This window comes from Oryctolagus cuniculus, chromosome 6 (assembly GCF_964237555.1).
Source record: "Oryctolagus cuniculus chromosome 6, mOryCun1.1, whole genome shotgun sequence".
In the NCBI taxonomy this organism is placed as follows: domain Eukaryota; kingdom Metazoa; phylum Chordata; class Mammalia; order Lagomorpha; family Leporidae; genus Oryctolagus; species Oryctolagus cuniculus.
The window spans coordinates 146,847,600-146,991,778 of NC_091437.1; the positions used below are offsets into that span (position 1 = coordinate 146,847,600).

The 144,179-nt window shown below is 39.9% G+C and overlaps 1 long non-coding RNA gene and 1 pseudogene across 1 annotated transcript; both read right to left on the reverse strand.

Annotated features, from left to right (window-relative positions):
• Positions 1–41,002: 41,002 nt before the first annotated feature.
• Positions 41,003–111,349, reverse strand: LOC138849974 (uncharacterized). The gene is made up of 4 exons (XR_011389313.1): positions 110,650–111,349; positions 109,247–109,290; positions 46,906–46,972; positions 41,003–42,274 (listed from the first exon to the last, which is right to left on the reverse strand). It is a non-coding gene; the product is annotated as an uncharacterized lncRNA (long non-coding RNA).
• Positions 82,997–99,683, reverse strand: LOC100348888 (cysteine desulfurase pseudogene; annotated as a pseudogene).
• Positions 111,350–144,179: the final 32,830 nt, after the last annotated feature.

Below are 144,179 nucleotides of genomic sequence, written 5' to 3' on the forward strand. Positions count from 1 at the left end.
TTGCATCCTAAGATATTTGAAGGTTTCAGGTTTGAAAGTTTTTCTGGGAGAGACAATGAGGAGAATTTGCCCAGTCTTAACTATTATGCATAATATGAATGATAATTTATCACACAAAACACAATGCTTCTGAGAATAAGAGAGGTTGCTATTAATAACGCTACATGGGGGCTGGTGCCATGGTGCACTAGGCTAATCCTTTGCCTGTGGCGCCAGCATCCCATATAGGCGCCGGGTTCTAGTCCCGGCTGCTCCTCTTCCAGTCCAGCTCTCTGCTGTGGCCCAGGAAGGCAGTGGAGGATGGCCCAAGTGCTTGGGCCCCTGCAACCGCATAGGAGACCCAGGAGGAAGCACCTGGCTCCTGGTTTCTGATGGGCACAGCTCCCTCTGTGGCGGCCATTTGGGGAGTGAACCAACGGAAGGAAAACCTCTCTCTATCTCTCTCTCTCTCACTGTCTATAACTCTACCTGTCAGATAAATAAATAAAAACATAAAAAAGCTACATGAAAAATAAGCATAAACCTAGACTTTCACATATAAAACAGAACATACGGTCACCCTATATAACACAGCACTCATATTGCTAGGAAAGAAATACTAGAGTTACCTTCTTCTATGTCTCCTTGATTAATGCTTCTATCAAGTATCTCCTTGGGTAATGTGGTTAATACACTGTACTTGTTTAAGAAGTAGTTTTATTTAAATTTCTTTACAATAGTAGTTCCTTTATCTTTTCACTCACAGTACTTCAAAAAATTTTTGATTGGTAAGCATTTAGCCTATCAAGTTAAGATGCGTATGTCCCATATTGGACTATCTGGGTTCAGTTCCAAGTTCTGGTTCCTGACTCCAACTTCTTGTTAAAGCAAACCCAGAGATACAATAGCAATGGTTCAAGTAATTGAGTTTCTTCACCCATGTGGGAGATTTGGATTGAGTTCCTAGCTTCTAGCTCTGGCATTGGCCTAGCTCCAGCCATGGCAAGGACTTGAGGGGTGAATCAGTGGATATGATACTGGTTTTGTTTTCCACATCAATTATCACTCATCACTCATATTCGCTAGTGGATATTAGCTATCTGTCCCCCATTGTTCTCTCTCTCTCTCTCCCTCTCTCTCTTTCTCTCTCTCTCCATACACTTTTTAAATAAATAAGTTTTTAAGGTATTGAGGACTTCAGAAATGTATTTATATGGGTCATATTGATTTATGTTTACCAGGCTAAAATTATAAAAGAAATGTTATATTTAGTAGTACATCTAAAAATAACAATTAGGCTTTATGTAGTCAGATTTTGGTTACTACAATAAAATATCTAACACAAACTCTTATGAAAGAAAAATAGTTTTATTTAGGGGGTTGACATTGTGATACAATAGGTTAAGCTTCCGCTCATTATTCCATAACCTGGCTCCTACCATTCCTTTCATTTTCTCATTAACCAAATTGCAGAGGACTCTAAAGGAGTTGCCAACATGAATGGAAGACCAATAACATGGAAAGATCCCAGCTCTAAAAAATACTCATTGAGGATTGCTACCCATCAGCCATTCTGGTATTGGACAGGCACAAGGAGAAATTGACTTATAGGTTAAGCTAACAAACACAGAGATTTATTTGTTATGACAATTAACCAAAAATATGTAATATTTTAGTCTACACACACATACACAAACCTTAGGAAAAGGAATTTAAAATTATCAGTATGTTATCTATATTTATGAAATGAATAGATTCCTTCTATTCAAGCAAAGAATTAGAGATGGAACTTTATGGAAGTAACAATAAAGTTAGGGGCAGGAAGTGGGCAGAAACTGAAGGTAGCAAATAGAAAAGATGGACAAAGAACTGGAGAGTGTGTGTATATATATATATATATATATATATCAGCACCATGCATTGTTCTGAAAGGAAAGGGAAAGTCACCTTCACAAATAGGAGCTGATATATAGAGTCAAGTATTGAGAGACATTAAGAAGAATGAGGTCTAGGAAAAGGATTCTGAATTTCTTTGGGAGGTCATAGGAAATCATTGACAGCAATTTTAATTGGCAAGTGTGAAGAGGATGTTCGCACATGATAGTGATAATTTATGTGAAGAAAAAACCCTGGAGGCTCACTAGGTTAATCCTTCGCCTGTGGTGCTGGCACCCCGGGGGTTCTAGTCCGGGTTGCTCCTTTTCCAGTTCAGCTTTCTGCTGTGGCCCGGGAAAGCAGTGGAGGATGGCCCAAGTGCTTGGGCCCTGCACCCGCATGGGAGACCAGGAGAAGGCACCTGGCTCCTGGCTTCGGTTTGGCGCAGCACACCGGTGGTTGTGGCCATTTTGGGGGTGAACCAGTGGAAAAAAGGAAGACCTTTCTGTCTCTCTCTCTCTAACTGCCTGTCCAAAAAAAATAGCTAAAAATTAAAAAAAGAAAAAAACCAGTAGTATATCAAGCATACATTAAGCAACAAGTGTATTTATTTGTTCTAATGATATTTTAAAACATTTATCAGTTGAGTTGACAACTAAAGGGAAAAGATAAGCTTTGCCAGACAATGCACAGTCCTTCTAGTTCACCTGCTTTTTCTCTTCCATCCAGTGAAGAAGGTGTGGAGAGAGTGATGTATGCTGCTCCATCAGCCAGCTCTTTGCTTTCTAAAGTGGTAGATATTGATGTTCCTTCCTATCCCATCCTGTATTTTCCTCCTCCCTGGAGTGCCTGTCAGTAACACTGCTTTGTTATATCCAATATATTGACATTAATAAAATGTTATTCTCTCTGTCTCACCAAGGACAATGAATTGAGTTAATGAATTTAATAGTCTTGCAAAGCAAATAGCTTCTTTTTTGGTCGCTTTTTACATTTCTGATCCTCTGGTCCGTTGATTTTTCATGAGAAGATGTTGCCTTTAATTGTGTCCTTTCTCTTTCTAGCTTCCTATTCTCTCTTTCTGTGCCCTGGAATCTTGTGGAATTAACCATGAATTGAAAACATGTGATACTTATGAGGGAAAATGGGAAGTCCAAATTACTCTCCAGTGTCCATAATAAATTTTGCATAAATACCAACAAGTGTTTATAGTCAAAGCATTCAGATAAGAAAGATGGCAGGGTAGACATTTCATTTAGCATTCTGCATAGCAACACTGGTTTGAACAACCAGTCACAGATGAAAGTACATTTGTGGGAAATCATGAAAACAGAAGAAGGGCCCCAGCACTCCCACTGGGGCAAAAATTCTGAGATAATGTTATATGAAAAACTAATCATACATCCCCTAAAAGCAGAATTTTCTGTGGCTAGTAGCAAAGTGGAGTGTTAGAGACCTATGAGTAGAATCGGAAGCACCGTTTCTTCTAAAGTTTCAAGTAGCAGCCCCTGACTGGCACCCGGCAAGGGAAGGGGACCTCAGTCCTACAACTCTAGGAACTGGAATGCACCAACAATCTGAATGTGCTTAAGTTAGATTCTTCCCCAGATCACCCAAAGGCAACATCTTGATTGCTGAGTTCAGATCTGTGAGGCTCTGAGTAGAGAACCCAGTGAAGCCTGCCCTGATTGCTGATCTACATGACTGTGTGCTAATGACTGGTGATATTTTAAATTAAGTGTGTTGTAATTTGTTATGCAGTGATAACACACATAATGATCACACATGTCATCTTTTGCCTTCCTTGTACTCCCAGTCTCAACCAAGTCACGTAAAATTTCCTGTTATTTGACTGCAGTCTAAATGTGCTTCAAATATCATGCCCTTGTTTGTTTCCCTCTAGTATGAGATTAATTTTGTTTTTAATAGGGTTCTCTTTGTATGAGGTTGGGTTATGAAAATTAAAGGAGTATTAGGAGCCTGAGTTATTGGCAAAGATAAGATTAAATTAGAAATATTTTATTCCTTCCATTTTTCACACAAAATTGTGGGCAGAAAAGCCATGCTTTTGTTGTTCTACTATCTATTCTAATGTCTTTTTCTTTTCATCCTCTCCCTGAATCAAAGCAGTCATTCCTAGCAAGAGCTTTCAGAAGGTTTTCTACTTCAGTAAATGCATCCTAAGGAATGGAAAACTTGAAGTCTCAAGTCAATCACTTTATAGTGATGAAATTTCAAACTGGTGGGAAAAAATTGGTGGAACAAAGAGATTTATCCAGCTTTCTGAGGGTAGTATGTGACTGATCCTTTCTTCCATTCTGAGAATGCTTTTGCTTCTACTCTCATTTATTGATCCTATGAGTTTGCCTGTCCGACATGGAATAGCTTATCTGTAAGAAGAACAGTCAGATCTCCTGGTGCCGAACATCAGATCAAGTGAAATAAAATTATTTGGGCTACAAAGCAGTGACAACTTGAAAGTAGAATGTAAAAACTGTTTTGGCCCATTTTCAACATAGAGTCAAACGAGTTTAGGATCAGGAGACTGTTCCAGTGAGAGTATTAAGCCACGTGAGCTTCCAATGTGTGAGCCCATGCTTAAGTTCAGAATTTTGGCAGGTCTGCTTCCATTTGGTGGTCCATTCATCACACAAGGTGGGAAAAGCAGTGCAAATTAATGTGGGAAGCACAGTCACTTTTTCATAGGGCTGTGTGGGGAATCAGCACCATAACATTTTTACTTGAAAGAGACATTGGCTGGGTAGACAAAATGACCTTTACTCAGTGCTTTGATGATCACTAATGAAAGTTTTTCTTTTCCAGACTCAGTAAAAGTACTCAGCATTTTGTTGCCAAATTTTCTAGGATCTCTTGTCATTAAGCCCTCACCTGCAATCTATTCTAGCAATGAAAGTTTACTCTCATTGAAAATGGATTTTGACACTAATAGTCAACATGCCTCAATGAAGAATGGGCAATGCTTGTTCTTAAAGGAAAGATGTGGGAAATTTCCCTGGAAATCATATATCATTCGGGCTTATTTCTCTAACTCTGAACAGTCATTTTTCCAAATGTTGCCAAATCTTCTGGTAATGCCTCTCAACTTATGTCAGTAATGAAATCAAAATTGACAGCAGGTTTCTTGTTGAATAAATGATTTATAATATATTTTAACTTTTCAAAAAATATAATACCAACATCTTACACAGGAACAATACCTGAAAAAAATGCATGATTAAATAAAGGAGAAAAACAATCAGAACACAGGTAGAAAAAAGTCATTGCACTATTATCTTATAATGGTTTATGTTTTACTTTTTTCTTGCGTCAAATTCTTAAAACCACATTCAAGATTTTCAAAAATCTACCCCTAGTTTCTTTTCTGTTGCTATGTCTTTCTGTTTTAAACTACTTTTTATTATAGTTCAATCAATTTGTTGGATTTCTCTGAGGAACTTTCTGTTTTCATCTCTTTACCTGTCTATCTGCTCTCCTTCATACAGATTTGTAACACCTTCCACACTGCTGCCTTTGACTAGGAAATGATTCCCATTTTTAAGTGCTTGGCAGCAATATCCCTTCATGGATTCCAAGAACAGATAGAAAGCAACCTCTTTCTCCTTTCAATTCCTTTGTTTACACTATCTGTTATTTTTTTTTTTTTTTTTTGACAGGCAGAGTGGACAGTGAGAGAGAGAGAGACAGAGAGAAAGGTCTTCCTTTGCGGTTGGTTCACCCTCCAATGGCCGCCGCAGCTGGTGTGCTGTGGCTGGCGCGCCGCGCTGATCCGATGGCAGGAGCCAGGTGCTTCTCCTGGTCTCCCTTGGGGTGCAGGGCCCAAGCACCTGGGCCATCCTCCACTGCACTCCCTGGCCACAGCAGAGAGCTGGCCTGGAAGAGGGGCAACCGGGACAGAATCCGGCGCCCTGACCGGGACTAGAACCTGGTGTGCCGGCGCCACAAGGTGGAGGATTAGCCTAGTGAGCCGCGGCGCCGTCCTTGTTATAGTTGTTATAATATATAATCCCATTTCCTAGCTACGAATTGAAGTAATAATGTGTAGATAGAATAGAGAAGATAGACAGATGATTAGATAGATATATATATAGATAGATAGATGATACATAAATGGTAGACAAAATCATTTAGAATTAGCTCACATGCCTCTCTTTCATTTTGTGTTATTTTTCTGCTCACCGTATGAATATACTATATAATACATATTATATATAATATATATTATCTGTTACATATGAAATAGGTAATATATATATTCATAATATATATGAATATTCACCTTTGTTCTATGTGTCTCAATGAAACACTTGATCCAATCGTTCTATATTGATCTAGTGTATTTTCTAAAGCAAAGACTTTGTACAGGTGAGCCCTGAACTCATGACTGATGGGATGCTCCCATCTCTGGAATATTAATGCTTGATTTCCAAATGTGCTTTTCTTTAAGATGCAAAAGCATAGTACATAGGTAAACATGGGAGCACTCATCTCATCCACACAGACTACTGGCGATTTTGATTAATAAAATAGCTTATCACCAACGCTCATAAAAAAGCTTTATATTTTTCTCCTTTTAACTTTTTCTCTTCTTTTCTTAATCATTTTTTTGACAGGCAGAGTGGACAGTGAGAGAGAGAGACAGAGAGAAAGCTCTTCCTTTGCCGTTGGTTCACCTTCCAATGGCTGCCGCGGCCAGCGCACCATGCTGATCCAAAGGCAGGAGCCAGGTGCTTCTCCTGGTCTCCCACGCGGGTGCAGGGCCCACACACTTGGGCCATCCTCCACTGCACTCCCAGCACTCCCGGGCCACAGCAGAGAGCTGGCCTGGAAGAGGGGCAACAGGGACAGAATCCGGCGCCCTGACCGGGACTAGAACCTGGTTTGCCGTTGCCGCAGGCAGAGGATTAGCCTGGCCTTCTTTTCTTCATCATTTTAAAAACTTCATCTAGTGAGAATAAAGGAGGGTTCCTGAGGGAGTAGACAATTCAGCCAGAATTTCAGATACCTTCCAGTGTTGTGCTGAAAGAATCTATGACTACATTTTCAGGAATTTTGTAAGGCAGCTGTTAAATATAGGCATTATTGAAGTATCAAACTCTTTATAAATTTAAAAATGAATAAATTATATTAAAACAACAGAAGGGGTCAACAATGTGGTGCAGTAGGATAGGCATCCACTTGTGACACTGGCACCCCATATGGCAGGGTTGGTTTGAATCCTGGTTACGTGCTTTCCAATCCAGCTCCCCTTTGATATGCGTGGGAAGGCAGTGGAGGTTGACCAAAATACCTAGGCCCCTGCCACCCAAGTGGGAGGCCCAGATGGAGTTCATAGCTCCTGGCTTTCATCTGATCCAGGTCTGGATGTTATGGCCATTTGGGGAGTAAACAGGTATATGGAAGGTCAATAATCTCTCTCTCTCTCTCTCTCTCTCTCTCTCTCTCTCTGTGTGTGTCTGTGTGTGAACTAATAAACAAATGCATCTTTTCAAAATAATGGAAAAATAACTAAAACATCACTTTCTAATTATTCAACTGCATTTTGCTATTTTTTATGCTGTTGGGGTTATTCACATGTGTACTCTAACTCAATGTTTATACAATGAAAACTGACAAATGCAGCCAGGGTATTATTATTCTTTTTTGTCTGAGAGAAAGTTGTTGAATTTTATTCTCTGACTTACTTACTCAAACCACATGAGAAACAAGGCTTACCTAGTCAATCTCATTAATATCTCAAACTTTCATGCATCTCCAGTTTATATAGAATACTTAACACATGCTTATTCAATATACTTTTACATTAGAAAAATACTAGAAATTAAAAATAAATATCTATACTACCCCTAGTCCCTGACTTTAAACAAGATTTTCCTGCACTATTATTGTATCTTATTCTTTTTTTTTTCTTTTTTTGACATGCAGAGTGGACAGTGAGAGAGAGAGAGAGACAGAGAGAAAGGTCTTCCTTTTGCCGTTGGTTCACCCTCCAATGGCCGCCGCGGCTGGCGCGCTGCGGCTGGCACACCGCGCTAATCCGATGGCAGGAGCCAGGTGCTTCCCCTGGTCTCCCATGGGGTGTAGGGCCCAAGTACTTGGGCCATCCTCCACTGCACTCCCTGGCCACAGCAGAGAGCTGGCCTGGAAGAGGGGCAACCGGGACAGAATCCGGCACCCCGACCGGGACTAGAACCCGGTGTGCCGGCGCCACAAGACAGAGGATTAGCCTAGTGAGCCGCAGCGCCGGCCAACTTATTCTTAGATGGTCTCTGAACTGCAGTCTGTCCATATTAAAGTTCATTTTTGAGCTGCTGGTTAGAATAATTCTTCCTCAAGACAAATTTGCCAAGCCATTTCCTTTCTCCTAAATCTTCCAATGGCACCTATAGTTTGCATTCAAACCTTTAAAGGCCTTACATACAAGCTTGGCCTTTAAGCTTGGACTTCAACATCTTCCTCTATCCAGCATTCAGCTTCCAACAGCTTCTCCAATGGAGCATGTTACATCATTTGTGTGCTTGTCTCGTTGTGTTTGTTCCCTCTGCCTGGAGCTTCTCACACAATGTCTTTTATTAAAGGAGATGGCATAGCTAAGGCTGTGTTTTATCATGGTTTGTCATTAGATTAGATAGCTGCATGTCTTGCCTCTGCTACCCACCATCTGAGAAAATTTGGGCAAGTAACCTAACTGCTTTTAGTTTCAGTTTTTTTATCTGAATATAATAGTAATAATAGTAACAGTGTTTACTATTACTAGTAAACACTAGTTTACTATTACATTACTACACTAGTTTACTATTACAAAGTAATAGTCACACTATTTCTATGAAAGAAGGAAAGCAATATAATTCTTTGTATAGTGTCCGAAATAGCATAGTAAATGAGACTTAACCTTTATTATTATTTTGGAGTTTTGCACCCTTTAAGCCAGTGCTCATTTTTGTTCCCTTGAGATAGTCATTTCTAACCATCTGCACTTGAAGTATGATTTAAATATCATTTTAAAAATATCATCTGTGGATCTTTTCACAATTTATCATTATTTAAGTTTTAAAAGTAATTTTGTATTGCTACAAGGTAATAGGGTTATGTGGCTTTAGAAACAAATAAGCTGAAAGGCCTTATACTTAAAATATAAAAAGGCTTTATACTTCAAAACCTTATACTCTGTATATCTAAATAATAACCATTTTCTAAAAACTTGATTCATTTAATTATAATATATGTCATTCTAATAATGCTACACAATTATCTTAGCTCTTAGAGCCCTGTTGCTGTCTTTTCATTCTATCATTATATTTATTTCATATTTTTTCTTAAATTTTTCATTATCAGTTTCATGTGAATGTGATATTCTACCAAATAGAGAACCATACTGTGACTACATTTGCATTCTTTTCTTCTGGATGTTTGCTGCTGCCTACTTTCACTCCTCCATTCTATTTTCTCTCTTCTCTCCCATTCTTTATTTCAACCTTCCTCCCTCCTCCCTCTTTTCTTGCTAATTAGCTAGTAGGGGTATCAGTTGGCAATTTGCTTATTTCTTTGTGGAACTTCCACTACTCTCTCCACCAAACATCATTTTATCTAAGCCTTCCCTCTGGAGTGGAGTGGTTTAATAATTGAGACACTTCCAACAGTCTCCAGACCTTGTGGTGAATGAGAATGGATTTGCTTGACTGTGCCCTGTATGTAGGCAGGGCTGGCTGTCTGCTGTTCAGGAAACAGTCTGTAATTTACTCTCCTCGGCTTTAATCGTATCCTCACCCTTGCTCTCCTCTCTGTCTTGTGTTCCCATCAGGATCACTCTGGTTCAATGATTCCACATTTTTTTTTTACAGGCAGAGTGGACAGTGAGAGAGAGAAAGAGAGACAGAGAGAAAGGTCTTCCTTTACTGTTGGTTCACCCTCCAATGACCGCTGTGGCTGACGCACTGTGGCCGGTGCACTGCGCTGATCCGAAGCCAGGAGCCAGGTGCTTCTCCTGGTCTCCCATGCGGGTGCAGGGCCCAAGCACCTGGGCCATCCTCCACCGCACTCCCGGGCCATAGCAGAGAGCTGGACTGGAAGAGGGGCAACCAGGACAGAATCCGGCTCCCCAACCGGGACTAGAACCTGGTGTGCCGGCGCCGCAGATGGAGGATTAGCCTATTGAGCTGTGGCGCCGGCCATGATTCCACATATTATAACCTCCAATATCCTTCTAATTGGGTAAAACAAAATGGGGTAGATCTGGGAATCTTTGGTGTATATTTTTATTTTATACTTCTTTTTTTTTTCTGTTTTATGGATATCTTATATCTTAGACTCCAGAGTTTCTCCAGGAAGTAATCAAAGAGTTACCTTTTATGTATACAGCAACAATGAACTATTGATGATGCCTTTCTGCAGGAATCCTTGGCATGAATGTCATACGTGCTAGGGCAAATTCTAACATGACCACAAACAGTCCTCTGGTGCACATGGAATAAAACACCTTTTTTCTTGAATGTTGGCAGAATCTGTGAATATGATGCCATATCACTCCTGTAATTGGGTTATGTTATACTGCAAAGACAAAGAAATTTACAAATATGATTAAGGTCCCTAATCAGTTGACTTTGATTTAATCAAAGGGGAGTTTATCAAGGTTGGGCTTGACCCTTAAAACAGACCAGAAAGACTCCAAGTCCAAGATATTCTTCCTGTTCGTTTTGAAAAAAAGTTCTCCTTTGTGATAGGGTCACATGGCTAACAATTGAAGGCAGCTTCTAGAAGCAGAAAATGACACTCAGTAGAGGGACAACAACAAAAACCAGGTATCTCATACCTATGTTAAAGAATTCCACCAACAATCTACATGAGGTTGGAGGAGGGCTCTGAGCTCCGGGGGAAATGCAGCCGAGGTGACAGCTTGGCATCAGCCCTGTGAGACTGAGCAATGAACTATCACTCACTGACCAGGATCCTGACCTACAAAGTGAGCGAGAGGATAAACGGGGGTGTTGCTTTAAGCTGCTGTTTGTGTTAATTAAGTTGCATGACAATTGGAAATTTAACCATCATGTTAAACGGGCTTGGTATGGACATTTTCTTTTTACTATTGCTGCTGACTCTACATTTTAAGCTAGTGACTTGCTTTTTATTCCTAATTCAAGTGAGTGAAGAAAAGGTGGTTTAGTAATGTATGTAAGAGGTTCCCTTGAGATACACTCAGAAATGACCTAGCCTAGTTTGAGATGTGGCATTTAAGAAAATAATGAGCTACATTACTTCAAATAGTAAAAGAAAAAAGACATTCTTATTATCATCTTCACCCTCACCTCCATGAATTCCTGGGCTGCAGGAATTTACAGACTCGGATTCAGGAAGGAAGCTGAGTTTTCTGGAGATGACAAAGGATTCAAGGAAAAGGAAGAGATGAGCACAGAAGTGCCTGTGTCGGAAATGCTCACTGGAGTTTAGGAATAGTGGAGGCTGATAGCAATGTTCAGTTTTTTCCATTTTTAGTGACAATTTTTCTGTTGCTCTTCATATTTAGCAAATGTAGTTTTGCATTTTAAAAATTTAAAAAGGAAATGTGCTCCAGAGTAGATTTCCTCCATACTTGCATTTTATGCAGACACACACACACTACACAAACACACACACACACTACAAACACACACTTTCAGAGAGTAGACCACCATGATGAGCTGGAAGATTGACCTTGCAATTTCAAGGCAATTCCAGGACTCCTCACACAATATCCTCTTCTTGGGTTCATCTGGACACATATGGTTGGGAATATAAAAGTCATCTGTTAAAAACAGCCTCATTTCAAACCATGTCTCAGACACATATAGCATGAGCCCTGATATAAACTGACCACCCTTGACTTCCATGGTTACAATAAAACTTCATTAATTTCAAATACTAGGCACCAGAATGTTACCGGTCTCTGAATAAAAAGAAAACTGGCAGATTTAGTCATTGAGAAAGTAGCATTTTTTTACACTGAACTGGACGTAACTTACACTTGCATTTGATTAATGAGATTTAAGGCTATTCAGCTATGTCTGTATATGTGAAAGGACAATGAAAAATGAGCAGTTTTCATCCGTCTGTGGCAAGAAAAATGGAACTGATCGCAGCAGGGTCTGTGAACTTTGTTTAACCTATAGAGTTGTGTTTTCAAGATCAACCAGCCATAGGTGACTACTGCATAGTGCTTTGTGTCAGCATAAAAATGAAGATCAGCTCATAGGGGAAGATAGATAATAGATACCTAGATAGATGGGAGGGAGGGAGGGAAGGCGACAAGGAGAGGGTGAGAGAGAGAAGCTACTCTTCCTGTGAGGTTGAATCTGCAAGCAGGGTAGTAAATAAGTTAAAAGCAACATGTGAAGATGATGTAATACCACCTGCAGGGATTTCAGATGAACCAAAAATGTTTTAAAAATACTGAGACGTGTTCATAAAGACACAGAAGTTTCATCCGGGTATGTGTATGACACAGGAAAGTGCTGGAACTGTTAGACTGATTTTTAAATAAAGTATTTTCAAAAATTTATTATTTTGAATATGATTAGTGATGGAAATAAATGTGTTTAGTAGAGTGAAAATGTAAGGAAGGTTTAGCATTTTTGGATGATGAGGTCAATTCAGAAAGCTTGACCAGCAAACATTACTTCACCACCTGTTGACATATTATAGTGTTTTTCTAAAACATGGAAGCAAGACCCAAGATTGCAAGGAAAGTCTCCAATATTGCCAAGAATCCCAAATAAAAGCCAACATTTAGTATACACATTCATTATAGTATGCTTTGATGTTCTGTGTTTCATTTAATACAGTAACCATCTGAAATAAGAACTTCTACCATCTTAATTTCAAACATGAGCTGGATGAGTTATCATCACATGTAATTAGGTAAAAGCAGGAATCAAATCCAGGTAGTTTGAATAACAACACTGGTTTGGTTTTGTTTCATTTGTTTTTAAATTCACATAATTTATTTGGGGGTAATGAGAGAGGGGGAGAGAGAGAGAGAGAGAGAGAGAATCTCCTGTCTGGTTTGCTGCTTCACTCCCCAAATACCCAGAAAGGTAAAAGGTTAGGGAGCTGGATCTGGGATATGGAAATTCGATTCATATTTCCCACATGGTTAGCAGGAACCACACTACCACTACCACTACCTGCATTAACAAGAAGCTGGAATCAAGAATGAGCCAGGAGTTGAACTAAGGCACTCTGACTGGGACATGTCCTAACCAGAGTCTTAACAAGTAGGCCAATGCCCACCCAAAGAGCATTGTTTTTGACTGCTGCTTTGTTCTCTCTCAAAAGTAATGTGACAATTTGCAAAGAGCATACAGCTGATTTTTTAAAAGATTTATTTATTTGAAAAGCAGAGTTACAGAGAAGCAGAGAGAGAGAAAGAGACAGATTGAGAGAGAGACAGAGACAGAGATCCTCCATCTGTTGGTTCACTCCCCAAATGGCTGCAACAGCTGAAGCCATGCCAATCCGAAGCCAGGAGCCAGGAGCCAGGAGCCAGGAGCCAGGAGCCAGGAGCTTCTTCCAGGTCTTCCTTGTGGGTGTAGGAGCCCAAGGACTTGGGCCATCCTCCACTGCTTTCCCAGGCCACAACTGGGACTTGAACTGGAGCCCATAGGGGATGCCAGCACTACAGGCAGTGGCCTTATTTGCTATGCCACAGTGCAAACCCCCATATAGCTGATTTTTTTAAAAGATTTACTTATTTTATTTGAAAGGCAGAGTTACAGAGCAGAGAGAGTGAAAAAGAAAGATGTCTTCCATCTAATGCTTCACTCCCCAGATGGCTGCAATGGCAGGAGCTGCACCAATCTGAAGCCAGGATCCAAGAGCTTTTTCCAGGTCTCCCACACAGTTGCAGGGGCCCAAGGACTTAGACATCTTCCACTGCTTTCACAGGCCATAGCAGAAAGATGGATCAGAAGAGGAGCAGCCAGGACTCCAACCGGCACCCATATGGGATGCTGGCACTACAGGAGGCATATTTACCCACCACGCCACAGTGCTGCCCCCCTATAGCTGATTTAGCACCTATACTTATTAGGATAAAATTGCTGAAGCATGTTTCTTTCTGTATGCTGTAAATGAGTGACTACTGGCTTGGTGACTGATTTTGTGTCATTGATTTTTTTAAAAAAACAATAGCACAGCACCTGCAATCTCTCCTAGTATGCCGTCTGCGCAATTGGCCATGATCATCATTTTACCCAGCTGTACCCCCTAAATTCAATCATTCTGAAGGCCACTCTCTGTTGATAATGGATTGAACAGAATCCCTGCTATGGTGAGTAGTAAATGAGGCCCCCCCCCCCTTTTTTTTTACCATAAGACTTAATTTTGCCTCTGTCTTTTGGTGGTTCATTCCTTTGGCTTTCTTTGAAGGGTTCAGGGTAATCATTGATAAATGTCTAGGATGAAACATAATTTGACAATTCAATCTGCTCAGCATTCAGGAACTTCCAGTAGGTCATCTGAGTACACCTATACCTCCATGACACCTGGATGCCAAAAGAGACCAAATGCTAGGCCTCATAGAGCAAGTAATAGGAACATATGAATTCAAATTGGGCTACCATGGGAATCAGTTGAATAGGTTTAATATATGTCTGATGGAATTCACACAAAAATAAGATTCAAAAGGAAATTTAAAGAGTACCCAAAGTTATTCAAATTTAGAATAAATTCACTACCATCACTCACTAATCTTCCTCATCATTCTTCTTATTTTAATCCTGTCAGTGGACATAGCTGAAAATGTATGACTCTAGAATTCTATGGCTCTAGATTAGTTGAGATACAGAAAATAGAGTTAATGCTGAGTTATTTTTATGTATCACCTCTTTTTTCATTGCTGGGTTCTGCTTACATGATCTGAGAAGTCCATGAAAGGTAGGAGCCTGAATTAAAAACAGACCCCCACATAATTCAGCACCGCAGAATCAGGCTTCCTTTTGAAAGAATCCTTGGAGATCTTCACAGTGGAGACTGTGAATGATAAGTCAAAGATCAAAGGATGAAAACATTTATAGTCTTGGATACTTTTAATAATCCATGAAAAACTCTGACATCATTCGTATTGCTTAACTTGAACACTCTGTTTTTGATCCTACAAGGAACTTGTGGGGTAAGTGTGATATCAGTATTGCCAGTTGAAATAGGATGCGTTCTATGGGAGAGTAGTTGTTCTAGGGCAGATGGTAGAAATTATAAAATAATTTGAAAACTACAAATTTAATTCAGTTGAAACATAGGGCATCAGCAAATAACTTTGCCATAAAAACTACCATGTTTTGTTCCTTTTAATTATTCACAGAATTATGACTCAAGGAAAATAGTAGAATATAGTAAAATAAACAGATTATCATTTTAGCAACTAAAATTTCTGAGTTATCATCTCAATATTTATTTCTTAACTCATTAATCTATGAAACAAATGCATATTGAAGGCTTATATATTAGAAAGTCTGATTTTGCCTTACTGTAGATATATGGTCCTGGACATGGCATGTGAATTCTCTTCTCTATAATAAAGTGACATATTTCTCACAGCAGAGAAAATATCTAAAAGATAGTATGCAAGATTTTGTGTTTACATAGCAGTAAATTTAGGTAATGTTTAGAGCTGCAATTTACAAATGCTATATGGCAAACTATACCTTATTATCATAACTATTTTAAAATCATTTAAATCATCTTGTAACTTTAAGGGAAAAGAAAAAGGAATGATGAATGCCTTTTTTTTTTAACCCAGTCTATTACCTCAAAGAGACATTAGTATAATACTCAATACTATATTTTTTAATTCCTTGAGTTAACTTTGTCCATTTAAATTAGTGAAAATTTCCTTTGACACCATTCTCAGAGAATAGCCTTCTTCTGAACCAGACTCTGACTCCCTTGACCACGGGCTCTTGTGGCTGCTTCCTCCCATGACTTTCACTGACTGTCTTTTCACCATGACAGTGGTATTGTTCAAAGTGGAGGCACTTTAACTCAAAGAGCATTACTGAGGTCCTGTAGCTGAATGGGCCCTTATGTTTGCAGATTTACTTATACTTAATTTTAGCTGAATAGTTTTCCTCTTCAATTTGGGAGATTAGGTCAAGATTTTGTTTTTCACAATACAAGGAAAATGAATATTACGGGAAATGCATTCATAGATTTCATACACTGTTTGCTTGAGAGAAATTCATACCTTTAATTCCTTTTTTGAAGTATCCATATGTGCAAGTGTTTGTGTATATGCATATGTGTGTATTAATTGCACATATTCAGATTAAAAGGAAACTTTTATACCTTCCTTTCTCTTTTCACAAAGTGAAATATTGGCACGGTGGTGGTGAACTGTCTTGGAACATACAAAGATAACTTCTTAGAGAACTAAGGAACAAAAAAGAAGAGACTTGGGTCCTTAGATGGCCTTGTAAGGAGGATTGCTTACCCTTCTGTACTGTTACCAGTATAAACTATTTTGGACTACTACTACAAAATAACAAGGATGAGCATTGTGGTGCAGTGGTTTAAATCTCTACTTGTGATAACCACATGCCATACCAGAGTGCTGGTTTGAGTCCCAGGAGCTCTGCTTCTGATCTAGCTTCCTGCTAATGTGTGTAGGAAGACAGCAGATGATGGCCCAAGTATTTGGGTTCCTGCTGCCCATGCCAGAGACCTGGAAGGAGTTCCAGGTTCCTGGATTTGACCTGGCCCAATCTTGGCTATTGTGGGGATTGGGGAATGAACCATTTGTTATCATCAAAGACAACATTCTTTCCATTGAATGAAGCTGAGGTTGCTAAGTCAGTTATCTGAGCTAGTTTAACTTGTTAGTGAAATATTCCAGTATAATGCCTTATTTCAACCACCTGCCATCCTGGTCTCTTTTCCAGATTTTAGAATGATAACCTATCATGGGAATGGTTTAAATTAAATTAAATTAAATTGAATGGTTTAAATTAAAACAATTAGAAATTTAGGGGTAAGGTCCATGTTCTCAGACTTCAGTGACTCAAGGGGTATATCAAAATGGTGTCCAGTTGATATTTTACTTGAGCAGCTAAAATTTGTTTACAATAAATGATGCAGCAAGGACAAAAAGCCTTTGAGCCACACTGACTCCTCATATACACACAGTAAGCAGGCCCCCATTTCTCTACCCTGTTAATACAGCCCCCCCACCCTGCCTTGACCAGCTCCACCCTTCATGGATTGCTGGACACACCACTATCTGAAGAGTCCAGCCATCATCCTAAATTCTCTCTGTTCTTCCCCAACTCTTTCCCCTCAACTCAGCAGCTTGGCCCTAGAGTCTAGAATTAGCCTCAGCCCAAACCCCTCTTAGCTCACACTGTAATCTTGCAGGACCTTTAGAACTAGCCCAAGCTCTCCCTCCATGTTGGCAGACTAGCTTTAGCTCAGACCCCCAAGCCCCTTCTCAACACTTTGTGCTATGTAAACCATTAGTCTGTAAAGGAAAGTGTTCTCTCTCTGTTAGGTGTTTGCTGGCAACTCTGCCATGCATTCACTTGGGAGTGAGTCCCTCCCAGGTTTTATTCTTCTGAATAAACCTGGTACGGCTTCGGCTTCATACTCCATCTCTTCTTTCCTGACAATAACAAAATCAAAGGTCTCTCAAACATTGGTGTGCTTATCTTCCTAACAGGTTTGAAGATACCAACAATAGAACGTGATTCAATGATTGAAGCATATGACGCAAGTGAATCACAAGATCTAAAACAGTGCGTTCAGAAAGGAACACTCTGACTGCTACTGAATGAACCAAGAGTGAGATTGAAGAAGCCTGGCTGGTGCCATGGCTTACTAGGCTAATCCTCTGCCTGAGGCACCCCGGGTTCTAGACCCGCTTGGGGCACCGGATTCTGTCCCGGTTGCTCCTCTTCTAGTCCAGCTCTCTGCTGTGGCCCAGGAGTGCAGTGGAGGATGGCCCAGGTCCTTGGGCCCTGCACCCGCATGGGAGACCAGGAGGAAGCACCTGGCTCCTGGCTTCGGATTGGCACAGTGTGCAGGCTACAACGTGCTGGCCATAGCGGCCACTTGGGGTGTGAACCAATGGAAAAAGGAAGACGTTTCTCTCTGTCTCTCTCTCTCTCACTGTCTAACTCTGCCTGTCCAAAAAATAAAAAATAAAAAATAAAAGAGATTGAAGAAGTCAACAAAGTAACTATTTTGGTAGTTCAGGGAAGAAATGATAGTAATTTGTGTTACCATTCAAAAAGATAATCAGGAATTATGGTAATCTGGTAAGAAGTTGTCAGTTCAGGACAGACAGCAAGAGAAGAGTACCCATAACTAGCCCTATACCTGTGTTACCTCTGAAGAAAATACAGAAGATGAACCTTCATTCATGTTACTCCCCCCATAAGATTATATTTGATTATATTTGAGGGGGAGATGTTAAGGTAGCTCGATAGACATGAGCCCATCCATATTTAAAGGGCGAAAGAAAAATGGGAAAATCTGAGGAAGAATGTAGAAGCAAGCCAGTGATTAAATATTTGAAGTATAGCTCTTGTTCAGTAACCTTGTTGGATGGGTCTTTGGTGTGGTTGAATGTGGGTAGAACTGCAGTAACAAATCAGAATTTACATATCAAAACTCTTGCCATTTACCTGGTTGGGTGGGACCAGGCCTTCTTTCTGGGATCATCTTACCTGAATCAGTTGCCCTTTAACAAGGGAGCTGTTATTAAGTTCTGGCAAGAATTCTACACCCAGAAAACTCTCTACCCAGAAATATCCCAGGAAGAGTGTAGGAGGAGAAGAAACTCGCATCCATAAATCTCCAGTCTGAATGCAAACTGGGCTCTCAGTTCTTTACCAAGATGCCTACCTGGTCTGTCAGGTGTGTGCTCTTCATTATTTCTCTTTATTAAACCTTGCTAGCATGCTTACTGTCTAATAAATACAATTGTTACGGACAATTCCAAGTTTATTCTTGGAGAAAATGGACCCTGCATGAAGATTCCCCGTAGGTAGTATGTTTCACTGTCCTTGGGAAACACAAATACTTAAAATCAAAATCACATACCTTTTCTCAAAAATTTTAATTTTATCAAGAATGATAACAAGCCTCACTGAAGGCATTGTAAGTAGAAAAAACAGACTCCATACCTACAACTGCAGGAAATATAGATTTCCTCAAGTTAGATAAAGGTTAATGTTTTCACTTTTTTTTTCTTTAACAAATATTAAAGGTATCACATCTATTGTATTCATATTTTGGAATATAAAGATGAATAGGCATAGCATCTGCCCTCAACAAACATTAGCTCTGATGGAAGGAAAATTATGATCCCACATTTAATAAATGCATAAACAGAGATGGGGTAAAGCAGTAGTGCTATGGAGTCTTTGGGAAAAGCACCTACTCATTCTGGGGCCAGGGAGATAAATAGGGCAAGCTTCCAGAAAGATGTAGCACCCACAATAAGTGTTTAATTATGAGTTTCAATGAACTATGTGCAGGTTATTATTACAGTATTGTAGTCTAAGTATTCATATACAGAGACCACAATATTTTAGGTCTTACAGAGATGCCTTTTCTAAATAAAGACTTAGCCTAGGCTCTCTTGTTTTTGCTTTATTTTATTATTTATATTTTTACTTATTTGAAAGGCAGCAAGAAAGAGTGAGATAGAGACAGAAAGAGTTTTCATATCTGCTGGTTCACCTTCGAATGCCTATAACAGATAGGGATGGGGGAAGGGTGATGCCAAGATCCAGGAATCAATCCAGGTCTCTCATATAGAGAACGAACCACTCCTAGAATTTACATTTACAGGAAGTTGGGATCAGGAGCAAAGCTGGGGCTCAGCCTAAGGCTGTCAGATATAGGATACAGATGTTTCAGTTGGCATCTTAACTGCTGTGTCAAAAACCCACCTCATGATTTTTTAACTTATGGTTTTTCTGAAAATACTTATATAAAGAATTCTTTAGAATCTATTTCAAGATTTTCATTTATATATTTTATTATCTTTTGAATAAAGACATGATGAGTTCCTTCACTCTTCCTTGATGAACCAGCATCTTCCAATATTCAGATCTGAATACCTGTTGCCTGGGTTGCCAAAAAGTCTAGAGTCAGTTTTAATGCTCAGTCATTATAGCTATAATCTATGTTTCTGATCAGTTTATTTTACTTTAGAACCTATGATGTTTTATTTCTCTATTGTTAAATAATTTATTATGTTCTTGTCTTTCATGGTAAGCCAACAGAAAACCTTTTTGAAGTAGAGAATGGATAAACTATATATAAATATACACATGAATACTGTGCAGTCCAGATGGAAAACAGGCATAATCTGATGCTTTCAGAGCCATTAGAAATCATGTATATGTTAGATTGTAATGCACTGTAGAGTTCATATTATGTAACTTGTGAAAACATGCAAAACTCATTTGGCATTGTTTCTTCTAGTTAATATAACAATTTTGTTATTTTGTTTATTTAATATATTTTTTCCTCTTTTATTCAATTACTAACTGTATTTCCCGATCAAGGCACTTGCTATTTCTTTCCCTCTCTGAACACCAATTTTTCTTTGAAATATTGATTCTTAAATTCTGCTACTTGGCACAAAATATTGGTCAGTGAAAGCAGCTGCACAAGATGAGTTAGAAATGATGTGGTTGTTGTAATGGATGAGACTGAGATTTTCAAGGTAGGCCTCAAAAGTCAGGATGGTACCACCAGGAATCTATGAGTCACACAGGAACACGGAACAGGAAGCTGTTATCCCTGCCATGTGGTCACCTGCTATTTTCTTATTCTCTGAACAATCCTCAAAGGAGATCTGCAGTCAGATCCTCTCTGGGCTGTGAGCCTAGGAAAGAGGGCTTCACTTAACACTGGCAACCTTTCATTAGGTAGCCCAATGAATGGGCGTTTTAGTCAGTTTTCTTCTGCTGTAAGAATACTTGATACTGAATAATGTATAGTGAGCAGAGATTTATTGGCTCCATAATTTTTGTGTCTGGGAAGACCAATATCAAGGTGCCAGCATCTGGCAAGCCCCTTCTTGCTGTACCATCACATGGCAGAAGGCAAGAACGTGAGAAAGAGAGCCTGATACTGAAAGCTCCTTTTAAAGGCATTAAACCTATCCATAAGCATGTTGTCTGCATGGCCTCATGACTTCTTCTTCTTCTTCTTTTTTTTTTTTTTTTTTGACAGGCAGAGTGGACAGTGAGAGAGAGAGAGAGACAGAGAGAAAGGTCTTCCTTTTGCCGTTGATTCACCCCCCAATGGCCGCTGCGGCCAGTGTGGTATGGCCAGCGTACCGCGCTGATCCAAAGCCAGGATCCAGGTACTTATCCTGGTCTCCCATGGGGTGCAGGGCCCAAGGACTTGGGCCATCCTCCACTGCACTCCCTGGCCACAGCAGAGAGCTGGCCTGGAAGAGAGGCAACCGGGACAGAATCCAGCACCCTGTCCAGGACTAGAACCCGGGGTGCTGGCGCTGCAAGGCGGAGGATTAGCCTATTGAGCCGCACCGCCAGCCCTCATGACTTCTTAAAGACAACACTTCTCAACACTATTATACTGTTGAGACATCCATGTACCTCCTCTTAGTGAACCCCTACATTATTTTAATGAGAGAAGCATGTCCTGATCCTTCCTGGTTCCATACAATAAATCTTTTCTGATCTCTCTGCCTCTTAGTTTTCTAACCCTGTCTCAAGTCTATGGCTAAGAAGCCCTGACAGTGACATCTTTTTACCATGAGCCATTACCACATTGGTTTTCACAGAGTGATCCTGAGACAGTATCATGAAGATTTCCAATATTTCTGGCAGAATAGTGACTCCAAGTCACATTTGAGTGCTCCAGTATTAACATGTTCCCATATCTGGTCTTATATTCTGCCCTGTCTTCTGCCCTATTCTAACTTAATCCAGACACAGTCTTCTATCCTGTTCTCCCTAATATCCACTAATACACAGGACACAAAATACTAGCTTTCTATTGCTACTGGAACAAAATTTAGTGATTTAAACCAATGCAACTTTTTAAAAAAATTTATTTATTTATTTGAAAGGCAGAGTTACAAAGAAGCAGAGGCAGAGAGAGGGAGAGAGGTCTTCCATCCACTGGTTCACTCCCCAGATGGCTGCAAAGGTTGGGCTGTGCTGATCCAGTCAGAAGCCAGGGGCTTTTTCTGGGTTTTTCCATGTGGGTGCAGGGCCCAAGGACTTGGGCTATCTTCTACTGCTTTCCTGTCGCTCCCCCATTCGCGGAGGAACGACACCAGACCCTGCGCTGTTCTTTCATCTGCTTGGCTCTTCTCGGGTTAGCTGCCGTTCCCTCATTCGTGGAGGAACGACGCTGTCCAGGGTTAGCTGCCGGCCCCTCCACCTCCGTGGAGGGGCGGCACCCCCCGCCGCTTTCCCAGCTTCTGCGGGGGAGCAGCACACCACCGGCCGGCTCTCTCAGGGGCTGCTCAGATGTTCCTCAGGTGTTCCTTTAGATGTTCCTGGTGCATGTTGTCTCTCTCCTCCTTTATAGTCCTCTTCCACCAATCTCAACTCTGCTACCCACTCGCCGAGCACGCTGCTCTCCTCCAATCAGGAGCAGGATCAGCTCCTGCAGCTTATCAGTCAAATTGGCGAGAAGCAGCTGCATGGAAGTTGTTTGGTCTCTCTCTCAACGCCATATTGTGGGAGAGCAGATGCATAGAATAAGTCTTAATTCCAGTAACTTAGTCTAGTCTCAATTGCTCCCCACAGTTCCCCCTTTCTTTTTATTCTTTGGCGTTGATACACACCTGTCTTTGGTGCCCCAAGGTGCACACTCTGCTCTGCTTGCTAGAGTTGCCCACAGGTGCTTATAGCCCTACCAATCAGGCAGTCCGAATCCAGGTCCTCTCTTCGCCATGTTGTGAGGAGGTTTTTAGGCGCTGATGTGTGCCTGTGTTTGGTGCCCTGCGGTGCATGCTGTGCTCAAGCTGCCCGCAGGTGCTTACGGCCTTACTAATCAGGCAGACCGAATCCGAGCCCTCTCATTGTCGTATTGTGGGGAGGCCTTATTTTTCTCTATTTCTCTATCTCCGGGCATTCCTCTCTCTCCTATTTTACTTCTATCTGCCAGCATTCCTATTTCTCTCGTTTTACTTCTATACTTCTGTTTCTCTTATCCCTGCGGCTTCCCGGCGCCCCGCACCGCAGCGGCTTCCTGGCTCTGCACAGCTTCAGCCCGCGCTTCTCTCATCTACGCAGCTTCCTGGCTTCGTGCGCGTTCCGCGGTCTCTGCACCTTTTTGCGCCCACCCCACGGCCTCCGCACTAACCCCACACTTCCTATCTACTCCTGCCCTGTGCGCTCTCTCCGCTCCGTGCCCTGCGTGCTGTCTCTGCATGCAGCGGCTTCCGCGAATCACGGCCTAGCTCACGTTTCCGCTACCGGTTTAGTTTTCAGTCTAAGTTTCCCGGGCTAACCTGATGAATTCCAACCGCTTTTCAGTTTGGCTTCCCGTCTTTTGCTCCCGGGCTAATCTGACGAACGCCAACCTAGCTTACGTCTCCGCTTTTGGTTTGGCTTCCCATCTTTTGCTCCCCAGGCTGACTTGACGAATCCCAACCTAGCTTACGTCTCCGCTTCGGCCTACCCCCGCGGCTTCATTTTCCCGAGCTTATATTTTTCTCTACCCGGTACATTTCCTAGCTTTCTTCCAACAATATTTCTCTCATTTCTCCTAGCTTCTCCCCACAGTCCGTTTCCGAGTCTGTTTCTTCTAGCTTTCACTTTTGCTTTCAATCTTAGCTTTCTCCTAGCTTCTCCCCGCAGTCTGTATCCGAGTCTAAGTTTCTTCTAATTTCACTTTCGTTTTCAATCTTAGATTTCTCCTAGCTTCTTCCGGCACTTTTTCCATCCGGCTTTTCCCTAGGCTCTTCACTAGTCTCTCTCCAGTATTTTCCCGCTTCTTTCCTCCTAGGTTTCATATCTGAGTCACGCATCATTATGTCACTCCCCCATTTGCGGAGGAACGACACCAGACCCTGCGCTGTTCTTTCTGCCCAGCTCTTCCCGGGTTTGCTGCTGGCCCTCACTCGAGGAGGAACGACGGCATCCCGGGTTAGGTGCCGGCCCCTCCACCTCTGTGGAGGGGGCGGCACCCCCTGCCGCTTTCCCCGCTTCTGCGGAGGAGCGGCACACCACTGGCCGGCTCTCTCGGGGGCTGCTCAGATGTTCCTCAGGTGCTCCTTCAGATGTTCCTGGTGCATGTTGTCTCTCTCCTCCTTTATAGTCCTCTTCCACCAATCCCAACTCTGCTGCCCACACGCCGAGCACGCTGCTCTCCTCCAATCAGGAGCAGGATCAGCTCCTGCAGCTTATCAGTCAAATTGGTGAGAAGCAGCTGCATGGAAGTTGTTTGGTCTCTCTCTCAGCACCATATTGTGGGAGAGCAGATGCATAGAATAAGTCTTAATTCCAGTAACTTAGTCTAGTCTCAGTTGCTCCCCACACTTTCCCAGGCCACAACAGAGAGCTGTATCAGAAGTGGAGCAGCCAGGACATGAACCGGCACCCATGTTGGATGTTGGCACTGCAGGTGGTGGCTTTACCCACTACATCATAGCACCAGCCCCATAACACAACGTTCTTACCCTATACATTTGTATGTTAGAAATCAGTAAAGATCTCTCTGGACTAAAACCAAGTTGTCAGCATGTTGAATTAGTTTCTGGAGACTCTAGTGGAGAGCCCTATGTTCTGCTCATTCTGATTATTAGTGGAATTCAGTTCCTTGAAGTTCTAGAACCATTTACTTAACTGTCTGTAAAATGGAAACTGTTCCTAGATCTAGAGATTGTTACATTCCTTTTCACAGTGAAAAAACAGACTAAAAACAAACAAAAAAATGAGTCAAGTGCTTTTCTAGTCACATCTCCCTTGACAAAATTTTCTGTCATTCTCTTTCAGACTTAAAAGAAATTAATGTATTTTAAAATTTTTGGATTAACATTATACCTGTAAATTTTATGTAGTAGAGTAATATTTCAATAGATTCTATGTGATTATGTTGGAACAATCCAGAATAATCTCTACATTTTGAGATCTTTACTTTTAATTATATCTTTTAAGTTCTCTTTGCATGGAATATTCACAGGCTCCGAGGATTAAGACATGAACATCTTTGGAGAGAGATGATTCCATCTCTCGTACCTAGATTCTGCTATTCTGCTTCTTTGGTGTAGTTGCTATTTTCTCCTAAGCCGGTGACTATAATTTCCTGCTTTCTTGAGTGATCAGAGTTAATCTTGGTAGGATTTCCAGGTGAGAGAAATGATTCTCTGGGAAGAGGAAAGGAGCTGCTCATGCTGTAATGGATGATCAGGGATATCTGGTGGTTCCCAGGTGAATGTGTACACAGATTGTGGTATACACAATGGAAGACTGTTTAGCAATGAAAAGGAATAAAGTTAATTGCATGAGACAAAAAAGATGATACTGGAAATATTATGTTAAGTGAAAGATGACCCCACATGCTATATAAATCCCTCATACTATGTCATTTCTTCTGTGTGACATTCTGGAAAATGCAAAATTATAGGGATAGAAAACAGATCAGTGGTTACCAGACAGCAGGGCTGGCTAAGGGATTGACTTCAAAGGGTCGTGTAGGAACATTTCTGAGTGATGAAAGGATTTTAGATCTTGAGTGTGGTAGTAGTTGCATGAGTGTGTGAATTTGTCAAAATGCATTGAACTCTATACTTGAAAGGGTGGCATTTATTGTATGGAAACTATAGTGCAATAAATCTGATACAGGAGAAAGAGGGAGAGAAAGAGGGGGAAAGAGAGAAATTCAGGCTTATCCACTAGATATCATTTTCTTAGACCAGAGTTGCACTTCTTTCTTCATTCCCTGGCTTTGACACAAAAGACCTGTTGAAACTTGTATTTAATTTTGTCTAAAGTTCTGTCATCTTTACAATTAGATCAAGGAGGAGTCTGGTTTTCAACACAAGCTTCCCTGCAGCTGCTGGTGAGAGTCTCTACCAAGTTGCTATAAAGGATCTAAAGCTTTCACAGCAAGCCTTGAATTCAGGCTACCATGTTCTGATTTTCTTTTACCACCACTTCTATCAAATAAAACCACTATGCTCTGCAATTATTATTATTGGGCACTGATGTTCTATAATCATCACATAACTCAAAGATTTACCTTCTACTTGCACCTTATCCTAGAATACCTATAGGCAAGAATCTTAGTAAGTCTGATTTTAATACATTCCTTACCACAATTGCCTCAGAAATAGGTCTTTTATTGCCACCTGACTGTTGAGTATTAAGACTCCAAAATGCCATTGCAAAGGTCTTTTCTCTAGAGCCACTCTTGATAATAACTGCTTTAGCATCAAGTTCCCAAGAAAGTTGAACCTGAGCTACAGCCTTATTTGTGAAAGGTGTGAATGTGTAATTGTAGAGTATGGCCCGGAGAGAAGAAATAAGTGATAGAGGAGTGAAACAGGGAAGAAGGGGGAACCAATGAAAGATGTATTATTGAGATGACATTGTTACAAGCTATTGGCTATTTAACCTTGCAGTCCTAAGAAGTCATATGAAACAGCATTTCAAGAGTGTCCATCTTGAGGAAAGAAGAGGGAAACATCCATTGGTTCCTGATCCTCACTGAAGAAATATTTGCCTTGGGGTTAACTGCCCTTTATTCCTGGGTTGCATATTTAGGCATTGACCAGGTTACCTTGGTGTTCTAGTTGGTGCATCAGAAGAGAAGTCCTGGGTTAAGACATTAAAAATGAATGACTAGGGTGGTTATAGACCAAGTGCTATCACTTGTACAACATGAAGCTGACAGGCAGCTATGCAGAACTGGTTGCAATACTTGTGGTGAAATGCCAGATAGGCAAGCCCAAGAAACATTCAGAGATGTCCAATACACTATCTGAACTTTAGAATTATATAAATTAATATGTGTAAACCCATTGCAATTGCGCTTGGTGTGTTGTATAGGTGGTCAATAAGTCATTTCTCTTGTCTAACATAGTGGACGTAACCAGAATTCTAATTTGTCATCTTGTTTGTTGTATTCTTAGGTACAGATGCTGAGAAATCTTGCATATTGTGTTAGTGTGTTCAGTATGCTGTAACAAAGTACTATAGATGACAAGACTTATACACAAATAAAACTTATTTCATACAGTTTTGAAGGCTGGAAGTTTGAGTTCTTGGAGCCAGCCCTGAGAAGGGTTCTTTTCAGGGTTGCAGCCTGCCAATATCTCACTCTACTCTCCCATGTTGGAAATAGGGTGAGTTAGGTCTCTGGGATCCCTTTTATAAGGACACTAATCCTTTGCTTGAATGCTCTACTTTCATTAGCTAAACACATCCAAAGACCTGTCTCCTGATGTCATCACACTGGTGGTGAAGATGTCAGCATAAAAATTTAGGGAGTCACAAACATCTTATCTATAACATACACCTCTTTCTCACCAAGAAAGATATACCTTATAATTTGCATATTAAAACTGGAGAAATAATGGAAACCTTCCTTCCTGGGAGCTTCACCCACTTGCTCTGAGCTTGGAGAAAGCCTGTTAAACCTCATTATAACACTTTCACATAATCTAGCCACATTTTCAGGACCTAAGGGTCTTTAATTTGCTTCTAACAATCAGCTTAGTACTAATTAGGGTTCTTATTGTGGAAAAAAGGATGATGCCAACTTTTTATTTAGGATCCTGGACATATTTAATATTTTCTCTGTGTTTTCAGATTTTTATTTTAAGGAACCCTTATCTTAATTATGTGAAACTACTCAAACAGGAAGTGGAAGATCTTACCCTATGAATGCATAACTAAAGGGGGTTCAGTGGATTTTATCAGGTAAGATAGAAAGTAATTTTTAAGGAAGAAAGGAGGAAATCATACCATTGTAATGACAGAAAAAAATCATAAAACACTTATGTTTTAGACTCTGCTAAGCACATGACACCAACTTTGTCATTTATCCCTCACATGACTTGTGAATAATTTTTGCTTCTACAATTCCACCTTCATGACCAACATACTTTCTGATTAATTGGTGTCTGTGCCATACTGATTATCAACTGTTTTGAATAACATCCTTGGAAGTAGCTATGTACTGTAATTTCCATGTTGTAGTGAAGAAAACTGAGGATTTGGTACACTAAGTAACTGAGTATAGATTAAGTACTCAGTTGTTAAGCAGCAGACTAAAACCTTAAGTTCATATTTCTTATCTTGCAAAGTTTCAACCATGTCATGCTGTCTCTGATCTGAATATATCATGCTACTGTGCAGGTGCTGGAAGTATAAAAAACATTACACTATGGATTAGCCACACATATGGGTGAGAATTAGCCTAATAAAAATTCATTGAAAGTGTTTTGCCCTGAAGAAAGCAAGGTGCCTGCCATTTTTTGGAGTTTATGTGTTGACAGTGTAAAGAACTGGTACAAAGAAAGTTGTCTTGCTTCTGACTTTATAGTCTCCATCTGGTCAGGAAAGAAGTAATTGGCCACATCTGCTGGAAATCTGTGGCCATACCATTGGGCCTTGCAGCTTTGTGACTGACGCTTGGTCTTTGCCTTCTGACCGAAAATATTATTATCCTGTACAGAAATGTGCCAATTTTCACAGCTTTTGTACTCTTATTTAGCATTCAGCAAACTGTGATTCTCTTGGGCATCTTTCTCAGTAGGAGATGGGCCTGTGTTTCATTAAAATGACTAATGGTAAACCCAAGAGTACTTCAAAAAGTTTATGGAAATGGAATTAAATGATAAGTTTATTTTGGTGTGATTTATTCATAGGTTTTTTTCATTATATGCATTTTTCATTAACATTTCAGAAACTTCTTGTACATCAGACTTTGTGGCTCAGCAGGACAAATATAGGATAATATATAAGATTAATAACATAGAAAAGATACTTCCATAAAATTCATATTGATAAATACGAAAATAGATAATGAGTAGAAAATATTTTGTAAGAAAAATCTACAGAGAATAATAGAAGTAGTTTGGGAGTACATGGCATTTCACTTACTTAGGGTTTGAAATTAGCATTTCTTGTTTATTATAAAAATAATTGCAAATATTCATCTGTAAAAGCCATTCTTACATAGTGTACCAAAACAAATGCTTTGATTTGCATTTCCCTGATGGCTAGTGAGCCTGAACATTTTTTCATGTGTCTGTTGGCCATTTGGATTTCCTCTTTTAAAAAATGTCAGTTCAAGTCCTTGGCCCATGTCTTAAGTGGGTTGTTTGTTTTGTTGTTGTGGACATTCTTGATCTCTTTGTAGATTCTGGTTGTTAATCCTTTATCAGTCGCATAGTTTGCAAATAATTTCTCCCATTCTGTTGATTGCCTCTTCACTTTCCTGACTGTTTCTTTTGCTGTACAGAAACTTCTCAATTTGATGTAATCCCAATTGTTAATTCTTGCTTTGACTGCCTGTGCCTCTGGGGTCTTTTCCAAAAAGTCTTTGCCTGTGCCAATATCTTGCAGGGTTTTTCCGATGTTCTGTAATAATTTAATGTTGTTAGGTCATAGATTTAGATCTTTAATCCATGTTGTGTGGATTTTTGTGTAAGGTATAAGGTAGGGATCTTGCTTCATACTTCTACATGTGGAAATCCAGCTTTCCCAGCACCCTTTGTTGAATAGACTGTCCTTGCTCCAGGACTTTGTTTTGATATTGGACATGACCCCCTAAAATTTATGCCAAAATGTGGCCCCTTAACGTTCCCCAGAAGAGCTATCTGGGGTGCTACATGTGCTACCGGAATTTGGGGTGTCATACGATTTTACCATGAGCTTATTAATAAATCCCCAATATTAATAAGCCCGAGAGGGTACTTGCCTAATATTTAGAGAAGAATTCTAAATATTGGCACAGATAAACGAGGCACCATGAGTACGTTTTAGGCTTTTATCTAGTGTGAGAGGTATCTAGGAAAGTGAGGGTTTAGTTCAGGTTGGAGAGAGAGGAAAGTCTGGAAACTAGGGTAGTGTCTATACCACTCAGAGAGCAGGCCAAAAGCCATGTGCAGCAAGCACCTTGAGCTGCTATCCACCGCTTATCACTGGCAGCAAAGCAGAGGCAGAGAGCTTTATTTAAGAGAGGTAAATATGGGTTCATACCAAGCACCAGGAACCAACCACGTGAAGGAGTATCTAGGCCTGGAAGCCTAGGGCACGTGGCCCAAAGGCCACATGCCCTGGAGGTGCAGGGCTGCAGCAAGCCCCCTCCTGGCAAGAGGCCAGGGAAGAAGAGAAGGGCTGGACACACTGTGACCCAGGCTTTTAACCCACTTCCAAAGGGGAGTGGTTAATTTACCTGATTGGCTCGTTGGCACCCAGGTGTGGCCAGGTAGGGGCATGAGGTCACACAGGCGCGTGGTGAAGGCGTGGTCTTCAAGATCACAAACCTAATCAATTTTAACCTGTATGCCTGCCTACTTCAGTTTCAGCTCAGTTGGTTGTAGATCTTTGGATTGATTTCTGGTATTTCTATTCTGTTTCATTGGTCTATCCATCTGTTTCTGTACCAGTACCATGTTGTTTTGATTATAACTACCCTGTAGTATGAACACAGCTTCGAGATACCTCAGAAATCTGAATATCACTCTATCATACGACCCAGCCATCCCACTCCTCAGAATTTACCGAAGGGAAATTAAATCAGCAAATAAAAGAGTTATCTGCACCTTCATGTTTACTGCAGCTCAATTCACAATAGTTAAGACATGATTCAACCTAAATGCCTGTCAACAGAAGACTGGATAAAGAAACTATGGGATATGTACTTATAGAATAGTACACAGAGGTAAAAAAAAATGAAAAAAAATGAAGGAATATGGAAAATTCTGAGTGAATTTTAACTCAGAATACTGAGTGAAATAAGCCAGTCTCAAAGGGTCAAATATCATATGTTCTTCCTGATCTGTGACAACTAATTGAGCACCTGAAAGGAAACCTGTAGAAATGAAACTGACACTATGAGAAGCAATGACTTGATCAGCCCTTGTCCTGACTGTCGAGGAACAACTTACTATTTTATTCTTTGTAGTATTTTCTTTTTCTACTTAATGCCATTGATTGGACTCTTAACACAGAATTCTTCTTAGGTGTTTAAATGCAATTGAAAATTTATCCCTGCAAAAAATAGAGTGGGAATAAGAGAGGGAGGAGATGTACAGTTCGGCACATGTTCCTATGTACTTACACCCAAGGGTAAAGTTAAATATTTGCCATGGGACTCCAACTTCCATTAAGTTGACAGGTACTAATGCCATCTTACATGTTAAAGAGATCATATTAAGTGTGTAACTGATCATATAGATAGGATTAAGTATCAAAGGGATCACATAAATAAGATCAAGTGTCTGGTAATAACAATAGATAGAATTAAAAAGGAGAGAATGATCTAACATGGGAAGCAGGCCACACAGCAGACTCATAGAATGGCAAATGCCCTGAATAGCACTCTGATATCAGAATCAGGCCTTAAGGCATTTGGATCTGGCTGAAAAGCCCATTGAGCATTTCAGGCATGGAAAGTCAAGAAACTGTGGCAAAAAAATGATCTACATGAAGGATCTTTGCGAGTGAGATACCAGTGGAAAGAAGTGGCCATCAAAGAAGGTTAAATTTTTCTCTGAAGGGAGGAGAGAACTTCAACTTTGCTGATGGCGCTGTCTAAATAGTGACAGAGTTTGTGGACTCAAAAGGCTTCCATAGCCTTGACAGCTTATGACAAGAGCCTCAGGTGATCACTGACATCATAAATAAGAGTGTCAATTGTTAAATTGACCATAGGAGTCACTGTGCACTTGCTCCACATGTAGGACCTCTGTCCTTAATGAGTTGTACTATGAGAATTAATGATAAAACTTGTCTTCAAATAGTACTTTATACTTTGTGTGTCTGTGTGGATGAAAACTGTTGAAATCTTTACTCAGTATAGAGTTGATCTTCTGTATATAAAGATAATTAAAAATGAATCTTAATGAAAAATGGGATGGGAGAGGGAGTAGGAAGTGGGATGGTTTGGGTTAGAAAGGTGTGTATGGGGGTAACTGCTATATTCTGAAAGCTGTACCTATGAAATTTATATTTATTAAATAAATCTTACTAAAAATGGTAGGCTAGTCTTGACTACAAGTCTTGATTTGCCAACTCTTGCTTTAAAGATAAGGTGTAATCTGTATTGGAACACAGGAAAAATATTCAATAATGCACTGATCATGAAGATTTTTCTGTCATTCTTGTATTTGCAAAGTCAAATAAAGGAGAAAGTCATGTTGAGGAATCAATGATACCTGCCTTAGACTTTGGGTTTCACATCCAGCTCCATGAAGTCACAAATCTATGTGTGTGGAATGTAGGACCTCATAGAAACATATTGCTGAAGATTTTGTGTTATACAGGAGTGCAAGTATTTTTCTTCCATGCCCATTTCTATGCTAAAGTGTGACCCCTACAAGGGTGAAGAAAGATTATTATCTCCACTTTTCCATCAGCATCAGGTGGTCAGGATAATTGAGAATGGATAAAAAGCATCGTATGGGTTAGCAGGAATCAATGATTTGAGATAAATATCTGCTTTTACAGAGACTATCAGAAATAGTGGCAAAGTAAAGCTTTGCCCTCATGTAGTTGTAAGATAAAGCACAATAGTGGATTTCCATAAGTAATAGTGTATTCTACAAAGTCAACTTGGGATATTTTTCAGTGCAAGTCTAGTATACAATAATGCCAGTTCACTGAATTTTCCCTAAGGCATCCAGAAAACCACCATATGAAAGAGTTATCTGTACCCCCATGTTTACTGCTGTTCATTTCACAAATAGCTAAGATATAGAATCAACACAGATGCCCATCAGCTGTTGACTGGATAAAGAAATCATGGTATATATACACTATGGAATACTACTCAGCCATAAAAATAGTGAAATCTTGTCTTTTGCAACAAAACAGATGCAAGTGGAAACTATTATACTTAGTGAAATAAGCCCATAGAAAAAAAGACAAATGCAATCTGTTTTCTCTGATCTGTGGTAACTAATAGTGTACCCAAAATGTAATGCGAAGGAGTGAAATTGACATTTTGAGACCCAATGATTGTTTACAGACCTCGTCTTTGCTGTTGAAGAACCGTATTTTTTTCTTTTTACTATTTGTTGAACACTTTACTTAGTGTTGAACACTTAGTGTAAGGTTGAACACTTTACTTAGTGTATATATGTACTTATATTTACATGCATGATATATTTACATATGTATGCATGTGTGTATGTATGTATTGATTGCTTCCTGGATCATAACTCACTTCCCAAGGTAGGCCATAGAATCTCTGAGAGTAGGTCAGAAGATCTTCTATTCCACACAATACTTCCCTATACCTGGAGGAAGGAATGCCTCACAGAGAGATCAAGAATCTAAATAGCTAGGAGTGAATGTGATAGGGAAACCAGGGAAAAAGACAGAGAGAACTTTGCATAAGTGACAGCCATCCCAGAACAAGTGTTCACATGCTGAAGGGTGCACCCTTTAAGGAATGATGCCAAAGGCTTCGTAAAGCAGATGAAACAGAAGTTACTGAAATAGCCCAGCCAAGTCAAAAAACAGAGTAAGCAAACAATAAAAAAACAAGCCAAGGAGACGAGGCAGAGAAAATAGTTTTCATAATTTCAAAAATATATTACCTAATATGTGGCATTTCCAAAAATAATTATGAGACATGCAAATAAATTGAACACAACCCATAAAGAGGACAAAAAAGCAGGCAAACGAAAGGCCCCATGAAAGGGCTCAGTGGCCAGATTAAAGAGACAATGACTTCAGGGTACCCATTATGAATATTGTTCAAAGAACTAAAGGAAATCATGATTAAAGAAGCAAATGCCCTGAAACCACCATAGAAACCCAAAAGAATCAGAGAGCTTCCAGGTTGATGAACACAACCTGGTGCTTGGTGGGTGTTGCCCCTAGAGATGGTGTGATAGCTCTGAACCCTCCAAAGTAGCTTGTCCTAATCATTACTTCCACTTGACTATACCTGAGGTGCATCCTTTATAATGAGCCAGCAAACGTAAGTGTTTCCCTGACTTCTGTGAGCTGTTCTTGCAAACTGTCAAACCCGAAGAGGGAGGAAACCCCTGGCTTATGACCAGGTGGTCAGAAATACAGAAATACTGGATGTGTGATTACTCTCTGAAATGGGACTGTTTTGTGGGAGTAAGACCTTACTCGTGGGGTCTGAGATAGTTTTGGAATTGGAGCTGAATTAAATTGTAGGTTTCCTTGTTGGTGTCAAGAGAGTTGGAGAATTTCTTGGTGTTGGGAAATACTCCAAGTTGAAACCTGTATGTGTGCATAGGACCTTATTTGTAATTATTTGGACTTCTTAGATATATTTAAGTTATTATGAGGTCATAGAGGTTTTCTTATAATAAAACCATGTGGAGAAATAGGAACACAAATATACGTGGACTATGGAGACACAGATTAGATTGATCAATCTGTAAACTCCAGGATTTTCAGGCATGATCAGAAGCGATGAAAAGGCAGGAAGTGTCATGTGTTATAGCCTTCAGAGAGAGCACAGCCCTGCTGACACCTTGACTTCAAATTTCTAGCTTCCAGAAATGTGAGAAAATAAATTTGCGTTGTTTTAAGCCATTCTGCTTGTGGTACTTTATTAAATGGTCCTAGAAAACTAATATGCATACGAAATAGGTAGAATATAAAGTAAAAAAGCTACAGATTTGTTGACCTAATAATGCTCTCCCAAGGTTCTCACTTTCATATTTTGGCAATGTTGCCAAACCCTGGTTCTAAAACTCGTTTTATTGTTATTTCTAAAACCTAGATTTATCTATTTATTTATTTATCTATTTATTTATTGTTATCTCTAAAGCCTAGATTTACAATTTGTGACACTGAAACTACCCTGGGAGCTACTCTATAGGATCAAAAGGTTTAGAGCTTTGGGAATGTTTAAACAGGCTTATTAAGTGAGAACAACAAGCCAAAATCTGGTCATATCAAGAACCCAGAGTATGCACCTAGTCGTGGTTTGTCCATGAAAGTGCAGCATTGGAACTGGAACTTGGAACTGGTGATGGTAGGACTCAGGAAGAGCTGAGACCAGGTAGCAGTACTCATCTTCAGAGGACAGTGAGAACTAATTTCTGAGGTTCATTAGGCCAATGTAATGAGAAGAGTGAATAATTGTCTTACAACCTGGAAAAATTAAAAGCAAATAAGCAAAAAGCTTATGTTATGTATTAAAATGAAAAAAAAAGTGATTTTACACGTAGTTTCTAAATTTGAGCCATTTCTCAAACTGGAAGCACATTACTATTGGGAAAACAACAGGAATGCCATATCAAGAATATAAAATAGGTAGTCTAGAGTGTGTGTTTGGTCTAGAAGTTCAAACACCAATGCCTGTATCTAACATCAGAGTGTCTGGGTTCCATTCCAGACTCCAACTTCCAACTCCAGCATGCTGCTAATGCAGACCCTGGTGAAGACAGTGGTGATGGTTCAAATAATTGGGTTCCCGCCACCCATGATGGAGACCTGGACTGATTTCCCAGCTCCTAAATCCATTGTAAATGTTTGAGGAATTAATCAGCAGATAGGAGCGCTCTCTTTCCCTGCTCCCTCTCAAATAAACAAATAAAAATAAAAATATCATCTATCCTCCTTAAAATTTGCTGTATCATTTATCAAAGTAGTTTTACCCTGTGGAACAAAGCAACAACCATAGCTTTTGAGGACTGTTGAATACAGGCTGTAAGATGATGCTGCCAGCACAGAACCAGAATGGGATGTTAGCCTTCCTATTTGAAAGAGGGTCTACAGATCTACCAAATGATGGGTGGGATTTGGAACCAGTTTGTTCTGATAGTAGATTAGTTTATCCATAGTCTCAGCCTTGTGTTTATTTCCTTAGTGCCTGCTGCACAATTGGGATAAAAATACATAACAGTTTTCATAGCACAATGTTGATTCTCTGGTTTCTGGAGTGAAAGCCATCATGGTAAAAATAGTGAATCAAATATCCAAGCTCACTCTGTCAACACCCCATGGAAAATCTCACATATTTATAAAAGGGGATGTGGGTGAGGATGTGGGTGCAGAAATCCTTGTGCAGATGAGGATTAGAGAGAGCTTGGTTGTCTTTTATTGCAACAGTGCATTGACAAGGTGTGGTGATTGCATGTCATGGATATTATGCAGCAGAAGCAACAGATAAGTAGTACATATACTAACATGGAGTGATATTCAAAATACAATCCTTAGTGAAAAGCTAATAAGTGAAATCAGTAATATATAATAAAAGTATCCACACAATTAAATAGTTAAAATATATATGCACACTAAAAGCATACATATTATAGTAACACATAAAAAGACAAGATATTAAGCAACATATAATGACTATCTATGCAGAGGCAGGAAATCAGAGTGATAAAAAGGAATAAAAGATTATAAAGTAAATCAAAACCATATTATTACAAAAATTAAAAGAAAAACAAATAGAAGGGAGAGAGGGAAGGAAATACTGTTATATTCTTAGAATGTAGCTATGAAATACATGAACTATGTTCTCTTTATATTAATAAAAATAAAATTTTAAAAATGGAATAAAAGACACATAGCTAAATAAACAAATGGATGAATGAACAAATGAATGAAAAACAAAAAAACAGAAGTGGGACTTACATGAACCAGTGTGGATAACATCATGATTTGGGGAAATTAATGAACTCAACTTTCTGCACCCAAAGTCCATTAAGAAAAAGAATGCCCTTCAGAAAGCCTTGCAACACACATGACACTATTAGACTATCTATAAATGGAATAGGAAATTTGGAATGTGCCAATTGGCTGATGAGCAGGAATTGTCTGGGGGCCAGTCACTCATTTCCAAGGAGAGATAATCCAAAACACAGTTGGCAGTGATTCCCTAGCAGAAGTTCCCACATCCTTTTGGAACCTTTTTTGCATCTGGATATGGAAGACTTTCACAAGATGTGGATTCCATGTCTTTGATTTCTTCAAACTCTGAGGGATAGGGTGCCCTTTTAGAAGTAATATCCTGTCTTCCTCTTTGACAACATTTCAAACACTTCCTCATTAATACTCTGGAGAGTGAGATGGGAAGAAAATTCAATAAAAGGTCCTGGAAATTGCTCTCAGCTCTATTTCTCATTGAACAATTAGAGTTACTTATGCAGCCCTTTCAGAGCCAGAGTCTGCAAAGGAGGGGGAGGATGGATCCGGAGTGTATAGTACTCTTTTGTATTTCTTAACAGCTGCTCATGCAGCTGATCTTAGAAGGAAGGGGATGCTGGTAGGATGAGCCAGAATCGTGAACCCTCCAGAAAGGCAGAAGAGTGTTGTCCTGAGGATATAGTGGTGAAGCAGAATGAAGTGTGAGGGACTAACACAGCCAAACTGAATCCCTGCAGCTCTGCACCTATGGGGAGAGTTTGCTCATCCAGGGCAAGGAGAACATGTAGGGGAATGCAGGCCAAAGTTACATCATGGAAATTGGAAGCCTCCAAAGATCATGCTGGACAGCATGAACGTGGACAGGAAACAGGGAAATTCCACTTCTGCAAGTTGTTTCACTTTCCACTTTTAGTCTGGTGGGAAATCCCAGCATCTAAATCTGAGTAGTGTCCACTTATCACTGCACTTCTTATCTTATTTTTGTGCTAAGATCATTAATTTATTTTACAATTCTTCCAAATGTTACCAGTTTTTTATTTTTCTAAAGCTGCACTGTCCAATAGGGTAGCTATGAGCCACAGTGTTTGCAGGGAGTTACTATATCCCAGGAACAGAAATTTTAATGTTATTTTACTTTAATTAATGTATATTTAAATCTAAAATGAGAAGCAATATAAAATAATTTTCCATTAAACACAACTTTATCATTTTTTAAGACCATGCTTTATTCACATCAATCAGTGGAAATTTTATATTTGAAAAGGACTTTACTATTAGGTATAAAATATACATCAAATTTCAAAAACTTAGTTTAATAAAATAATGCGGGGCCAGCACTGTGGCTCACTTGGTTAATCCTCTGCCTGTGGCACTGGCATCCCATATGGGCTCTGGGTTCTAGTCCCGGTTGCTCCTCTTCCAATCCAGCTCTCTGCTGTGGCCCAGGAAGGCAGTGGAGGATGGCCCAAATGCTTGTGCCCCTACACCCGCATAGGAGACCAGGAAAAGCACCTGGCTCCTGGCTTCGGATCGGCACAGCTCCGGCTGTGGTGGCCATTTGGGGAGTGAACCAACAGAAGAAAGACCTTTTCTCTGTCTCTCTCGCTCACTGTCCAACTCTCTGTCAATTAAATTAAAAAAAAAAGCAAGCTGTCTCATTAATAATTATTTGTATAAATTAAATATTAAAATGACAATATGTACATCATTTAGGTTAAATAAAAATGGTGTTAAATAATCTTTCATTTTTCATTTTTTTATTTATATGGCTCCTAGAAAACTTAAAATACTGTGTCTGGTACTCATATTTCTACCAGACACTGCTAACTAAAGCATCAGTTTCAGTAGATTTAAATTGTCCAGAATAAGAGTCACTACTTGTGTCTGTTCAAATTTAAATTAATAAAAATAAAATAATAAAATAAAATTAAAAAACTGCATTTGTCAGCATTAGCTATATCAAGTGCCCAACAGCCATATGCACTAGTGGCTACCCTACAGGTCAACACAGTCCAGGACCTTGAAGTAGATGAGAAAATTGGCCCTAAGTCTTATCCTCTTTAACAAGCAATACACCTTGACAGGACTTTTCAGTTCCTCCCACAAAAGGTTCAATACAGGGACTGGTGCTGAGGTACAGCAGGTTAACGCCCTGGCCTGAAGCGCCGGCATTCCATATGGGTGCCAGTTCGAGACTCGGCTGCTCCACTTCCAATCCAGCTTTCTGCTATGGCCTGGGAAAGCAGTAAAAGATGGCCCAAGTCCTTGGGCCCCTGCACCTGTGTGGGAGACCTGGAAGAAGCTCCTGGCTCCTGGCTTCAGATCGGCTCATCTCCGGCCATTGAGGCCAATTGGGAAGTGAACCAGCAGATGGAAGATCTCTCCTTCTGCCTCTCCTCTCTCTGTATAACTAAAAAAGGTACAATACAAAACACAGAAAGCTGTTAGAAAGCATTGTTCAAGTCAGTGGAACATCTCTCACTGGGAAAATTCATTTCAGAAGCATACCAATCCATGAACTAGGACCACATTGCCAGTTCCACTGTGCACTATGGCTTTGAAACAACCTTCTGCTGTCTCTAGGATGGTATCCATACCCTTTAGTATGTTCTCCAGGGTGTGGCTCCACCTGTGCTTGCTCCCTCATGATCTATTTCATCTCATTGTGACCCAAGATGGCTACTCAAGTGAGTATGAGTATCTGAACTCTTTCATTGTAACATCCTAAAACATAGTACTTGTTAGTTTATAACCCCTACTCCTCTATAATAATTAGCAGGACTGGAAATCCTTCAATCAATAATTTAAAAATCTGTAAAGATTACTACGAATGTTATGGCTTTGCTTAGAAAAAAGGGCAGAGGAGTTGAGAAATCATACTTCATGGAGCAGGGACTAAGAAAGCCATGAAAACAGGGATTTTTGTTTTGTTCCTGCTTTATTCCTCATCTGAGTACAATGTGGACACAAGTAAGCATGTAATATGCATTTACAGTTGTTTTTCCTTAGAAAAAAGATAGAAACTTTGGGGATCTACAAAAAAAAAAAAAGAAATAAGAGACACTGGGACTCTGTCCAAGATGAAGAACGACTCTTGGTTCAACCTGAAGGAGAGTCTCTTTATGACTTAACATTTATTGTATTAGGTAATTTCTACAATATTGATAAACTATATTTGTACAATATTGATAAACTGCTAAAGAGGGGACTGCCTTGTCTATTGCAGGAGGTTCAGCAGCATTCTGCACTTCTACCTATAATATCATCCACCTATTGTAATTGAGACTACTGGGATTGTCTCCATTCATTGCAAAATGTCTCTTCATTGAGAACCATTGTTCTAAAAAAATAAATGGAATGCATGCATATATATGGAGCCTTCAAAATGTCATGGGAAATGCATGTGATGAAAATCTCTGCATAAATTTCAAAAGTTTTTTGCACCAAAATAAACTTACTTTTAAAATTTTTTATTTATTTACATAGATGTATTCATTGAAGGTGAGAGAGAAGGAGAGGGAGAGGGAGAGAGAGGGAGAAAGAGAGAAATTTTCATTTTCTAGTTCACTCCCTAGCTGGACCAGGCTGAAGCTGACAGCCAGGAACTCAATCCAGGTCTCTCATGTGAGTGCTAGGGACCCAAATACTTTGGCACCAAGCTGGATTGAAAGCAGAGTAGCTGGATTGAACTTCCATTATGGGATGTGGACAAAACACCCACCCCTAACTTACTTCTTAATTATATTTTCCATGAGCTTTCTGAAGTAGTCTCATATAAGTAGGAAAAGATTGTGATGTAATAATAGCTATAATGGAAATACTAGCAGGAAAACGGGGGCATTAAGAGAGACATTTCTTCCAGGGCAGTGTAGTTAGTGAAGAATGAGTGCATTATCCTAAGGATCCACAGCTCAGTGATTTTCCCATTTACATACCACCCTGACTTTGGGGCAAATGCTAAGGACAAAAACACATGTGCGTATTTTTTAAAGTTATAATAATTTCAGCAATATAAAAGTGTATATGTGAGTGTGATATCTACCAATATTTAAATCATTTCACTAATTCATGTGAGCTTTTGGGGAAAGTATTTTTAAAAATATCCCCTTGAGGGCCAGCGCCGTGGCTCACTAGGCTAATCCTCTGCCTTGTGGCGCCGGCATACCGGGTTCTAGTCCCGGTCGGGGCGCCGGATTCTGTCCCAGTTGCCCCTCTTCCAGGCCAGCTCTCTGCTGTGGCCAGGGAGTGCAGTGGAGGATGGCCCAAGTCCTTGGGCCCTGCACCCCATGGGAGACCAGGATAAGTACTTGGCTCCTGCCATCGGATCAGCGTGGTGCACCGGCTGCGGCGGCCATTGAAGGGTGAACCAACGGCAAAGGAAGACCTTTCTCTGTGTCTCTCTCTCTCACTGTCCACTCTGTCAAAAAATAAATAATAAAAATAAAAAAATAAAAAAATATCCCCTTGACACTGTAATACAGTACTATAGTACAAAGTAATACAGATTACTTTGGAAAAGTTGTCCTCGTCAACTAATCAATATTTTTCAAACATCTAATTTAAGTATTGTTAGAAATATACAACAAGTATTCTAAGACTAATCTTTGCCAAGATTACTTCATAATCCAGTTGTAAAGACATAAATATATGAAACTTTAATATCCATCTGGAATTGAAAAGTTGTAAAGGGATTTTGTTTCACTATTCTCTTGTCCCCCACAATTTCTAGAACTGAACTTCATATTGTACATCATCCCCTGGGACTTACATTTGAAAAATCTACTTTTTAAAATTTAGTTGAGGGAGGTAGGAAATCTCTCTGGGGCAGTTCTTCAGCATTATGAAACCCTAAGGGACTATAAGTCACATTGTCCCAGAGCATTGACTGAGAACTATGGTCAGTTATAATGGAGTCCAGGAAAGTCCCATGGCACAGTGGGATTTCTTGTTCTGAATGATTTAACGGCCACGAAGATAGTAGTTGGCAAATAGTTCACATCCTACTACGATGTACCAGCTTTCATTTGTCTTCTAATTTGACTTTCCCTTTTGGATGACATAGGGAGCTTCCTTAAAAACAACAATAACAACAACAAACTTCATGTGCCTCCTTGGTGCTGGTCACTGATACTGGCTGGTAATCTCAGGTGGCTTCCCCTGCTGGTATTTCTACAAAGTCCACCAATAGTCTCTCTTGAGTACATATATGCACATTGGAGAATGGTTTATCTGGTTATTTTACCATTCGAGGTCCAATTTTACCTTTATAGCCTATATTTTATGTGACATCTTTTTCAGTCTGTAAGACACTGAAATGCCTATTTTGAAGGATTACCATACAAGTATTAGATTTTTCTTACATTTTTTTGTTCTGCACTAAAATCCTACTTTGATTCCAGGTAATGTTGAAATCGCTGAAGGAACATGGAAAAAGTATAGGAATAAAGTGCAGGAAAAGAAAAATAGAAGATTAATATTGTAAGAATTTGTTTTTCTATGCCTAAGTGTTTGGTACAATAGTCATTATGCTGCTTAGGACACCTACATTCTACTCTATACTAGGGTACCTGGGTTTGAGTCTTATCTCTGCTCCATATTCCTGCTTTCTGCTGCAGCATACCCTGGAAGGCAAGAAGTGCTGGGTTAAATAGTTGGGTCATTGCCACCAGTGTGGGAGATCTTGATTGATTTCCTGGCTCCTGGGCTTTTGGGAAGTGGTCCAGCAGACGGGAAGTCTCTCTCTTCTTCTGTCTCTCTCCTTCCTTCTCCTTCTCCTTCTCCTTCTCCTTCTCCTTCTCCTTCTCCTTCTCCTTCTCCTTCTCCTTCTCCTTCTCCTTCTCCTTCTCCTTCTCCTTCTCCTTCTCCTTCCTTTCCTCCTGCTCCTCCTCCTCCTCCTCCTCTTTCTCCTCCTCCTCCTCCTCTTTCTCCTCCTCCTTCTCTTCCTCCTTTCCTCCTCCTCCTCCTCCTTTTCCTTCTCCCTCCTCCTTCTTCTTCTTCCTCTGGGAAGGGGGTGCAAAGAAAGTTCCCTATGGACTGGCAGGAAGAAGCAAAGAAGGATTCTTTGGTGTGCAGAGACTTGAGTTGACTATTTTCTGGTGATCATAAGGAGAAAGTCATAAGAAGCGTAAGGGGTATCCTAAGTTTGAGAATCTCTGTGGGCAAATGTCCAGAGGCAAGCTGTGTTCAGAAAGAAGAAATAGAATTGCTCATTTTGAATATGACAAAAACCTAGAGTTTTTTTTTTCTAAAGAGGCCTAATAGGCTTCTGATAAGAGGTTCAAAACCACAGGTGTGAGTCTCATGTCTTCAGCTTGCTAACTATGAGATGTGGGGAAGTCATTCATTCTTCTGATCAACCCCAGGGTACTCAATGATAAGTTTTATTCTGTTCTCTACATTATACAAAACTAAACAGCTCTGACCAAGAACTGACACTGTGACTGACTAAACCCATTAGAAATGCAAGGTGTAGTTTGCTGTGGAAATGCCATGTTGCTGAAAATGCTGAAAAATTGTAACTAAGATATCTTCATCAGGGAGATGAAACAAAGAAATGATCACTCTTTCTTAGTGGAAATGCAGTAGAATTAGAAGAGAAGCTTAATTTCAAGTAATGAGTAAGTTGGTAACTAAATTGTTATTTGGGAACCCAAATTACCATTTTTTCCCTTTGAGAACCCAAATTCTACATCATGTCATCCAAGGTCCAGTGAAGGCCCTTCCTAATCTGACCCTACTTCCAGTTCTGTCTGTATCTGCCACCAGTTTGTCAGGCATACCCAGCTGTCTATCCATGGAAAACTAGGGTCCTAAAAAATAGAACACATGTGGGTTTTTGTATCTTTTGTTCCTTTTTGCATCAAATGCAATTCTAGCCCTTATCCACTTGGATAGTTATCTTGAACAGTCAGATTACCTCAGTCTACTAAGGTAACCTTTTCCTTCCACTTAGGAGCCAGGTAGTTAAGTCCCCTGCTCTCATTTTACTAGCATTCTACTCTTTCTTTTTTATTAAAAAATTGTTTATTTGATATACAGAGTGATGACAGAGAGAGGCAGAGAGAGAGAGAGAGAGAGAGAGAGAGAGAGATCTCTATCTACTAGTTCATTCTTCAAGTGTTCACAACAACCAGGTCTGAGATAAGAGTAAGCCAGGAGCCAGGAAACTCATCCAGGTATCCAACATGGATAAAAGGAGTCCAAGTACTTCCTTCTGGACACACTAACAGGAAGCTGTATCAGAAGCAGAGTACTGAGGACTTGAACTAGTACACCACTATGTAATGGCAGAGTTGTGAGTGATGGCTTAACTCACTGCACATCAACACCAGTCCCAGCATTGATTGGAGAGCAGTCTTGTGTTGTTAGTGTCCAGTTAGTGAGAAGACAGGTGTATGCCTGATTGCCACAGAGAAAGAACGCTGCACTGGTGAGAGGGGAGAGGAGGTGCTAGAGAGAGAGAGAGGAGGAATAGAGTGAGTGGAGGACTGTGTGTTCCCGAGATGCCAGCTTCTCAGATGGAGAGCAGGAAGGGAGAGGTGGGGAGGTAGAAGAGGCTCCAGGCCTTCTTCCTCCATGAGAACACGGAGTGGGGAAAGTTGACCGTGGAGGAGGAAAAAGTCTTGGAGTAGGGGAACTCTGCCCATTTGCTGTTTCTCTGTGTAAAGTTATTAAAATCTTAGAGAATTCTGAGATGAAAATGCCAAATTAGAATCATTGTCCAATTTATATTGAGGTCAAATTTTAGTGCAGAGATGGATTAATGGCCTCTGCTTTACCTCCTCCTTCAGGTTCAGCTTGCACAAGTCTTTTAAGAGGCAGGCCGGCCGTGCAGCGGCTCAACAGGCTAATTCTCCACCTGCGGCACTGGCACACCGGGTTCTAGTCCTGGTCGGGGCGCCGGATTCTGTTCCGGTTGCCCCTCTTCCAGGCCAGCTCTCTGCTGCACCCCATGGGAGACCAGAATAAGTACCTGGCTCCTGCCTTCGGATCAGTGCCGTGCGCCAGCCGCAGCGCTCCGGCCGCGGCGGCCATTGGAGGGTGAACCAATGGCAAAAGGAAGACCTTTCTCTCTGTCTCTCTCTCTCTCACTATCCACTCTGCCTATCAAGGCAAAAAAAAAAAAAAAAAAAAAAAAAAAAAAAAAAAAGAAGCAGGCCAGAGGGAAGTCGAAATTTGGAACCCATGGATTAAGCAAAATATGGTCTGGGAGAAGAGGGTCCTTTCACAGGGTGTTGCTGGGAAAGAATCACCCCAACCAAGAACCCAAGTTCTGAGTCCTCTAAAGGAGAGAGCAAGAGAAACTGACCGCACACCCCAGGCCCTACGAGGCGGGATGAACCAGTCACGAGCATTGCCCCAGCACACAGGAGGCAGGGGAGACTTCTCTCACCAATCCTATGGGTTGAGAATTAGGTCCAGTGTGGACATATATCAGTGAGGCAAAGGCTCTGGCTGTGAATTTGTTGGGAAATGAGAAGTGCAAGCAGGGGTGAGAAAGTGTTCTGGAGAGAGATCTCTCAGGGCTGTCTGGGTCAGAAGGGAAAAAGGAGACTGTAGGAAAGAGAAGGTAAGAGACAGTAAAAAGTGGAAGGAGTTCAGAAAAGAGAAGAAAGTTTGGAGGAAGGCTGGGGGCTCATAGCTCTGACCCAGAGACTGAGGCCTCTACTCTCCTCACACGGGGCACCAACTATAAGGAAAAGGGTACAGAGCAGGGAGGAGACAGAATATGAACTCATAGCAAGACCGAATTTATTCAAAGAAAATAAACTCACAGAGGTTGACCAAATGCCAGTTTGTACATAGACCGAACACGTGGCATAGGGCCCAGACATTCTTAAGCAGAGGGTTTTAAAAGCAAAGATGCTTTAACATCAAGGTGCCATAGGCTTGTTTTTTCTAAGGTTTGGAAACTAGGACATATGAAAGACACAGTGATGAGCAGGCTAAATTTTCCTACTGGGCAGATAAAGCACTATTTCCAAAACAATGTGAATAGTGGATTAATAGAAAATCAGAATGACACAATGCTGGAAAAAGCACAGGTTTGAAAGTGCAATATTATTGGGTTCAAGTTTTTACATTGTTGTGTTAAAATACATTTTACTTGGAAAAGTTACTTAATCTCTGTGCCCAAGTCACATGCATTTATTTGAAGCAATTAATCTCATTGTTTTGAAAGTACCAGTATATTTGTTCATTACTTTATTAAAACCATGAATATGTTAAGTGGAAGAATTTAGCTCCCGTCATCTGATTGCTTTGTGCTGGCACATTCACCCCCGATAGTGATGAAACAAGTGGCTGCGGAGTGAAAGAAGCCACTGACTTCTGTCATACCCTGCCTCACACTGTTACAAGAATAGCCAACATATCACAGAAAATCTTTGCAATCGTTTCCCTCAGGAGAAATGAATAGCCAAAAAGGTGGTGGCTGAGTGTTTAAACTGCTTCGACCAAGGAAAAGCTAGGAGGAACCAATTTTCTTAAGAACAAAACTACTTATCACTGTGTCTTGAGTGTTCCCAGAACAGAAGAGGCAGGAAATGGTGGAGCACAGAACTTTCTCATACTCTGCCCACCTTCTCATGGGGCCCGCAGACAGCGGATCCTTTCTGGAACGCCACCAATATGAAAAACAGCTGCAGTTTAAATGCAGAAAAGCTAAGCTCGGTCTTGCTGGAAAGGAGCTTTGATTAACTGCAGAGAGAAACACCCAACTGAACTACTATTATTAAAACCTGGAGCAGGAACAGAGTGGCTCCAAAGCTGTTTACTCGAAGAAGGAAGTGTCCTTCCATCAAAGCTCTCATTCTCAGTCTGTTACTGTCTATTACTAATGTTCAGTTATCATGATCCTCATCTGTTTGAACTTTTTGGTGAAACCTAATGAATCAGAGAACCAGAGTGGGAAATAAAAGAGAAAAATACACACATTTCAGTGAACTAAAGTTGAATTTTATCTATTTTTATTTAAAAGTAAGAAGGCATTAGGGAAGTAACAGTTGCTTTGAATTATCTACCAGTTGGAACAAACTCATACTAGAATAATGAGATGTTATTCTCTTATATAAGGCTCATGAAGCTATTTATAGTTTCTTTTCCAGCACAGTTTTTTTTTTTTTTTAAGAATCCATTGTAAAGAAAATTTGAACACAAAATATCTGTCAGTGTGCTTAAGGACTTGTTGCTTTGTCCTTAAAGTGAAATTCAACTCCTTTAGATAAAGTTGTTAATGCCTTCAGCAACTCACCGTTTTTGTTCCCACATTGTAGTCCAGACTGCAAAGGCTGGAAGACACAGCAAGTCAGGATCATTCCCTGAAAGAATTAGGACTCGTTAGCAAAGGTGATTTGGATGACTCTACAATAATTTTGCACCTGTGCTACATTTTCTTCTCTAAGATTATACTTGAGGATGTGATTCTTTGACACTCCTGTCAATAACATTTGGCCTAAGAGACCAGGATGCAAACTGCAATCTGTTTGGATCCTAAACTTCTTGCCATGAAGTATATTTAAACACATTGGTTTTCGAGCCCAAAGCTTCCAAAAAATGCACCAGTCATAGGTGTCCCAGAAATGTGGATTTCCTCTGCCCTTGGGAGGAAAGGCAGAGGCCAGTGTGTGTCCTAATCAATTACCTCAAGTAGTAAGTGTTCTCTCTATTGTGAACCTCAGGTAAGGTTCTGTATGCATGGGATTTGACTGGAAGCCCTCAGGAAAATCCTACATGAGTGGGGAGAGAAAAGGAAGAGGTGAAGCAGGCAGAAGTGTATAGTGATGCCCCAGGCTCCACCTGATTTGAGAGTTCCAAAGCATAAGCAAGGATAAGCAAGGATAAACAAACACATACACACCTCACAGTCCCATCACCTTGAAGTAAGGAAGCTGGGCATTCCTATTCCTATTCAGGCACACAGAGTATCAAGCAGATTGGTTGGTGGTATGGGAGGGCATAGCTGAATAAAGTTGCAGGTTGTGAAAGCCCACAGAACTAGGGGGATAGGAACACAGCACCAGTAAAAACAACCTGAGTCTCAGGGTGGAAGAACCACACTTTCAATTAAACCCTCAAATTGCAGCATTAAGGAGTGGAGTCTAGCAATATTCAACTGCCCCCAGTGAAATCAAAGTGATGAGTAATCTGTTTTCCATAGTGTTCAACTATGTTGTATAGAAAGTTGCTACTCATCATTATTAGCATTACCTAGAAGCTTGTTAAAAATACATTCTGGATTTACTTAGAATCTCAGTTTCAGTAAGATGCCTGGGGGATTCATATGCGTATTAAAGTTTGAAAAGTCCTATGTAGAACATGCTCAAATAAGTGCTCCTGACCACAATGAGAGGCCCTGGGGTTACTGAAGCATTTCAGATCCTAGGTACCCAAGGCCTGTGGGACCTAGACCACAATGTGCCTAGCTGTGTAGAAAAGGCAAGGAGGGGTTCTTTGTGAGTGAGTTCCAAGATCAGCCACGAATATGTACCATCTTGTACATTGAATCCATGTGTCTGTTTATGTCTGCTGTGCCCATTTATTAATATCTATTCTTGGTTGCGCAGTTTGTGTGTATTCTACAAATTAAATTATATCTTTTTTAAATGTAAAAAATGTTTGGAAATAAAGTTTATTTGCAATAGCACAAAATTTTCAATGTTGTTTGTCAATAAAAGAATGCAAGTACAGACATATACTGCATAATGACCTTGATTATCTGGTCTAGTGATGTTATAACCACCTTAGCTTGTGTAGGTGCATTTTCTGACGTTCTTATAATGAAGAAATCTCTTAGAACAATTCAGCCTTGTTATTAAGTGATCCATGATTATATTAGAATCTTTGAATGTAAGTATAACTATTATACATTTTTGAGTACATATAAAAATGCTTTCAAATCTGTCGCTCACTTGACTGAACAAAGTTTTTGACAGCGGAGAGACTATAAAGAATTTGAGAAGTTTTTCTAAGGGGTTTTGATCATGGATGTTGTAGACCCATGGTGACAGGCTGCCTTTAAGATGACCATCAAGGATCCTAACCTCCCTACACCTTACCTACCCCCTCTCCTAGAAGGTGGGCTGGACTTACTGACTCACTACTCAGGCATAGAGTGTAGCAGACAGGATGAGATGACATATTTGAGATTAGGTTACAAAAACACTGATTTCCATCTTGGATACCTTCAATTTTTTTCTTGACCACTTGCTTTTTGTTTGTTTGTTTTTTAAAGATTTATTTATTTATTTGAAAGTCAAAGTTACACAGAAAGAGGAGAGGCAGAGAGAGAGAGGCCTTCCATCCGATCGTTCACTCCCCAAATAATCGCAATGGCCGAGCTGCACTGATCTGAAGCCAGGAGCCAGATTCTTCCAGATCTCCCACGTGGGTGCAGGGGCCCAAGGACCTGGGCCATCTTCTACTGCTTTCCCAGGCCATAGCAGAGAGGTTGATTGGAAGTGGAGCAGCCGGGTCTTGAACTGGCACCCATATGGGATGCTGGCACTGCAGAGCAGTACTTTAACCCTCTGCACCACAGCATCGGCCCCTGACCACTTGCTTTGGAACACCTTGCAAATCATTGAGGGTGACTTTGCTCCAACAGCAAGGAAGGAACAGAGACCCTAGGACCAAGAATATTTCAGAAACTAATTCTGCTGACAAATTTTTGTGATAGCTTATAAGTGGATCTTCCCATGACCAATATTTCAGATGAAGCTAGTTATAATTGATAGCTTAACTGCCACCTCCTGGGAGACCTTGAATTAGGGACTTTGCTAAGCCTGGATTTCTAACTCACAGAAATTGTGATATAACAATTGTATATTGCTTTTGAAGTAGCTGATTTTGGGGATAATTTATCGCACAGCAATAGATAATCAAATACAGAGTGCCATATCAATCATAAACAATACAAAATATACTAACAAAGTCAGGTCATTTCTTATTCAACAATTTAAAAATATTTTATTTGGAATTTTTATATATAGCCAATATTTAATGTCTTATATATTTAGTTGGTTTATTCATATTTTGTATATTTTATATAATAATAAATTTTGAAGAATTATGATTTTTCCATCAAAACCACTATTCCTACAGCATTGCTAGTTTGCCCAGTTGAAAGTTCCAAAAGGCATTATAAAAGATGCACTTAATCAAAATATATGATCATTTAGAAAGGAGATTGGAGAGTAGGAAAAACTTTAAAAGATGGCAGCTTTTCATTTGGGGTGGTATAATTTTAAGAGTATGGACTTTGAAATCAGACAGATTCTGACTATATTCCGAACATGTCCCTTGCTAGTCAGTGTCTTGGGGCTAAAACTTACCTAGTTGAGTCTCAGCCTTATTTGTACAATAGTAATACTAGTAACAATAATTCAGATTTTTTTGAGAGGCTTATATGAAGCCTGATAGAATGCTTCATATGCTTTTACTAGCATGCATAATGAGCTCAATAAACAATAATGGTTATTATTGCTATTTCAATTAAAAGATTCCAGTTTTCTTCTTGGCTTGTAGATAGCTGTCTTTATGTTCAAATGACGTTCTCCTTGTATGTACACCTGTGCCCAAATTTCAGTCATTTTAAGGACACCATTTAACACTTGATCTTAGCCAAAAGGCCGAGAAGTGATAAGGATGCCATTTTAAGGATACTAATTACATCTGTAATCACCCATTTTCAAATCAAATTGCATGTCAATATCAACATATCCTAGCAGATCATTCACCCTGAGCCCTCAAGAATGAACCTATCCTACTGACACCTTGGTTTTGGACTTCCAGCACCCAAAACTGTGATATAATACCTTTTATATTGTTTAAGTCACTCAATTTGTAGTATTTGGTTAATGAAGCTTCGGAAAACCAATATCCCTTAGTTATGAATTAAGGACATAACATAAAAATAAAGGTTATAGAGGGGCCTGTGGAAGACAGCTCAGAAGACATGTCATTGTCACTCAGTTATGTACTCATGTGTGACTTTATCAAGTAGTCATGAAAGGCATTGCAGGCATCCAGAATTCAGGGTGTAATGCATTCCTCGATCAGACCAATCCCATTTTCCTTTACAAACATAAGGTCCAGTCACAGCCAATGACACTTGAGGAGAAGTATAGGATCTTACAGGTTTCTTTCTTCTAAGGACATACTGGAAGAGATTATTCTATTATTTTCTTTGTTTACGCATTTTGTAGCCTGGATGTATTATCCAGGAAGAGCAGAATCTCTTTTGAAAGCATGAAAAAAGCCAGTCTGAAGGTGAATTCAGGCTTCTGAAGATGGTAGATATGGAAGATGAGATTAATCTGAGTCATGGGTAATGCTGCTTAGCAATTAAGTCACATTGGAGTCTGCTCTACTACTAGACTTCTTATGTGGAGAAATTAATTTTCTTATTCTTTCAGAGAGCTTGGATTCCAGTTTTCTGTTACATATGTTCAAAGTACTCTATTGCCTGGTTTAGGATACCCTCCCTTCTTGGTAGCTCCTTAGAGCCCTTCATAGCTTTTCACTTCTTTGGGTGTGGGTAGGATAGCATTTCTCTTACTACTTCCACTCCCTTGTCATTTAAGGTGGCCCTGTGGTTTTCATTGGCCAATAAAATGTGAACAGAAGAGATGTAAGTCAGTTTTGGAAGGAATTTTAGAGCCACACTGTGATTCACCATTTTATCTTTCCTTCTGCTAGAGATAAGAAATATTCCTTGGCAGTGATGGAGATTATATTTCCAGCCAAATCCCCAAGGACCCTTAATGGGAGTGACAAATACAATCTTTGTTGTTTTAACCCCTAAAATCTTGTGTTTTTTTTTTTCCCACATAATGCAGTCCATCCTATAAAAGGATAAGATGTTCATATATTTGGTTATTGTTTATTCCTAGTCATTGACATTGGCCAAAAATATTATCAGGGAAAAGACTATGTTTTGTTCTATTAACAACAACTAGTGCCTAGCAAAGTGAATGACATAATTTTAATGACTGTTTTCTGACCAAACAAATCTACTAGGAGACAGAGGGCTATGAATAACTATATTTTAATCTAATTTGAGCACATTACTTATTTCTGTTATTTTTAAACCAACTCACACAGTATCCAAAATTTCCCCAAATGTGTTAGTGAGATAGTGGCAAACAGGTTCAGTGACATAGTCTTAGAAATCTCTCCAAGTGCATGTATACATTTGTGTTAGAAAAAAAAAAAGCTGTCCTCATAAGAAATGGTGGAGTCAGCTGCTGACTACACTGAAAATACATCGACAAAGGAAGTGGACTGGATTATACTTTAAAAATAACTAATATGAAACAGCCTTTGAGATTTATGAATAAGAAGATGAAAGGAAATAAAGTGAAAGCTGAAGAGAATATTTCGAGGTGTGTGATTGACAAAAGGAAACCTATTGAAAATAGAAGATTTTATACAGCACAGAGCAAAAATGGAATTCATTTAAAAAGAAAAAGAAACTTTAAATGTCAAAATAAAAGATGGCCCAATGTAACAGGTTCACTGACTGGAAGCAAGGGGATAGAAGGAGGGGTTGGGTTCTATTGGTAGTCCCTGAGAGCTCTTATGCTCCAGTGGAGTTGGAAGAATTCCTGTGTTTTGGGCCATATTCCAAGGGATGAAGTTGGCCAAGTTAAATGGCTATGGGGTAAATGAAGCACTTTTTTAAATCATGATGTCTATCATCAGCATTGTTATGAGAACTAACAGAAATAATAATTGCATGTGGAGGTATAGTAATAGAAGACAAAAGTACTGAAATGTCATTGTTGAAATGTCATTTTGACAGCTCTGCCTTTGATGTCATTGTTGAAATGTCATTTTGACAGCTCTGAATTTGAGCTCCAGAAGGAAATGAAAAGAATGTCAATAATTACTGCATGTGAAAGGATATGAGAGCAAAATTAGAAAGAAGAAAAAGAGTGGGAATGTATTCTTGACAATTGTAATGGTGAGGGTTGATAGCCATGGTTATCATTTATAGATGCTGAAAATGAGGATTATAGAAATTAAACAGTTTCCCCATGGTGACATGGCAAGTAAGTAAACCCCTCTCTGCTTTCTTTTAGTTTTCACTTATTTAAAATATGTCTTTGCTGATTAATTTAAACCATGCATTAGCTTCTTTTTGCCATTAATATTCCTGCATCAGATAAAAGTAATACTCATTGATTCATTACTATACTTAAGATGCATACTTTACCTTTGTAATTTCCTTCAAGTTTTATAACAGTACCATGTGATATACTTGCTCTTATAAAAACAACTGGTGAGGAGGCATTCTCAGTCAGAATGCAAACTTTGCTCAGTGTTTGATCTTTGTGCTGGTATAGGTTAGCTTTGAAATCTGAAGTAATTCACTTCAACCTTGGAAATCACACTTTTTTAACCTCTCAAGAAAAGTTTTAAATGTTATGGAGGATTTGTTGAGCCTTAGGATGAAACAATTCTTGTGAAATTGTTTTGTCAATAATGATATAATATAAATATGAGTTCCTATTTTATCTTTATTATCTTAGATTCCAATCATTGGACTGTTATGACCAGTCATTCTGATTTAGGATTGAGGTAGATGCATCTGTCAGGGCTCTATTAGGAGAGAACCACTGTGATGAGTTAGAAAGGTTTGAGCTTATACAATAATGGGAGCTGGTTAAGTAGTTTATGGCTAAGTAAGATGTGCTCCTACTTCAGGAACTGAAGCCTGAAGTCACTTGACCTTAAGTTAGGAGAGAAGATGGATATTGGGCATGGAAAAACTAACTGAAACCTGAGATGATGGAATGGGGAGAACCCATGAGAAAGATTGGAACCAACACCGCTCTCTTATCTACAACCAGTCACCAAGTTCAAGAGCTGGGATTTTTCACCAGAAAGCCCCTTAGGAACTGGTCCAGGATTTGGGAAAGCTGGGCAAGTTTCAGTTCTGGAACCTGCCCAATGTGAAGAAGGTGAGATAGCCAACATCTACCTTTCAAGTGTAAGAGATAATTGTCATGTTTCAGCCTTCTAAATCTCCTGCAGAGTTCTCTATTGGCAAACTCTAACCCTGAAACATGCAGAAAATCTGGAAACTGTAGGTCTGGCTTAGTTGACACAGTGCAGAGCTCCCAGAAAGGTAGAAACATCAAATACCCACAATATTCAAACTATTAAAATTAATAAATGAAGCAGACTGGGTTTATGAGGAGAGCAAATATCACATCTATAGGGAGTAGACTATTTTGGGAGAAGTGATTGGTATTCTTGTTTCTTTGTGGAAACCCCATTACTTTGTGGAAGTCTTACATGCTTTGGGGAAAATGAATATCTTGCAAAAGGTGTATGATTTTCTAATCTATTATTGTTTTGATATTTGTTTCTCAGTTTCTGGATGCTATCTGTATAGAAGTTTTGAAGTCTGTTTTTGGTTTTAGGTTTTTGGGGGAGGGAGTCAACATGATGTATTTAAAGTAACTTCTCTATCCCTAAATCTAAAAATAAAATATATTGTTTTCTTCAAAGAATGACTAAAGGTGATGATGTAAGGTTCATCTGACATGAAGCTTATTGAGTTTTCTATGGATTACCAAACCCAGTGACCAGTATCACACTTTATTCCCCCAACAATAGAGCGTCTATACACTTTCACATGAAATATCACAAATGTTAAATATTGGTGAGTCATTCAAAACCACATTTGACAGCAAGGACAGATGAGACTTTGTGCTTCTTTCTGGTGCATACCCTCTCATCATTCTCCAAGTGTTTGTTAAGCACTTTCTTTAAGTGAGGCATGGTTTAGAAATGAAAGCTATTTGATTCCTGTCTTTCATGACCTCACAAATAAGTTGATAGATATTTAAAGAAATTGTTGCACTAGAAAAAAAATGTATATAGGAACAGGGGGAATGAGCAGACTTTAGCAGATGTTAGGGAAGACACCATGAATCAGTCAGCATTTGAAATTCATTCTTGGGATAAGTGCAAGGAAAAATAAGAAGGGAATTTCAAGCTTTAACTACAGGGCAGATATTCTGAAATGTTCTACTTGTTCAAAGATTCCTTTAATATTTCCTTTCATTTTTTAAGTTTGATGCTAACCATCACAAACCCTTCATGAGGTAGCAGAGTGTACAGTAGATTGGATGAGGCCATATGACATAACTAAGATTTTATTTTAGATCTATTAGAGATCAGTGATGCTACTGATCACATTGCTTAATTCTTCTTCTTTTTTCTTTTACAGGCAGAGTGGACAGGGAGAGAGAGACAGAGAGAAAGGTCTTCCTTTGCCGTTGGTTCACCCTCCAATGGCCGCTGCGGCCGGCGCACAGCGGCCGGCGCACCGCGCTGATCCGAAGGCAGGAGCCAGGTGCTTCTCCTGGTCTCCCAGTGGGTGCAGGGCCCAAGCACTTGGGCCAACCTCCACTGCACTACCGGGCCACAGCAGAGAGCTGGCCTGGAAGAGGGGCAACCAGGACAGAATCCGGTGCCCCGACTGGGACTAGAACCCAGTGTGCCGGCACTGCTAGGCGGAGGATTAGCCTATTGAGCCGTGGCGCCGGCCAACACATTGCTTAATTCTTTAGCTGATGATTCTACAGTATCAGGTGCCTTCTTTGCTAAACAAAAATCTTAGATGAGGATCATCTTGAATCTTATTTAAGTCATTTTGCCCCCAGGGAATGAGTTTCTCAAGTCATATTCTATGCTTACATAGAAGTAGAGGAAAGAACCTGAGAATTTTGGTGCTCTTCCAATAGGGGGAAAAGACTGGGGTTGTGTGCATCATGGAATATGAAGGAAAATATAAAACTTGAGGATAGATTACATTTTTGAAGTATCTCTAATAGTGGAACTTATTCTCAGATAGGCTACAGACTCACCTAGTCTTTGCCAAGAATTTTCTCTGCCATTGTTCCTGGTTTGTTTCAACACAGTTATCAGTAATCTGTGATCAGCACAGGTTCCTTGCATCCTACATCATTTTGAGGTCAGGAATTCTATGCCCTCAATCTTTTTCCAGATGCAGAAAAAAACCAACTGGTAAGTAAACATATGGGCTCAATGCTTAAGACTGCTTTGCTTTCCATGAACTGCACAGATGTTACCAAAAGAGCCCTTCTCTTTCCAGTACAGCTTAACCAGAGAATGTTACTAGTTCTTGGAAAATAACTGTAACATGTTTTGTCATCAGAAGAGTACAAAATTGGAAAATCTGAAAAAAAATTTATGTGTCCTAAACTTGTGAAAAGAGCTGTGAAATGTGTTTTAGATGGATGACATAAGGCATATTGTCTACAGAACAAGAAACTTGGCTTTTTACTTTAATATTTTTAGGGCAGTTCCTCTCAAGAACAGAGTTTGAATGAATACTGTAACCTGATAATGAAGGTCCTGCCTGTGATTACCTTTGTCCAAATGCTTATATTAGTTCTTGAAAGAGTAACGTGGGAAAATCTTGCTATTTTTAATACATCTTCTGATGTTTTACTAACTAGCTGAAGACCAGAATCAACATAATCTTGGACTGTGCCCTAGCTTTGCCTAACCCTATCTACATGACCTTGGCTAAGGGGCTACTTTCAGATCTTAGTATCTTCACTTGTAAAATAGGAATGTTAATACCTTATCAAAAATACTGTTGTGTGTGTGGTGAGGGCAGATTAGGATGTCAAACACTGGGAATATCTGGGACATAATGAATCTCACACATCTTATCTGTGGTTATGCTTAACATATCAGGCTGTGACATAGGCAGACATATGGGGCCAGTGCAGCATAGTAGGCTAAGCCTCTGCCTGCGGCGCCAGCATTCCATATGGGGGCCAATTCATGTCCAGGCTGCTCCTCTTCTCATCCAGCTCTCTGATATGGCCTAGGGAAGCAGTGGAAAATGGCCCAAGTGCTTGAGCACCCACATGGGGGACTCTAAAGAAGCTCCTGGCTCTTGGCTTTGGATTGGCCAGCTCTGGCCATTGTCCATTTAGGGAGTGAATCAGTAGATGGAAAATCTTCCTCTCTGTCTGTCCCTCTCTCTGTCTGTAACTCTACCTTTCAAATAAATTAATAAAATCTTAAAAAAAAAAACCTGCCTCTTACCCTAATTCTTTAAAACAAAACAAAACAAAATACAATTATTTGATTGCCACTTCAGGTAAGTACAGGAGTTGTTATTGCCAGTATCAATGTTTGGATTAATTAATAATTTATATTAACGGAATGTACTTCACGTATTTCATATATAGACAATTTTAAGAACATGAGAGTTGGCGTTGTGGTACAGCGGGTTAAGCAACCACTTGCAGGTCTGGCATCCCATATTGGTGCTTATTCAAGTCTTGGCTGCTCTACTTCCAATCTAGCTGCATGCTAATGTACCTGGGAAAACAGTGGAAGACGGCCCAAGTACATGGGACCCAGTACCAATGTGGGAGTCCCAGAAGAAATTCCCAGCTTCTGGATTCAGCCTTGTTCAGACCCAGTTGTTCTTAGCATTTGGGGAGTGAAGCAGTGGCTAGAAGATACCACTCTCTCTCTCTCTCTCCATTTCTCTCTCTCTTTCTCTCTCTCTCTCTAGCTCTGCCTTTCAAATAAATAATATAAATATAAAAAAAAGAACATAATGATACTTCCCACCCTCTAACTCCTTCCTTTATTATTTTCTTTTTTTTAAGATTTTATATATTTATTTGAGAGGTAGAGTTACAGACACAGAGAGGCTGCAACTGCTGGAGCTAGGCCAATCCAAAGCCAGGAGCCATGAGCTTCTTCCAGGTCTCCCATGCAAGTGAAGGGGCCCAAGCACGTGGGCCATTCTCTACTGCTTTCCCAGGCTACAGCAGGGAGCTGGATCAGAAAAGGAGCAGCCAGGACACAACCCCAGTGCCCATATGGAATGCAGGTTCTGCAGGTACAGTCTTAACCAACTACACAATAGGACCAGCTCCCTTTCTTTTAATTTTTGCAATGACATAATTTCAATTTACTTTAGAAACACAAACTTAATCCTCTACTAATTAAAAAGCCGCCAAATAAAAATTAAATAGACCATTGTTTCTCAGGAGTATAGACAAAAGTTATAAACAATCTCAATATGTCAATTTCATTCATACACATTAGTTTTGTACTCCACATATCAGCTGCCACAAATCAAACAAGTGATATTTTTCTTTTTTTGCATTTGTTTATTTCACCAAGCATAATTATATCCAATTGCATCCATTTTGTTGCAAAAGTCAAGATTTAATATTCTTTTATGACTGAGTAATAGTCCATCATAAATTAATAGATAGTTGCATTTTCTTTACCAGTCATTAGTTGGGGGACATCTGGGCTAATTACATATCTTAGCTTTTGTGACTTGAATTGCTATCAACCTGGGGGTACAGACTACTTTTTCTTATGCTGATTTCACATCATTTGGGTAGATTTCCAGGAGTGGAATGGCCAGGTCATATGGTAGATCCATTTTCAGATTTCTAAGGAATCTCCATTCTGCTTTCCATAATAATTGTACTAGTTTACATTCCAACTAGTGACATTTGTTATATTTGGAGTTTTAAATGATAGCCATTCTAACTATGGTGAGGTGAAACCACAATTATGGTTTTTATTTGCATTTCCTTGATGGTTAGCGTTCTCAAGCATCTTTTCATGTGCCTATTGGTTATTTGCATCTCATCCTTCAAAAAGTGCCTGTTTATCTCATTAGCACATTTTAACTAGATTGCTCATTTTGTTATTGTTGAAATGATTAACCTCCTTATATATTCTGGATATTAATCCTTAATCAGATATATAGTTTGCAAATACTTTTTCCCATTCTGTCACTTACCTGTTAACTGTATTGAGTGTTTCTTTGCTTTGCAGAAGCTTCTTAGTATGATGTAATCTCATTTGTCTTTTTTGCTTTCATTGCATGTGTTTCTGAGGTCTTATTCAAGAAGTCCTTGCCTATACAAATGGCTTGCAGTGTTTTCTCTTCATTGTCTTCTAGTAATTTGATAGTTTCAGGTCTTAAGTTTAGACCCTTGATCCATTGTGAGTTGAAGCCAATGGGCTTGCTAAGCACTGTATCCCCAAATTCATGGTAGAGCAGAGTTTACATTTTTCTTCTGGAAGTCCAGCTCTGTAAGAGAAGATTAACTGTCCCTAGCCATTTCTAGTTTATTGATGCCATACTTGGCCATGGTACTGGTTTTAGTCAGGCCATTTTTGCTTGTGTGGGGTTCTTCTTTGTAGGGCATTTAGAGGCTGTCACATAGTTCTGCTGTTTCTCCTTTCCATTAGCCACAAGACAAGACTGTTCTAAAGGACTCATTGTTTCATCCTTAACCATGGAATGAACAGAGAAGCAACCAAAGCATTGTCAACATATAAGATAAGCAAGAAATAAAATTTTAATTTGACAAATATGTAATTTGGAGTAGTTTGTTATTTCAGCATAACTTAGTGAAAAATATCTAATGTGTTATAGAACCATTTATTTAGATAAAAGTTAAGAATATTTCCATTTTTCCTGGTTTTGTTTTTAAAGGAGACCTGAGCCTTCATAATATCACCTATCCATCCCTGTGCATAGATGGTAAAGCTAGTCAAAATTTACAGTTCTGTGAGACTAGGCAGCTGTGGAGCCCAATTACATGAGTGAATGTATGGCCCTCTTTCATATTCCTTTTCCTGTGGATCAGCAGGATGGTGTGGTATAATGGTGAGAGCCATGTTAGTCATGAATTTGGCCTGTGATGTCTACTTTTACGGTGGTTAGAATTTAACAATGAGCAAATTGCTTGACTTCACTTAGCCCTAACTTCATCTGATGGAAGAGGACTATGATTACACATGCCACACCTCAGATCTTTGCAGAGTTGTTCCTTTCTCCTGGCTTCCCAACCTTCAGGTCTTAACTTCAAGGTTTCATCCTTGAAAGGCCTTTTCTGTCCTAACCACATATTTCAAACCAGCTTCCCACTTTCCTTCCTGCTCGGTATTAGCTCTATTTTGGCTCCTGTTTATGACATACAGCTCAAATTGTAATTTCATTTGCTTGTTTACCTGCTTATTGGCTGATTTTCCAGGACTATATGCTCCTTGAGAGTAGATGTGTGTGTTACCTTGTACATCACTATAATTTCACTCAGACTACAGTGGGTGATTTTCATGGCACAGATATAGAACAATTTTGCAGGAATAAGTAAATAATGATGCCTATATTTACATCATACATATAGGCTTGGCGAAAGCAGACTTTATTATCTCCAGGACAGATGAATAATTTCCCTAAGATTACAAGGTTGGTAAATTGTAGTCAGGAATCAAAACTATTGAGACACATTTGGAGTCTGCAAGTCCTTAACACATACACCCTTTTTCTCACATAGAAATTGTGAGTTAGCATTGAAAGAAATACATATATAAGAATGGTTTGCATAAAGGGATTAGTGGTCAGCTTATTTTTCCCTTCTTTGCTGCACTTCAGCTAAAATCAGAGACTATGGTGCTCTATAGCAATCTCTTTCAGCAATTTTTCAAATTTCCTGAGTCAAAATGAAAAAAAAAAGCAGATTTGCTTTTGAGTTATGTGTGAGAATTATATTGATATCAACATAGAAAGTAGTTTCTGGTAGCTCAGTTCAACATTTTAATGATTATTATTAGGTATCAGAACAGGGTCAACTTATGAAATATTTTGTTTTCATATATGTTGAACTATAAAATTCAAAGATGGTTGAATCATCTACCTAAATTTTAAGGAGTTCATAGTTTAGAAGAGACATGTATACAATAAATCATAGTCTTCCTACTCAAAATGTGGTTGTGACCAGTAGCATCCTAGCATTTACTAGGAACAGAAACTTTCAGAACTCACCATTACAGACAACTAAATCAGGATCAACAGTCTACCAAAATACCCAGGTTATTTGTATGAATAGTTTTTCCAAACTTTGTTTTAGAAAACCCAATTTTTTGAGCCTGAATTTTAACTTAAGTTAGAGTGATATATTATAGTATGTGTGACTTATTATGAAAGCCTAGAGATTGGCACACCATCCTGGGATGGAGAGTGGGGATGTGGGTCTGTCCAGAGAAGGATTTCCAGAGGAACTATGGTGTAATTGAGTCTTGAAGGACAAACTGTACTCATTACAGTGAATTAAAGAGAAAAGTGTGTCCTGGAAGCAAGAGCAAAGGTAAGCAGGCAGGCAGCAGTGGACACTGAGTTTTGAGGGCCTCTAAGCCGTCATTATTCTTGGAGATAAGGTAAGAAGTGTTGCAGAAGTTGGTGAAAAGGAAGCCAAAGACCAATTGTGAAAGTCCTTCAATTTCATGCTGAGGAATTTGTCATTGATAAATTGGGCATGGGTGAGGCACAAGATGATCAAGTTTTTTATTTTAGAGAGTTTGTTCTGGCTGCATGTGGTAGATCGATTAGATGGAGGCAGGGAGAAAGAAGGGATGATTATGAAATACTCAGATGATATGAAGCTGGGTGGAACAGTTACAATAAGTGTCAGAAGCAAAATTCCTGATGCCTTCACCAGATTTAGATGTCGAATCCAAGCAATAGTATTAAATTCTGCAGAAAAAATATATAAACTTAAGCATTTGTGTGTGTGTGTGTGTGCGTGTGTGTTTGTGTCTGCTAAGAAGGTATAGTAGTAAGGAAAGTATTCTTGATACAACTGTGTAAAAAATTCCCAAAAGTGGTACTGGAGGATGTGATCATGATTTCGCTGACTGCAAGTTAAATCTGGGTCATCAATGTACCAAAGAGCTGATTCTTTGGCTTTATTGATAGAAGCACAATATGTGGCCCAGGGGAGGGTACTGTTTCTCTTGTCTGTTGGTCTCCTTCCAGCTATGCTTTCTCCTGCCTTCTATTCTACTACTCTATAAAATGCCGACTCTGATAGGCTCTGAGGCTCTAAGGACTAGCACATGTTTACCCTCAGACTGGATTTCAGAAAGATTGGAGATATTGCTCATAAGGATTTTTCATATATTGAAATCTGCAAGGCCAGCGCTGCGGCTCAATAGGCTAATCCTCCACCTTGCAGCGCCTGCACACCAGGTTCTAGTCCCGGTCCGGGCACTGGGTTCTAGTCCTGGCTGCTCCTCTTCCAGTCCAGCTCTTTGCTGTGGCCCGGGAGGGCAGTGGAGGATGGCCCAGGTCCTTGGGCCCTGCACCCGCATGGGAGACCAGGAGAGGCACCTGGCTCCTGGCTTCGGATCAGCGCGATGCACCAGCAGCAGTGCGCTGGCTGCGGCGGCCATTGGAGGGTGAACCAACGGCAAAAAGGAAGACCTTTCTCTCTGTCTCTCTCCCTCACTGTCCACTCTGCCTGTCAAAAATAAAAAAAAAATTAAAAAAAAGAAAATCTGCAAGTTTTTTAAAACAAATTATGATTATATATTTGCTGCTATTGTCCACCATGGAGAGAGAAGGAAGATCTCCTGGAAAAAATATCGTGTTCCAAGTTCCTAGCACAGTGCCTGACATAGTCTAAGTTTTAATATCAACTAGGGGTTGAATAAAGAAAATGAATGAATGTGTGAGTGAATGAGAATTAAGCAAATATTACCACAACAGAGCTGAAGGGAAACATGCAGATATGTATTGCAAATAAGAGTATGGAGCAGCACATCTTTAGAAAACATATCTTTTAAAAATACTTGTCTATATAAAGGGAATGATTCCATGTATTTCATGTATACAGTTTTAAGAACATAATGATATTTCTCACCCTCTCTCCTTGTTCCCACCGTCCTTCTTCCTGCTTATTTTTATTTTAATTTTTGTAATGGCATATCTTCCATTTACTTTATTTTTTAAGATTTATTTATTTATTTGAAAATCAGAGTTACAGAGAGGCAGAGGCAGAGGTAGAGAGAGCGAGAAAAGTCTTCCATCCACTGGTTCACTCCCCAGATGGCTGCAATGGCCAGAGCTGAGCCAATCCGAAGCCAGGAGCCAGGAGCTTCTTCCAGATCTCCCATGCGGGTACAGGGACCCAAGGACTTGGGCCATCTTCTACTGCTTTCCCAGGCCATAGTAGAGAGCTGGATCAAAAGTGGAGCAGCTGGGACTCGAACCAGCACCCACATTGCTAAGGCTGAGTAGCATTCTAACTTGTATATATGCCACATTTTCTTTTCCACTCATCAGTTTTAATGGAATTCTGAGATAATTCTATAACTTAGCTATTGAGAATTGAGTTGTAATAAATATGTAGGAAGAGATAACTCTTCCATATGCTGATTTCAGGGAAAATTCCCAGAGTGAGAAAACTGGGTCATATGGTAGATCTATTTTCGGATTTCTGAGGAAACTTCATACTGTCTTTCATAATGGTTTTACTAGTTTACATTTCTTAAAACAATAACACACACCCATGTTTTCTTCTCAGAGAAATACAGCTGGTTAGCAACATTTTAGTCCTTTCTACAACCCCTAGCTGACCTGTGTACACCTACCTCATGTTTTCCCTACTGAACTTCGGCGAAGCCTTGGATGCCCCTCCCTTGTGATGTGTGAGGGATTTGTGTCCCTTCCTGATGGTTGTTCCCTGGAGCCATCACTGGAGCCCTAGCTCTGGAGTCTGTCCTGGCGTAATCACAGCTGGGCATCAGATGTCAGAGCCCCAGGCTAGATAAACATGCAGTCTCTGAAGGTTCAGGTTAGAAAGCTGTGAGTGTCCTGTCTGGCAGCCAGAACATGGCTTCTAAACCAAGAGCACAGGAGAGCTCTGCTCAGGGATGAGCCCTGGGCTCCATCATGACAGTCTCTGAAAGCCTGCTCTGCACAGCTTCCTGTGAAGGACCAAAGAGATCAGGCTTTGCCAACTGCTCTCCAGGTTGGGGCAGCCACTTCTCCATCCCACCTCCCTGCCTGAAGGGCATTTTATGATCATTCTGATTGTTATGTGTTTACATATCATAAAATGAAAGCCTGGAAGCTCAATGCATTTTATGTGACTTTAAAAGTCATGCAAGCAAAATCACAGTGAAGCAAGCATTCTGCTCACAATGAGTTCTGATTGCTGGCGAGGACTTGGATGAAGTTGTTTAATGTTTAAAATATTACTTCCTTTTGCTTCTTTGTGTGTTTTGACAGTGATGTGTTCCTTGCCTTTTTGGTATAGTAAGAACAGTTGGGCAAGGATAACAGTGAGACAGTTCTTGGCGCTTAGAAAAGCCAAGCCCATAGCCATGATTACACCAAGAATATGTGTTTATTTACTCCTCTAAGAGGGACTGAAAATGTCTAGAACAACATTTTTGGAAGAATGAAAATAGTCACAAAATGTATGGTCTGCTTTTTAAAATAGAGGAATCAACTAGGGTATTTAATTTTACTGTATTTTCCCCCACACTTGGACTCAATTTTATTGTTCTTTTTGAAAAGATTTATTTGTGGGGAAGACAGAGCAAGTGAGAGAGAGAGAGAGAGAGAGAGAGAGAGAGAAAATCTGTGGTGAAAGTGGGGTGCCCTGGGTAATAGGCTTCAGGATAACATTACCTTTCCTTTTCATTTCTTCAGCCCTTCTAATATTTTATGAATGATTCCCTATATTAAATCTGTCTCTACGCAAAACATCTACAGCAATTTCTATTTTTTTGACTGGATATTGATAAAGTGCTGCCAAAAGACTGTTACTGAATATAGAGAGCAACCCGAATTAGTAAGGAAAGAAAGTGCTAATCAAAAAAAAAAAAAAATTTTTTTTCCAAAATGGCAAAACACCAGAGAACAGAAATCATGTAATTATGTGAATGAGATCCCAGCACAGCAGCAGAAATCTAGGCTAATGCTTCTTAGCACTCCGTGAAATAAGCTTTGGATATACTTCCAACATTGATCCAAAAATGTGCCTGTTGCTAAGGCCCATTCAAACTAGAACAGTGAGAAACAGAGGAAGGGGGATTGATCGTATACCTGTGTTTCTTCCTCAGTGTAAAAATCATCTCCTTTAAATTAATTTGTTGCTCCAGATAAATTTCCTTAGCATACTATTTCATGATGTATAACTGTCATACATACCTGTCACCATTATTGGACTTTTCAAGAACATACTGTTAGCCGGCGCCGTGGCTCAATAGGCTAATCCTCCACCTTGCGGCGCCGGCACACCGGGTTCTAGTCCCGGTTGGGGCGCCGGATTCTGTCCCGGTTGCCCCTCTTCCAGGCCAGCTCTCTGCTATGGCCGGGGAGTGCAGTGGAGGATGGCCCAGGTGCTTGGGCCCTGCACCCCATGGGAGACCAGAAAAAGCACCTGGCTCCTGGCTCCTGCCAGAATCAGCGCGGTGCGCCGGCTGCAGCGGCGGCCACTGGAGGGTGAACCAACGGCAAAGGAAGACCTTTCTCTCTCTGTCTCTCTCTCTCACTGTCTACTCTGCCTGTCAAAAAAAAAAAAAAAAAAAAAAAAAAAAAAAAAAAAAAAAAAAAAAAGAAGAACATACTGTTAAGCCAGCGCTGCGGCTCACTAGGCTAATCCTCCGCCTTGCGGCGCCGGCATACCGGGTTCTAGTCCCTGTCGGGGCGCCGGATTCTGTCCTGGTTTCCCCTCTTCCAGGCCAGCTCTCTGCTGTGGCCCGAGAGTGCAGTGGAGGATGGCCCAAGTGCTTGGGCCCTGCACCCCATGGGAGACCAGGATAAATACCTGGCTCCTGCCATTGGATCAGCGTGGTGTGCCGGCCGCAGCGTGCTGGCCGCGGCGGCCATTAGAGGGTGAACCAATGGCAAAGGAAGACCTTTCTCTCTCTCTCTCTCTCTCTCTCTCTCTCACTGTCTACTCTGCCTGTCAAAAAAAAAAAAAAAAAAAAAAGAAACATACCGTTACATCTTCAAGAATTAATGAGCTTGGTGTATGGATGGTATTTAATGGTTTCCCATTTTACTCATACTACCATATAAAACCCTTATCAGAAAACAATTTATAATCACTTCTAAGTCTTTTAAAATTCATATACAATTTCTAGTGGGGTGGTTAATTAAACAAAAATTCTAAAGAAAGCATATGTACTCTTGATTGTACTACAACTCTCCTTGGCAAAAACAATATGTCTGGCACCTTAGATTTTACAAGAATTAGGTATCATATTTGTTGAGTTGTGCATACCTTCTCACATCCTTTCCAGAGCTTTTAAGCCAATGCCTATCAAGTCACTGGCACTATATGTGATAAACAAAAATACATGGAGTGCCTACTGGTAGCTTTGGGATCCGCATGGAAGGAAGGCCTATATTTCCGGGAATGGAGAGGCCTACTTCCGGGGAAGAAAGTCCTTGTCAAGGTCCCTGCAGGTGCCTAAAAGTCAACCAATGAGGATCAGACCCGCCTCAACCTTTAACCCCCATTCCCTGAACCTATAAAAGGAGCTCTCCCAATCTCTGATGCGCGACTTCCCCGGCCCCCACTCTGTTGCTCTGTTGGGACCGGGGAACCTCGCCTGGGAGCAGAACCCCAATAAAAGCCTGTGAATTAATTGATTCGTCTGCCTGGGAAGATTTGTTACATGATGGACACCTTACACCTACCCTGAGACCTATTGGGAAGGTCAACAATCAATCCTCAGACAGAATATAAGAGGCTTATATTCTGAGAAGCAAAAATTTGGAGAAGTCAGCATTCAAACAGAAGTCCCCAAAAGAGAAGCAATCCAGGAGATGAATCAGAATGGGATTAAAAACCAATCTGACAACTATTCATTAAAAAAAAAAAAAACTAGAGGAAGAGTATTTGATATGGAATAATCATAAATTTGGTGTGTTTTAGATGTATGATGCATGTCCTAATATACACTAGTGCTGGTAGAAATTAACATTCATTGGTACTTATAAATACAGAGTATTCACAAGATAGAGTATGATGGGAGTGACTAGAACAAGAAAAAAGATTTTCATTATGGAAACTATGATGATGGGGAAAGAGGGTTGCAAAATAAAATGAATTAAATTTATAAGACTATGGAGCAATAAACAGACATTTAATATATAAGAAAAATATTAAAATAAATTGAAGTAGTACTGGTAGTAAACATTCTGTAAATAGAATGTATAGGAGGAAAGAATGGAGAACATGAAGGTAAGGAGCATATTGAAGAAAGTACAATGGACTCTCCAAAGTTGATATGGGACACAGTTCTTCAATTCCAAGGACTTGCTTCAGGTCTATTAGCAAGAAATATTTACTCACTGTTTGTGCTATTTCTTCCTTGGAAAGTGAAAATCCTCAGTATTACTCAAAGCCTCCTTGTATCTCTTCCTCTTCCTCAGAGGTATGGAGTAATTTATAATATTGGTAATTTTGTGATGGTAAAAACGTTATTGTTCAGGCTGTCCTATTATATAAGAGCAAGTTTCCCACAGGGAAGTTACAGGCATTCCTGCTTGCTTCTCTAGGAGGAGACACTGTTAGGGGGGAAGGCTATTTCTGGGCAGTGCTGCTTTGACTAGTTCCTGCTGATTACAGTTACAGTGGTAGGAAGCTATTTGACTTTGATATTAAACTATATTCTCTAATGGCCCCAGAATACTGTGGTCTCTACCTGGAATTAAAAAAATAATCTGCTTACTAAGAAGGTGCCTAAGAACAGATTCTATTCATGGATCTCCAAAGGGACCACAAAAGTATTAGGTAAAATAAATTATAAAGCACACACGTGGCTGGCCATCTTATTTTTATTTTATCAAGACACAAAAACTAAGGGATATTCCTGACATTTTACAGACTAAAATGACAAATCACTTCCAAAGGAACATTAATCAAACTATTACTATTGTCTTCATCAATAATTCTGCAAAGGTCACTGGAACAATTTCTTCAAAATTATGATACATATTATTAATTGATGTGAGGGCAACATAAAGACATTCATGATTCATAAAGTTAACTTTTCAATAGTATTTATCTTAGCAAGTTGCTTGGGTATGGATTAATAAAAGTAAATGCTATATACAAAATTAAAGCATATCAGATTCAAGTTACAGCAGATCTAGCTAAGGTTTATTGAAGAGACATGGGTGTCAGGTGGGCTTCCTGTCAAAGGCAATAATTCAGATCATTTTCATGGAAAACGAGAGAAATATTAAATTCAAAAAGTGGGATTCACCAAAATAAAAATCCAATTAAAAGGATAGAGATGTTGAAGATTCGGGAAAGGTTAAATAAAGCCCTTAAAAGATAATAGAAAGCATAGAATGAATAAACTATCCAAAAGTCACAATCCAAACACAAAGCAATTACAATTTTTAAGCAATTCTTAGATAGAACACATAAATATTCTTTTGGAGATTGATGTTAAAACAAACTGCCTTTTGAATGGTCCAGAAATCATAATATTGGATATGCATGGAAGGAAATAGAACCCTAGCATATGAAGCCCTTTAGCATTGATAGTATCTACATATTCATCAATACAATGTTCTTTATTAATTCCTTTAATATTTAGAGTAAATTTCTGAAAAAAAAAGTAAGTTTGATTGTAGTTACAGGAAAAAGAACAATGTCAGCCAAGTGTAAGTGCAGCTGATGGAAAGCGGTACGTGTTTTTGTTGGGGACAAGTTGGGTGAGACGAAATGCAAAGGGAAGGGCATAAAATCTAACATTGCCTCATGGGGTGTCCTCTGGTTGACAACCCAACTGTAACCAACTTGTCCTTCTGAAGCATCATGTGAAATATGGGAACATTTGAACTCTATCCTGAAAGATATGCAGACATTTTAGAGATATGGATTATAGTTAGATATTCTTAACATAGGGAATAGTGTGGCAAGGATGATACACAGGATACTTGGAAGGAACAAAGACAATTAATAAAAAGGGTCAAAAAACCCCACAGACTGAAATTGTGGAGCAACTGAAGTTACAGTTAAATTGGATTCTGTGACCATTTTGACACATTTAGAGATTGACTTTTGACTTTAGGAAAATATTTATTGTGGTTGATAAGAAAGATTTATGTTGAATAACTAGAAATAGAGGAAATAAATTATTGGGGAAACTATTACTGTAAAGTATAGATTGACCAAAGAGAAAAGATTTTCCAGAAATATTTAATTATGCATATAGTAAATCACAGATAAATATTACATGTTATTGATAAACACAGTCCAGAGAAGCACCCTGAAATTCATTGGAAGTAGGCACTCTAGAGTTTTAGAAGGTGATTGTATAATTCTTTGGGTCACGAGTCCTGAGAATGGAAAATCACCTTGTATCTAGTTAAAAAGGACATCATCAAAAAAATAAATAGAAACATAGCTCCATCACTCATTAGGATAAGTCAGGTCATGTTGTATGTGTGTATGCAAAAGAAAAATGGTCAGATTCCTAAGAAATAGAGGAGGTTTAAGGGCAGATGAGGGTAGAGGAGGTAGGTATACTTTAAGCTTTTATAAGCATCTCTAACAAAGACACCCCAAAATATGATTGCCTAGAAATCAGCAGGTATCTGTCAATTAAAGATCTCTAACAAAGCTCTTAGGAGTCCATATTTTACTCATGCCGCTATATTATCTCCTTTGATATTTTCCTTCTTGACACAGTTGAAAATGGTTCACTAGCATATGCCTGGTCCAGCACAAGTGAAGCTAGAAGGTAAGGAAGCAAGAAGACAAACTACTTCCTTTGAAGGAAGTGATGTACAAGTTGCACATATCACTTAGGCTTGCATTCCATTCATAGAAAATTAGTCATGTAACCACACACACCCACAACAAAGGCTGGGAAATGGACTCCATTAGGGAAATGAACCTTTCAAAATTTCAGTCTCTGTCACAGTAGAAAACGTGGGGTGATCTCTGATAACTTAGAGAAGCTACTCTTGGCACCACACTCCAGAGTAAACACTAAAGAAACAGGGCTTTGGATTAAGAAAAGTGCAGCTGCGAACAGGCGTATGGTAGTATCTAAATTAGATTAATGAATAGCAAGCATGGTGTTCCAGTTCCCAAATTTCTTAAATTGGCTGCTTTCTGCAGTTTAATCCTTGCTCTTTCTGGGCTTTGGAGCCACTACTTACTAACATTTCAAAAACTGTTGTAACTTGACACATCTCAGGAATATGTAGATGACCTTTGGAAACCAAAGCCTACACAACCAAGGAATTTGAAGGATTATGTGTAAGTTGAACAAGAAGAGGACTAAGTTGACACATCGAGGGAGATACAGAGAAGATTATGACTCCTTTTATATAGGAAATCTTAGTATTTGAAAGATCAATAACTGAAGATAACTAAGAACAGAGGTGTTATGCCATACAGTATCCATCTTTTCTGTTTTGCCTTCTATGGTTTCAGTTATCAATGATCAGGTGCAGTTTGAAAAATTTAAATGGAAGATTCCACAATTAAGTAACTCATAACGTTTTTTTTTAACTTTTATTTAATGAATATAAATTTCCAAAGTACAGCTTACAGATTACAATGGCTTCCCCCCCCATAACATCCCTCCCACCCGCAACCCTCCCCTTTCCCACTCCCTCTCCCCTTCCATTCACATCAAGATTCATTTTCGATTCTCTTCATATACAGAAGATCAGTTTAGCATACATTAAGATTTCAACAGTTTGCCCCCACACAGAAACATGAAGTGAAAAATACTGTTTGAGTACTAGTTATAGCATCAAATCTCAATGTACAGCACACTACAGACAGAGATCCTACATGAGGAGTAAGTGCACAGTGACTCCTGTTGTTGGCTTAACAAATTGACACTCTTGTTTATGGCCTCAGTAATCACCCTAGGCTCTTGTCATGAGCTGCCAAGGCTATGGAAGCCCCCTGAGTTCACCAACTCTGATCATATTTAGACAAGGCCATGGTCAAAGTGGAAGTTCTCTCCTCCCTTCAGAGAAAGGTACCTCCTTCTTTGATGACCCGTTCTTTCCACTGGGATCTCACTCGTGGAGATATCTCATTTAGGTTTTTTTTTTTTTCCAGAGTGTCTTGGCTTCCCATGCCTGAAATCCCCTCATGGGCTTTTCAGCTGGATCCACATGCCTTAAGGGCTGATTCTGAGGCCAGAGTGCTGTTTAGGACATCTGCCATTCTATGGGTCTGCTGGGTATCTCACTTCCCATGTTGGATCGTTCTCTCCCTTTTTGATTCTATCAGCTAGTATTTGCAGACACTATTCTTGTTTATGTGATCCCTTTGGTTCTTAGTCCTATCATTATGATCAATTGTGAACAGAAATTGATCACCGGGACTAGTGAGATGGCATTGGTACATGCCACTTTCATGGGATTGAATTTGAATCCCCTGGTATGTTTCTAACTCTACCATTTGAGGTAAGTCAGCTTGAGCATGTCTTGAATTGCACATCTCTTCCCTCTCTTATTCCCACTCTTATATTTAACAGTGATCACTTTTCAGTTAAGTTTCAACACTTAAGAAGAATTGTGTATTGATTACAGTATTCAACGAAAAGTATTGAATTGTGAATCATTCTGAAGAGCATGATGAAAGTCCATGCCTTCCCATTTCATCCTTCATGGTATGGGAACATCCCTTTGTCTAGTATATCCATGCTGTACAATTATGGGCTTTAAATAACTTGTAGAACTACTCCTAGAAAGTTCCAAATATATTAAAGACTTATATGTAAATATAAGTAGAGTCAATATATCTAATAAGAAATAAATTTGTTATTAAATATCTTGTAGAGCAACATTTTAAACTATGAAGTAAACTAAAAACAAAAATTTGATCAGTTGATTCAGTCAAAAATTTTTTTAACTTTTATTTAGTAAATATAAATTTCCAAAGTACAGTTTATGGATTACTATGGCTTTTCCCCCCCATAACTTCCCTCCCACCCAAAACCCTCCCATCTCTCACTCCCTCTCCCATTCCATTCACATGAAGATTCATTTTCAATTATCTTTATATACAGAAGATCGATTTAGTATATATTAAGTAAAGATTTCATCAGTTTGCACCCACACAGAAACACAAAGTGTAAAATACTGTTTGAGTACTAGTTATAGCATTAATTCACACTGGACAACACACTAAGGACAGAGATCCCACATGAGGAGTAAGTGCACAGTGACTCCTGTTGTTGACTTAACAATTTGACACTCTTGTTTATGATGTCAGTAATCTCCCTAGGCTCTTGTCATGAGTTGCCAAGGCTATGGAAGCCTTTTGAGTTCACCGACTCTGATCATATTTAGACAAGGTCGTAGTCAAAGTGGAAGTTCTCTCCTCCCTTCAGAGAAAGGTACCTCCTTCTTTGAAGACCTGTTCTTTCCACTGGGATCTCACTCACAGAGATCTTTCATTTAGGGTTTTTTTTTTTTTTTTTTTTTTTTTTTTTGGCCAGAGTGTCTTAGCTTGCCATGCCTAAAATACTCTCATGGGCTCTTCAGCCATAGTCGAATGCCTTAAGGGCTGATTCTGAGGCCAGAGTGCTGTTTAGGACATCTGCCATTCTATGAGTCTGCTGTGTATCCTGCTTTCCATGTTGGATCGTTCTCTCCTTTTTGATTCTATCAGTTAGTATTCACAGACACTAGTCTTGTTTGTGTGACCCCTTTGACTCTTAGACCTATTTTGTGATCGATTGTGAACTGAAATTGATCACTTGGACTAGTGAGATGGCATTGGTACATGTCACCTTGATGGGATTGAATTGGAATCCCCTGGCACATTTCTAACTCTATCATTTAGGGCAAGTCCAATTGAGCATGTCCCAAATTGTACATCTCCTCCCTCTCTTATTCCCACTCTTATATTTAACAGGGATCACTTTTCAGTTAAATTTAAACGCCTAAGAATAATTGTGTGTTAATTACAGAGTTCAACCAATAGTATTAAATAGAACAAAAAATACTAAAAGGAATAAAGTATTACATTGTACATCAACAGTCAGGACAAGGGCTGATCTAGTCACTGTTTCTCATAGTGTCCATTTCACTTCAACAGGTTTCCTTTTTTGTGCTTAGTTAGTTGTCACTGATCAGGGAGAACATAATGATATTTGTTCCTCGGGGCTGGCTTATTTCACTCAGCATGATGTTTTCCAGATTCCTCCATTTTGTTGCAAATGACCGGATTTCATAGTTTTTGGCTGCTGTATAGTATTCTATAGAGTACATGTAGAATTCAGCAGTGAATCAATCTGGTCCTGGGCTGTTCTTTCTGGACAAATTACCATCTAAGAAGGAAATTAACCTGCCTTCTTGACAGCAGCCAGGAATTACCATGCAAATGAACTGTAAAACTACTAGTCTAACAGTACTTTATACTTTGTGTATCTGTGTGGGTGAAAACTATTGAAATCTTTACTTAGTATATACTAAGTTAATCTTCTGTATATAAAGATAATTGAAAGTGAATCTTGATGGGGAATAGAATGGGAGAGGGAGTGGGAGATGGAATGGTTGCAGGTGGGAGGGAGGTTATGGGGGGAAAAGCCCCTATAATCCAAAAGATGTACTTTGGAAATTTATATTTATTAAATAAAAGTTGAAAAAAAAAGACAATGGAAGAGGTAAGGACCCTTCCCCAGGTCTGTGCCAATGAAACCTCGCAACAAATTTCCAAGTGCCATCTCGCATGGCACGCTCAGTTCCCTGTATCCCCATGCCATACTTCCCGGCAGCCACAGCTCTGACTTTGGAAGACGCAGGTGTGGCATGGATCATAATGGTTGGCTTTCTGCAGTGTATAGTCTCTACTGGCATGGAGATGGCATGAGCACAGAGGTCATGTGCAGCATGACTGATGCCCAAATTACCTTTGCTAGCCTGGCTCTCCCTTTCTTGCTTGCATTTCTGAGGCATAGTGTACTGACAAAGCAAAATCTTGAGGCTAGGAAAGACAGTTCAAAACAGCCTGGGCTACATCCCAATCCCCCCTAGAACAGGATGTCATTTAACACTTCAGCCTGGCAATCCCAGTCTCCCTTGTGGTGTAAAAGCTCAGAGCAGAGTGCTTCCAGGTTCCTTCAGCTGCAGTGCAAAGTGAGACATGTGCTGGTGAGAGTTCATCTACTCTGGACAGCTTTCTTGAACCTTGGGGGATTACTTTGCTTTGCATCCTAGACATCCATTTGTTCTTGCTGCCTAACTGTAAGTAACAGTGTTAAATTGCCTGATTTGTTGTATGAGTGCTTTGTCTCACTGAACTAAAACTCTGGCTGTAAGATTTGTGCAAAACCTCTAGCAGCTGGGTTTATGCAAAGCCTATGTCAGATCTAGGAACTTTAGCATAAATTAAAGGGATATTTGAAGTTCTCTCATGGTGTTGATAAACTAGTCCATGATGTTTCTCATTCAGAGATTGATAACTGCTACATGGTATTTCTGATTAACAGCATGGTGGACTGTATCCGGATATCAAAAACAGAGTCTCCCAGCAAAGCTCTGGGCTCAGGAGTTCAGCTCTGCAAATCCTCTGGGCTCAAGCGAAAAACCAGCACAGGGACATGGCCCAGGCAGAAACTTTCTGAATGGCCACTCGGTCAAGTTTGGAAAGGGGACCTGTGAAAGCCAAGGGGGCAGGGCTTCTGTTTCTTGGAAAAGCTGTTGGGCAAGATTGACACCTCAGTGTGTCCAGAAGGTAGAACACTGACTCAAAAGCTATTCTGAAGCCTAAGTTATGCAATTGCCCTTTGGATTTTTGCTTTTATTTGGAACCAGTTATCCAGTTATACATTCCTTCTTAATTATCCCTGTTAATATGGAGATTTCTGTTATATGCTTATTCCATCATTCTATTCAGGGAGCAAAAAAATTATTTGGGTTCACAGGTGTTCAACCAGCAAAGAATTTGCCTTAGAATGAGTTGTATCTTGATTCTCATCCATATCTTATTTATGTGAGAATTTTGACTTAGAATTTTGAGTTAATATGAGGATATAAATTTTAGGAGGTGGCATAGAGGGGAATACCACATGCTGAATGTGCCTCTCCAAAATCATGTGTTGAAACCGAATTCTGAATGTGGCAGTAATTGTAGGTAGAGTCCAGGAGAGGTGACTAGACCTTGAGGGAGGAGCCCTCATGAATGAGATTCATGTTCTTACAAAAGAGGCCCCAGAGAGATCCCTTGCCCCTTCTGCCACTTGAAGTCCCAGCAAGAATACAACTGAGTATAAATAAGAAGTGAGTCTTTGCCAGACATCAAGTCTGTCAATGCCTTAATCTTAGATTTCTTAGTTTTTAGATCTGTGAAATATAGGCTTGTAAGTATCTAAATGTGCAGTTGTTACCTAAATTCATCTTTATCCAACTAACCAAGCTTAATGTTTCTGTTTTGAAATTTAAACTAGAAAACATATTAGACAGCTTTCAGCAATTATTGTGGGTGTTTCTGAAGTGCACACAGCCCAGTGGCCCTCAGTAATGTCATTCACAAACAAAATGCTGGAAACAGGAACTTTTTTGAAACGGTCAGTTTATCTGCAATCTTTCACACCACCTTCAGGAATGACTTTATTTTTTTTTTACAGGAAATTATTTCAGCTTTGGTCTCTGACCAAACTACAGGGCATTATTGATGAATTTTTAGCTTTTCAACTTTACATAAAGAAACATCCTTTCATGGATTTTCACTTTTGTCTTTTTCTCTTGAACACAAAGTTGCCAATATCATCTTTGGTTACCTAGAGAAAGTAACCATCATGGGGAAAATAAGTGACTTTCTGCAGCATCTGTGTTGTTTAATATCCTCTGCCAATGCATAAAAGAGGCAAGAACAAGTGCCTGTACTACTGGAGCAGAAAATGCCGCTCCTTAGCAGGATGTCCAAAATGCCTTTATATGTGATCAAACATACTGTGCTGCTCAGAAAAAAAAATCTTGAAAAGAGGAAATCATAAAAATCTGAAATCAGTTGCTCAAATATTGTCTCAGATGTGGATTTCTGAAGCCTATATGCAAACACTGCCTAAAGATTATGGACTCCCTGTGTGTAGTCCATAGCCTGGCTTTTATGTAACACTTATCTCAGCTAGTGATGCTATCAGAATGATGCTGGTTGGAAGTCACAGACAGATTCACAATTTAGTTGTTCTTACAAACTCCATTCCCTATGTTGATTGTGTTCCAGATCAAACATCGTGCAGTGTATGACCCAAGTCTTCTTAGATCATCAACCTCTGGCCTGCCTACTAAAAACATCATAGAGAAAATAAGACTATATTATGTGGAAGATCCTGTGATCTTAGTCTAACAGCAAAGCTTGTATTTTCTCCTTAGATGAAAAGAGACATTTTGTTATAGAAAAATAGCAAAATTCTGGAGATAGACCTCTGTAAAATCCAATTTCCTATGACATTTATATGATAATACCTACCTCTTAATATTGCTTTCAGAATTGGATGAGATGAAATGAAAAGCCTTGCTTATACAAGAATTTCGTGAAAATTTGTAGCCCTGTAACTCTAGGTAAGTTATTTAACTATTCTGTGCATCCATTTTAGTCACCTCTAAAAAAGGATATCATACTAGTTACCTCATAGGGGTTGAGTGAAAATTAATTGACTCAATAAATGATCAGCTCTTCAAATAATACCTGCCCATAATAATTGCTCAATAAATGTGGTTATCATTGCTGTCATTATTTTTATTGTCATATACTAATAAGATATTTCCCATGAAGAGAGCCACATGAGCTCAAAATAATTTAAGGTACTATATGTATTCTTTTGTTCAGAGTATGGCAAGGAATAAAACGGAGGTTTCAGCTATGTAACAATGTAACACTAACAAATTGTGCTGATGGAAATATTCATGACAAGTACTAATGAAGCTGTTTGGCTTCTGCTATAAAGAATCTTGAAGACTATGTCCTCTAACTTGGCTTTATTATTAGAGAAAGTGGAAAGCCAGCACAGACTTAAATCAGTAGGTCATATGATCATATCTATATTTTTGAAAGTTAAGTAAGAGGATGTGGGTGATGAAAAAAGGTAGGGTTATGAGAAGTAAAGAGACATTGAGGAAACTATCGCTGAAGATAGGCTATCTATAAAGTAAAACAGCAGTGATGGAAAAGAAGAAATAGCTATAGGAAACAGTATAGGGTAAAATCAATACATTGGATAAATAGATGTAGGGTTAAAGAAAAGAGCTAAAGCTGTTTGAAAATGGATAAGTGATGGCATCAAGATAAAGAAGCAAGCACTTGATGAGATGTGTTATCATTATGGGTCATCCAATGGTGAAATCATTGGTGTAGACATTGTCTAGAAAAAAAATGCTTAGTAAAAAAGATAAAAGAACAAAGAATGGAATTTTGAGGAATTTACATATTTCATTAAAGTTCAGAAAACAAAAATTTCTAAGGACTAGCACTGAGAAAGCAGTTAGTGAGTAGGAAGTGGGCAGAAGAGAGTGGTAGTATTGAAATGCAGAGGAATGCACATGTCAAAAAGATCTAGAAGATCTACATTAAGGAATATTTAATTGTCATTAATAAAGCAATATTTAAAATGATTATTAAGTGATGAAAGTGATTCAATGTCTTCAATTTTTATTTCATATTCTTTCTCCTTATCCCTCAAACATCACATAGTGTTTTATAAACTCTCATAACTTCCTCAATTCTCTTCCAAGCCCTTCAGTCACTGGATAGATGATCTAAATAATACCACATGTGGAGCAAGCATTTTCTTGGTGGATAATTCACAAGTTAGGAGGCCTGCATTCCATGTTGGAGTAGCTGAATTTGAGTCCTGGCTGCACTCTCAATGCCACCTTGGTGATGTAAGTGTTTCTAAGTCTAGTGACCCCTGCTATGTCATGTTGCATTTCTGGACAAAATCTGAAAATTCAGACCTGTGGCCAGAGTGTTTTTTTGGGGGGAGGGGGGTGGACATTGTAAGTGATTTTTATTTTAAAAATATTTAATTCACTCAGTTTTTCTTTTTCGACCTGAACCTTGGAACATATAAGTGTGATCTCAGAAAAAGCTCCCAAGTGTGCAAAAAAAAAATAATCTTGCATGGTCAGATCAGTGTATTCAAGAAAATATTTTCCAATTCAATCCCATCAAGGTGGCATGTACCAATGCCATCTCACTAGTCCCAGTGATCAATTTCAGTTCACAATTGATCATAATGATAGGACTAAGAACCAAAGGGATCACATAAACAAGAATAGTGTCTGCAAATACTAGCTGATAGAATCAAAAAGGGAGAGAATGATCCAACATGGGAACTGAGATACCCAGCAGACCCATAGAATGGCAGATGTCCTAAACAGCACTCTGGCCTCAGAATCAGCCCTTAAGGCATGCGGATCCGGCTGAAAAGCCCATGAGAGTATTTCAGGCATGGAAAGCCAAGACACTCTGGAAAAAAAAAAAAAAACCTAAATGAGATATCTCCACGAGTGAGATCCCAGTGGAAAGAACAGGTCATCAAAGAAGGAGGTACCTTTCTCTGAAGGGAGGAGAGAACTTCCACTTTGACCATGGCCTTGTCTAAAAATTATCAGAGTCAGTGAACTCAGGGGGCTTCCATAGCCTTGGCAGCTCATGACAAGAGCCTAGGTTGATTACTGATGCCATAAACAAGAGTGTCAATTTGTTAAGTCAACAACAGGAGTCACTGTGCACTTACTCCTCATGTAGGATCTTTGTCCTTAGTGTGCTGTACATTGTGAATTAATGCTATAACTAGTACTCAAACAGTATTTTTCACTTCATGTTTCTGTGTGGGAGCAAACTGTTGAAATCTTTACTTAATGTATGCTAAACTGATCTTCTGTATATGAAGAGAAACAAAAATGAATCTTGATGTGAATGGAAGGGGAGAGGGAGTGGGAAAGGCGAGGGTTGCGGGTGGGAGGGACGTTATTCGGGGGGAAGCCATTGTAATCCATAAGCTGTACTTTGGAAATTTATATTCATTAAATAAAAGTTTAAAAAAAAGAAAATATTATGCCTAGATGTGCTAGCTTCATAATTTGGCTTTAACTACTTGAAATAAAACAATGAACATTTTATAAACTATAAAATTGTGTATGCTTCAAATCCCCCACCCTTTGCATTTTGAGATAAAAGTGAAATTACGTTGAACAGTTCACAGGATCTTAACTTGGTAAATGGCCCACAGCTTCCTACTTTACCACTTAGTATCTATTCATTTCTTACCCTATACTCAACAAACAGGAACTATTCAACCTTCCTCTTTTATTCATATTTTGTAAGGACTGTTCACACCATTGCTATTGCTTTGGGTGCCTATGTGGAAATAATAATGCCTATGTCTACAGAGCTATCTTCCAATTACAAAAACACTTTTCCTACTTCCTATGTTTAGATTTGTCTTTTTCCCCAACTCTGTGCCAAAATTTGTCAGTTTGCCCCTAAATGAACACTGCTTTTTGCCAGCATGATAATCTTGCAAAGGGCTAGGAAGGAGCAAAAATTGTTCCACACTCTTCCTCTTTATCATCCCTATCTCTCCAGCTTTTCCTACATTGTTTCATGGCCTCATACTCAAATTCTTCCTCTTCCTAGTGTTAAAGCAAAAAAGTTTTTGTATTCCAATGGACTAAAAAATACATGCTTAAGGTGTGGCTCTCTATAGTAGCTATGTCAATATCCTGGCAATTTGTTTTATATGTCCTCTGATAGATACGTATGAATATAAATCATTTTACCATGAAATAGATACAGATAGATCTTACTTTCCACTGAGGCACTGAAGGTCATGAGTGATTTAATGGGTAAAAAGAGCTATCTCATAAAGCTATGTGTGGGTTCTTAATGACATGCTGTTAAATTGAGAAAGTTCTGCTAAGATTTACCCCACTACTCCATCATAGATCACATTTTAAGAAGTGAACAAAAAGGACAATTTTTGAAAGCATTGCTTCTATGTTTTATTGTTTGTTGTTACATTTTCCCCAAGGGGAAGGTGTTGTACCATCTTTCCTTAAGCCAATGAAAAGAATTTTAAGGGAAACTTTTGGGGTGATTCACCCAGGCTTCTTGGAGTTTGGTAAACTTAAGTATTATGAGTCAGGCTTGGAAGGTCTAAATGTCATAAATTATGACTGGATTGTCCTAAGGGTAGTTCTGGGCACAAATTGTGTTTCCACCATGAAAGGGAGTTAGTCTTGCTCAGCTGTCCAATTTGCCTACATGGAGGCTCCATGATACCCAACTACAGGGGAGGGATGCTGGAACCCTAGTTTTTTGAAAGGAGTTACAAATAGCTAACCAGGGGTAAGCATTGGCCATATTATGGGACCTTCAAGTGGAGGCTCTCAGATGATTTTCAAGGAACTCACAAAGACACCCCATGAAATAAAGAGCCATGAATGTGCATCTTGCACTGACGGGCACCAACACCATTGTGCAACACTTTAAATCCATAATACCATGTCCTTTTTTCATGAACCAAGCAAGGTGGAAAATACCAGGTAGTGTTGTACATAGGAGATAACAAAGAAAAACGCTGAAGCTAACTATACACCTGCCTCCTTTCCCACTTCATACTTCCAGGCCTGTGGCAAGCCTAACTAGTGAGATAAGAGAAACTGAATATTAGGAATGTAGAAAAGGTACTCTGGCAGTTTATTTAACATTATTTAAATTACTAAAGAACTAGAAGAATCTGTGGTTTTTCTGAGTTCAACCAGGATGGAGAAGAATAGCTACTGATAGCAACATTTGACAGGGAGAATGTGGTGGGCAGAATAACTGCCTCCCCAAGATGTCCATGTTTTAATCCATGGAACCTGGGTATTTATGACATTGCACAGAAAAGAGGAATCAGGGTTGCAGACAGAATTAAAGTTGCCAATCCAATGTCCTTAAAATAAGGAGATAATCTTGGATTATCCAATACAATGAAGGGTCCTTAAATGTGGCAGGGGGAGGGAGAAAAGTCAGTATTGGAATGATGTGATGTGACATAAAAGGCCATCTGATCATTTCTGGCGCTGAAGACAGAAGAGAGACATGGGGAAGAAATGTGGGTATCTTCTAGATGTTTTAAAGGTTGATAAAATGAATCCTCAAATAAAGGCTCCAGAAAGGAATGCAGCCCAGAAAATACAGTGAAACCAACTCAGGATGTCTCTAAAATTAAAAAACATAGATTTATTTATCTGTTTGAAAGGCAGAGTGATGGGGGAAAGAGAGAGACAGGATGAGAGAGAGAGAGGGACAGGGATCTTCCATCTGCTGCTTAACTCCCCAAATGGTGACAACATTGAACCAGGCCAGTGGAAGCCAAGAGAAAGGAACTCCATCCAGGTGTCCCATGTGAGTCACCAGGGGCCCAAGTACTGTGGCCATCCTCCGCTGATTTCCCAGGCACATTGTCAGGAAGCTGGATTGGAAGTGGAGCAGCCAGATCTTGAACTGGCACTCCAACATGAGATGCTGGTGTCACAAGTGGCATTGCAAGTGGTGGTGTATCCCACTGTACCACAATGTCAGCCTCTCAAGAATGTAAGATAACAAACCTGTGTTTTAACTAAAATAATCATAGGAAACTCACAGAAGGAGTGAAGATAAATAATGAAATTGGGTTGCTACTTCTCACTATATCTGGGGATAACATAGTCTGTGCTGATCATATGAGAAAGAAAATTCTCTTTGTAGGGGATTCTGTGTATTGAATTTTAGCACTGATTTTTCTTCTAAGCCGATCTCTTCATAATTCTAGCAAATAGATTGGACTGTTTGCTTTAAATTTCAAACTGCCACTAAAGAAAGAGGCCACTTTTGAGTCTCATTCTGTCAACAATTTCAAAACAAATTTCCAAGCCAAAGGCATGACCTAGGAGAAATGAGAATGCCCATTATTAAATTGTTTTTGGAATGGCGTCATCCCTCTTTATGAGGTTGGCTGATGTGTGCTTATTTGTAAAGGATACTGAAACAATCTGATTCCTGGGAACTAAAGACAAGCCAAACCTGAGTCCAACTTTAATGGAGGAACATTCCAGTAATTTACACATTATCTGTGTTGTTCTGGAGAGAAAGAGGATAAGGGCAATTGCTAAGACTGGAATGCCTGAAATAGCTATTGATTAGGTTGGAAACAGAAGATAACCTCCACCCCTACCTCTGATAGTTGCAATTTAGTGTTGCTCCAGCAGAATAAATAAGGGCTATTTCATGCATTTTGTTCTTGGGAAAATATTTATATGAAGTAACACAAGGAACACTCTCCCATTCATGTCCAAATGGTCAGCCTGAGTCTGGCTGTGATTTGCTGTGTTTCTGCAAACACACATAGCTTTCATATATTGTAAGTTTCATCTACTTTGCTCAGTGCCTTGCCTTTTGAGTTCAACTATCTATTTTGGGGAGTAAAAGTAAGACTTTTTTTTTTGCATTCCTATAAGAATGTTATTCTTATAGCCTTTAAGCCTACTTCAAGGTAAATCCAAAGCATGGGAAATAAAGAAAAACACAAAAATAACACTGTATGTTGTTTTCTTGTTACACATGAATTTTAGCACATTTTTGGGCATACATGGCAATTAATGTCGCTACCATTGCTATCACTAAGACATACTTTGAATACTATCATGCATACTAGAAGGTACCAGCTTCAGTCCTAACACTTTGCTGAACAACACTATGACCCACAACCTTCCCTGCATATGGTCACACCTACCTATGGTCTACAGTTGAAGTACCCAGCCTAAGAGTTGGAGTCTGAAAAACAATTTCTCACCATTCCAGTAGTTTGATCCTTTTCAGAACTTTTATAATATTTGTTTGAATTTGCACCTCTCTAAGACACGTGTATTCTCCCTTGCTTTACTTCATTAACAAATCCTATTATAAAGAGTCATGCCAAGAGCCTTGGGTGATTACTGACATCATAAATAAGAGTGTCAATTGTTAAACCAACAACAGGAGTCACTTTGCAGTCACTCCCCATGTAGGATCTCTGTCCTTAATGTGTTATACCATGTGAATTAAGGGTAAAACTAATATTCAAACTGTACTTTATACTTTGTGTGTTTGTGTGGGTGCAAACTGTTGAAATTTTTACTTAGTATATACTAAGTTGATCTTCTGTATATAAAGATAATTAAAAATGAATCTTAATGTAGAATGGGATGGGAGAGGGAATAGGAGATGGGATGGTTTGTGGGTGGGAAGTGGTTATGGGGGGAAAACGCTATAATCTAAAAATTGTACTTTTGAAATTCATATTTATTAAATAAAAGTTTTCTAAAAACAGTTATGAATTTCTTATACTCATCTTTCTAACTTATATAATGATTTCAAAAAGTTTGTAGAAAATGCATGTTATGAAAAAATATGTATTGATCTCAACTTTTATATCTAAATTGACTGATTTTTAAATTTCATTTTTGGGGGAACTTTTTTTTGAAGAGAAAGGGAGTTTATTTCTCCAGTTTTAAAATTAACAAATATTAAGGAAAGAAACATAAATTATTAGAATAATGGGATAGAATCATAAAGATATTTCCAGCTCCACTGGGTCAAAAGCAAATGAGGAGGATGAGAACAGAAAGGAGAGAAGCCATCTAACAAGTCTACTGTTTGGTCTGCAGTCAATGTGGAGATACATCCTTAGGAGCTATGAAAGATTAAGTTGAAGTTGATTCTTCTTGTTGTTGTAGCCAGTCCAGCTGAGCAGCAGAGAGGGAGAACTGATATATGTCCATAGAGCACCAGGGTCCCTAAACAAAAACCCTTTTCTGGTTCCTCTTGCTTTCCCCACCAGGACTCAGACGTGTCCAGAAGCAATATCATAGTGAATGTCTCTATCGCCTCAGAATAATGTCCGAGGGAAAAACAGCTTCCTTGTGTTTCTGTCCTGGAGGCGGGCTGAAGTCAATATACCAATGCAGGTTTGACCATGCGACACCAACTGGGTATAACAAGGTTCCTGGCTGTGCCAGGGTCAGTGAGATGGGAGGGGCAAGGCCAGTACAAAGTCAGGCTCACTCTTCGAGTGTTGGGTGCACTTGATGCTCTTGAGGTCAATGCCATCCTGCACCATCTCCCAGAGAGGGCTCATTTCTCGAAGTCGCTTCACGTGATGAATACACTTCTCTACCGTGAAATCCACTTCCTCCTCCATAGTGAAGCAGCCAATGCCAAACCGGATAGAAGAGTGTGCTAAATCCTCATCAGTGCCAATCGCTCTAAGGATGTAAGAGGGCTCCAGCGATACAGAGGTGCAGGCACTCCCTGAAGATAAGGCGACATCTTTAAGTGCCATGAGCAAATTCTCCCCTTCCACGTATGCAAAGGAAAGGTTGATAAGCCAGGGTAATGCTGCTCAGGGTCTCCATTCATCACCACATCTGAAAGGCTGTTCATTATCTTCTGCGTCAGCCGCTCTGCTAACTTTGAAATCCACTCATGGTCCTACTGAATCTCTTGCTGGGCCACCTCACACGCAGCCCCCATCCCCACCACCAGGGGTGTGGGCACTGTCCCAGACCTTAGACCCCGCTCCTGCCCACCTCCACTCTGCAGGGCCTCCACGCACACATGGGGCTGGTGGCAGATGTAGATGGCACCAACCCCTTTGGGACCATAGATTTTGTGACCACTGATGCTCATGAGATCAATCTTCATGTCGTTGACATCAAGTGGGATTTTTCCAACAGTCTGGGCTGCATTGGTATGAAAATATACTTTTTTTGAAACTGCAAATCCTCCCTATCTCTGCAATAGTCGCTTCACTCCAATTTCATTGTTCACAGTCATGACGGAGACCAGGCTGGTATCTGGCTGGATGGCGGCCTCTAGTTCCTGCAGGTCATGATCCCACTCTTCTGCACGGGGAGGTAGGTGACCTTAAAACCCTCAGCTTCAGGTGAATGGCAGGAGTCCAAGACACATTTGTGCTCTGTCTGGGTGGTGATCAAGTGTTTTTTTCCATGACCTGTAGACCCTGGCCACTCCCTTAATTGCTATGTTGTTGGATTCAGTAGCACCACTAGTGAAAATGATCTCACGAGGATCAGCTCCAATAAGAGATGCTACTTGCTGGCGAGCGTGTTCCACGGCTGCCTCACTCTCCCAGCCATAAGCGTGTGTCCGGGAGTGTGGGTTCCCATAGTAGGTGACCAGATAAGGAAGCATGGCATCAAGTACCCGGGGGTACAGAGGAGTTGTAGCTTGCGCATCCATCTAGAGAGGTCGCAGCACTGCCTGTGCCTCCGGAGCAGCGGCTGTGCCTGAAGGGACAGCCAACTCGGGAGCATGGTCTGCCACTTGCAGGTGCAGCTCCTGGGTGGGCAGCACAGGCCTCACTGGGGGAGCTTCTTGAAGTACATCCGTATAACATGCTTCTGTAGTTTCCGTGGATATCACACTTTGATCAAAACTTATGGCTTTACTCTTCTATATTCACCTACATCTCATTGGACTCATTGTACATCTCATTGTACTCACACCATGAAAGTGTCAATTTTTCATTCTATTCTACACCAGCAATTCATTAAAAAAAATTGCAGGTCTCAAAAACTTAACTGTGCAATATGTTTAGCTGTGAGCTTGATCATGTAGATGTATACTAAATGTCCTTTTTGATTATCTTATTCTTTACCACAAGAATAAGACCTTCAGGGTCTTCTACTTATACATTTTTTAAGCTACTATAATAAACTGTGCCTTGGTTTAGTGGCATAGCATAAATACAATGAAGTTTCATCTCCTTGTCATGTCAAAGTAAATATTTCTGGGGCATCAGTGTTCTCCCACAAGATTCAGAGACCACGCTTGTTCTATCTGAAGATTAAATTATCAGATTGGGCCACATGGTCTAATGCATTTACGTATCAGATGGGGAAGAGATTGTAGAGGAGTGATAGGCACTTCTTAATGACCTTGGCCTGACAATGACACACACATGCCTTCTATTTCCTTTCCTTCGAGAATCCAAGATGCAACCACAACAGGAAAATTCCTAAATTGTAGTTTCTCTAAATAAGCAGTCACTGCCTCACAAAAATTCTTTTACCTTAAAGAAGCAGTATGAATCTTTCGTGATCAAGTATAATCTTTACCACGGAATTCAACCTACACTTGATATAATTGTGTATCTGATAAACACACATCATATGAAGGACCTCTTACACATTTTTAACTTCATATCACTGTGGCAAGAAATGTGTTTTACTTTATAAGCAACATATAACACCTTGAAGCTCATCCAAATCTATAATTATCTGATAAACTCTTTTCCTCCATTCAGGCTACAAAATATGTTCACATCTGTTGTAGATTCAATTATTGGCCTTGATTCTTCATGCTTTTGCCATATAACTTTCCTGTTCCTCTATTGGGGGAATATACTTTCCTGCCCTTTTTCTTAAACGCAACCATGCAATTTTGGTTAACAGGAGGTTAAAAAACATGAACCAGGCAGGGGTTTAAAATGTACTAGTGCATCTGATTTTTCCCTTTGGCATCTCTACTATTTCCATTCAAAGAACATGCCTAATGATCCAAGAATGATGTGAGACATGTAGAACAAACCTGCTACAGCTGCCCCATGGACCTGCAGTGAGAAGCGGAGTGGCCTAGTTGAAATCAGCTTAGATTAGTTGAACACTAGTGAGCCCATAAATCCTTGTTAATACCTATTGCTGAATACACTGACAATGCCATGCATTACACCACATTATTGTAGCATTGACTACTTGATACAACATATTTCATTCTAAAATATTTGCTCATATTATCAGAAAAATTATCTGATTTTTTTCCTGGAGAAATTCTCCACACTGAATTTTCCAAGAACACCTGGATTTTGGAGTTTAAATAGTGACTGATGAATTGTCCTTAATGATAGAATCATTGATTGAGGTCAATCTACTATTGCTCTTTCTGCTTGATGTTACTGGGTTTCCCTGTTGAAGACTGCTCATCACAGTCCTACTAATACCTGTAACATCATTGCTAGTATCAATTCCTCTACTGATAACACAGTTCATATGATGACTGGTGCAGTTCAGCTCAAAACTTCAGATTTTGAAACTAGAATTCAGAAGCCATACACATTGAAAAGTAAGTTGATAAGACGTGAACTCAGCAGCTATTATTTTCATCCAAAGCAATGATCAGAGGGCATTAAGGTGTCAAAAAGTTTGCTATAGAAGGATGATGGAAAAGTTGTGCTGAGAATGAATGAACAGGCCAGTGGTGAAGAGTAGAAAGACCCCTGCTTTGTTCCTCCCCAACTGAACAGCTGCTGAGACATGGTAAATGTTTCCTTTCTGGAGCTAACTATGAATTAACTAAAGGTGCCAAAAATATAGATGGAAAGAAAAATGTGGAGACATTAAAACTGAGGTTTTTTTTTTTACCCAAGTGAAACAGATGGCTGAATAAAAGTCAAAGGAACTGAATTGAAGGATGAATGGGTGGTCCCAGGAGACACTGACATGTGGTCATATTGACTAGTCCAAGTTTTGGAAGATAATCAACAGTTGAATCAAATTAATTCAGATTGTTCTTCCCATGGGGCTGCAGTTGTCTGGCTGAATAGCAACCCATGGACACAGATTTTCAGTGGAGCTAGAGACTAGAAAACAGTCACAAAGAATTAAAAATTAGTTAAGGAAAATGAAAATATGAAACTTCGAAAACTTTTCATCAGTAATTTTTATTTCACAAGAGAAAAAGGAGAAAAACTCAAATGGGAACATACCAAGGAGGAAAGGGAGAGAAAACAAGGAATAGAATCTGCTCAAGTCTTATTGTATGCAAGTTTATACTATGTATTTTGAGACCTGAATGGAAGGTAGTTTGGGAGAGAGTAATAATATGGGAATGGGGAGAAATATAGCTAAATGGGCTTTCCTTTTCCACAGGGGCAGAATGGTGATGCCAGTTTTATAATTCTTTATGAAGAAGTCTTAATGGAGTATGGCCATTTGTCCCATGGGTCAGAGCTCGTAGAGAAGACTAGACTATATACAAAGAAGCAGTAAAACTGGAGGCTGTGGATTTGGGGAGGGACCTAGCTATAGAAAGAGCTACTGTTGTTGGAGGAGAAGGCGGTGATGATAAAAAGGCCAAGTAGCCACAGGAAGGTACTGGACAGGATGGTTTGGTAGCTGAGATCTCAAAGGTCCAAACTAATGGACTGAAGTCAATACTTAGAATTTTTAGCAGTTAATAGTAAAATTAAAGAAAAAAAGATTAGGACTCCAACTTCAAATGAGAATTACACTTAACAAAAGAGATTGGGACAGAAACCTAGATACTTAAACTCACCTAAAACCACAGGGATGATAATATAATTGCAAACTCATGGTCTCTAGTGAAATGTGCATCATAGATATATTCCAATTGGAACCAAAGAGTTTTAAAATATATGACCTATGGATTCTGTGTGGATTTTGAGTGTTCTCATCACTCAAATATAAGTGTGTGGGGATGCATATGTTAATTTTCTCAATTTGGCCATTTTACAGTGTATACATATTTAAGAACATATTATATATGATGAATATATAAAATTTTATTTCTCAATTAACATAAATAAATAAACCAATTAAAATGTTAAGAAAATTCATGTTCACTGAAGAATGTTCCTCATTGTTCCCAAGCAATGTTCCCAAGAAAGTTCCTTATTAAATTTTAAAAGAGAAAAATAAAATATGAATTATTTGCCAATATTTCAGAATCAAGAGTTTTCCATATAAAATATGAATTTTATTTTTCTTTAATTTTAATAAATGAAGCAACATCAGTCATAGGATTTGTGGGTGCCAAATAAATTATGCTCTTGTTTTTCTCATTTGAATTTATGAATATATTGAAAAATGAGAAAAAGATGAAGGTGAGTGAAGATGAAAATATCTGCTGTGCTACTGACAAAGTCTAAGTTGAAACATGTGGCTTAGATGAAGAAAAGAGTCTTCCTAATATTAAACCTCAGAATTAGTAGAGCTTATTCACCCAGTTACAGGAGGAACTGGATAAATGCAAACCTCACTGGATAAATGTCACTGGCTCTGTAACAGTTGCTACATAGAGGAGTAAATAAGAAAATGCCAGAGAGAAAGAGCAAGAAAAATGCTGATCTGTGAAGTTCAATTCCTTCTTCAAACTTGAAAAAGTTACTCACCAATCATCTCTGGGTTGGAGTGCAGGGGAATATTGAGAGAGGTTATGTGGTCCTTCTATTAATAAAAAGGGGGAAAGAGTTTTCTCCTCCCACTCCTGGGCCTGCACTCACTGAACGGCAACCATGCTGCTGACTCTGTGGTCACTGAAGGCAGATTTTCTTTCTCACTGCCATCCCTATGACTTATTCTTAGGTCTTAGCCAACATTCCTCACTCATACACCACCTGCCTTCCATTTCTAGTTATTGGTTTTCAATTGTATGTGTTATTTGGTGTTGTCACTGTGGTTATGACATCGCACAATAGGTTAAGAAAGTAAAATTATCCCAGCCCCAATCTCTGTTGCTAAGGGTCTCAAGAATCAAATAGTGAGGTTATCAGTCTTTGATACAGGCTGCTGAAATGGACTGCATAGAGCAAGGAGGTATGTGAATAACTACATTTGAAACTCCAAATCTACTCAGGTAAGAATGGTTGAATTTTCTGGAAATGTGGGCTGGAAGTGTATTGAAGAAACATGGAACATCAAGCAGCAAGAAGGAAGCAGGTGAGAGGAGGAAGAAATAAAATAGGCAGCTCCTGGTCCCCTTTATTTGCCCTTCACAGCTCTATTGCACTGCATTCAAATAGTCTCCATGTTCCTTATCCATGATTGGACCCTTTATGCATTTATGGTCTGCATTCAAAGACACTCAATAAATTTTCATTAAATACTTAAAAATGTCAGGAAAGGTGTTTTAAGGAAGAGGCTGTTTAGGATAGTACCAAGGACATATTTTATAAGTTAGAAGGCTATTGTTGACCTTATTCAGAAGGGATAGAATTAGAAGCCAGATGATAATAGCTTGAAAAACCTCAGTTCTTTTACAAAACCTCCCCTGATTTTTCCACTGCCTGGACCCAAAGCAAATCTATCTAACTCTGATTTATGACACCATTGTTGCTTAAATCATATAAATATTATCATGTTAAATAATATACTATTCAGAATAAACTAAATAGTGATTTATACATTAACAATAGACTTAGTTCTCTTAAAAACATTATGTTCAAGAGGAGTGTGACAGATAATACACAAATAAACAGATGAACATGTGGAATATGGGAGGTTGTTACAAAAGCACTGAGGAAGTGCTATAGACTGGGCCATACCTCCCACCCTGCAACTGCCAAAAGTCATATTTTGAGAACTTTTCCTCAATGTTTTGGTATTTGGAGGTAAAGTATTTTGATCTTATTTGGTTAGGTGAGTGCATTGTCAAAAATGACGATTATAAAAGGACCCTCGCAGGCCGGTGCCGCAGCTCACTAGGCTAATCCTCCACCTTGCGGCGCCGGCACACGGGGTTCTAGTCCCGGTCGGGGCGCCGGATTCTGCCCAGTTGCCCCTCTTCCAGGCCAGCTCTCTGCTGTGGCCCAGTGGAGGATGGCCCAAGTGCTTGGGCCCTGCACCCCATGGGAGACCAGGTTAAGTACCTGGCTCCTGCCATCGGATCAGCGCAGTCGGCAAAGGAAGACTTTTCTCTCTTTCTCTCTCTCTCGCTGTCCACTCTGCCTGTCAAAAAACAAACAAACAAACAAACAAACAAAAAACCAAAAACACAACTCACGGAAAGATGGTCATCCATAGACCAGAAACCCAACTTTCACCAGAGCAACTCTTCCACACTGCATTCTTAGACTTCTTTGTCTCCAGAACTGTGATAAATTTCTGTTCTTTTAAGAAAATTCATGCAAGATATTTGTTCTGAGAGATGCAGAATAAAGGAAGATTTTATAAAGAGGAATTATATCCTAGGACTTCCACTAGGTGTTCTGATGAGAGCAAATGTTAGGGGAAGTGTTTGGAAACTGCTTAGGAAACTAGTACAGTAGGTGATGGTGGTTTGGGTCATGTTGACTGCAGTAGGCATGATGAGAAGTGGTATTTTTTAAAAATAGATTTTTGATGGAAGGAAAATAGGATTTTACAATAGTTTTGATGTGGGTTATGATATTTGGACTAGGCATATAGTTGAATGAATGCTCAATTACTGAGCAGGAATGACTATGGCTGGAGAAAGTTTGAACGGGAGAAAACATAATTTGGTAACTAACTGCTTTCTTGTCTGGTTGCTGTACTACAGTGTGGACTACACAATGATAAGAAGGTTGGCTTCTTAATCTTTCATGTCCACAATATCTAGTCCAGAACTTGATAAAAAGGAAATGTTCATGAATTCCCTTAATGTTTGATGAATGAATGAGTTACTTAGAAACATGAAATATTTTCATATCTTTTATTCACAGTAGTATAAACTCCCCTGGAGACATAGATTTTGTTTTATCACTACTGAATTTCTAGCATCTAGAACTAAGTTAGCACAAAATGTGGAATATACTGATTTCCATTCTTCCTACTGATGTTTCTTGTGGCATCTGGTTCTTGTTAGTACAAAGGAAATAAAATAACAAAATAATATGTGTTCCTGGCCTATTCTTTTCTATTACTTAATTGACAGAAAGTTGCTTTGGAAAGCAAAATTCATTTTTATTAACAATTGAGAGTTAAGAACACTGGTAAGTTTAATTGTTTCATAAATAATTACATGCCTTATTTCCACTTTTCTAAAATTTCAGAGAATATTTTCAGGCACTCAACTGATCTTGTGGCTTAAAAGAATAGATAGCTGTTTTTTACTTAAGTCTTAATATGCTAAACAAATTATTTTTTGAACTGATTCTAACTTTCTAGAGTTTTGAGCATCTACCTTTGTCCTGGAAAACTGCTAAAGTCAATAAATGCATTGTAGCTGGGGGGAAAAGTGGTTATTTCTTCCTCCAGAGCCTTGCTCCCACTGGAGACCTGGCTCATTCACTGTCAGGACCTCAAAGTAAGGCTTGTTCCTGAGTCTTCCTTCTGCTGTAGGACTGAACACCACAATCTGTGAAAGTAAGTTTTGGACATCTTCCCTTAAAAGATTAATAATGAATTGAAATTCCCTGTAGTTAAAAGAATAAACTTAAAACTATGTACTTCCCTAGCTGACTTAACTATGGCATGCTTTTATAAGAGAACATCATCATAAATTGTAAGAAACAGTGAGTTCCTTGAATTTTGTGAGTTCTCACCTAGAGACTTAATTAGGCTGAGATATATAGAAGGCTCCATTGTCTCACTGATTCAATTTTTTCTGAACTTTTTTTTTTTTAAGTAACTCTCCCCTGGGGGAAGAGAGAGCTCTACTTCAAGTTGGGATTTCCACCACCCACAGAATGGGATAGTTGGAAAAAGTCTTGACTTAAAAGATGACATATTGCTTATGATTTTGTCTTAACTCTGTCACTCACCACTTATATGATACTTTTTTGTAGATTTTTTTGTATTATCTGAGACTCAGTTTCCACATTTTAAAACCTAGGAATGACAAATGATACCTTCATTATTATCCATGACTGCCACTAGTATTAAATGTACGCTAGAGAAATTTATAAAGTGCTACCAATTAAGTGAATGTGAAGCATACTTATAAGATTTGCAGATGGAGTTTCTGTTGTTAAATTAAAAAATCAAATAAGATACTTGCTAAAGATAGCAAGGTAGACTTTATGCAAAGTGGGTTATGGCCATTGGTCCAGAGGCAACTACTAAAGGCTCTTCCAACGAGGGAGAGAGATTGGATTCAATTTTGACTCTGACAAGGAAAAGTGGGAATTTATAACCAAGGAGTAGGGTGGAGGTCAGTGGATGGAAAGTTACTGAGAGGAAATTTCAAGGGTAAGAGATTTTTTTTTTTTTTTTTGACAGGCAGAGTTAGACAGTGAGAGAGAGAGACAGAGAAAGGTCTTCCTTCTGTTGGTTTACCCCTTAAATGGCCGCTAGGGCCAGAGCACTGCGCTGATCCGAAACCAGGAGCCAGGTGCTTCCTCCTGGACTCCCATGCACGTGCAGGGCCCAAGCACTTGGGCCATCCTCTACTGCCTTCCCGGGCCACTGCAGAGAGCTGGACTGGAAGAGGAGCAACCGGGACAGAACCGGCGCCCCAACCGTGACTAGAACCAGGGGTGCTGGCACTACAGGCGGAGCATTAGCCTAGTGAGCCACAGCATGGGCCAGGAATTCTTTTTTATAAAAAGATTGTTTATTTGTTTGAAAGTCAGAGTTACACAGAGAGAGGGAGACAGTGAGAGAGAGATATCTTCCATCTACTGGATCACTCCTCAGATGATCATGAGGCCCAGGACTGGGCCAGGCAGAGGCCAAGAGCTAATAGTTTCATCTGAGTCTCCACATGGGTGACAGGGACCCAAGCAGTTGGGCCATCTTCCACTGCTTTTCTCAGGCTACTAATAGGGAGCTAGATCAGAAGTAGAGCAGCTGGGACACAGATTAGTGCCTGTATGTGCTACCAACATCCCAGGTGATGGCTTTACCCACTATACCACAATACTGGCCCCAAGAAAGGAATTATTAATCCTTGCATATATAAGGTAAGTTTTATTCAGAAGGAGAGAAAGCAAAGTCTCACACACACGTGAACATAGGTTGCCCCACTCAGAGAGATACCTGAGTGAGAAGTGGACCCAGAAGGAGAATGGTGTGTAGAAGAGGAAGGGGGAAGAAGAGAAAGAGAGGGAGAGAGAGAGTGCATGCACGTACCTCAACACCTCTCAGGTCTTGGTCTCCAGTGAGGGAGACAGAGTGTTCTTCCCAGTTGTGGGCCTCTTTTACATACCCCCCACCCAGGTCCCAGGTGAAGGAGATACATCCCAGGAAGGGACAGTTTGACCAGGAGGAGGGCACTTGGGGGTTAGTGAGGTGGGAAGTTGGGTGTGGGGAGGGGGAGGGGTGACTTCCACTTCAGTAGATCTAACTAGCTACCTGCGTATCCTGTATTAGAAATAGATATGGATTCAAATTATAGAAAAATAATTTAATATCTGAATTTGTCCTCTCTCTCCAAAATTATTTTCACTGTGGCCCTCATAGTATTGCAAATAGATTGAAACAGAGAAATCGTTATAAAACTCTGCAAGATATTAGACACAAAATGCTGATGTTGATCTAAGTCTTATACAAAAAGAGAAAGACATTTTTTCCCATATCAAAAGAAAAATAGTTTTTAGGCATTCAGATATCAACCTCCATAAAGTTGTCTAATAGTCTGTATGGGAGAAATTGTGTATTTGAAATGTGTAATGTGATAGTACATGAAATCAAACTACCCAACTTGAGAAACACATGCTATGGGTTAGGCTGGCCTGTGTTTATATAAATATCACAAATTTAAATATGTCTCAAGTTCATCCACTTCTTTCCATTTTCATTGTAATCATCCTAGACCAAACCACTATCCTTTCCCACTGGGACTATGAAGAAAGACTCCTCAGAGTAAAAGGAATAAATCACAAAATAAAAACTGTTTAAAACCTTAATTGGCTTCCTATTGACTTTCAAATGAGGTCTTAGCATGCCTTAGAAGCCCACAATCCATCTTCTACTTGCCTCTCTGGACTTAATTCATACCACTGTCTCTTCCTTATTCTGTGGTATGCCTGCTGGCTTCTCCTCTCCAGAGATGGTTGATTTCTCTGGTTAGTAATGAGCATGAATTAGTCACAGAAAGAAAGGGAAATAGCATTCAAATCTAGACCCCCACTCCTGTGCTAGATTTCATGGTTCTGATGTAGGCAAAAAGATAGCATGGAGGAGCTGGGATGACCAGCCACACCCTGTGGCCTTGCCTGTGCTGCAGCCTCCCACATTCCCACTCCCTTCCCAGGCAGCAAAAAATAATAGCTTCCATGGAATTGTCCCTTATATTTGGTGCTTGCTAAGACCAGTCAACATGGTTGCTATTTGCCTCCATGTGATGATCTGTAGTTTTTTATTTGATCATTATAAAAAATCATCACAGCTGACACTCTTCTCCTCATCATGTACCTGATGCCTTGACACTTCTGATATTTTCAAAAAAGGCCTGGGAAATGAGCAGTACTTGGCTTTTGTCATACTCCTTGATTTTTGAAGATTCAGTAAGACCATACCCAAGATATCACTCCCCACATCCCCAGATCATGTAAAGGAATAGACCTAAATCTCTCTCTCTCTCTGTTTTTTTTTTTTTTTTAAGATTTATTTATTTATTTTAAAGTCAGAGTTACACAGAGAGAGGAGAGGCAGAGAGAGAGAGAGGTCTTCCATCCAATGGTTCACTCCCCAGTGGTTCACGCAATGACCAAAGCTGTGCCCATCCAAAGCCAGGAGCCAGGAGCTTCTTCTGGGTCTCCCACGTGGGTGCTGGGGCCCAAGGACTTGGGCCATCTTCTACTGCTTCCCCAGGCCATAGCAGAGAGCTGGATTGGAAGTGGAGCAGCCGGGTCTCGAATCTGTGCCCTTATGGGATACCAGCACTTCAGTCCAGGGCATTAACCTGCTGCACCACAACACTGCCCCCCTAAATCTCTTTTAATGCAGCTACCTCTTGAGTACATTCCCTGTTTAGAGTGTACTTTAGCTCTTCATGCTAATAAATCTGTTTCTTTGTGGACCTTTACCTGTGTCTCATCCTCAAATACTTGTCTTTGAGGCAATAACCAGGACCCAGCCACCCCCTGACATCCTGGCAAGCCAGATAGAAGTAAGTGGATGTTGAAAGCCAGCCAGAAATTGTCCATTGGGCCTTTCTCCTGTATCTGCTTCTCTTCTGCTTGAGAATCTTGGTTTTGTTCCATCCATCTCTCCTTCTTCACTCTGATTTGAAAGCATGGGTTATCTTCTCTTAACCCAACTATGTTCCCTACAATGGATTTTTGAGGTAGGAGGGCCTAGAATGAACACTGTGACGATCAGACACTTTTGGTCCTTTATGAAGAAGCTTTTTAAGAGTGTTTAGGACTTGCTTGCAAGCCGTACCATGCTCAGGGAGTTTCCTTATTTCTATTACCATCTAGCTATGGACTTTCTACATGGTCTAACTTGTCTTTCACTTATGGTCTTTAAAAAATATTTATTATTTAGTTGAAAGTCAGAGTTCCAAAGAGAGATGAGACAGAGAAAGAGCGAGAGATCTTCCATCAGCTGGTTCACTCCCCAGATGACTCCAATGGCCAGAACTGTGCCAGGCCAAAGCCAGGAGCTAAGAGTTTCTTCTGGGTTTCCTACATGGGTGGAGGGGCCCAGGCTGTGCGTCATCTTCCACTGCTTTCCCAGGCACATTAGCAGGGAGCTGGATCAGAAGTGGAATAACCTTTACTCGAATCATCACCCACTTGGGATGCCAGCATCACGGGCAGTGGCTTTACCTGCTGTGCCACAATGCTGGCCCTGTCTTCCCCTTATGCCTTGTAAACCTTCAACTTTCTTACTTCTTCAGGAAGAGTGCCCCCTCGTGTATTATGTCACCATTATCAATTAGGTGTTTGGTCCCCAAGCAGAAAGTATCTGCCAATATCTGGCAAATACGTTCTGTCATACTCTCACTCCTGGGAACACTTGCTGCCTCTTTGGCTAACCCTTTTACATATGCCACACTCATGGGTCCAACACATACAAGAGCCCAACACCCTCCTAACTTACTCTGGGATTCAGTTTTCTCCATTGCTTCTTATGGTGTTGTCATCCCCCATGTCCATGGCAACTTCCAGACTGAGCATTCTGGAAGTAGTTCTGGGACAAGACTCTATGGAATACTCCCTTCAAAAGTTTCTCCATATGCTTTGAAATAAAGGTTCTCTATTCTCCCTTTAACTGAAAACTTTCAGGATTATTTTAACAGTCATATTGAACAACTTCAGGCTATACCTGAAGCACCAAGCAAGCATGCTACCACCTTACTAAATTATTAAAAATGAGGTTTAAAATTTGCTGAGAGCAATTTCATATAGCACCATTCTCAAGGAAAGCCTCAGGGACTCTGGACATCTGGGCAAAATGAAAAGACTCAAAGATGCTTGGTCACCATGGATCTTATTCAAAATCTGGGGTGTCAGGTCTGAATCAGTCCAGAAGGGAGCCTCTGGAGATGCTCAGGACACCAAAAGCATGCGGTCAAAATCCTGGGACGTGGAGCCCGAGGCATCCCAGGATACTTCAGGAAGATTACAGCAATTTTCTAATTGATTTTGGAGACTCTTACCTTTGACATCCTCTTTGATTCAGATGTCCAAGATCAAATAAAACATTATTATTTCATATCGGACTCAGAATGCTCTCACAAAAATGGCAACAAGGTTATCTCAACACCAGATTCCAAAAAATCAATTAACCAACCTCTCTAGGAGATTTAGTTTTGTTAAAAACCAGGAGAGAAGGATCCCCCTGTGACCAATTTCAGACTGAATGAAAAAAAAAATAATGCTACTCAGCACTCCTACTGAAGTTAAGTTACAGGGAGTTTGTCCCTGGGTACATCTGTCAAGAATTAAACCCCTATCTGTTGAGTTTTCACAGGCAACCCAGAGGATAACTCTGCCTCCCCTTGTGAGCCAATTGAGTCTCTAAAGTTTATCTTCAAATGGCTAACAGATGAGTACAATTTTTATTTTTCTCATAAACTTCTGGTGGTCAAGAAAATATTCTTGCCATTTCCAACAATGGATGACAAACCTCTAGCTTTGCCACTGAAAGCTTTAGATTAGTTAGCAAGGCATTTTTTTTTTCAGTCCCTGGCTAGGCAGAGATGGTGCCTTGAAGCAGCATGAATCTACAGAAGAGGAATTTTTCTCTCCTGACCTCCCATAATGATTAAGGGATGAAGATTTCTGAGGAGGGAAAAGATGATGCAAGCAAGGAGGTAGCTAGCAAAGAGGAGCTAAGGTTGTCTGCCCCTCCGTGAAGCCTTATTTCTCCACTGTCCCAACCTCCCTGCCTTCCATGTAGCAGAAAACTGAATGTCCATGAGACTGCTACTTAGAAACAGGGCCACCAAAAATAATCAAAACTATGACTGGCTGTATTTCATGATGACAGTTATCGCAATATAAGACTATTATAATAAAATTTCAAGCCTGAAATTTTATTATAATAGTATAGGAGTTCCCATGCACCTGATATATAGCACTTTCAAAATCTATGCCCCCCCAAAAGGACAATGAAATGGGTGGTACTCAAGCTGTATCCCCAACTCCTCCCCTTATGCTTTTTCAGTTAAACCCCACCTGACACCATCGTCTGTGCCTCCAGATCATATAAAGGATCCCATTGTGTGTGGCTGTCTCTTGAGCATGCCCACACTCCCTTACAAGTGTGCACTTTTGCTTTATATGAGACTAAATCATATTCTTCAACTGACCTCTACCTACATCTCATCTTCAAATTCTTTCTTTTCTTGTGGACAAGAACCTGCACCCAGCCACTCCTTGACAGTTCCACAAAACTCTAATTTTCTTCCTCAATCTAGAGTTCAAGTACTTAAATGTTTTTATAATTCACTCTTCAATGCCTGTTTGTATAAACTTTACCTGTGTAAAGGTAGGTATGTGTTGCACAGCATATAAGAGATAGAAACCACATAAAGTATATATTGATTGAAAACAGACAACAAACAAAAAAACTATGCATCATCTCTTGGAGATTCTCCCACTCACATATTTCCTAATTGTGTCCTGTCCAATTATTTCCTTCTGTGAAAATATTCTTCTTACATCTGTATTTGTTAGATGTGGTTTCTGTGTATTGAACTATGTGAAAGACCCCAGCATTGGACTTGACACATTAGGGATGCTTTATAATGATAGATTCTGCTTCTTTGTTTTTCATTAATTTTCAAAGATAAATTTTGGAACATTAAACCTCTAAAGAATTTATTTGAGCAATCATCAATTTGTGAATTGGGCAGTTTTAGGCTCCAAGTGGTTAGGTTCTCTACTGGAGGGGTAAGAAAAGAAAACTTAATAAGGTGCCCATGGAGCAAAACAAATATATGATGGGTTAAAGAAGAATAGTAGCTTTATAGTCCCTAGTTAGATGTAACTTGGGCAATTTCCCAACTTTTGCTGAAATGTTTAACACACTGCATTGTCACAGTGCAGGCTGCAGTGGGAGTAGCTGCAGGGATCCTTGGAACATACTCAGTTCTTTTATAGGTATTTCCTTTTCAAACCCAACCACACTGTCTCACAGATCAGGTCATATTCTTTGTTTCCTGGGATAGCGTTTCCTTTCGGGGGCGGGGTGATTGGGAAGAAGAGAGAAGAAATAAACTGGTCATGGTTACACATCTTACTATTGGTAGAGCTGTTATCAAACCCAGCCCACTGCTCTTTCCACTGTGTCAGTGTGGGCATTACTGTGGAGACATACTGCATTATAGAGTGTGACAGAGGGATGCTCCTTCTTGATTATCTCACCAGGGAGCCAAGCACCTTTCCTAAGGCCACATTGCTTATAAATGGATAAGAGTGATGGCATTTTAATGATTTCTAGATCACACACAGCACATCACCATACTGAGGAGCAGTAGATAGTCAGATTGAATTGAGTTAGACGGAATAACATGTGTAAAGTTATCTTATCACAAAAGCTTCTTCCTGCTCCTCCCTTTCCTTTGGTTATATTGAACACAGCCAAACACATTAACCAGATGAGCAGGGTTAACGGATTGTTTTCACAGGAAATCTTTCCTTCCTCCTTCAGTTTACCTAAAAGGATGGGAAGCTTGGAGGGGTGTTCGCCAGTGTATACACACACATGTCGATGTATACATTTATACCCCACACACATCCATACGCACATATGTCTGTAAAACAATGTGTGCTGGCCACAGCATCTGGCTTTCTGTGAAGTCTTGACCTCTGCCCCCTTACAGCTGGGTTGGCTCAGAGTTTAGAGCAAGACTTCAAGAGTCCCTGAAGAACATATGTTTTAAGCAGTACCCTGATTCTTTATCATTTTTTACAGTGATGTGTGATAAAAGGTTAACACCTAGGACCTTGTACAGGTAGCCTCACCCCCCTGAAGAATTCCTCATCATTCAAGGAATCATCCACTAGAGACATGGTTCATCTGAAAAATTGCACTCTGTATTCCCTGGCCTTTCCCCAGCTTGCCCACAAAAGGTTGGTAGTGTTTTACTGTTTAACTGCTATTCTCTTCTAATAGACATTTTGTCAGGAAAGTGGGGCTGTCAAGTTCAGACAAGAAGGAGCTTTGAACTTCATTGTTTCAAAGTAGAAGATGAAATAATTTAGTGGTAACCCAAGATGGTCTGATTCTTCTTCAGCACCTTGGCCCTGTCACTTCTATAAACTGTCTTTATAGACATAGGTCTGGTGTGAGGGGATTTGAAAGATTCAACATCATTGGAAATGGTCTGCCGGGGTCGCTTTGCTGGAGCTGCTGCACAGGTGGGAATCAGACAGCAATGTAAAAAAGTTGCTGCCCATCATAAATAAGAGTGTTAATTGTTAAATTAACAATAGAAGTCACTGTGCACTTACTCTCCATTTAGGACCTCTGTCCTTAATGAGTTATACTATGAGAATTAACTGCAAAACTTGTTCTCAAACTGTACTGTACACATTATGTGTATGTGTGGGTGAAAACTATTGAAATATTTACTTAGCATAGAGTTTGTCCTCTATATATGATACAGTTAAACCAAAAATGAACCTTAATGAAGAATGGGATGGGAGAGGGAATGGGAGGTAGGATGGGAGTGGAGGTGGGAGGGCAGGTATGGAGGAAAGAACCACTATGTTCCTAAAGTTGTACCTGTGAAATTTATGTTCATTAAAAAAAAAAAAAAACTTTAAAAAAAAGAGTTGCTGCCATTCCTTCTGTGGTTTTCTTTTGGGGGAGCATCAGGTGTTTGCTATTCTAATCGCTATATCACAATGATATAATGCTACCCAATTCAAATATATATTTTAAGACAGTGCACTTTAGGAAAGTGCAGCTGGTCACTAGAGGTTTTATAGAAGAATTCCGTTAATATTGCCCAAGACCATTGGCTTCTACCAGCTCATATGGCCAGGCAAGGAAGGCAAGAAAAGGGATGGCAGCTCATCAGCTCTATATTTACAACCTGCTGGATTCTTCCCATGTAATCATTCTCCTCTTTTCTCCACTCCTTCAGTGTTTCCTGCCTCAGTAAAACACCAGGAACACTCCTTGTGATCTCTGTCAGAGACCACAATAATTCTTCAGAAATCCAGTTGATTTTTCCTATAAAATAAACAGATTCTAGTAATGTCTAGGGAACATATCACACCCATCTGCTTTTCATCCCAAGTCTGAAGAAAAAATGAAAAAGTCGTGTGACAAGATAGAAGCATGATCCACTGAAATCAAGTCCCTCACGACCTGACAGCTGTCCATCATCAGCTCCAAACTAAACATGACAGGTGCATCAGGACCCTAACCACAAAAGACCCTCTACTGCCCTGTTAGAGGACTTTCCCAACCTGCGTGCGTACTCAGAATAGCCCAATATGATTGATACATGACCTCTGTGGTGTTATATTTAGCTGTAATGCCATTTTAAGCATGTATTGTGCAAACAAAACAAAAGCAAACAAACAAAAAATAAAACAAAACAAACAGCTCGCACATAGAACACCAAACCAGTTGCAAATAAAAATGTTGTATGCCAAGAGGGACATATCAGAGATGCAGTCTTGGTGCCAATATAAGTGTTTTGAGTGCCAGGAAGAGACCAACCATCACTCCTCGGCAATGCATAAAAGTACCTGTTCAGCTCTTGAATGGACAGCCAGTAAGCAGAACCTTTTCCTGCTGTGTTCTCTCCCTTGTGTCCAGCATAAGCTCCCTAAACTTTGTTTAGGTTGTACATTGGCCTTTTTTCAATTACTGTTTGCAAGTGAGTCAAAGAACCTGGGGTTGATAACAATAATGAGAAGTCACAATTAAGCTGGATTTTTCACAGTCACATTCTAATTGATCTTGCTTCTGAGTCCCTGCCTTAAACGCTCTTCTTGAAAAAGTAGCTGGTGGGATCTTTTTTAACATATAAAGCAGACATGCTCTCCTCTCCCCTGAATCTTTTAATGGTTTTCTGTTTCAGTTAGTGCAGGAAACCCATCTCTTACAAAACTGCGTGTGCTGAGCTCCCATTTTTCTCTTTCACCTCACCTCCCAGAAAGCAGAATCATTTCCCTTTGTTAAAAAGCAAAAGACAAGCAGAAAACCAGATCAGTGTAATTTAACAAAATTTACGTGAGCAAGAGAATGGTTCTAGAATGGTGCAGCATTCTAGTAAAAAGATGGTTCCAAATACCCTACTTTGCAATTTAGCCAGTTACTTTTACAACCAAAAAGACAAGAGATGACATAAAGAGATGACCTGATTAATGAAGGCTGGCCTTTGCCTTATTTGGGCATAATTTGGCAGCCTTTAACTTGTGATGAGCTAAAGCTCCCTTGCTTAGCTACAGAGTGTGCCCTTAGGTTGGAAGCTATTTACACATCAAGCTTGGGTTCACTACATATGGAGGCCTTGTGGAGTCAACTTATTATTCAGCTACAAAGTCTGCTTCATGTAATTTATTACTGCTCAATACTCACATACTTCATTCAGATAACTATTAAACTACACCTTATCAGAGAATCCTTCCCTGAACAACTGAAATAAAATTGTTCTGCCCCAGCACTACATGTCTCCATCTTGCTCTATTTTATGTTCATATCATTTACCACCATCTGACACCCTAAAAAGGGTATCTCAAAAAGTTCATAGAAAAATGAAATTTAAATATGTTTCATTTTCCATTAAATGTAAATATTTATTTATGTGTTTATTTATTATTAACTTGAAAGGCAGATATATATATATATATATACACACATATATTGATTTTTCCATCTGCTGATTTGTCCCCCAAATACCTGTAGGAGCCATGGCCAGATAGGTCAAAGCAGGGAGTTCAAAACCTTATCTGGGTCTCCTATATAGGTGACAGGGGCCCAACTACTTGAGCCATCATCTGCTGCCCCCAAGGTGTGCCTTAGCAAGAAGGTGAAATGAGGAGAAGAGCCAGGACCCAAAGTCAAGCACTCTGGCATCGGATGTGGGTGTCTCAATTGGTGGCCTCAGCATTGTACCAAAGGCCTTCCACCACCAATTAACTTTTTGAAAAAGTTAAAACCCCCTCATATATATTCCCTTGCTGACTTGTTTATATTTTCCACTGTCCTTGAATCTAGATTTTGTGAGAAGAGGGCCTTTGTTTCATTCACTGTTTTATACCTGATTCTATATATGCTGATTGGTTCATAGTAAGTGCGTAATGGATGTGTATGGAATAGATGAATGAAATGGATTGGCTGAGACAGGTAAGGAAAGACTCAGAGCCAGGGTAGACTTTATGAGACTATATAGTATGCACCTTAGCCAAGGTCTAGAAAATAAGAAAAATGACCACATGGCTGAAAGTGAGACTTGGAGGGATATGAGTGCAGACTGAAATTCACACGATGCCAAGATGGCTTTTAAAGAGCACTTACTATCTGGTTGTATTAGTTTCCTTGGGTAAGAAATGACTACAAATGCTGTGGCTGAAAACAACAGTTCATTCTCCTATAGTTCCAGAGGCCAGAAATCTGGCCATGCCCCTAAGGGAGCTACAGGGGAGACTACTCTTTTTGGGTCCTCCAGCTTCTGGTTGCCCCAGTTGTTCCTAGACTGATGCCAGCAGAATTCCAGTCTCCACTTGTATCCTCACGTGGTCTTCTCTCTCCACCTGTGTGTCTCCAAGGCCCACCCTAATCCAGATGCCATCACATTTTGAGGGTACTGTTCAAGCACTATATATGCAAACACTTTATATAGGTTTACAACCTAACAACAACTCTCTGAGATAGATACTATTGTTGGTTACATTTAACAGACATAGAAGCTAAGGCTCAGGCACTTTCATAAATTGCTAAAGTCCTATAGATAGCACACAGATTCAGACTTTAGTATATCTGACTCCATAATACATCGGCTTGATCCACTGATTATTTCATACTGACTTCAATGCTTATCAAAATGTGTTCAGAACATGCCTGATGCTGAGGAAAGAACTTTAAAAAAAAATCCTATATTTAAACTATGAACTGGGTCACCTTGCAAATGCATTCAGTTCTTCTAACTGCTCATAGCTCTCTTGTAAATCACTGAACAAAAGCTCAAATACATGGAAAGTGAAAAGACCTAATCCCAAGATTCTCTAAGTCTGAAATGAACATCAGGGTGTTTGTCACAAGGGCTCTGGGAGAGAGTTAAAAGACATGGCTCCACACAGAGACACTGAGGAAAAACTTCCAGAGTAATCTTCACTGTGGACAGAGTGTAAAACTGAAGGCAGTAGTCAAATGAGTGTGTGTCGCTCCCCCTCTTCATGGAGGAACGACACTAAACCCTGCCTAGGCTTCATATCCGAGTCACGGCACCATTATGTCACTCCCCCTCTTCGCGGAGGAATGACACAGGACCCTGCGCTGTTCTTTTGTCTGCTTGGCCCTCCCCGGGTTTGCTGCTGGTTCTTCCTGGGTTGGCTATCGTCCCTTCCACCTCCATGGAAGGGCGGTTCCCCCTGCCACTTTCCCCACTCCCGCGGGGGAGCGGCACACCGCCGGCCGGCTCTCTCGGGGGCTGCACAGGTGTTCCTTCAGATAGATGTTCCCCTTAGATGTTCCTGGTGCATGTTGTCTCTCTCCTCCTTTATAGTCCTCTTCCACCAATCCCAACTCTGCTGCCCACACGCCGAGTACGCTGCTCTCCTCCAATCAGGAGCAGGTCCTGCTGTTTATTGGTTGAACTGGAGGCAGCTGTGTAGAAGCTGTTTCCTCCTCTCCCAGCGCCATATTGTGGGAGAGCAGATGCATAGAATAAGTCTTAATTCCAGTAACTTAGTCTAGTCCGAGTTGCTCCCAGTTGCTCCCCACAAGTGTGGACCTTCTCTGCTTCAGGTTAGAATGTACTCCAAAGCAAAATAAGCCACAATAGCACAGCAATGGTCTTCTATCTGCTCATATTCATTCAGTATGGGTTTATTTATAGTAAGAAGAGAAGAAAATTATATCTTAACCATATTTTGGTTTCCTGAACCTTTAAGTAATGTGCATTCCAGTTACAAGCAAGTTTCCATGATTTCCCCTGTGAGATACTCTATGACTTTCTAGGCTGGGAATATATTTACTTCTCAGACCAAAATGTTCCCCGTGGTTTAAATAATCTTTTACCAAAGCTCTGGTCTAAAATTTACCATTAGTGCAAAGTCAGTTGGTCAACAAGAGGGTCTGAGAATTTTTAGTTTTGTAGTTTTCCCTTTCTAGGAATTTAAGGACAAAATGATGCCTTTTACTTTTCTGAGCTTGTATCTATTTCTTCTTTTTCTCTTCTCAGGTCCCATACCTCCTTCCCCCTATTTCTCCCTCTTTGCATCCCTTCCATTTTCTCTCTTCTTCCTTGCCTCTCTAGCCTCCCTCACTGTCCTTCTTTGAGCCTCTCTTACTCCAGCTTTTCTTAATCATTTTGATGTTTGTCAGATCCTTGTGGTCTTATTAAGGCAGGCAATTAGTTTTTTTTTTTTTTTTTTTTGGTCTAATGACTTAAAAAATTATTTCTATCAACTCTCTAGCTTCCATTGATGCCAAGACTGTCTAGAATGTTTACTCTGCTGAGAAAATTAATGGAGACTTTTAGGAACACACTCGCAACTTCCTCCCAACTCCTCCAGGCTTGAAGCTAGGTCCACACCCATTCTTTCTTCCTTGTCTGGCATTTCAGAGGCAAAGACTCTGTCTTGGTCTTCCTTCCTCAGGCACTCCCTTTTTAAAAATTTTTGCTCTTCTGCCTAGAAACAATTCCAAATACTCCGAGATTAAACATCCTCTACTCTTCCTTCACTTTTTTCCTCTAACTGCCCCCATTCTTGAAATAGTAGACTTACACTGCTCTGCCTTCCTTGTCTCCAATCATTCCTAATGTGATAAATGCTGACTTCTGCTTCCTATATCTCAATCCACCATCCTCTTCAAATTACTCTTCAAAAAGAATCAAGTGTCTCCTATCAATAAATTTGATATCTTTTTAAAAACTCTTGAATTTTCTGCAGTTTGATGCTCTTGTTGAGTTTTTTCTGCAGATTCTTGCGTTCATTGGCCAACCACTTTTCATGACATTTTTCTCCTGGTGCTTTGACCTCTGTGTACTTTCTAAATGCTTCTCAGGTTACTACCACACTTCATCAAACATGCTCCATTCCCTAGATTTTATTTCCACTGATGCCATCTTTGATCCTTCTCATCTCCCTGCTTGCTCTTCTCTCCTCACTTCCCCTGTCCTCACACTGATTTGTCCCAAGTGTCCTCAGGGCTTCAGTTATCACCTCTGGATTTATGGTCCATAAACAAATCTTAACAATGATGTTCTTCCTAAACCTCACTCAGCTCTTTGTATCTGTCTGCCAGATGTTTTTACCTGGGCATTCAATATTCACAAACAGACACCTCAAATGAAAAATAAGAAAATTTGAATTATCTTTGTGATTTCCCAAACCAGCTTCACCTCAAGTAATTCCTTTTTCACAGAATGATGACATAGGAATGCTTTCTCCTCTTTTAGAAAATGCTGACACCTTCTGCTCCATCACCAAATGTTTCCTCTTGGCCTGAACTTTCACACTGGTGTCTTGGATCATTACAATGTCCTCCCGTCTACAGTCATTCTTCTTGCCTGTCTTCTGTATGATTGTCTATTGGACATGCAAATTAATTTCCTACTGGAAATGCAAATTAATCACACCACAGCCCTTCCATAAACCTTTGTGGCTCCCCACTACTTATAGAATAATGGCCAAACTAAAGCTTTAGGCATGATATGAGAATATATGGCAGCTAAAGGAGGCTCAATACAATATAGTTCTAACAACAAAGGAATTCAAGAACTAAAGGCTTTGGGCAATTTAATTCAATCAATTTTCTCCATAACTCTGATAATATGCCATATAAATGGCCAATGTAACTATTTCTGGATGTAACAGGTGGTGACTTCAATAAGCATATGCATTGTAACAGTTTTTTAGAGAGGTAGGAAAAAAGGTACATCTCACTAGGGAATCGCAAAGCTAAGAGACCTAGTATCATTTGGGAAACAAAAGGGAATATCATGTATTAAAGACAGGAAAAAGGGATTAGGCATGCAGTGGCTCTAAGCTTTCTGTCTAATTATTTTTGTGGTTCTGCAAATATTTATTAAACAATGACTATCTGCCAGACATAGCATTGAGGACAAACAGGAAATAAAAAACAGAAACTTTCCTAAAGTAGCTCATTGAAATGTTAGCCAGGTAGACAAGTGTGCAGAAAACTGTAATGCCACATGCTCAGTGCCATATGTCAGGTGAATGTGTATGAAAGCCCTCTGGGAGACGCAGGGAACACTTCTAGAAGAGAACAGTTCCCCGGTCAACTAGTGTGCTTGCTTTGTAGCCCTTTAAATGTGCATTTTGAACTCTGACAACCACATCTTTTCTGTCTTGTCACTTTCTATTCCTTGCTTCAAATCATGTGCACTATTAATACTTCCCAAATGTGCCATATTTTTTTTCTTCCTGGTTATTGGCCTTACAGCTTTCCTGTAATGTGGTGATAGAGCTTCAAATTCTTTCCCAGTTATGCTAGTTATAATTTTTCAAGACAAGAAATCTCAATTTTTTTTGTTTGAAATGAAGAGCAAGCTATCAAAATTTATTTTCAAAGACGATCAACAAAGCTATATTCTATGATATTTTTTCACTGAATATTTATTTATTTTTAACTTTTTTCTCTTTCTTTTTATTATTTATTTGATAGGTAGAGCTATAGACAGTGACAGAGAGAGACAGAGAGAAAGGTCTTCCTTCCGTTGGTTCACTCCCCAAATGGCCGCCATGGCCGGAACTGCGCCATTCCGAAGCTAGGAGGCAGGTGCTTCTTCCTGGTCTCCCATGTGGGTGCAGGGACCCAAGCACTTGGGCCATCCTCCACTACCCTCCCGGGCCACAGCAGAGAGCTGGACTGAAAGAGGAGCAACCAGGACTAGAACCTGGAACCCATATGGGATGCTGGCGCCACAGGTGGAGGATTAACTATTTTTAACTTTTATTTAATAAATATAAATTTCCAAAGTAAAACTTTTGGATTATAGAGGCTTTTCTCCCCATAACCTCCCTCCACCTGCAACTATCCCATCGCCTATTCCCTCTCCCATCCCATTCACATCAAGATTCATTTTCAATTCTCTTTATATACAGAAGATCAATTTAGTATATACTAAGTAAAGATTTCAACAGTTTGCACTCACACAGAAACACAAAGTACTGTTTGAGTACTAGTTATACAGCTAATTCACATAGTACAACACATGAAGGACAGCGATCTGACATGGGGATTAAGTGCACAGTGACTCCTGTTGTTGATTTAACAATTGACACTGTTGTTTATGGCATCCGTAATCACCCGAGGCTCTTGTCATGAGCTGCCAAGGCTATGGAAGCTTCTTGAAATCTCAAATTTTATATGAAAGCTCATGCTTTTTAATGGTGGAAATAATTTAAAAATTTGAAAATAAACATTATAAGAGTCAAACACCACCATATGGACTGGCAGTTTGGATATTTTTCTCTAGGCTGTAAAATGAGAGCCATAGGTAAGTAGAGAGAAGGGAGCCCTTTTATTAAAGATTTGTTTATTTATTTAAAAGATAGAGAGAGATCCACTGATTCACTCCCCAAATGGTCAGGGCTGGGCTGAGTCAAAATCAGGAGCCCAGAGCTTCATCTGGGTCTCCCATGTGAGTGCAGGAGCCTAAAGACTTGGGCCAATTTCTACTCCTCTCCTAGACACATTAGGAGAGAGCGAAATTGGAAGTGGGTCAGCTGGGAATTGAGCTGACACCCACTTGGGATGCTGGCTTTCCAGGTAATGGCTTAACCCACTATGCCACAACATTGGCCCCAGGAGACTTATTTTCTGAAGTTTCTCTTATATATCATTAATTATTTCATTATCCCTAAAATATATTTATAAGTCTAAGCTATTATTCAGATGTGACAGAAATGACCCATTGAAGGGTGACTGGGGTTTCAAAAGCCAATTTTCCAAAGACTAACCATTGTCTTTAGTTTAAAGAGACTAGGGAAATGGGCACATAGAAATTAATTTTTGAAGGGGAGCAAGAAGTTGTCACACATGAAGTTGGACTTATTTCCTCAATACTCACGAAAGATGTCTCAGCTCTGATGTCTTAATGCTAATGGTTGGTGGATTAAGGGTGGAGACTTGGTATAATTATGGCATCTGAAAGTGGTGGGAGGTATTTAGGTCATTGGTTGTGTGCCCTCAGAGGTGATTTGCTGTGTCCACTTTCTGACTCACCATGTAATCATGCCTCTGCCACCCACATGACCAGCTTTCACAGATGCTATGCTATGGGGTCACCACTTCCTGAACTTAATCTCTAAACTGTAAGCTGAAAAAAATCTTTTCTTTCCCAAAGAAGCTCCTCTCATGGGATTTTAAAGTAACGAAATTAGGCTAATACAGTGTTGTTAGACTATGGTTACTAAAACAGTACCTTTTTCAGAGTTTGGTCCTTGTCTGTGAGTTTATGTTGTAGCCCTAGAAAAGAGGAATTATAATTGGGCTCTGAAAAAGTGACTCTTTGACCTTGGACACAGTTAAGAAGGTTGCAAAGAAATGGGGAGCACACAGCACATTTTTTTTTTTTTTTTGCCAGTCAGATTTAGACAGTGAGAGAGAGAGACAGAGAGAGAATTATAGACAGTGAGAGAGACAGAGAGAAAGGTCTTCCTTCCATTGGTTCACTCCCCTAATGGCTGCCACAGCCAGCACTGTGCCGATCTGATGCCAGGAGCCGGGTACTTCCTCCCAGTCTCCCATGCGGGTGCAGGGACCCAAGCACTTGGGCCATCCTCCACTGCCCTCCAGGGCCACAGCAGAGAGCTGGACTGGAAGAGGAGCAACCAGGACTAGTACCCGGCACCCCAACCAGGACTAGAACCCCAGGGTGCAGTCGCCGCAGGTGGAGGGTTAGCCAGGTGAGCCACGGAGCCAGCCCAGCACACCTTCTTACCTGATGTTCCCTAGCAAATGGACCTTTGAACAATGATGGGTATGTTGGGAGGAAGAAAAGATCTGAAGCCATAGTCCACAGTAGAAAGAAAAGGGAAAGCACTTATCCACTTATCTGCCACAAAGGCTTCAGATAAGTTTGCAAGTTGGCGAATTTTGGGAAATAGATGCTCATAGGCATAGTTTACCAACATGGCCATAGATTTCAGTGAGGTAGGGGTGTTCAGGGGCATGGGAATATACATACATGTCAGATGTTCCCATGAACATCATGCACATTTTTGGATATTCTCAATGGGAAGCCGACAGAGATACCAAGGAATTTTCAGATGACCATGGGTATGTGTTATGCAGATGAAGGCAAGTTATACAGAGTATCATTTATAATATAATCTTACTGGGGCCTGTAGTTTGGTGAAACAGGTAAAATCTGATAATATGGCCATTTTTACAGATATGGAATTCTAATCTACTTTCTTTTTTTTTAATTTTCAATTATCTTTATATACAGATCAATTTAGCATATATTAAGTAAAGATTTCCACAGTTTGCACCCACACAGAAACACAAAGTGTAAAATACTATTTGAGTACTAGTTACAGCATTAATTAGACACCCAAGGTAATTGTGTATTAATGACAGAGTTCAACCAATAGTTTTAAGTAGAACATAAAAAATACTAAAAGGGTAAAGTATTAAGTTCTTTTTTTTCTGTTTCTTTTTTTGTTTGTTGTTATATAGTTTTTTTATTTAATAAATGTGAATTTACAAAGTGCAGCTTTTGTATTTTTGTGGCTCCCCACCCCCATCTCCCTACCTCCCGTGGTCCTCCCCCTCCCACTCCCTCTCCCATCCCGCCCTTCATAGAGTTTCATTTTCAATTACCTTCATATACTGAAGATCAACTTGGTATATACTAAGTAAAGATTTCAACAGGCTGCACTCACACAACCGCACAAGGTATAGGGTATTGTTCAACTAGTAGTGTTGTTTTTAAGTTTCATAGTAGAACACATTAAGGACAGAGATCCTACGTGGGGAGCATGTACCCAGTGACTCCCGTTGTTGATTTAACAATTGGCACTCTTATTTATGACATCAGCAATCACCTGAGACTCTTGCTATGAGCTGTCTAGGCTATGGAAGCCCCTGGAGTTCACTGACTCTGAACTTGTTTAGTCAAGGCCGTATCACAGTGGAGGTTCCTTCCTCCCTTCAGAGAAAGGCGCCTCTCTCCTTGATGGCCTGTTCCTTCTGCTGGGTTCTTGTTCACCAGGATCTTTCATTTAGATTGTTTTTTGCCACCGTGTCATGGCTTTCCATGCCTGTGAGACTCTCATGGACCTTTTAGTCAGATCCGAATGTCCCAAGGGTTGATTCTGAGGCAGGAGTGCTGCCATTCTATGAGTCTGCTGTGTGTCCTGTTTCCCCCGCAGGATCATTCTCTCCCTTTTAATTCTATCCTTCATTATTTGCTTACACTGGTCTTATTTGTGAAATCTCATTGACACATACCCTATCTTTTTGATCGGTTGTGTATTTATACTTATCACTTTACCAAGTGTGCTGGCATTGGTACCTGCCTCCTTGGCTAATCCACTTTCTAACCCTGATGTTTGGGTTATAGCTCTTGGAGGAGCTCAGGATCAAGAGAGCCCACCAGTGCCTTGGCTGCAGGCACAACACACAGCTCATGCATGGAGGAGGGTTGTTGATCTTCCCACCAGACAGCTAATTCTAGGAAGGTTGTGACGTCAGATCTTGCACTACGAAGCTCTATTTTTAAACATGGATTGGAGATTTTCTACCACTCTAAGGAAGAAAATGTGGAGTAGGGGCTTTAGCCTTCACAGGAAGCCCATTGGAAAGAAGTCTGTGTCTGGGTGAATTCCTCTGTGAGATCCTGAACAAATCTTAGGTTTAGATCCTCTCTGTTGTTGTGGAAGTGGTTGTTCCTTAGACTGTTTTTGCTTTATTTTATTAATTGGAGTTTATTCACTGACATCATTCTTCGTTAATGCCATTCTCATTGGAGACTGGACAACTTTTAGTCATAGAAATGCTTACACTTATTTTTCCTTTAATAAACAGAGAAATTATTCAGTAAAGTGTTATTCTAATGCAAGACCTGGAATTCTATAGTATAGTTAATGTCTAAGATATGACATTCGTTATCTTTTTTTAAAAGACTTATTTATTTATTCGAAAGTCAGAGTTACACAGAGAGAGGAGAGGCAGAGAGAGAGAGAGAGAGAGAGAGAGAGGGTGGTCTTCCATCTGATGGTTCACTCCCAAAATGGCCACAATGGCCAAAGCTGCGTTGATTTGAAGCCAGGAGCCAGGAGCTTCTTCTGGGTCTCCCCTGTGGGTGCAGGGGCCCAAGGACTTGGACCATCTTCCACTACTTTCCCAGACCACAGCAGAGAGCTGGATCGGAAGAGGAGCAGCCAGGACCAGAATCGGCGCCCATATGGGATGCCGGCACTTCAGGCCAGGGCGTTAACTAGCTGAGCCACAGCGTGGGCCCCAACATTCATTATCTTATAAGTACGTTTGAAATTTCTCTAGTTCAGTGGTTCTCAAAATTCAGGGTATATTCGAATACCTAAGAGGGTTTTAAAACTATGTAAGATTATTCCTTCACTCCTTTAGTTTCTGATTCATTCGATGTTGGCTAGGGACTGATGTTTGCATCTCTAACAAACTCTTGGGTGACATTAATGCTGTTGGTTCTAGAAGTACACTTAGAAAATAACTGCTCTGTTTTATGAAATCCCTTGAAGAACATCAGAAATTGTATTTATCTCAAGCACATAGAAAACTGTTAAATATTTTTCTTTCCTTTGTACCTTTTCTATCTTTCGGATTCTTCTCTCTGCCTTCCTTCTTGCCCTTCCCTTGTTCCTTTCACTAAATTGCCACAGGGCATTTTCTTGCTGTCTAACTCATGTATGATCTGGGTACAAAGCAACCTGCCCTTTGGGCAGAGCAATAGCAAGATTCCTAGAACTCAGATAAACAACAAATTCAGTTGTAAACTCTTTTGGTTTCAGATTCCAACACAATTAGCTTGCTTTTCAAAATTGGTTAACTGCACAGTCTCTAGGAAGGTTTTTCCTGGTGAGAACACGTATCCTTTGCTTGATTTAAGGCTGAAGATCCGGACATGCTAAAAATTAAACCAGGATTCTCCAAATTGTAATGCATGCAATGTCAGTGGACCATTTCTTGAAATGTTCTCCCTTGTTCTCTCTTCAGGGTAGTAAGACTTCATTAATCATGTTAAATCAACCAAATTATATTGTTAATTGTCTGGAGTTTTGTTTCATATTGTCTGAAAATAGCAAATCAAAGAAAACAAGTTTCAGAATTATTTAAAAAACAATAGAATAGACTTGGGTGCCTGTTCACACTAATTTCAAACTTTTACATATTTTTCAAATATATTAATTCAAAATTCCTAATACTCAGAGACACTTAAATAAAATCCAAGATATAGAAGAACAGGAAAATAAACTATAGTTAGCTGTGTAAAGAGGGAAGATGGATGACTCATTAGTAAAACAAACAAAAATAAGTTTAAAATAAACTGAAAAAATTTATTTGAGTTAGTCCTTAGTGAACAGAAAACATACATAAGTAGAACTTTCAACTGAATATTTCCTTGAAATAAATATTTCTCCATCCTATTGTCCTTAAGTCATTTAGATTCATATTTAGCACATAATTAAATGTATCTCCAATATCAGGTTCTGAGCTAGGTACTCTCAAATATATTAGCTATTAATCCTGCAAGGTTGCCATTGGAGGGAGGAACAAATTCAAATTTAGGATATCTGATGATATAGTTGAAAAACCTATGGTCATTTTCAAAAAATTTATTTATTTTCAATTTATCTGAAAGGGAAGAAGTGAGAAAGAGAGAGAGAGAGAGAGAGAGCGAGAGAGAGGCACATGCAGACTATCCATCTTCTGATTCACTTTCCAAATACTAGCATCAGTTGGGCTGGGTAAACCCTAAGGCAGGAGCCCAGAATACAATCTGGGTGTCACGGACTTAAATACTTGGACCATTACCTGCTGCCTCTTAGGGTGTGCATTAGCAGGAAACTGGAGTTAGAAACAGAGCTGGGACTTGAATCCAGACACTCAAATATGGACGTGGAAATCCTAAGTGGTAACTTAACCAGTGTGGCATACAACAGCCCCAACAACTAGTCTTAAAGTTAGGAAATCCTGATTTCCATCTCATGCTGACTAATTTAGCCTATGACTGCATGATATGTCAGTGCTTCAAAGGTTCAGTTTTCTTGCTTATAAACTCAGGGGAAACATCATTTGCAAATTCATTTGGGTTTTGGAGGATTAAATGGGAATAATTTGAGTTAGTGTGTAAAGAATTACAATTAATATATTTTTCTTACAAAAGTAAGTTGATTCCACCTTATCTGTCCATGTAACTTTCCCAATTGCAGCCAGTAATCTCAGACAAAAGGCTTTCCACCTTTAGTAACACTGCAAATGAATAAGGATGATATCAGCCTGCTCTGAGGTAGCATGTAGTAAATAAAGAACTCTAGAAAGGACCTTAGGTCTTCATGAAATAAAGTGCTCAATGTGTTTAAATGAGTAACATTAAGAACAGTATTTTTGGGGGCCAGCGCCGTGGCACAGTAGGTTAATCCTCCGCCTGCAGCGCCAGGATCCCATATGGATGCCAGTTCTAGTCCCGGATGTTCCTCTTCCAATCCAGTTCTCTGCTGTGGCCTGGGAAAGCAGTAGAAGACGGCTCAAGTCCTTAGGCCCCTGCACCCACATAGGAGACCTGGAAGAAGCACCTGGATCCTGGCTTCGGATTGGCATAGCTCCAGCCATTGCAGCCATTTTGGGAGTGAACCAACGGAAGGAAGACCTGTTTCTCTCTCTGTGTATGTAACTCTACCTCTCAAATAAATAAATAAAATCTTAAAACAAAAAAAAGAACAATAGTTGCATACCCTCACAGAACTTACTGTGTGCCAGGATATACCCTGATCCTTATAATTCATACAATACTCTTCTGAGATGGGTCCTATTATAATACTTATGTCCATACCCTGACTGGAATTGGAAGCTTAAACAGATTAAGTAGTACCTATTTCTAGTGTTTATTGATGTATTGAGTACAATATGGATCAGGTTCATTGCTTGATATAATTGGGAGCAGGCATAAGGAATCTTCTGGGGAGTCTGAAACATGCTGGATTTTGATAGAATTTTGGAATAGGTGATTGCCTGCATTTACTACTGATAGAACTTTAAAAGTCTGTGTATTGCACTTTAATTAAATTTTACCTGAATGTTGGAGATGTTGAGTTTAAGCAAATGCATAGTTTTGAGACAAGAAAGTATATATGCATGTGTGTGTGCGTGAAGTGAGTTTATCTTGATTACCATAGCAGAAATATTATGGTGATTATATAATCATGTTCATTTTAGAAAACAATGAAAAGCTATACAAGGTACTAAATGAAATATTGTCCAACTTTTTAAAAAAGATTCATTTATTTCTTTTGAAAGGCAGAGTTACAGAGAGAGAGAGAGAGAGAGAGAGAAAATCAATGGTCAAGGCTGAGCCAGGACAAAGCCAGGAGTCAAGAGCTTCATCTAGGTCTCCCGTGTGGGTGGCAGAGGCCCAAGCACTTTCACTGCATTCCCAGGTACATTAGCAGGGAGCTGGGTTGGAAACAGAGCAGCTAGGATAGGAGTCCACAGAGGATGCCGGAGTGACAGGTAGCAGCTTAACCCTCTGTGCCACACCATCCTCAAAATTCTCTAAAGTTTAAATTGTCCTTAAAGATCCCTTGAAATCACAAAAAATGTTTTTACTACAGTTAGGGCACCTAAAGATAGCATTTTTTTTACTTCCATCTAGATGCCAACCTGGCAAGCATATGAACATAAGGTGTAGTAAACATGACCAGATTTCTTTACATTATGAAGACTAGTTGTTCCAGAAGATTTGAACAATATAAGCATTCTAGATATTACCACCTTAGTCAAGCCCAACATGTCAACATTCTATTTCTAACCTGTGACTTCCCCCAAATCATTAAATCTTTGTTAATTTTGAGATTAATCAGATCACAATCATGAAGAGATGCTAAAAGAGAGTTTGATGACCTGCTTACTTCGGTAGCATATACACATGCAGCACAGTTTGGTAAGGCCTTATGTGTGAATATGTTTTGTTCTGAAGACCTTCTGGTTTCTTCTCGGAGAGCACTAGGATCCAGGCTTGCATGGCATTATTGCTGTGCTTGCAAGGATGCTGGTGGTTTACCATTAATGCTGGCATTCACATGCGTGTGGGTGGACTCGGAGAAGGGATGGCAACAGATACCATGTGGTTAGTGAAACAAAGCCAAATATTATGTAGTAGAAACTCAGTCAGAACCAGAATAGATCCTTCTACAGAGAAAGTGGGCTTTTGAGCTTCAGCTGTTATGTTTAGTCTGATTCTGCAAGATATCAGAGAACAATGCTTGGATGTGTTCAGCTGTGGTGGGCTTTTGAGGCATTAAACAAGTTTTTATCCTTTTTTGGGTAGATACTGTTATAAAAGCTCAGTTAACTGTAGGTACTTGTCTTCTTGTCATACTTTCAGAGTGCTGGTAGGATAAGAATTTTAAATGGAAAGCCATCAGTTGGGACAAACAGAATTTAGTGAGCAAATTTACATATTGATTGGTATTCTTTTTGGTAGTCACAGATCATGGTCAATGTTATACAATGTTTGGTTTTTGTCCATTCATATCATTATGAATTTTGGATCATCCCTGTACTAGGAAGTTTAAAAAGTGAAATTATAATGCCGAGTGTATTGGTGGGATCAGTGTTAAACATTAATATTTATTCTATGTTCAGGACTCTTCCAGGCTCATTATATTCTTTATAACACTTGATTCTCCCAACAATACTCTATGCAGATTTGGTATTTCTGCATATAATGAAATAAAGACATTATTGCTTTATGCCATGTCATGTAGAAAAGAACTTCAAAAAAATTGTTGAAAATTAAATTAAAAATAAGTTTATGAGGCCGCAGCTCAATAGGCTAATCTTCCGCCTGTGGCTCTGGCACACCGGGTTCTAGTCCTGGTCGGGGCGCCGGATTCTGTCCCGGTTGCCCCTCTTCCAGGCCAGCTCTCTGCTATGGCCCGGGAGTGCAGTGGAGGATGGCCCAGGCCCTTGGGCCCTGCACTCCATGGGAGATCAGGAGAAGCACCTGGTTCCTGGCTTCAGATCAGCACGATACGCTGGCCGCAGCCTGCCGGCCGTGTCGGACATTGAAGGGTGAACCAACAGCCAAAGGAAGACCTTTCTCTCTCTGTCTCTCTCTCTCACTGTCCACTCTGCCTGTCCAAAAAAAAAAAAAAAAAAGAAATAAGTTTATGGGTAGGCATTGAGGTGCAATGTGTTAAGTGCCTGTTGAGATACCTGCATCCCATATCAGAATGCAAGTTTGAGTCCTAGGTACTCTGCTTCTGATCCAGCTTCCTGCTAGTACATCCTGGGAGGCAGTATATGATGCTTCAAGTGCTTCAGGCTCTGCTACCTACAAAGGGGATCCCCAGAAAGTTTCTCCTGATTTCAGCTTGGCCCAGGCCTGGCTGTTGTGGGCATTGGGCAGTGAACTAGTGGATAGAAGAGCTTTTTTCTCCTTCTCCTTTTCTCTTTCTGCTTTCTTTCTTTGTCACTGTTCTTTTCAAGAATATGAAAATGAATAAATTAATTAATATTTTTAAAATATAGATTTATTTTGGTGCACAACCATTTGGAAATCCTCACATAGTTGTTTCATAATATTCATATTTCATGACCTTTGGCCATTCCTTCCTATCTAATAAGTGACAGATTTCAGTTTAACTATGGATTGTTTTTTCCAAAACTCATGAAATAGTGGAAAGCAATTCACTGAAAATAGTAGCATGCAAACAGTAATTTGATTGTTTGATCTGTAGACACAGACAAAATTAAGTAAATTTATATAATTATCAGAGAATAATTGGACTACAGCAACTGAAAAACAGTTGAGTTAAAAACAAATGATTTGCCTACATCTTTTTATTACTCATGGCTTTTAGTATTTGTGACAGCTTACCTTGATACAGCTTTTGAAAATGTTTTTGAGGGGCTGGCGTTGTGGCAGTAGCAGGTAAAACTCTCGGCTGCTCTACTTCCTATCCAGCTCCCTGCTAATGTGCCTGAAAAGCAGCAGAGGAAGTCCCATGTACTTGAGCCCTTCCATTCATGTGAGAGACCCAGAAAAAGCTCCTGACTCCTGGCTTCAGTCTGGTCCAGCGCTGGCCATTGTGGCCATTTAGGGAGTGAACCAATGGATGGAAGATCTCTCTATCTCTCTGTGTTTCCCTCTTTGTCTGTAACTCTGCCTTTCAAGTAAATTAAAAAAAAATTTTCACAAGAATTACATTCTTTTTTGAATGTAGCAGCTGCTCTGAGTGAAAAGAAAGCCATTAAGTATACGTTATTATCTATATGTTATTATTTATACATTATTTTTTATTGTATAGATGAAGAAACTGAGATTTAGAGAACTTTGGTGACGTCCCAACACCAAACGTTGACTGAGTGGCTATTAGAGATGAAACTGAGTTGATGCCACTCTTCTCTCTAGTCTACTTTTATGAAAAGACCAAGATCTACAAATGTTTTAGCTGTTTCTTCTTCAGGACTAGAGAACTACATTGATTATCCCCACATAATTCCCTTTCACTAACTCTAATGAACCGTAATCTCCAGGAAATGCCATGCCTCATCGTTTCTTGTCAATAACAGTGATGAAAAAGGGGGGCTGTCCTTGCAGCTACTTGACTTTGACTGCAGCAAAGCATTATGTAGGAGAAGATCAGTTTCATTAAAATAAATGCTCATTTGGATACTCTTAGCTCAGAAAATAACTACACTTCTCATGAAGGTGGACTTGTTTAAGATAATTAAAATGAGTTTATAATTGTACTTTAAGATAATCAAGATAAAGACATCTGCCAGGAAAAATAATCACCAAGAGATGTTCCTGGTGTTGGAAAATTACTTAAGCCTATTTTCATGCTGTTTCATTTGACATTTTTCTACCGTGGGATCATTTAAAACTCTCAATATTAAGGACATTTAAATATTGCAAATTGTAGATTGCTACAGCTTGCCGGATAACATAGTAATAAAAAAGAATTTTCAAATCTGAGAGCCCAATAAAACCTTTGCTGCTCTATTGTAAGAATGAGACTTTGTGCCTAAGGCTCATGTTTAATAAAATTTTCTTAGTTACTAATCAACAGTTGAATAATTAAGCTCTATAATCATACAAACCAAATTAATCCCTTCCAAATGAAGGTCTTATTCTTTTCTGTGATTATTTTTTCACTGTGTAACCCATCTTGAAGTTCATTTAATTATCCTCATCATTATCAAAACCATGTTTTGCTGATGGGCAATACAGTTACAAAGAAAGAGAAATAGGGAGCAGATGATTTGGAATGCAAAAGAACACTCAGCTGGCCAAGACTGTAATGGGTTTTTCCCATCTCCTTCCCTTGCCTTTTTTTTTTTTTTTTTTTTGGTTTCATACATGCTGATTTTGTTGATTAGGTCATTTCCCGAAGGGAGAACAATTGATGCCAGAGACTCATGAGAAATGTGGTAGCACATTCAAAGACAAGAGAGTCCTTTAGCTGAAGAAACTAAGGGCATAATAAAGGCTAAGGAAAAGACAAAGGGCACTGCTGATTCATGTAATGTCTCAAAGGGATCATCAAAGAGCCAGGGCAGCATATGTGTTAAGTACATTGATTAGTTGTTGATAGGCATATTGCTGAGAAAGAATTTAAAATCTCCGTAACTTTTGTGGCGAACACTGTCTTGATTCATTCTCCCTTCTCCCTCTGTGAGTAAATTAACTTATTCAAAAACACAAGTATTGGGGCTGGTACTGTGTCATAGAGGGTAAAGCCACTGCCTGTGCTGCCAGCATCGCATATGGGTGCAAGTTCCCAGTTGCTCCACTTCTGATTCAGTTCCCTGCTGATGTGCCTGGGAAAGCAGGGGACGATGACCCAAGTACTTGGGCCCCTGCACCCACACGGGAGACCTTGAGGAAGCTCTTGGCTCCTGGCTTCTGATCAGCCCAGTTCCAGCCATTGTGGCCATCTGGGGAGTGAACCAGTGGATGGAAGACATTCTCTCTCTCTCTCTCTCTCTCTCTTTCTCCCCATCTCTCTCTCTCTGCAACTCTGCCTTTCAAATAAATCTTTAAAAAATCCACAAATATTAATTTTTCTAAATAATGCCACTTACTCCTTGGAAATTACACTGCCCTGTATTGCTTCTAGAGCAGTTTTTTTTTTTATCTTTGACATTATTTACCTTTGGAGCAGATAATTTTTTCTTGTGGAGCTTTCCCCTTGCATTGTAAAGAATCTATATCATAGAGAGACAAAGTTAACAGTGAAGAGAAAAATAAGAAACTAAGATCAAATGCTAAGTTGTGCAATTTGTATACTTACATATTAACACTGAATAAAGGAATTCAAGGAAAATAAGGCTGAAACAAATTCATTTTACTGGGTAAGATTATAAAAGAATTAGGATTGAGGTAACTAAGAATGAATATTTATGTTTATAGCACCTCTTGAATTGATGACTGCTAGTTTCATAGCAGTGTCATGATAAATTACCAGAAACAGATCTTCTCAAGGTCTGGAGATCACAAGTCTGAGATGACAGTGTAGGCAGGATCACAGTTTCTCCAGGAGTTGGAGGACAGATTGTTTCCTCGTAACTTCCAGATGTTGCCGGCTGCCAGCCTTCTCTGGTTTGCAGCTGCATTACTCCAACACTGGCCTCCATCATCAGCCAGTCTTCTCCTCCATGTGTGTGTGTGTGTGTGTGTATTTGTCAGATTTCCCAATGACTTCCTCTTATGATGATATATACCATTGGAATATAAGTTCATTAGATTTGAGAAGATCCTTGGTTCATTTTCTGCTTGCTATTCCAGGACACCCACGGTGGGGGAACTTATAAAGGAGATAAGTTTATTTGGTTCACAATTCTGAAGGCTGGAAGTCCAAGATTGGGGGGTCTGAATCTGGCAAGAGCATCGTGCTGCTTCCTAATATGCCAGAAACATGGAAATCTAAGTGACCTATTAAGGAGAAGATAATTCGTGAGATGCAGCCTCACTTTATAACAACATACTCCCTTGAAAAATGAACCTGCTCTATCATAAAAAAGGCATTGATTCCTTTTAATGACATAGTCATCTCCTAAAGAACCTTCCTCCAACATTATCACAATGGAAGTTGATTTCAACACATGCTTTAGAAGGGACAAACCATATTCAAATTGTAGCAGGCAGTTTTTCCAAACTCAAACATATCTTTTGGGAACCACCACTTAACTCACTGCACAAGATTTGATGTCCTTGTTGACTTGGACTTATAAATCTGATTGTGTTGCTTGGAGAGTTACAGACCACACAGACTTGTGGGAAGATACAATATAATTGCTAAGTTCATGAATTCTGGAAACAGACAGTGCTTGAATCACAATTCTGAGATCTACAAGTATGTAACTGGGCTATCATTAACTTCCCCGGTCTCATTATCTCATTTATAATAGTCATAATCATAATCATCATGCTTATTCATGATGCACACATGAGAAACATCATATTTAATCTTAAAAGAAATCCTTTGAAGCAGTCATTTTCATGAGCTCCACCTAACTGAAAAGCACACTGAAGCATTAGGAAGGTTAAGTAGCATGTCCATAGGCATGAACTAAAAAATGGCTTTGACCTGAATATGTTTTTACATTACATTAATAACTCCTAACTTAGAAGATTGCTGATGGCTGGCACCAAGGCTCATTCAGCTAATCCTTCGGCTGTGGCACCGGCACCCCGGGTTCTAGTCCCGATTGGGGCGCTGGAGTCTGTCCCCGTTGCCCCTCTTCCAGTCCAGCTCTCTGCTGTGGCCTGGGAAGGCAGTGGAGGATGGTCCAAGTGCTTGGGCCCTGCACCCACATGGGAGACCAGGAAGAAGCACCTGGTTCCTGGCTTCGGATTGGCGCAGCTCACCAGCCGTAGTGGCCATTTGGGGGGTGAACCAACAGAAGGAAGACCTTTCTGTCTGTCTCTCTCTCACTGTCTATAACTCTCTCTCTGTCTCTCTCATTGTCTAACTCTGCCTGTAAAAAAAAAAAAAAGAAAGAAGATTGCTGATGGCATTAAAACAGATATTGGAGATAAATTATCAGGTGTATAACCATTTCTTAGTCATCATTAAAATTTAAACATAACAGAACTTATACATGAATTAATTTTTCAAAAGACATTTCTTCCTCTATTTAATGTCTTTATTATAGTCAAGATTTCTCAATTTTCTAGTCAGCACTTGAATGTTCTCACCCCCATAAAGTGTGTTTGGGTACATACTAGTAATTCCCTTCATAACTGAAAGCCCATCAATTATATGCTGCATAGACTCATAAAACCACCAGCAAAACCACACTCCTTCATAGGAAACATTGCACATCCAGAGTTTATTTTAACAAAAGTGGCAGTAAACAATACAGAATCGTTTTCCCATTTTGTTTCAATGCATCTGAATTTGTGTTATTTCAATTGCCCAAAGAATTCCCTGTGCTTAAGAATTGCCTTATGTTTATCTCTTAAGTATAGGTTGCTATGTTTAGTGACTATGCCTTTATTCTTATGCTAATACAATATAAAAATAAGTAAAACATGATTTGAGGCACTAGTCTTTTAAATATAGGATACTATTGTGCAGCCATGTTTATATTTCATGAGAGAATTAAATAACTCTTGGTCATTTATTTCATAAAAATGTTTGATTAGGACATGCATTTCCACTCTACTGAAATTTGGAAGGGAGTAGTTGGTTCAGTGAAAACAGCTAGTGAAGAGTGTATTCCCTGGAATCAGAGAGCTCTGGGTTGCAGTCTTGCTAGCTGCCTTGCCAGGAGAAAGCACTTTAAGCCACAGTTTACTTTTGAGTAAAACGGAGTTGATCATAGCAAACTTACCCTCCCTCAAGAGAACAACTACAAAATATGGAATAATTAAAACATAAATAACTGGTTGCAGCCATCAGAGAAAAGACAAGGCCATCAGAATTTGAGGGTAAATCGCCTAAAGCAAGCACAATGCATGGAGGTCACCCGCTATACCCTGCTGTTCTTCTCCTGAGATGCTTGCTTATTTTCATTGGAGCATAGAATCCAAGCAGAAAGTGGCTGTGAGCACACCTGGTCCCAGAGTTGAGGAAAATATTATGGACAAGAAGAGCCCCTTTTGTTCTTCTTTGCTCTCTAATTCCTTCACCCATGAACTTCAATACCAAAGGCTTCTAAACAATGGGGAAAAAATGTTGCTGGGTATTACAATTGTACCAGGGCGCCTAACTAAACAGGGATGGCCACCGATTTTGAGCTTTGGTTACAGCTGAAACTGCTGCCTAAGTCAGAACTTCAAGGAGAGGTATTTCAAAGTCCCCTATCCTACAAGATCCTGACTGTTTCAGCTGGGAGCCGCCTGGTTCCCAGGAGCTCCTTGGATACAGCCTTTCAACTCTGTCTGAGTCACTCACAGATGTGTTTTAGTTCAGTCCCAGCACTAGGCTATGAGAAAGACATTTGCACGCAGGAAGGTCGTTGTAGAGTGCTCATAGGACAAAAGCAGCTGAGCTCGTGGAAAGCAGTGGACTGGGCAGACAGGAGTTGAACTTTCCCATGTGGACAGTTCTAAGCCTGTCCCATAAGAAGTGTGCTTACAGAAGGCGTATGGCCTTGAGCTAGGTGACTCCTGCAGAAATGGCAATTCCGGGATTGGGATTCAGCTATCAAAACTCACATAGCTGGATGGAGTGTCTCGTTCTTTTTTTTTTAAATGTTTATTTATTTTCATCTTCTTGAAAGGCAGGGTGATAGAGAGGGAGAAAAAGGGAACGAGATTTTCCACCCATTGGTTCACTCCCCGTGTGCTAGCAACAGGCCAAGGCTGGGTTAGGCAGAAGCCAGGAGCCAGGATCTCCATCTGGGTCTCCCACTTAAGTGGCAGGGTCCTGAGAATGTTAACCATCATCTACTGCCTGTCAGACTGCATTAGAAGGAAGCTGGATAGGAAAAGGAGTATCCAGCCTTGAACTCTGATCTGGGATGTAGGCATCCTAGTCACTGGCTTAACTCACTGAACAACAGGGTCCTTCCTGGAGTACTTCATTATTGAATTAGAGACCTGAGTGGTGAACACAGCATCACACACACAACAGCGGCTATTATTTCCCATGTTTTCTATCACCCTCTGACTATCTTCAGGACTTTTCCGAGACTACACAGGTGGCAGAATTATGCATTCAGAATAAATTTGCCATCATTTGCTCCTTACCTTCTGGTCAATGTTGCTTCTCAATGAGATAACTCTTAATTTTTTAAAATGTATCTGTTTGAGAGACAGAGGCAGAGAAGGATAGAGACAGAGAGACAGAGACAGAGGTAGAGAGAGATCCCATTCTCAGGTTTACACACCAGATGCTTTGCAAAGGGCGGGGCTGGGCAAGGGCTAAAGCCAGGAGTCAGGAATGCAATGCAGGTCTCCCATGTGAGTGGTGGAAATCTAATTACTTGAGCCATTACCACTGTTTCCTAGGGTCTGCATTGGCTGGAAGTTGGCATCAGGTCCCAGAGTTGGGAACTGAACACACATATTCTGAGGATGAAGGATGTGAGCATTGTTGTAACCACTAGGATACATGCCCGCTCCTACTCTGAAATTTTAATTCCTCGAATTTGCCAGGTGTTTCTCAGGGGAATCACTCTGAAACTCTGGGGGATACCATTTTTTTTCCTTTGGATTAACAGGAAGCTCAAACTAGCTGGCAGCACCTGACTTTGGCAGTGCAGCCGCTGGGGTTGACCTTTGCTATCTGGTCATCAGAAAGCCACTGACCTGGAGATGGGAGGAAGTCAACCCCAGAGGGGGCTGAAAAAGCCCAGTCTTGCTGCTGGAAAAAAGCCTTAGCTCAACTTTGCTAGAGTTTCCCTGTGTGACCCTCAGAAAACACTGGGACTATTTTGAAGTTTCTGCTTAATATGGTTGAAGTCAATTCTCTTTATGAGGCACATGTGATTTACAAAGCACTGAATATGAAGAGCTGAATATCCCACATGACCTTCACTCAACAGGTCTATCAGCCAGTGTGGCTCTCGCTCATCCTGATGTTCAGAGAAGCCTGTTCTTTCTCCCTCCCTCCCTCTCTTCCTCCCTCCCTCCCTCCCCTCCTTCCTTCCTTCCTCCCTCCCTTCCCTCCCCTCCTTCCTTCCTTCCTTCCTCCCTCTCCTCCCTCCCTCTCTCCCTTCCCTCTCCTACCTTCCTCCCTCTCTCCCTTCCCTCCCTCCCTCCTTCTCCTCCCTCCCTCCCTCCCTCCCTCCCTCCCTCCTTCTCTCCCTTCCCTCTCCTACCTTCCTCCCTCTCTCCCTTCCCTCCCTCCCTCCTTCTCCTCCCTCCCTCCCTTCCTCCCTCCCTCCCTACTTCATTCCCTCCCTCCCTCCCTCCTTCCCTCCCTCACTTCCTTCATCCCTTCCCTTCCTCCCTCCCTTTCCTCCCTACCTCACTCCCTCCCTACCTCACTCCCTCCCTCCCTTCCCTTCCTCACTCCCTTCCTCCCTCCCCTCCCTCCCTCTCCTCCCTCCCTCCTTCCCTCCCTCCCTTCCCTCCCTCCCCCAATATGTTATTCCTCCCTCCCTTCCCTCCCCTCCTTCCTTCCTTCCTTCCTCCCTCTCCTCCCTCCCTCTCTCCCCTCTCCTACCTTCCTCCCTCTCTCCCTCTCCTCCCTCCCTCCCTCCCTCCCTCCCTCTCTCCCTTCCTCCCTCCCTCCCTTCCCTCCCTCTCTCCCTCCCTCCCTCCCTCCCTCCCTTCCTCCCTCCCTCTCCTTCTTCCCTCCCTCCCTTCCCTCCTTCCTTCTTACATTACAGCTAACTTTCTGTGGTTTGCCATAGTTATTTTTGGGAGAAATAGAGAAAAAAGACTCAGAACATGACCAGTTCTTTTTTTTTTTTTTTTTTTGAAAAGTGAACTAAATGGCCGGCGCTGTGGCTCACTAGGCTAATCCTCCGCCTTGCGGCGCCGGCACACCGGGTTCTAGTTCTGGTCGGGGCGCCGGATTCTGTCCCGGTTGCCCCTCTTCCAGGCCAGCTCTCTGCTGTGGCCAGGGAGTGCAGTGGAGGATGGCCCAAGTGCTTGGGCCCTGCATCCCATGGGAGACCAGGAAAAGCACCTGGCTCTTGCCATCGGATCAGCATGGTGTGCCAGCCGCAGCGCACTGGCCGCGGCAGCCATTGGAGGGTGAACCAACGGCAAAGGAAGACCTCTCTCACTGTCCACTCTGACTGTCAAAAAAAAAAAAAAAAAAGTGAACTAAATAAGAAAAGTACAAGCAAAGCGTCACTTTATACCTGATTTTGCCTAGATATGTTATTAACAATACGTTTCCTCAGTTCTTTCGGCATTTGTGGCCTTGGAGATGATATAAATTCAATATAATGTGTAATTCTGAAAAGATTAAAATGGGTTTGAATCTAGTCCATAGCTCAAGATTAATAACTCTACTACATTTTAGCCTTTCTTTTGCACAACTGAGTTTTATTTCAAGCACACATTTCAAGGGAAGAAGAAGGAAAATAAAATAAAAATTTCAATTAACTTGGAGATTTCTTTGACCATTTTTTTTTTTTGACAGGTAGAGTCATAGATAGTGAGAAAGAGAGAGAGAGAGAGAGAGAGAGAGAGAGAGAGAGAGAGAGAGGTCTTCCTTCCTTTGGTTCACTCCCCAAATGGCCGCAATGGCCAGTGCTGTGCCGATCCGAAGCCAGGAGCCAGGTGCTTCCTCCTGGTCTCCCATGCAAGTGCAGGGACCCAAGCACTTGGGCCATCCTCCACTGCCCTCCCGGGCCACAGCAGAGAGCTGGATTGGAAGAGGAGCTACTGGAACTAGAACCTGGTGTCCATATGGGATGCCGGTGCCGCAGGTGGAGGATTAACCAAGTGAGCCGCGGCGCTGGCCCGGCCATTTTTCTAACACCACTTTATACTAAGGTTTGGGTCCAGGACGTTTGATTTTCAGTGTCATTCTTGATGCTGCTGACTGGATGCTGCTGACAATATGATGAATCTGTTTTGATGACAGGCCATACTGGGAGGTTAGGAATATAGGTTAGGTTATGTTGCTTCCAAGTCCTTATAGGTCCTGTGCATCGTCTTGAGACTAATCACAGCACCGTCTTCTCAGCTTGTGCATCCGTTTCCTCTTCAGAGAACTGCTTCTTCTCTGAAGCTGCATATGGAAGGCAGTGCGCTGATGGTCTCTGGCCAGGACTACCCCATCAATTGTTTCCTTTGGTCTTTTCCCTTTAACCTAAGCAAAGACTGGGATGGAGAACCCTTGTCCTGGTTGGCTCTCAGATCTCAAGCATTTGGTTTTGCCTCTTTCATCCCCAAATCTCTAACTTTAAGAAGATCAAATTATGGCAGGTTATTTGTTTTTCTCCTAAAATTTTCTTTCCATGAAATATGGGCCTAGTGCTTTAATAAAGTCAATTGTAAAAGAGATGAGGGATCAGGAATACTTGGAGACTAACAGAGATCATACTTTAAAAATACATGAATAAATTTACAATTAGTTATGAAGCTTTCTTTTCCCTTGTCATTTCTTTCTTAGTGATTGGTTAAGTGTCTAGGGAGGGATTAAGTTTTTATAATAGGTAATGAACATTTGTAACAGGGCTCAGCAAACATTTAATACTAGGCTTGGGAGTACGGCTAAATAATTTCCATGCAAGTCACTTGGAAATTCCAAACTATGTTTGCAATTTTTTTTTTTTTACAGGCAGAGTGGACAGTGAGAGAGAGAGAGAGAGAGAAAGGTCTTCCTTTGCCATTGGTTCACCCCTCCAATGGCTGCCGCAGCTGGCGCGCTGTGACCAGCGCACCGCGCTGATCCAAATGCAGGAGCCAGGTACTTAACCTGGTCTCCCATAGGGTGCAGGGCCCAAGCACTTGGGCCATCCTCCACTGCACTCCCTGGCCACAGCAGAGAGCTGGCCTGGAAGAGGGGCAACCTGGACAGAATCCGGCGCCCCGACCGGGACTAGAATCGGTGTGCCAGCGCTGCAAGGTAGAGGATTAACCTAGTGAGCCAGGGTGCCGGCTATGTTTGCAAATTCTTCGGTGCCTTGCTAAGCTGAGAGGCAAGGTCTGTGTCCCTTTCCTTACAAACTGAGCTAAGTGACATGCTTTTCACCAGTGGAATATAGCAGAACTGACACTGTGTAACTCTAAAATCTAGTTCAGAATGTGTCATACAATTTCCACTTGATTATATTGTAATTTTACCTTTGGAACCCCAAACCAGAAAATTTAGAACTCATCTACCATGAAATTGTGATATGTGTTATAGGCTGCCACACCAGCGAGATTGTCATTCCAGACAGACCTTGCTGATAGCATATACCAGCGCTGAGTGTAGAAATTCAGATCCCTGCTAATACTTCCAACTCCAATTGTTCCATTACCCTCTGAGGCATCACGTTTCTCCAGCAGAAATCCCAGAAATCATTCTGCCAATAACTTCAGTGATTTAAGCCCCAATACAGATGACCAAGCCTCTCTGAATTCCTGACTCTCAAAATTTTAAACTTAACAAAGTTATTCCTTTACATCAAAATGTTTTGGGGGTAATTTTTGTGGAGTAATACTAACCAGGAGAGTTAGAAACCTCTTTTTTTCCTGTTCTTAACTCATCTTAGTAATAGGTTAGCTGCTTATAGAATCAACTTAATTATTAAAAAACCTTGAAGAGTTATTTATATCAAGGATCAGTAAACTCTTAGTCATATACCTCCAATTAGTGTTTAGCAAACACCATGAATGCTAACATGGATTGATCATGGACTCAGGAACTATGAAGATAGACTTTAATACCGAGGTCACAATTTTTCTCTCTACCACATATCCTGCCAATATCTTCAGTGATTGAAATACCAATGCGAGTGACCCATCCAACTCTACTCTAAGGTATCTTCACTATCCCAATATTCCAGCTCAGGCATCTGCACACTTAACTTTTTGTCATATTGAGTTGGTCCACATAAACCTATCTCCTCAAGTTCCCACAATTACTTTGTTTACTACTTTAAATAACCACCTATTCCTTGACCCTCCAGTAGTTTTTCTTGCTTCAATGTCTTTTTCTTGCTCTATTGCTTCTGTATGCAGCCTAGACTTCATGATTAATCATTGCCAGAACTCAAGAAGCAGCCCCATCAACTATTGCTCTCTTGTACTTCCAATGCATTGGGTGGCAAATCAGGACCATGGATCAACTTTTCATCTCCTGTCTCCCATCCTACAATTGGGTTATAAAGAAAACCAAATAAATAAAATAAAATAAAATAAAATAACACTGTGTTATATGAATTGGTGCCACTATTAATGTGTGACTTTCCAGCTTCAGACAGACATTCATCTCAGCCAGTTCACCCAACTTTTCACTTATCTCCAGTCATGGTCTTGTCCCTTTCATTTAGCAAATGTTCCAAAGTTCACTGTTTCCCTAAACTTGGCACTCATGCTCCCTTTCTCAGTTGTCCTCACCTTCTATGTCATCATAAGAAACACACAGATCCTCATGTTTACCCATTACTTAACCTTTCATTTCATCTGTGTCTTCCTTCCTTTTAGGATTAGAGTAGGAGTTATCTCTAGGTGCATGGATCAAGGTTCAATCTACACTCTTAATCCTGCCTTCATTTGTGATTTTTGGGAATAGCTCTGTGTATGATTTCTTTTCCTTCTGTACCTTAAACCAAGTCAATTCCACTAAATCTTCCCTCTCCCACACTGTAGTTTATCTTGCCCTAAAAGAAGTTCATGAATCTATCCTTAACTCTGATTGTCTCCATACAAATCTACCTAGCGCTCTATACTTTCATAAATTAGACTTCTTGTTGAGTGTCTTCTACTAAGACTATCTCTATTTCACTTCCCATTTGTCCCTCCACATCTTCCCACTGGAAAGTAAATATACTGTTTTTGTCCTATCTTAAAATACAAATGACCTTTTCTTTATCCTACTTCCCATGTAAATGTGTCCAATTTCTTTATATAAATTTACATCTATGTTCTTTGAGAGTTGCTTTCAATTGAGTTCTCATGACCACCATCCTACTGAAATTTCTTGGGTCAGGCCAACTAACTATACTTACCTCTTGAGAAATACAACCAAAAAGGTTTAGGTTATAATCATGACCTGGTAGTAGCATTTGACCTACTAGACTATTTCCTCCCTCCTTCTATATATGAGGGATCATCAAAAGATGTGGAAAACACATCTTATGAAAAATGATCTATGGATTTTAAAAAAAACTGGCAGCAAAATAAAATTTTAGTTACCTTTCCTGTGAACGTTTTAAAGTCCCCTTGTATGCTTTGTATACTCCTCTTCTAGACTACCAACCTTTCTTGGTCTTTCTACTACTTAGCACAATTTCATATCTTTATTACAGATTTCTCTTCTCCCTACAACCTTACTGATGTAGAAATGCCAAGGTTCAGCCAGGGGGTGATGCTTTTGTCTTATTCTGTAGGCTTAATATTCTTACTCTTTAAGCATTAGAATTATATTCTTTTTTTTTTAATTTTTTTTGACAGGCAGAGTGGACAGTGAGAGAGAGACAGAGAGAAAGGTCTTCCTTTTGCCCTTGGTTCACCCTCCAATGGCCGCCGCGGCCAGCGCGCTGCGGCCGGCGTACCGCGCTGATCCGATGGCAGGAGCCAGGTACTTATCCTGGTCTCCCATGGGGTGCAGGGCCCAAGGACTTGGGCCATCCTCCACTGCACTCCCTGGCTACTTCTTCTCTCCAGGCAATTTTTAATGACTCTTGCACAGATTTCTCTAGTCCTAGCTTCTGCAATGTGCATTAATTTAGGTGTTAAACATGGGAAAGATATTTAAGGAAGGTTTGCTTCAAATGCCCTTCCAACTCTCTCTCCCTTTCATTTCAATTTTCTGATGTTGGACCACTAATAGCCAATATTCTACCCATGAATCAATTTGTATATAACTTATCTGGCTAGGATCACTTTTTGTAGCCTGGAGAGAATCTGCTGAAAAGCCTTGACACTGTTCATATCAAGTAGAAAGCCCTTACCCTTGTGAATATCAGGTAGTGTGTTGAGGCTACCAAAAAAAATGCCATAACCTTGAGTTTGAATATATTAATAGTACATAAACTATTCACTGGTGCTGGTGAAAGTGTTGTCATTAAAAATATTATTTACCAGGCAGGTGTTGTGGTGGTAGAGTGGGTTGAGGTGCAGCTTGGGACCCCTGAATTTCATATCTGAGTTTCTGTTTGAGTCCTTGCTATTCTGCTTTTTTTTTTTTTTTTTTGGACAGGCAGAGTTAGACAGTGAGAGAGAGAGACAGAGAGAAAGGTCTTCCTTTTTCCATTGGTTCACCCCCTAAGTGGCTGCTGCGGCCAACGTTGCACTGATCTGAAGCCAGGAGCCAGGTGCTTCCTCCTGGTCTCCCATGGGGTGCAGGGCCCAAGGACCTGGGCCATCCTCCACTGCACTCCCGGGCCACAGCAGAGAGCTGGACTGGAAGGGGAACAACCAGGACAGAATCCGACGCCCTGACCGGGACTAGAACACGGGGTGCCAGCACCGCAGGCAGAGGATTAGCTTAGTGAGCTGCAGCGCTGGCAATCTATTCTGCTTTTGATTCAGATCCCTACTAATGTACCTGGGAAACAGTGAATGTTGGCTTAGGTGAGTTCCTGCCTCCCAAGCAGGAGACCCAAATGGTGTTCCTAGATCCTGATCTCCACCTGATGCAGCCCTAGCTGTTCCAAGCATTTGGGGAGTGAACCAACCAGTGGATAGAATATCCTTCTCCTTCTCTGTCACTCTGACTTGCAAGCAATAACTAAATAAACACTTAAAATATCATTTATATATTAAAAAAACTAGAAAAAGTATTTATTTTTATATGATACTTTTCTAAAGAATTAGGAATAATGGATATATCTGGAGTAATTATGCATGTTTATTGGAGGTTCCTATGGGGAGGTACATCTTTGAAACAACAGGAAAAATTCTCCAGGACAAAAGAATGTCGGGTATCACAACCACTGATGGAAAAGGAATTATTAGTCCGAGTTTGTTTTTCCCCGCAAAACATAGAGCTCAATTCCACCTCTAAGGACATATAATTGAGATCTGACAAAGACAAAGATATACAGCAATAAAATAATGTCTTAGGAATGTTCCTAAGTCCACTTCACTCCTTGACTGACATATGTTGATATGGAGTTGGTCAAGTCCATTTTTTTAGCATCTCATATCTGTCCTTTTCTCTCTTCTCTCTGCTACAATCTTAACCCACATGCTCTTAGATCTTCCCTGATGTGCTTTCCCTGGGTCATATGCTCTGATTTATCTCTAAATTGGTACAGAAATAACAAAATTTACTTTTTAAAAATAAATCTGCTCAAGCTGACTTGCCCCAAATGGTAGAGTTAGAAACATACCAGGGGATTCCATTTCAATCCCATCAAGGTGGCATGTACCAATGCCATCTCACTATTCCAAGTGATCAATTTCAGTTCACAATTGATCATAATGAAAGGACTAAGAGTCAAAGGGAGCACATAAACAAGTCTAGTACCTGCTAATACTAACTGATAGAATAAAGGGGAGAGTGATCCAACATGGGAAGTGAGATACTCAGCAGACTCATAGAATGGCAGATGTCCTAAATAGCACTCTGGCCTCAGAATCAGCCCTAAAGGCATTCGGATCTGGCTGAAAAGCCCATGAGAGTATTTCAGGCATGGAAAGCCAAGACACTCTGGCAAAGATCTCTGTGAGTGAGATCCCAGTGGAAAGAACAGGTCCTCAAAGAAGGAGGTACCTTTCTCTGAAGGGAGGAGAGAACCTCCACTTTGACTATGACCTTGTCTAAACAAGATAAGAGTCGGAGAACTCAGAGGGCTTCCATAGCCTTGGAAACTCATGACTGGAGCATAGGGAGATTACTGATGCCATAGACAGGAGTGTCAATTGGTAAGGTCAACAACAGGAGTCACTGTGCACTTACTCCTCATGTAGGATCTCTGTCCTTAATGTGCTGTGTATTGAGATTTAATGCTATAACGAGTACTCAAACAATATATTTCACTTTGTGTTTCTATGGGGGTGCAAACTGTTGAAATCTTTACTTAATGCATACTAAACTGATCCTCTGTAAAAAAAAAAAAAAGAAATTATCAATTCCCAACTTGACTCTCACTGGGATTAAACATGACAATAGGTCTGATCTGATTTCATCATCATTTAAAAAAAATCATCTATTATTTTTCACTTTATGTTTCTGTGTGGGAGCAAACTGTTGAAATCCTTACTTAATGTATACTAAGCTGATCTTCTGTATATTAAGATAATCGAAAATGAATCTTGATGTGAATGGAAGGGGAGAGGGAGTGGGAAAGGGGAGGGTTGTGGGTGGGAGGGACGGTATGTGGGGGAAGCCATTGTAATCCATAAGTCGTACTTTGGAAATTTATATGCATTAAATAAAAGTTTAAAATAAATAAATAAATAAATCTGATCATGTCAAGCTTGCTTCAAAGACTTTTCATTATTAACAGTACAGATCCAAAACTAGTGTCTCATACCTTGGCTCTACAGTCTTCTGCTTTTTCCTTCACCTACTCTTATTTATGATTTTAGTATTTTTATGCTTCTGGGTTGAGAACTGCATGAATTTAATCACTTTTTTATCACTATGCAAATAGGTTTTAGTACCATAATGGGTTAATAAACAGAGGAACCATATTTTTAAAGTATGACAATTAAGAAGATAGACAGGTGGGTGTGTGGGCCAAAGGGGAAAGAGAGGAATGGGAGAAATGATCAGAAAAAATGTTTTAGTATAGTGGTAATCATGGCAATGAAATCTCTCCCTATTCTGAGCTGGAATTTTCCTTCTTCAGATATTTCAGGCTTCAGTCATTTTACCACATTGGAAAGAGGGTAATTATTTGAACAATAGGTCAGTTGCAAACATTCTTTGGCTTTTATGGTTGTGGTCATTTCCAAACACACAGGAGAGAGATTCTAGTGAGCTGCTGCCTGTGGTTCCAGTTGCCTGTTTGAAGTCTCTGGTGAGGAGACAGCTGAATGCCACACTACCCACTTGGGGGCCATGGGAATTGTTAACTGAACTTGGTGTTCTAGTTGGCACATTCTCTCCTTCCATGAAATTGTATCACATTAGGATCACATCATACCACCAGTCCCACCATTACCACACAGAGGGTCTTTCCCAGTAAGAAAGCATGTGGAGCTTCCTAACGACTATAATTTTGGCTAGACTAACTTCCCTTATTCTTAGACTCAAAATGAATTGACCATCAAAGTACTGACATTTTTGAGAAATTCACTTAATTTGACTTTTTTTCAGATTTGATATAACTAGCTTCACGTCTGTGAAAGGGAAAATATCATTGCCCAAATTCAGCTTCTTGTTATTGAAAATGTAGTAAGTTTAAAATATTGTAGTGACAGGGGCTGTGTGGAAATAATGCAATTGCTTATCAGTAGTTAGAGAAGTAAGCTAAAAGAAATATTGGACATTGCTTTCAGATTTCTCACTTGACAATGGCACTCCTTTATCTGCAATTTAATTTTAGACAGTTTTAATTACCTATGGTCAACTACAGCTGGAAAATATTAAATAGAAAATTCCAGAAGTACACAGTAAGTTTTAAATTACACATTGTTCTGAGTACCAGGATAACAGTTCACATGATGCTAATGTATCCTGCCCAGGATGTAAATCATCTCTTTGTCCAGGGTATCTGGGCTGTGTACTGTCTGCTCATTAGTCACTTGGTGGCCATCTTGGTTATTAGATTGACTATCATTGTATCACAGTGCTTTTGTTTAATAACTCTTATTCTACTTAATGATTGCCCCATTGTACAGGAGTAGTGGTGCTGGCAAGTCAGTTACGCCAAAGAAAAGCCACAGAGTACTTCCTAAGGGAAGAGGTAATAGTAATAAATTATTTTGAGACAGATAACATTCATACAACTTTTATCTGGCATATTGCTGTAATTGTTCTATTTTATTATTTGTTATGGTTATTATCTTACTGTGCCTGGTTTATAAATTAAATTTTACCACAGGTAGGGATATATGGGGAAAGCATAACGTATTTGTGGTTCCAGACATGCACTGGGATTCTCAGAATATATCCCTTGTGAATAAGGAGGGGCTACTGTACTCTTAATGGAACTGGAAAGTAGAGCAGTTTGGTGACTTGCCCAACATCGTAAACTAATTAGCCAGTGGCAGAGCTGAGATCCCATTTCCCAAGCCAACACTCTTTTCAGACCATTGTGTTGCAGCCAAAATTTCTCTAAAGCACCAAATATTTTCATTATTTCTTCCAATGAAGATAGATTCATTATTTTATAATCCAATGATGAAAATATTACATGCCCATGGCAGAGATTTAATAGCACACCTAAAGAATCTTAATTAAATAATGAAACCAATTTTGAAGGTGAATCCTAGTGATATGAAGCAGGGTTTCATCCTTAGCTTTGTTTTATTACCCATGATCTCATTATTTTGGGGAGAGGCCTAGAGGGTATGATTATCAAATATGTAGAGTATATCACCTGTGACAGAGAGGGGATGCTGTGGTATCCTCTAATGAACCAGGTATAGATTAGTCTACAAAACAGCCCTATGAGGTTGTACCCTATATCAGGCACAGCCCATGCTTAAAATTCAATCCCACAAGCTGTTTTAACAGAAAGAATATGGACAATTGGCTGATCTAGTGAAGTAGGCGGCCATACAGGTTAAAATCAATTAGGTCTGTGAGCTGGAAGACCATGCCTTTGCCATGCCCCTGTGTGACCTCATGCCCTACCTGACCACACCTGGGTGCCCACCAGCCAATCAGGTTAATTAATCACTCCCCTTTGAGAGTGGATTAAAAGCCTGAAACAGGGTGTGTCTGAGCCCTTTCATCCATTGCCCTCACCCTGGCTTCTTGCCAGGAGGGGGCTGGCTGTAGTCCTGCGCCTCCTGGGCGTGTGGCCTTTGGGCCACCCACCCTAGGCTTCCTGGCCTAGACGTTCCTCCACGTGGCTGGTTCCTGGCCCTCAGTATGAACCCAGATTTACTCCTCTCTCTTAGATAAAGCTCTCACTCTCCTATACATCTTTCTCACTAAATAAAAGCTTAAAATGTACCATGCTGCCTTGTTTACTTATGCCAGTATTTAGAATTCTTCTCTAAATATTAGGCAAGAACCCACTCAGGCTTATTAATAATGGGGATTTATTAATAAGCATGTGGTGATTTCATATGGCACCCCAAATTCCAATAACACATATGACACCCCAGATGGGACTTCTGGGGAACTTTTAGTGGCCCCTTTTTGATACATATTTTAGAGGGTCAATTCCAGTATCACTAGGAGTCAGAAATAGAACAAAAAAAGAAAAGGAACATCAATATAATGTGAGAAATATTTCCTTCCCTAGGCGGGGGCATTAAAGGTAAAAGCTTGGGTGGGTAGGTGGGGGGCTCTGGCAGAACCAAAGTCCAGCCCTCTGAGGAAAGAAGCCATCGGGCTAGTGCTGGTATGCAGGAGTTTGCAGGAGTCCCTGGTGAACTGAAGGCTCAGGCTTCTGAGGAGGGAGTGATACCTGGCTGAGTCTGATACATCAAGAGCTTAAAGAGGGTCAGAGTTCCGACCTCGGAGCTGGGAACACTAGCTGCTCCTGGTTACTACAAAAAGGAAGCAATAAGCCAATTCAGAGATGGTAAAAGAAAGTGAAGACTGGAACCAACTGTTTCTGTGGGAGAAGAGTCATGGTGAGTGGGATGCAACAGCAAACCAAAAGGGTAAGCCCTTTTCCCTCCTCTGGCCTTCCACTACCTTTTACTGTCCTTACTCACAAAACCTAATAGGAACCCAACGCAAAAAGGAAATATAGTTTGTGTTCTCAACCTCAGATCACAATACAATGCAGATAGGGATGTTTCAATATATTATGCAGAATTTCCAAGCACCAGGATCCAAGTCGAGGCCTCAGGCTGCAACCTGCTCTTCTGTGAACTGGAAATAATCATGCCTACTTCTGAGGGTTCAGATTAAATAAAATAAAGTATCTGAGACCTTAGTTAGTATCTTGTAATATTTATTGATTATAGCACAACAAGCATGGCAAATAAACATTCTACCAAATATTGTTGATATTCAAGATGCAGTAGGCCTTTACCTTTTCCATCACAGTGTTTTCAAATAGATGGTTGTGAATTTCAGCAGGTGGAGATAACTCTCCAGTTTTTCACAGTCTCCACCTCTCCATATTGTTTCCAGCTTACTATTTGTTACATTTATGCCTAGCTTCCAAAGATATTTGAATTTCAAAAATCTTTTTTAGAATGAGATCCTAAATTTATCCCCTCTGTCTTATTTCAATTAAATATAATTATCAACTACTACAATTATTTCCAGATGAAATCCTTCTATCTCCGTATTTTTCAAGCAGTAAAAAATGAAGAAAAATTTTCTATGCTCTTTAGTAGAATAAATCAAAATCCATGAGTAAAGGTCCCATGGATATTATTCTTTGAAAATTTAGAGGTAAATAAAGAGACAAAAACTACTGTATTTTTGTTTCAAGTGTTCTTAAACATGAATTTTTCTTGATCAGATTTGAGTCTAGAGGTAGCTTTGGGAAATTAAAGCCATTTAAATAATATTTTTGGAAGCACACTTCTTAATCTTTGCTGTATCATCAATTAGCATTTCTGTACCCCTTGGCCCAAATATATCAGTTCTACATTCATTTATTTGGAAGTTGATCTCTATATATCCTTGACCACAATTATCATGCTAATAAAAAACTGTATAGAAGTGTTCTGTTATTTCATTTTTGAGGGTTTTTCTGTTAGTTATTTTTATTTGGGAAACATTTTCTAAAGCAATGAACCTTAGAATAATCAGGTGACCTGTATTTTTCATGAAATCAAAATGCTTCCAGATGGGCTCAGACACTTGGAAAGGATGTGTGGGCTAGCAAACCCAGAGTGTTCCTAAAGACTCAATTCCAGTTTTTGTGTGGCAGAGTTTACAAGGTTGCTGTCTATTCTTAGCTTAAGAGGTATAGACTTACAGGGTGTGAAGTGTCTAAGTAGAGGGAACAGCTGGGACTAACTGTATGCTGATAATATAGTAGATTAATCAGATCTATGTAAGAAGAAGCCTCCTATAGGAATAGGTTCACTAGTTCATAAGTCAAGCTGTGGGAGAACCAGGTATATACTTTAGATCTGAGCAACCCATGCAATGAAGAGCCTCTATGTGATTTATAGAGATGTCCACAATCTTGAGCCCCCTCTGGAATATTTGGATGGAACATTCTTTCTTCTGCAATGTTTCTGAGTATAACGTACAAAAGTCAATTTTCAAGAAAACAAAAGCAAGTCAGATGTCTTAGATGCTCTAAGGATACATTCATTCCTGTGCCTTTAGATCACATGACCTGTCTCCATTCCTTAAGACCACATCTAGTTTAAGAGTAGCGTCCCCTTTTATCCAGTGTCTGTATTTTAATGATTTGCCTCAATGCAATTTTCTCTGATTCCTGGTAGGTTTCAACCTTCTCAACACCTGTTTCATGCTTAAACTTTCACTCACTCACACTAAATCCTGCGAGTTTCTCTTAATTTCACTTACACCTTATCTCTCTATAATTCACCCTGCTAATTTTTATTCCAGTACACTCTGAGATCATTTAGCCCAACCCTGCTCCTAGGACTGATTCTTTACACTGAGTCTTCCATAATCATATTTCTTCCAGCTAAGATTTGACTTCATCAATGAATCAAGAGTTTTCTCTATCATTGTTACTTTCAGGGCATAGCAGGCAGGGGTCACACAGGGGCTTGCCACATTTCTCCAAACTTATGAATATACTCATGGAAGGTTCTTTTGCACTGACATAGGAAGGGCTTCTTGGGTCATGTGGCTTCATTTAGGTCTCAATAGGTCATTTTCCAATTCATAGATTACTTTGGTCCCTTGGCCTGAGTCACTCCATGAACAGTTTTGCATGATCTTTGGTGCCTTGTATTGTCTTCAGCTCTCTCCATGCCTCATGCATTATTTTATATACAGAACTTTGTACCTGTATCTTTAACAATGAATGATTTGAATGTTCAGAAAATCTATGCTTTCAGCTATAGAGAGGAGGTTTTCTCTCTCCCTTTTAAAAGATGTATTTATTTGCTTGAAAGAGTTGTTGGGGGAGAGAGAGAGAGAGAGAGCGAGAGAGCACTTTCATCTGCTGATTCACTCCCCACATGGTCACCACAGCCAGCACTGTGCCAGGCTGAAGCCAGGAGCCAGGACCCAGGAGCCAGGAACCAGGAGCCAGGGAGCTTCTTCCATGTCTTCCATGGGTAGCAGGAGCACAAGCACTTGGACCATCTTCCACTGCTTTTCCCAGGCCATTAGCAAGGAGCTGGATTGGAAGCAGAGCAGCCAGGACACAAACCAGTGCCCATTTGTGATGCTGGCATTGCAACAGGAAGCCTTTATCCATTATGTCACAATGCTCGCCCTGAAGGTTTTCTCTGGGGAGGCTGCCCTACCAGTCTTCACCTCCATTCCTTTCACATTAACCAGTCACTTCCAGAAATAGATTCTTTGCATCCCCAAATAAATACTTTCTAACTTTCTAAAATCAACGTTCATTTTCTCAGGCTACCATCATTCACAACTTTTTTCCAATGTGCAGTGAATAGTCCTTCAACCTGAACTTATATACTATGTCATTAACTCTAGAATAGAATTGTAAGAAACAAAGATAAAGAAGAGGCTTATAAATACCATGCAGGTCACATGGTGAAGGTTGGATGGACAAAGGCAATAAGACAGTTGATCCCTGTCCAGTCCTTGATGAAGCGGCAGTCGTATGACCCATTAAACATTGATATGAGTTTCTCTTGGATGGATAAGAGATCTCATCTTTCTTTGGATTATCATTTATAGTATTTGCCTATCTTTCTACTAAATTAGGGTCTTTTTACTTTTTACATGTTGCACTCTTTACTTGGTGGTACACTAACTCATTAACTATAATGTAAATCAAAACTATGTTATCTCAAATCTAAGGAAAAAAAGAAAGAAAGAAGGAAGGAAGGAAAGAGAGAGGAGGGAGTGTAGGGAGAAGGGAATATCACTATATTCTTAGGATTGTTTCTGTGAACTGTATTGAATCTGTTTGCATTAATCAACATTAATTAATATAATACAAATGTTACATTAATATTATAATTAACTAATATTACATTAATATTAATTAATATTTGTATTAATATCACATTAACATGGAAACAAAGTATCAGGTAGTAAAACAAAATCAAGCAAAATGCTGTTCTAACTACTAAGGTTTCTGAAAGAAGGTTGTGATGCATTTATAATTGTGATGCATTTATAACATTTCCATAAATGTCCATAAAAGTGTGAGGATTGTACTTTTTCTGTAAAGAGGCCAAATAATAAATATTTTAGATTTTGTGAGTCATATACTTTGGTCTCAACTACTCCACTCTGCCCTTGTAGCACTAAAGCACCCATAAACAACTTGTAAATGAATTAATGTGGCTACATCCCAATTATATTTTATTTACAAAATCAGATGATGAACTTTATTTGCCACATGGGAGGAGCTGAGAAAATCTGTTTTCTAACTTGTGTCTGCTTCCTTTAGACAGACTATGTTCTAAGTAAAAATTTGACATAAGCAATTGATTAAGCTGACATAACTGACAATTACTTAAACGTGCCATGACTGCATTATGGCAACCATTGAATAACAGACACAAATAGCTCAAAGATTTGAAGTACCTGGACAAAAATCACAGTGAGTAGTGAATCCAGTTCCTTTAGAATTCAGTATGCACAGTTTTTTTCAATTATATGACAATTTCTTTCCTACCATATAGATACTTTCTATAATATGAAATTAATGTTTGCAAGCTGGGAAAGAACTTTAGTATGTTTATGTGAGCAAATATGTCTACATAAAACACACTTGTACCTATTAAAAAATTCCTCTATGACAAATACCATAGGAATGTTTGTTGATTATATTTATTTTTTTCTATTTTGGTAAAATTGTGCAATTTATTTGTATACAGTTTAAAAGGGAAACTTAAACATAAATTTAATTTGCTTCATTATTTCTCCTAATAAACCCCAAACAAGTTTTTTCCCAAATAAATGCCTTGACATTAATTTTTTTAATTACTTACATACAGTGTAGATTTTAAGGCATATATGAGGTAATCATGGTACAGCTTTACAAAATGTTACATTTTATGAAATTTTAAAGCAAAAAACTATTAGATACTGAGTCTAAATCTTCTATATACTTATGGCATTAAAATAAAAACTTGTTGGGGTTGATATTAGGTTTTTGTCTTCCATTACTCTTATCCACATTCTTTCTTCCAGTTGGAGTACACCTTTCCTTTAGGAATCTTTAGTCACTTTGTATGTGGCCCTGATGAAGGTGTCAATCATCTCTTTTAGTGCTCAGTACAAGGATGTCATATCCTTTAGTCTGGACCAATAATCCTGACCTAGTTATTGATCTAAAGGGTAGGCATGTAGCCCAAACATGTCAACCCAGAATTCTTTTTGCAGGATTGCTAAATGGTTTCTGGTAAAAGTTTTCCTTTTGCTGAATTGGAGGCTACGAAATTGTGTTCTGGTTACTATATTCAATGATGTTTGAATAAAGCAGTGAAAGACAGTCAGAGCTCTAATACGATGTAGAGAGAGTCAGATAGTTCTGATGAACTAAGTCTCTTGAAACTACACTCTGCTCTCTGCATATCTTTGCTTCTGTGTGCTAACTCTAGTATTCTTCCAATGCATAGGAACCAATACATCTCTCTGTTAAATTCATGCTTATTTTAATTGGGTTTCTGACACTTGAAATACAGTATATTTCCATGATGTCCAACAGGTACGTTGGTTGGAATGGGGAATGTAGAGTTCACTTTCTGTAAAAACTTCGTATAAATTAGGGTTTTAGCTTTTTCCTGTTAAGTCAAAAATAACAGATGATGTCTTTTGGAAAGATATATCACTGCACAAAAGTTTGAAGTTATTAATTATTGTTAACTTTATTTCATGTGTTTCTCTCCCATTGTCTATTACAGTGTTGCTGTTCAGGTTATCTATTATTAAAAAAAAACTAAACAACAAACAAAAAAAACTAATCACCTCAAAATTAAACATCATCAAATGACAAAAATTTTATTAGCACTCATAACGCTGGCCTGTCTCAGTATCTCAGGCCTTAGCCAACAGGACTCAAATGGCTGGAGTTGAATTGCATGGTTACAGTCATCCGGCAGTGTCTACATTTGCATCATGTCAGGTATGATAGAAATTGTCTCTACCAAGAATGTTACCTGGGGACTGGCACTGTGGCGTAGTGGGTAAAGCCACTGCCTGCAGGGCTGGCTTCCCATATAGTCACTGGTTTGGGAACCGGCTGCTCCACTTCTGGGAAAACTCCACTTCTGCTAGGCCTGGGGAAGCAGTGGAAGATGGCCCAAGTGCTTGGGCCCATGCACCCACGTGGGAGGTTTGGAGGAATTCACTAGTTCCTGGATTCAGATCAGCGCAGCTCCAGCCTGTGCAGCCATCTAGGAAGTGAATCAGCAGATGGAAGACCTTTCTTTCTCTCTCTTTCTCTCTCCTTCTGCCTCTCTATAAAACTCACTTTCAAATAAATAAATAAATCTTTTTTTAAAAAAGGAATGTTACCTGGAATGTATATGTTTGAAACCAAGGTTTCAAAGTAGGAGCCAGTGTTGTGGCATAGTGGATTAAGCCACTGCCTGTGATGCTGTCGTCCCATATAGGTGCCGGTTTGAGCCACACTTTCTCCACTTCCAATCCAGCTCCCTGCTAATGTGCCTGGGAAAGCATAGGAAGATAACCCAAGTGTTTGTGCCCCTGCTCACACATGGAAGACCCAGATGAAGCTCCTGTCTGCTGGCTTAGGCCTGGTCCAGCACTTGTTCTTGCAGCCATCTGGGGAGTAGACCAGTATCTCTCTCTCTCTCTCTCTCTCTCTCTCTCTCTCTGTGTGTGTGTGTGTGTGTGTGTGTGTGTGTATGTGTGACTCTGACTTTCAAATAAAATAGAAGAAATCCTTTTTTAAGAAAGGAAGGCTTCAGAGTAGTCAAATTTCGTGTGTGGTGGCTCAGGGTTCCCAGAGAGAAGGCTCCAGTGAGCAGTGAGCAGTGCGAAGGTGGTGTGCTATCTTAAGACCTTGCCTTGGAGGTCACTGAACACTGCATCTGCCGTGGACATTCCAGAATGAAAGAAGAGGAGGGGCCAGGGCTGTGGTGCAGTGGGTAAAGCACCAAATGCAATGCCCAAATCTCATATGGGCACTGATTCTAACAACAGTTCCAATTCCAATCCAGCTCTCTGCTATGGCCTGGGAAAGCAGTAGACGATAGCCCAAGTCCTTGGGCCCCTGCACCCAGGCGGGAGAACCAGAAGAAGCTCTTGGCTCCTGGCTTCGGATAGGCCGAGCTCTGGCTGTTGTGATCATCTAGGGGAATGAACCAGCAGATGGAAGACCTCTCTCTCTCTCTCTCTCCCTCTCTCCCTCTCTCTTTTTCTCTCTCTCTGCCTGCCTCTCTATAACTCTGCCCTTCAAACAAATAATTTAAAAAAAAAAAAGAAAGAAAAAAGAGAAAACAAAGTCTGCATTTCTTAGTAGGAAGAATGTCCAAGATTTGTATCTGTGTTTTAAAATTCCTGCTGCTGTTGTTGAGTGGAAAGAGCATTGTTATAGGGAAGACCCCAACGTCATTCTAAAGTAAACATTTTGAATCAAAAGATAATATTTATAGGAATATTTTTGAAAAGTTATTTGTAATACATGGCAAAAGTTGGATTGCAGAATTACTATGCAATAGGATTTAGGGTACTTTCTCTCACATAGAGAGAAAAATGAGAAAAAACGGGTGAAGTAGAAAGAATTGCATGAGACCAGTTTGATGAAAAATGGACAAATGCCCAAATAAAAGTTGTCAGATACGCTAATCCTAATTTTTGTTTTTCTTTATTTTTTTTTTTTTTTTGACAGGCAGAGTTAGACAGTGAGAGACAGAGAGAGACAGAGAAAAAGGTCTTCCTTCCATTTGT